The sequence below is a fragment of the Pyrgilauda ruficollis genome, unplaced genomic scaffold, assembly GCF_017590135.1.
Source record: "Pyrgilauda ruficollis isolate IOZ18807 unplaced genomic scaffold, ASM1759013v1 scaffold43, whole genome shotgun sequence".
Classification (NCBI taxonomy): Eukaryota; Metazoa; Chordata; class Aves; order Passeriformes; family Passeridae; genus Pyrgilauda; species Pyrgilauda ruficollis.
Genome location: NW_024525823.1, coordinates 2965693 through 3109871, shown reverse-complemented (window position 1 = coordinate 3109871; position 144179 = coordinate 2965693). Strand labels below are relative to the sequence as shown.

The window sequence follows — 144179 nt, the reverse complement described above, 5'->3', positions numbered from 1 at the left end:
CCACCTTCATGCAGGCACGCAGCAAGAAAGGAATAACACAGACGTGCCCATGAAGCCACAGAGGAGAAAACAAGATTAGAGATCCTGTGTTTGTAGTTGTCTTATTTTGGCGGCATTTTGGATGAAACCTACTCCCAGTTTAGGGATAGTCCAACATCTGGGTGTCCATTACCATTTCTAACCGGGTCTCCAGATAAATAGTTGTGTGGAAATCCATCTCTGACACAGAAATTTCATCCTGCATGCTGCCAAAGGTACAGCCTTAGGAGGGGTGAACACAATAGATCCCTCCATTGCCCCTCTAATCCTTTCAGTGCTGTGCAGTAGGCTCTCAGCAGATAAAGCAACTGCACCCAGATTTATTTTTCAGTATCACTTTAATAAATATGAGGATGGCAGCAGTTGTCTTCCAAGGCATGCTCTCCAGTGTGACCTCCTTTTTTATCATGGGCTGTAAACTTGGGTCTTCATTTTGTGTCCTGCTCAGCAGTGAGCACTCTGCTGTCAGTCAGGGAAGGATGCTGGCAGGGAGCAGCAGAAGATGGTGCTGCTGTCAGTCCTCTGTAAAGCGAAGTGGAGAGCTCAATGCAAGCATTTCCCTCTCCTTCACTCTCAGACACAATTCAATGCCTTGCCACTGGCAGGGTTCTACTGAGACCTTTCTGGGGGTGATGTAAATCACGTCAGTGCTCCCAGCCCTCTTCACTGGAGCAGGTGGGAAAGGGCAACACAAGCACTGTTCCCTCCCTTGGGCAGACCAGGTCAAGGAAACAGCGGTTAGCTCCTTGCTCACGTGGAAAGGGAGGTGGTGCAGGATGCAGGAGAGGTGGGCTGGGCTCCTCGGTGGGCTCATAATGTTTTGTCTCAACTCTCGAGGCTGCCCCTAAAGCAAGGATTTCTATTTCATCTGTGCTTCAGCCACCACAAAGATCCTTGAGATTCAAGAGAATGGTAAACAACTTAAGATCAATTCAACAATTGGTAAACAACTTAAGATCTGATAGCTCATTTTTAACCCTTTGCCTATACCGTTCACTTCTCATCACTGCACCTGGGCCCTGCTGAGTGGGAGGGGGGATCTGGTGGATGGGGCGAGAGAATGATGTGATTGTGTTGCATCACTCCTGGAGAGGGAGAATTGCAACTCTCAAAGACCAGTGGCACTGAAGATTTGTTACATTTACCTTTTGTCTGTATTACTAGATTGCAAGTTGCACTAAAAGAAAAAGGAAAAATTCTTGAGGAGCTATGCAAGTTAAAAAATTGAATCAGAGCAACACATTCATAATGGAGATGTTACCTGTTTAATTGCAGGCAATGTCGAAGTTAGTCCCTGCCTGTGCTCCATCCCTACTTGGCAGGGAAGAGCCCTTACTTTTCTGTTCCAGCTTTCCCATTTCTGGTTTACAACATCAAAGCTTAAAGAGCTGTGGTTCTCCCCCACTAAAAAAAAACCAAAACCAACCAAACAAAACCAACCAACCAACCAACCAAACAAAAACAAGAAAAAAGAAGCCACAAAGGAAAAGGAAGAACAGAAAAGGCAAGTTCCAACCTTTTTCTTTGAGCGTGTCTGTCCATTTACTTACTCTTCCTGTCTACTCTTCCTTCCCTGCATTTTTAATAAGGCAGCATAAGCATCCTTGAGGGATGCTCCCTGGTCTGCATTCACTGCCTGATACTCACAGATCTCCTACCACTTTTTTGGCTGGGGTCCATGGGGCAGAAAGCAGGCACAGGCTTCCAGTGAGGATGCTGAGCCTGGATTTAGAGATCCTATTGCTCTAATACAGTGACTGTGAATACACAAAGGAAAGGTAAACAAGCACATATAAAGGAGGAAATCTTTTTTCAAATATTTTTGTAACCACTGTGGCCACCAGGTGCCATCAGGTGCCCACCCAAGCTGCTTGATCTTTCCCCTCTTTGCAGGACAAAGAGAAAACATAAGGATGGCTGGTGGGTTGGGATAAGGACAAGGAGAGCTCACTTGTCAGTTGCCATCATGAGCAAAACAGACTCAACTTAGGGAAATTCATTTAATTTATTAACAAACAAATCAAAGTAGGATAATGAGAAAATAAAACTACGTCTTAATACACCTTCCCTGCACCCCTGACTTCTTCCCGGCCTGAACTTTACTCCCAAATTCTCTACTTTCTCCTCCTCAGTAGTAATGGAGGCTGTAGTCAGTTCATCACACAGTTCCTTCCTCCTCACACTCTTTCCCTGCTCCAGAGTGGGGTCCCTCCCACAAGAAGCAGTTCTCCAAAGACTTTTTCACTGTGATTCCTTCCCATTGGCTGTAGTTCTTCACAAACTGCTCTGGTGTAGCTCCTTCAGGAGCAGATTGCTCCAGCACGGGTTCCCTATGGGGTCACAAGTCCTTCCAGGAGCCTGTTCCAGCATGGACTCCTTTCTCCATGGGTACCCAGGTCCTGCCAGGAGCCTGCTCCAGCACAGGCTTCCCCCAGGGTCACAGTCTCCTTTGGGGACCCAGTGCTCCAGCAAGGGATTCTCTACGGGCTGCAGTGGAAATCTGCCCCATTGAGGATCTCCATGGGCTGCTGGAGCTCAGCTGCCTCACCATGGTCTGTACCAGGGGCTGCAGGGGAACCTCTGGTCTGATGCCTGGAGCACCTCCTCCCCCTCTTTGTCCACCAACCTTGGTGCCTGCGGAGCTGTTTCTCGCACACACTCCCACTCCTCTCTGGCTGCGGTCACTGTTGCATGGTAACTCTCCCCCCACCCCTTCTTACATCTGTCACCCCTCAGGTGCCACCATCATTGCTGACAGGGCTGGACTTGGCCAGTGTGGGTCCGTCCTGGAGCCAGCTGGCATTGGCTCTGTGGGACATGGGGGAAGCTTCTGGCAGCTTCTCACAGAAACCATCCCTGCAGCCCCCACTACCAAAACCTGGCCATGCAAACTCAGTGCAGTATCTCTCTTTCTTTCCTTAAGAATTCATGAGTTTGTCCTAGCAATAATAGTGTGCTTGATCTTTCATCCTTTTTTATCAGTTTATAGCAGATAAGAAGTCTGTCTGATAACTTTAGACTTGATTCAATTTCATATTTTAAAATCTTTTGTGTTTTCTCTGAAGGCCTCATGACTGCTGTCTTTTAAATCCATTCTTGGTTCCGTGCTATAGACATCAAAATTTTGCTCATGATTTAATTCAGAGTCTCTATTCCTTGTTCTCATCAGTCATTAAAAGCTCAGCCATTCACCAGAGATTTGTCTTTTGTGGTACTTTTTGGTCACAGCTTCTTTTTCTCTGAGGAAAGGGTCTCAATGAAGAGCTGTGATTTAAGAATTAAGGCGATGGCTCTGTGCAGAAAGCATTCCAGAAAGCTCTTTTGATTTCCTGTTTCCATATGAGGGCTTTTAAGCTACTTTTTTGGTGGAAATCCTCTATTTTTGATGAAATAGAATTGACAACAGACTTGGCAATGCTGTCTTGATTATAGGGGAAAGTTAATCTTGATTATAAGAAACAGGGCATTTTGTCACTTGTGTTTGTGCTGTTTTATGTTTTTCAGGTGGTAATTGTTCCTCATATTCTTCTCTAGTACAGTAACAAGGAAGAAACAGTATTCAGGCAATTTCTTCTTAAACCCTTTGTATCGCTTATTATTTTTCCCCTATTGTTGACTCCACCACAGTTTCCCCACAGCTGTTTTACAAAGACAAAGCAGTTTTCAGAGCTGAGATGTATTCTTTCATGAGAAACATCCTTTCCCAACCTTTTCCACAGCACTTCCCCTGCTGTTGATGTTACAGATGGATGAAAGCACCATGTGCTGCACTGAGGGCTTCACTGTCCCCTGAGAAGACCTGGAGCCCATGGTACTAATGCAAAGCTAATAGGCAAAGAGAAGTAGCTAAAAACACAAATGAGTGTTAGGGAGGAGCCCTTGAGAGGAAGAAAATTAGAAAAGGTCAAAAGTACAAAATGCCATTTTAGGACAATAACTCTGAAATAAGAAGTAGAAAGATGACCCTTACAATTGCGTGATATATAAAAGCTGGTGAAATCACACCTTGATTTCTGGCTTCCAAGGGGAAGGACATGAGTGCACAGTCTATTTTGAGAGTTTCTTCAAATAGAACAAGCAAGACCATTTGTGTACTGTGTTTTCTTTGCCATTTCACCATATTCCCAAGAAGGCAGCAAGTCCATGGCTAGGTGTTGACATGGTTTCTTTCAACTTGTTAACCCTAGCACTGATCTGTTAAGATTACCTCACAAAACCCATCACAAAAAATAGAACAGCAAGACTGCAAATTGTTGAAAATATTGCAGACAGGGCTCTGCTCCCAGGTGGTGGGAATACTCCAGGCTTACACCACTTGGTTAAATTTAGCCAGAGCATTCATAGGGCATGTCTTTTGAAACTGCCAAACATTAAACAAAGCAGAAATATTGGTACTGTGAATATGCAATGCTAAATGTTCAGGTGCAAAGATTTTTTACTCATTATGAAGTTGTAAAACAATGGGAAATAAGCCACTGAAGAAATTCTGAGCTGAGGGAGGATACATGTCCCTAGAACCTCTCCCCCCAAAAATATCTTAATGGTAAGCAAGAGCGGCATGTAATAGTTAAAAGAATCAAAATCAATATCTTTAACATTTGATGATTGTGTTCTAGGGTATATATGAGAAGGAGGGAGGGAATAAACCAAGTTTTTACTAGGCCAATGCTTTTTTAAACATTTAATTTAGTGTAATACACTCATCACTTGTCAGACACAATGCTGGTCACCAGTGTGACTGAGGGAGAGAAATAGGTTTCATTGCTATCTTGTAAGAACTGTGCTTAGCTATTGTTCTCTGAAACAGCTGTCAGGAGAATCCCTCTGCTACACGGGGAGATGTCAACAGCTGGAATAACTGACATTGTCAGAAGGTGTGGTGCAGTGACTTTCCACTGAATGGACACCAGTGTTGGATATGTTGAAAACGGGGTAGGAGGAATGGAAAATTATGAGGATAGAGTATTGATTGGTTCTTTTCTTACTCTTCTTGCTAGCCCCTAACCTGGTCACTGCCAAGGAACAGAGAGCCCAAGGGTCCTTTGGTTTGCACCTGAAGAGCAGCTCCATTGCTCTGTGTGAAATGTAACTGTCTCAGCTACCGTGACATTTAGAGGCTGTAACTTGCTCAGGCTTCCATGCTCAGTTGGTGCACACCTGCCTGATAAAGTTCTTAATACTTTTCCTTGGCATGTGGAGTCCCCACTCTTTGTCCCAGAGCAACCTGCCCTCCTTCCTAAGGGCAGCACACACCTTGCCCCATATGGGGCTCTGCTAGCACTGCTCACACTCTTCAGTCTCTTTTATACTCCCGCAAGACCAAAGGTTTCCACTAAAACAGTAATCCTGAAAAGCCAGAACCAGGTAGATGAAGTGCTTTGAAACAAAGTGAAAGTCTTATTCCTTTGAGCAAAGGTAGATGCACAGTAAACATTTCAGCATCATCAGTACAGTTTCTGCTACTGCTGGATATTGACTGCAGAAATCTATCTGACCACATAACTGCTTTAACAAAGCATCTCAACTTCAGAAGTGAAACTTGTTTGCTATGCTTCAGCTGGTTCCCAAAGTGAAGCAGATGTTCACACTACTTGCTCTAGCAATGTGTGCCTGTTTTTGCATACCTGTTAGGTCAGTGCTGGGCAGGGACTGGGGTTCCCAAGTGGATGGTTTTGCTGGTGGTGGGGAGGGGCACCAGTTAGGTTTCCCAGTTAGGACACAGTTTGGCTGTAAAAAACTGTGGCTGACTTAGGGGCTGACTGAGAATTGGTGCTGACAGGGTTCACTGCTCTGCATCTGCTTTCCTGGCTCTGATCCCACTGCTCATCCTCCAGTGTGTTTGTGTCAGCCCTATGGGGTTTCTCAGGAAGGTGTAGAGCTGTAGCTGCAAATGCTCATTACTTGTTGTAGAGGCCAAATTGATTGCTGCTGAAGATGGCACTCATTGCCATCACAGTTTAAGCCTTTTGTGCATCAGAGGAGGATTATCAGAAAAATTACAGTATGCTTTCTAAGCTCAAAACTTTCATAATTCTTTGAAAAGATCCCATTCAAAGATGTTTTCTCTGTACTCTCTCTTCCCATTCTAATTACTGTACATGTAACTATGAGATTTCAAAAATAATAGCAAGTTTTTAGGGGCTGCCTATGTGTTTCTTTTCCTGAACTTTGCAGCACTTTGTTTTTAAGAACAGTGCTTTTCTACACCAGCCTATAGGCCAGATCTAAAGCTGCCATCAGTGGCCTTGAGCAGCTCCCAGCAGTGAGACCCCAGGCCCATGCATTCACAAGGTGCCTGCAATGAAAAATGAGTTGCTAGGCCTGCATGCTGAGGTTCCTTGAAGAGAGGTCCTGTTTCCATGACCAACAGAGGCCAGGATTGCTGTTTGCAACAGAGTGGTCACTGATACTTGACTGAAAATTTTGGCAATTTTAATAAAATTGTACCCACAGGAAAGTGATAAATGGGGATTGATCCTTCCTATGAATCTCCACTGTTCAAGCACAGAAATTCTGGTTAGGTGATTTAGCAACAGAGTATTAGATTTCTAAAACTCCTGAGCAATTTCCTAAAAGGCATTACCACAGCTGCCAAACATATAATCCTTTCTTATGGGTTACAATTATCTATTGTTTGTCTGGTGCTTTGGAAATGTAAGAGGCAAAACATGGTTAGAAAGTGTTAATTTTCTAGTGGGACCACTCCAGAGGTGGCACAGCCACCAGGCAGGGCGTTCTGCCTGCTTCCATCCAGCACTGCTGCTGCCAGCTGCTTCAGGTAGCTGTGATGTGAGAGGAACAAAGCCATCCATGGCTCCAGCTGATCCAGAAGAGTGCTTTAGAGTCTCCCACTTCCTTCCTGACATTTAAGTGTGATGTTCTCCCTTCTGCCTCAGCCACATGTAGTGTGTCTCTGATATACTGATACAAAAGCCTCAAACTTTACTGCTATCAACTGTAGATCTCAGAGAAGCCTCAGGAAATGTCCTTAATTATTTAAAAGGAAATCTCTAATAATAATAGCACGCTATCTGTGATTAAGTGAGCAGTGGCAGCATGATAGATTTTTTTTTAAAGGCATTGAAGGATAGCATGGTGGATCCATGAGGGCCATGAAAGTCATCTGATAGAATAGCTCTGGATTGTCCAGAGACTTTGTATAAAACAGCCACGGAGTAAACATTTTGCACATTTCTGAGGTTTAAAGAGAATATAATGCTTGTGGAGCTGATGACTGGTGGCAGCAGTCACAGATATCACCCCAGTTCACCCTGCTTGGCTGTGTCTGTGCCAGTAGGCCAGCATGGTTTGGCAGGAGCAGGTAGGTAATGTTACTGAATGGTGCCAAAACCTTCCATTCACCCTACACTGGTTTAGAGGGCATTATCAGGTCTAGAGCCATGGACTGAATGCCCACAGTGCTGGAGACCATGAAATGCCTCTCCCATGGAGTAAATCTGCTCTGGGCATGAGCTGTGGTGAGAGCCAGAGCTCCGTAAGTGGAGTGCAGTGGGAAGGCTTACGGTGAAACCACCCTCTGGATCTGAATAGAGAGGCTGATGTGGACTCATCCTTCTCCTGCTGAATTGGTGGTGCAGGCATCCTCTCATCTGTGATGCTTTACATCCCCCTGGCTCAGTATTCTCTTAGGTCTGGAGAAGCCTTTGTCCTGGAATGCTAGTGCAATGGCACAAAGGCTGTCTAGGGCTTGGTCATGTCTGCTCTCATGTCTTGGTCTCTGTCATGTCTGCTGGAAATATAAATGTCTAAACACTCACTAATAAAGAGAAGTGGAATTGGTCATCACAGCACCAGGGCCTTCCAGAAAGGGACTGTTACCAGAAATATTGCAGCAAATGGGATTGGCAAAGGAGATAGGAGGTTCTTCATTTGAAAGTGTTATGAATACTTGTGGGTATTAAAAGAGTCTTTCATAAGATTGATATAGAGCAGATAGAATTAATACTCCTTCTATCATTCTCTTGATCTTTTGTAACTCCAGATTTCCCCAAATTCACTGTTGCTTGTAAATTTGTAGGCATTACATCAGATATCATCAGGATGATGCTATTATTTCATTTAAAGTCTGGCAAACAGAAACCTATTTTTAAACAGCTTGGGATAAAATAATGATGATGATGATAATAATAATAATAATAATAATAATAGTAGTAATAATGATGATATTAGTAACCACCTGTTATTATGTACTACTGTAAACAGAAGGGAAGTGAAAACATTTTGCCCAGAAGTTCACAGTACAATATGGGAACAACTACTTTTAGACTGTGCCTTTCTCAGCAGAGGACACATTTGAAAATTTGAAGCCAATGACCTTAGAGAACTTATATGCATAGCTTGTGAACATTAAGCCCCTTTTACAACATGCTGCTGGCTAGGACAGCATGGCAGGGTCCCACCCCAGACTCTTGAGAATTGATGGCAGTTGTCTCCTAATGAGAAAGGCACAGAAACTCAGCACCGATGTCACGGTGGAGTCCCCACTGAGAATATGACATCAATGGAGAAAAAAGTTCCTCTTTTGGCAAGGTGTATGAATATAAAGGAACTTATAATTGGATTTCCTTAAAGACTTGTAGAACTAACACTCTTACAACTCTTCACATTGAAAGGAAGTTCTTTTAAATTCTGTTAGTTCTCCAGCCTACATTTTATAGAAAAGTAAGATGTGCAGCTTCTGAAGAAAGCCAGGAACAATGAGGTGAGCCGTATTTGCATTCACGAGTTATTCTGTGGTGGCACGTTGTCATCTTTTGTTGAAATATCACAACTTTCAAAAAGACTCCTTTGAAGCTAAAGAATTATATTTCATCTTGTTTTCTAAAAAGTTACACTGAATACACACTTTGAAATGACAACGTGAGATCTGACTGCCCTTTAGCATAGGTCTGTCACCTAAGGTGCCTGTGTTCAAATCAAGGTCATTGTGTTTTCTGTTAGCTGTGGATAGTACACATCACATCACTCTGCATCCACACCACTGGCATCCCAACATTTGGTATGAAAGTCTACAAGATATTCTGTTTGGAAGATGAACAAGAGTGAACTAATAAGGACATTAGATTTAAATACTAGTCTCTGCTTTGAGTGGTTTCTCAAGATCAAAGTTGAAACTGATGCAGGGCTATATGCCATAGAGAATTAATGCTCTGCAAGACTGAAAGAAGGTGTTTTAAATGTGTGAGGTGTGCAGTGCTGAAAGACTTCTGCTGTCCCTAATCAGTGGGACAGTGTGGTCCCAAACTTTTAAGACAAAGCAACCATGGCAGGATTATGAACCAAATGACACCTCCAGCCTGGAAGCAGTTTCTTTCTTTAAAAAATTGAGAACAAATAGCAACAGTTTACAGCCAGTCTCAAAATGAGCATTAAGAATGTATCTGCAGTAGGAAAGCACCTCAGCCACAAATGGGCATTCAAGAACTTGCACGGGGTTGAGATCAGGTTCTCTGAACCACCTGTCTCTCTCTATGGTCTGTAGGTTTTCACCCTGGTGTGCACCAGTGACTAATTTAGGCACAATCAAAAGGTACTTGAAACTTCCAGTGAAGCCCAGTGAGCTGCTTTGCATATCCTAGATTTGAATGTACTCATTGCCTGTCTTGCTGCAGCCTTGTCTTATTAACAATGTGCTTTTTATTCAGGTAGTTACCATTCTGCAGAGGTCTAGAGTCCAGCCCAAAGCCTACTGCTGACTTCTCCTTCATGACCCAGGCAGAAAGCTCAACTCCTGTGCTGTCAATTCCCCATTAGCTAGAAGGAGAACATGAAATTTTTTGTAAACTTGTGAGGCCTGTTTCAATAATCTGGGAAAAAATGCTTTTTAGCATTTTAAAATGAGGTATATAGGGGATTTGATTTTCTTCTTTATTATTTTTGGGCTGAATCCTGAACACCTTACCTAGGCAAAATCCCAGTCTGGAATACTTCTGAGAAGAAATAATGACCAAATCAGCATTTGCTGCAATGACTACAACATTTCTCTGGTTATGATGCCCAGTGAGCACACTGCTTTCCAAGAACATGCCCAACATCTGGCAGAAACATGTCATTTCAGGACTGACTTGCTCTTAAAGAGGCATCAATTTTGCTCTAAGTGCTATTCCATTAAGAAGAGCTCAACTGATGCTAGGACTTTATGTTAATATGTGGTCTGAAAGCTTAAAAACATAGACTGCTCAGCAATTAGGAAACAGCACATCGATTAGGAGAGCTGAATTTGGTGCTTTGCCAACCTTACAGATTTCATATATGACCCAGAATAATCACAGGACCAAATTTGTAAAAGGGTACATTAACCCCAGTTGAAATTGGCCTCACTTTGCCATGGCTCATCTAAGCAACAGCTCCTGCTCTATGCAAGACATCTCTGTCTCACAGAAAGAAAGCTCCATCCCACCTGGTTTCCCAGGCAAATAGAAATAGCACATTTTTTTTGTGCTCAGCTGTTATTGATGATCATTTTTGTTCTGTACTGAGGGAGCCTGGCCCATTGGGCCAAGAACACCTTCCTCAGCCCCCAGGTACCCTGAGAGAGGCCCCTGATTTTCTGCTGCTGGATTTCTCTAGTCTTCCTCTGCACATGGGCAGAGCATCTGCATTGCAGGCTTTTGTGGTGGAAGGGACCACTGGGGTATAAGCCTTTCACTGCACTAATCCCAAGGGAATCTGGCCCTTCTCTCCCAGCTGGGAACCCTTCATCTCTCTGTGTGTCTGTTTCTTATTTGTACAGTGGAGATAACGACACTACCACATCCCACAGAGATTTTGCAAACAGAAATCTATGAATATAGTCCTTGGGATTAGCAGAAAGGCTGTGATGATTGGGATCGCAGAATAACCAGATAGATCTCTTACGGAAACAGCTGGTAAAGGTATTGGGAGGGATTTAACTGTCCTCTGAACAATTAAAATAAGAAAAGGCCATAGTTCTAACTTACTAAGTAGGAGTAAAACTGAACTACTGGATTTTACTCTGCTTAAATGAGAAAAACTGTACATAGTGTAATTAGGTAGTAGAATTCTCTGATACATTCAGTTACTTTTTATATCCAGTGGTTTACAAAATAGGAGTAATCTCTGAGACCTCTCAAAATGTGTTTAAATAAACCCAGTGCCAATTAATATGAATGGAAAAGGTTGCACCCAAACAATCACAAGCCTGGAATTGTTAGCATGGTCATTTATGGAGAAATCAGTGCTGAAATATGAGCAGCAGAATTTGCTCAAGATTTGAGAAGGAGTTGCACAGCCCACTAATGTTCCTGTCTCTAAAGGTCAGCTGTGGAAAGAGAGGGTCAATAGAAACTGGCTAGAAATCTTATCGTGGTGGATACTAGAAGTGAACATAATTTTTACATCAGCAGAACAGAATGTACAAATATTATGACTTGTGATCACAGTCTGCATTGCTCCATTTCCACTCTTCTAAGCTCTTTTACATCCTATTAGGAGTCTGACTCAAGTGACCAGACTTTCTGTGTTGAGACACACTGAAATCTTGTGGCACCTCTTCTAGCATGGGACAGGGGCAGCTTGAGGCCCTGGGACCTGAGCTCAGTCATTGCACACGCTTTCTCTTGGAGTGGGAAATGAATTTGTTGAGAACTTTCAAAGCTTGACAAAAGGCTCACATAGTATGCATCTGTATGTAAACCTTGAGATAAGAAATGCTGATTTAGAAATGCTATGGAATAGGACAGACATTGTTGAGAGAGAAATGGAACTAGAAATAAGTTTCAAAAGGTGGCTTTGCGAATAAGACTAAATACTTTGGAGAAATAGAACTATGAAAGATACATTGTAGTAGAACCCACGAGGAGTAATTTTAGATGATTGGCTTTAAGGCATTAAACAGTATAGTGTGGCTAAAGCTGATAGGCCAAGAAACGCTTATAATGTATTATAATTAAGAAGTAGTTATCTTCTGATTGCAATGGCCTGAATTATAACATCTGTATTGTTTCACCTTTCTCATGAGACTGAAATTAGAATAAAAGTTTTTAAAATACCTCTCAGTTACCCCATCTCTAGGTCAAAAAAGGGCTTAATCCAACATCTTGGTAAAAATGTCTCAGGTGAGTAGAGCAGCCCTGGCGAACGCTACACGCTGCTGCTGCTGTGGCAGGTAATGCCGTGGAGCACCAGCTGCTGGGACTCTGTGTGTACTCTTTGTTTGGGCTTCAAAAAGTGTATTTACACATGCAATCCTGTTGTTTTGTTTGGGTTTTTTTTTTTTATGCTTCCATATGCTTTCATTATGAAGTCTATGAGTTTGCATTTATTAGAATTGAATTTTGGTTTTGCATAATCAGTCTTTGCTCTAATACTGGCATTGTGCTGGTGTTGAATGATTCTTAGTTCTGTCACTGCTTGTTTTCTTGACCTATGGAGAACTACAGTGTGTGAACAGTGCTCATTAAACCCTGTTCTGCAAGCAGTTTACCTTGCTGTTTCTGTCAGTCCTGGGCTTAGTGAGAGTGTAGGAGAACAGCTGAGAAGTAGAAGGGACAAAGAACTAGGTAGGGACATTTCCAGGCACTGTGAGAAGCAAGATAGTGGCATGTTCCACTAAGAGGCTGAGTCCAGGCAGTACATACAGTCGATTAATGACATATCTGCATGATGCTAGGCACTGTACAGATGTTCTGTATCTTTCTCTAAGTCCTCACGGCCAATGCCCCTTAAATCAACCATTCCGATGGTGTCATCCATCATGCACAAGCTGGAAATATAGTTACATAAATGTCAACTGACATTTCACATAAATAGGGCAATCAAAGGCAATACAAGTTTTATTTTGACTATGAAATTATGAACTCATGATTCCAGAAGACACTGCTGTTTTGCCTGCTGTTTTGCCAGCAACAGTTCCCTGAGAGATTTTGCCATCTACAAAGTGTGATTCTCTAGGAATGCAATGTGGAAGCAGAGGTCCAGTTAAGATCAACCCATTTATCCCAGGCTTTGACACCTTGTTATGTCTGTGTGTGTGATGACTTTTTCTGCAGTACAAGGTGTTCAAGAAGATAATTTCTTGAGGGATGGTGGAGGGCCAGGAGCTGGATCTAGTCAGGAATATGCACAGGCTCATGTTTTGTGAGGAAGAGCTTTAACATGAGGTGGGGACGCTGAGAAAGCTGCTGTGCCTGGAGGAGGGCTGGATGAGGCTCTGATGAGGGGAGAACGGACACTCTGGACAGCCAGTGATGCCATGCTTATACTGGGGTGGTTCCTTCGTGGGTGATTCCCAGCAGGGCTCCGGCTGTGACCGCCCCGTGTCTGCGCGGCTCTGTAAGGGTGAGCGTGCCTCATGCCTGAGCGACTGGCAGAAGAGAGCAGCAGCGTGTCGCTCCCTTCCAGGCCTTCTGGGGAGCCCTTCACACGTGTCCTATTTCCTCCAGCCCCCTGACAAAGTGGCAGAAACCGAAATCTGATTTACAGCTTCCATTCGCTTGCCTTAATAGAGCAGGGTGTGATCCGAGCTCACACGCCTTGCTGCTCATCGCATCTGACAGTCCAGGCTTGCACCTCCAGGACTAGGAGGGCCACATCCTGCAGCAGCTCTCATTATTTCACTCCAGTTAATAATGTCTGTCTCCGTATGGGAAGCTTTTTTTTTTCTTTTTTTTTTTTGCATGGAAAAGTTAGGAAGCAACCCAAGTCCTGTGATTTTCTCAGATATTACATTCATTATTTTCTCATCAATGTAATAGTCAGATTCTCCCATGATACGACAGGAGCATGAACAGAGATTACAGCTGAACAATCCCCTTTTACAAGAACGAGCCCTTTATCACTGTCTCCTACCCCCTTCTGCAATATTCTGTGGTTTTGACAGAAACTCAGTTTCTGAAATCTTAAAGAACTGTATTAAATATCACTATTGTGATTTCTTTTCACTGAGCATTCGGCTTTCTCTTATTCTGAAAAGAGAACCCTCAGTTCTGATACAGGATCTGCATAACATGAACAATAAGGGGAGCAGCAAAGCATGCGGGAGAGCCTTTCACAGTTTTTTTCTTGTATTTTTCCATCTTCCTCCTCCTCCTGCTTTAGATTCTCCAAGTGCTCTGCTACTTGCCATCGAATAAACAATCCTTGTGAAACCTTGGGCTGAATTAAAGTGTTAAATATGCTACTACAACCCTTCTTAACTTTGCTTAGAGTTGATTGTATAGATCTAAAGGTAAAAATCTCTCATCAACCTATATATATTCAAAAGAGCACCAAAATGCATTCTAAAATGGGACGAAAAAAGGTTGAGGTTTTCACATTACAAGGCAATTTTGGGAGCATTAGCTAAGAAGTTTGCCATTATGCTTTATATATGATGTTATTGTGCTTAAAAAGATATTACCACACATGTGATGTGACTGGAAGCATGATACAAAAGACTAATTGGGCAGGTGCTGCCTATAATTACTTTGGTAATTTAAAATCTTTGAAAATACTCAGGTATTTATATTTGTTATCTCTTCTAATTTGTCTTGTAAATAGGTCAGTTTACAACACACAAATGAAAGCATCTGAAAGAAGGAAAAATTCCCACTTCCATTTCTCCCAGTTTCCACTTACATTTCAAAATCTACACATCTCTCTACTTCAGATCCCAAAGTTGGAGGCACTAAATTTTCCTTCCAACCCAACATTTTGATTAATTTTTCTTCTGTTTTAAGAAGTAGAAGAGGAAAAAAAAATACTCCATGTTCTTGGTGGAGAGGTACAGAGTGGATATTATCTAAACTTCCAGTGAATCACAGCTGACAGTGTTGCTATTTCTAGGCCAGAGAATCACTCTTTGAACAAAATGCAATTGCTGTGTCTTTTCAACCTGCGCTTCAGCAGAGTGAAACAGCAGGATTCCCGTACTGTATAATAACTGTCAGAAACAATTTCTGCTCTGTAAGTGAGGTGAAGCAAAATGTCAAAATATTTGAATACATTTCATTGAGGATATCTTCTTTTAAATTAGTGAAGGCTAGAGGAAGAGAATCCTATTCTCTCACATAATAAATATGCATGGAACAGTGGGGCCAAGTGAATTCTAATAAAGCTGAGTCCTTGCTCATTAATGTGTTAGAGAACAACAACAATAAAACACAATAATTATTAGTTAAAGAAATGCCAGCACTGGCCTTTTACCAAGACTCCTGAACATATAAATTGCAATAAATTTAGGCTGTCTGAAGAAGCTGCGTTAATTACCATATTTTACAAAATGCCTTGGGTAGGGGGGAGAAATCACAGTGGCCGAGAAGGGTCCCAGCCTGAGCGTGTACATCTCGTTATTACTACAGCTGCTTTCCTTGGAAATCATTAGCCAAAGCATGTTATCTACACTCCTACCCAGAGAAGAATGGTAAGGAAAGTTTTCTAGCAAGTCCCCATAATATTATAGGATTTTCTAGCCCAAAGCAGCTTATGATGAAAATGCTTGATAGTTTGCAAACACCTAGGGTTGAGATACTTTCAGTGCAATTACCCTGAATTTGCAAACAATTCTCTTGTGCTCCCACTCACTGCTTGCAAAGAAAGGCTGCACAGGTTAACAAGTCTCGTGCCCAGTGATAAGCAGCAAGGTGACACATTTGTGCCCAGGACGATGGGTGAGCAGAGCACCTGATTCATGTGCCTCAAGAGCTGCCAGTCATGCAACCCTTTCAAGCAATTCAATACAAGATTCAAAAAAGCTGCAAAGGACCAGAAGAGACCTGTAATACTGAAAGGCAGGACCTTTATCTGAAGTCCCACAACAGTGAGGGAATTACAGGGAGGCATCTCAGGAATTCTAAGATGTGGATCACTCTTACATGCCACGGACAAGTTGGCTCCCTGCTTTTCTCTTGTCCCTGCCAACTTGATGTGGAGCACCAAAGCACTCAGGTAATGGACGCATCCAAAGCACCCAGTATTTTGTCCAACTATAGCCAGTCTAAGCTGATTCAGAGTAAAGCAGAAAAAAGCCTGCCAGAAGCCAAACTGTATGGTGAGGAAAGGAAAAATTATCTCCTGTCCCTGCAGGTCACCTGTGGAAATGAAAACATCACACTAATGTTAAGTAAGAGAAAGGTCAGTGAAATATATATTTGTACAGGTATAATTTTAGCAAGAGGAATATGAATGCCCATAAAAACAACCTCCCTCCAGTTTTCTGAGTGAGCGTTCTTGCTGACTGTGTTGAAATGCTGAAGTGGCTCCATCATTAAGGTGGTGAGCAGAAATAATAAGCACAATTTATAATGACATGGGCACACACACACACACACACACAAACACACACACACACACAGAGGCAGGAATTCTCTGTGTCAGTGAAAATAAGGCTGGCCCTGAATTGATTTAGGATTCATTAGTTCACAGAGCTCTTTATGCAACGTCATGAGATAACAGCTCAGATCCTATTTTTGGTTTACTGCTATAACCCATATAAAGCATTATTTTTGCTGTTGAGGCTAAAATGTTCACATCTGAAAAAGCCCATTTCTAATAACTTTTTAACTTACTGTTTTTTAAAAAGTATTGATCTGAGTAGCTAATGCTGGTGGACTGCTATGTAATACATTGATCTTCCCATAAATGCCTACTCTGCTTGGCATTGTGATCCTTTGCCCATTTAGGACCCTGGAAAAATCTCTCAGGAGGTGACCAGAATGGGTTACCATACTGTTGTGTAATGTAAACCCGAAATCTTTTTTGGTAAAAAGTTTACACTTACAGAAAAAAATGAAAAAAACCTGGGTTGCAGGGTTTTCTGCTGAAACTAATACCAGTCAATAGCCTTGTTTAGAAATGTTGACCAAATTTGTTGCATTCCAAACCTCTACTAGAGAAGGAGATTAAATCTAGTAAATATCTATCTAGATGCCCTGTTATCAGAGGGCATTTTGATAGCAGTCCAGTGTGTAATGACAGATTACAACATATTGACTGTGCTGACCATATGTTGACGCTGCCAGTTACACCAGTTCTACAAAAATGCATTATTTTTAGTGCAGGGCTTTTTGTATCTATCCAACATGTTTCCTCTGTGGGGGAAAAAATAGAATTTACACTTGTTGTTTACATTCTTAAGATGCCTGGGTGATTTTATTTTGAAGGCAAGTGATAGAAAAAAAATAATGTTGTTTTCTTTCAGATAAAATCTTCCTAATTTGCGAGGATTCTGCTTGTTGATGTGATTGCTGGGCTGCATTATTTAAAATAACGTAGCTAGAGATTACAGGTTTCTTTGGTAATACTGAGATAAAATTACAAACCATTTTGCTGGTGTTCAGAGGAAGATAATGGCAGCCCTTGGAAATGTACAGTGGTCTGCCAAAATTGCTGAAAAGAAAGAGGAAATTTCATCTAATCCACATAAATTGAGTATGGGGATTATCAGGCTCTCTGAAAAATGCTTGTTTTACTTTTGGTGTGTGGCAGGTAGCTATCCAAAATGAAATATGCATTTCTGCTCCTCTAACCATAGAATATGCAGGATTGGTCTCAACTGTGTGTTTGCAAGTATTTTGAGTAAATTCAATAATTGTAATTGCCTTGTTTTCCTCATAGTTTCTTTGTGTTACTGTTCAGCCTAATCTCTCTCTTCTTGTGTTTTCTCACAATGGGGATCAAGGGATTGTCTCTAATATAGTTTAATACCTCCCCCATTACTAGTTTTTGATTCTCTTCTCCATCCCATTAAGAGTCTGACTAATTGAAACCTCTTCTGTATGTAATATTCCTTGCTATGGACTTCTTGTTGATTGTTCTTTTATCTGTTTACACTGTACACTTCCTGTAGCTGAGCATGCATCCTGCTCACAGGCTGAGTGAAAAAAATTGAAAAAAAAAGTCAATTTGTAACAATTTTTTATTTAAAAATGTCTTATTTTATTTGAAGATTACACAGATGGTAATGGTTCTCTTACTCTTCTTTCTGGACTATAGCTGTGAGGAAATTTAAATGAGAAGGTTGTCTTTTAGTGAACTTTTTAACTAGTTTTGGACATATATACATAAGGGGAACACGTTGCTTTTGGAAGTATTAATCTGGCATGTACTCAAATGGTTTAAATTCATTGAATAGTATATTTTTAAGGGTATAAAAGAAGAGGCTCCTTGGTAAGCATTAGAAAGCACACCATTTGCAGTTCAGATGTCAATAATTTTTGATGCTGCTGTGGCACCAAAGAACAAGCAGTGTTACCATAAGCCTTTTAAAAGCTTAACAAGTTTTCATTTTTACTTCTCTAAAAATGTTGATGGGATTCTGTTTGCCTTTTCCAGAAAATGCTCTACTAAGGAGGGAATAAACAATATGGCTGTTTGATGAGGTAAATGTTTTGACGAAGTCGTAACCTTTTCTTATGGTTTTACAGGAAAAAGTAATACAGACTTGAATGGGAGAGTACAATGCACAGTGAAATAAAGATGACTCTGAACAGACATATAAAGGGGAAGGTACCATAGGACTGCTGTTGCTTTTCATGTGGGTTCCCAGTATCTCATAAACCCCAAGTCCCTCTGAGAAGCCAAAGCAAGAGCTGATGAATATAATTGACCCTATTGCAATTGAAATTTCCTGGCTGATGTGATATAAGAGGTTTGGATCGAATCTGTTGAAGAAGGATAGCAGGTTTGGATCAATGCTCTTTCATATTACTGTAACAGATGAGCATCAAAATTCCTGTAAATATTTCTCTTGCAGTTGCCAGTAATTATCTGTGTAAATGACAATTGAATGGCTTTAATATAAATTTAAATCATGAAATCAGTGCCATCTCTACGTTTCTCACTTGTCATAATCTTTTATGTTTTGTTCTTTCCTACCCCTGTCTGTATTTCCTTCATCACTTTTCTTCAATCTTTATCTAAATACGTGTAACTTTTGAATGCCAGTTGTTCCTCAGGCCTGCAATCTCCTTCGGGTCTTTCATTTAAGCAACAGAGTGCAACAGATGGAAATGGGACTGGAGCTACTGGATCTGTTAATGAATTGGAAAACGTGTCATGTTGCTTTGTGGAAGAAGACTGGGATGAACATCAGTGAGTAGCAAAGTGAAGCCTTTGTTTTAGGGAAAATATTATTTAGCCTGTCTGGGACAGCAAAACCTTTGGAAAACTTCAGCTGTAAGAGGGGCCGAAGCTAAGTCAAGCACATGAGTGATTCTTCCACCTGTGTGAGTTTTAACCCACCAAGGTGCAAAAGACAGTTGGGAAGGTGAACAAATTCTTTCTTCTAGAGGGTTTTTACTGTCTGACAGAAATACACAAAAAATCACGGAATCATAGAATAGTTTGGGTTGGGAGGGACCCTAAGGATCATTTGGTTCCAACTCCCTGACATGGGCAGGGGCACCTTTTACCAGACCAGGCTGCTCAAAGCCCTCCCTATCTAAAAATTTGTAAGCAGCCCAAATGCATATTTCCCTAATTGTGACATATATTTAACTTGGATTAAAAAAAAAAACCTGCTAATGAAAAATTATCCATAATACATATATTCTGAAAAGCAGATAAAGCAGGAAGAAATGAAAACAAAACAGAACTATCAGGAAGGGTAAAAGGCAACTTAGCTATGAAAATGAGAATAAAAATGTCTCCAGAAGCTGAAATTGAATATACAGTAGACCAGCACCTGAAGTAAAGTCTCAGACCCTTTCAGAAGGATTTTGTTGCAGGCATAATTCAGGAAAAATTAATTCATTTGAGCCACTTCCTTAATCATAAGATTCTGTCTTACAGGAGCAACGAGACTTACAAAAATAATTAGGGGCATGGAGTGAATTCATTTACAAGGGGAAAGATAGCTAGTTATCTTTGCTAGGTGATGATTAAGAGTGGGAGAGGGATGCATAATAAGAATTTACAAATATTAGAGGCATAAATATACAAAAAGCAGATTATAAATATGCAGCAAAGTATTTTTAAATCCAAGGACCAATGTTTGGGCTGTAGGTGACTTATTTGCTAAGGGAAAAAAACACATGATATAAAGCCTTTTTCTGGGTAGGTTACTGGTTCAAATCTGTCCCTGGCATGACATGACTTTATAAGTTAAAGACTATTTAGAATTCTGCTTGAAATAAATTTTGTCCTGTTTCAGGAGAAAATGTCTTCATTACAAAGGCTGAAGGCTGGACCAGCACTGCTGCTTGTTGACTCAACAGAGCAGTGACTGGCACACACAGCCCCTTCCCAGGGCTGGGAAAGTGACATTTGTTGGTGTGGGAAGGGAGGGAGGGAAGTGCAAGAGGGAGACTTCCACTATCGCTGTGCATTTGCACCTTTACTTTGTCCTGCAGGATCTTATTTGTGATAAAATGTGCAGGCAATTAGTGAAACTGATTAGTGAATGCGATTACACGGGCCCAGGTTTGTGCAAAAATTGCACATATGTTAAAGCCTGTGGGAAGGGGGTTGCAGGAACAGACTTGCATTTATTGCACTCACATACAGAATTAAGGATATACAATTTCAAAAAGACAAAAAAAATTATTATGATCCTCTCTAATATAATCCTAAACTCTAACATGACAGGACACTGTTATGTGCCCACTGACACCTAGACAAGCACTAGGATTTATCAAGGATCTCTGCTTAAGGACTGATCCATCTGCTGCACAGGCTGATGCCTGCAGGACAAAGAAGCCCTACAAACCAGTACCCCCCTCTCTTGCCTCACCAGCCACCAAACAAAATGTCTCCAAATCGGCAAAGTTTTAGCCCACTCTGTTTGTAATCACAACTGAATTGCATACATACTCTATGACCTATACGGAGAGCCAGAAGAAGGACTAAAACCCCCTCCAATAATAACAGCAGTAGCAGGTGGTCTGGATGCTTCCAGCAACATGTGTAAGTGAATCAGAATGCTCTTGCGAAGCAGACTGACAAATACTCCCTGTAGAAGTAAAAGCTGCTTTTTAAGCTACCTGATATTTGACAAAGGCAATCCGCTGTGTACACCTATACTAATCCAAGTGACAAGAAATATCTTTCTCAGAAATGCTGCACATCGTTTGACTTAGAAGGGGGAGAACAAATAAGTAATTTGCTAAATCTGCGAGATGTTTGTAGCGCTTCCTTTTGCTGCACCAGAACACACATTGCATTAGGACTCCTTAATGTAGGTATTGTTTCACTGTGAAAAGTTATTGAAACTAAGAGTTTCAGAGAAAATGGATTTGGTAATAATTAAATACATCCCATGTAGAAATAAACTTATCTCATCTAAGAAATACAGTAGTGTATTTAATTTTGCAGTTCTCAGGTTCCTTTACAGACCATAACATGCAAGCTCCTTTTAAGCAGAAATCTCTGCTGGTTTGGGTTTTACTGTCTTTAATCAAGTAAATTCACCTGCATCAATTAAGATCTGAAGAATTAGCACTTAGTGTCATAAAAGTATGTATTCTAATTTCATTTACAATGCACAAATTGATGACATAAGGCAATCTGTGCCTCTCATTTTCTGCCCCTCTCTCGCTCCCTCCATCCTCCCTTCTGAGTAATGTGGTTCAGAGCAGGAAAGGTCAAGATTTCAATACCTATGCGAATGAAGGTTTCTTTTTAGTGTGACACAAGGTCTCCTTTTCTCACAATTTGAAAATTCAGAATAGATTTTTTTCATGACTTGCCCTTGACTATAGTTAGCCCTTCTCAGTGTAAAATAGGATCTACCCATAGTTGAATTATCTTTATTATTGATAATGAAAGGTTTTAAGAGGGATGATGGATGAATACCAGAATCCTTGACTGCAACTGGTACTCTGAGCAGATTCTTCTGGAATTTCCCCTAATGTGTCTAGGCTCTTTTTTTATGTTTGGGTTTTAGGGGGTTTTTTAGCCTTTTTTTTTATCTCTCCACAGAGTTCAGTTTATGGAGTTCAGAGAATGGGGAGATATTATCCTCTGTCCTATCTGTAAGTGAATGGCTGTATCTACTGTCTGTGTGGGTTGAAATGAACCTGTTATGTACTTCTTTTTCAGATCAGTCAGATCCTGGTCTGCAGACTCTCTTTTGTTGCCAGATGCAGTTCTAATATTCATCTTACTATCTGTTTTTTTCCCTTGCAAATGTGGCAGCAAGCATGCATGGGTGGTATAAAAGGACACACCTGCCCTGACTTGAAAAGGAAATTGCTTTACACCAGCTGAAGATTTACTGAAGAGCAGCTTCTCTGCTGGTTTCGGGGAGGCTGGGTGGCCAATAACAACCAGAAAAAGGAATGTCACTACACATTTTGCTCTCCATTTTATCAGGGTAATAATGCTTGTACTGTTCAAGGTTTCTCTTTCAGTCCTTTTCTGTCAATACATTTCAAATCCAGCATCTAGTGGTACAAGCCAATTAAATCCCAAATTCACTTGTCAGAGCATTCCTCTGTGTGTCTGCCGTATTCTGGAGCCAAGTTCTTCAGTTTCTTGGGTTTAGTCCAAGAGGAAACATTAACAATAAATAACGATGAAGATCTGTATGCTGGGAATTAAAACAATATCTATTAAAGGCACTCCACAGAAATGAACTTGAAATGCATGATGTGAAGATTAAATAAAACCTGCAAGAATATTAAAGCTCCAAAGAAATAAATGGGATGACTGCTGAGAAAAACTGAAAATTAGGTGCCCAGTGTTTTAAACAGTTTTAAACTCTTTGGGTTTTTGGCAGCTTGCACAGTAAGTAAAGGCTTTGAATCAGAAAAATTCCAAACAACTTTCAATTGCCCTTAAGCATATTTTGGACTCAGTTCTCAGTGTGGACAAATGTCACAGAGGGGAAGAAATCTGGCTCAAAACGATGAAGTGTAAGTATTGTAAAAACTTAAATATGCACAATGTGTGACTTTTATATTTTTAATAACATTTCAAGGTTGGATACATAACTCATGGCATTTTGGAAATCTTGAGAGAAAGTACAGGGTTGTAAAATTTCTGGATCAGCATCTCTTGGCTTGAGAAAAGACCCATACCTCTGAAACTCTTTCAGCTCCTTTAAAACTGAAATCTGAATACAAAAAATCCAATGCTATGATCCAAAAACCACTGAAAAGAAAATTAAAATTCTACTTATTCAAAAACATGCTATAAAACTGCCTGCATTGTGTAGGGGGAAGGACTCATCCCTTATGTGGAATGTTTAGAAATGCAAGGCAACAAAGCAGCGTGCACTTCAGCAATTTCTGTTTTAAGAAAGAAGCGATCATCTCCTTGTGGAAGAGACCCATTATCTCAGAGAGTTTATCTGTTGTTGTTGGCTTTTTCATCACAGCAGCAGCCACAACAAAACATGGGATGGCAGTTACTATGACTGGTGAACACCTTGGTTGGGCACCACACCAAGCCATGTTTTTAAGGTGACATTTGGATAACTTTGCCCTGAAGCTGCCCTTGCATGTGGATGGTGAGGTGCCCATGGTGCTTTCCCCTCTGTCTGAGACTCCTTCTTGGATCCTCTAGAAGGAAATAAACTTCACTGCTTGCAAATATCTGTGGGATTTTTTTTCTGCTTGGGTGTTTTGAATCCACTCATTTTTTTTCTGTTGAAAATGAAAACTGAGCTGTATAATTGTACGCAGCTCCCAGTCCCTGCAGTGCTGAGGTCAACCCAAGCTAAAACATGAGTTGCCTTTCCAAGCTCACCCTGGAGACAATCATCCTAAAGCCGACCGAAAACAGAGCGCAGTGCAAGCACTCGAGTTGCAGTCCCTTTCATCGGCTCTGAAAGGCTTTTGGCGCGATGTCAGATGGCACCTCCCGGCCCCACCATTGCTGGCAGCTCTGCCGCCGTGCAGGGGCTGGCTGGCTCCCCAGGGCACTTCACCCTCTCCCCCTACAGCCTCCGAAAGTGGGAGGCTCCTGCTGCCCTCCTCCCCACAGGGGCCACTGGGGTTGCTCTTCAACACGGTCTGCTCAACAGTTGTCTCTCGACTGGAGACATTCAGGGAGGTCCTTCTGCGCGAGACCCAGCCGTGGGATAAAAGCCACACGTTAAATAATAGCTGCTGTTCTCAACCCTCTATACACAGACTTTGAGGGAGAAAAGAAAAGAAGAAAGGGAGAGTGAGCGCTGTGAAAATAAGTAGTGTTCTGTGTGCTTTAGACTCTGACCAAAAAAATGCTGATAGGAATGAAAATAAAAAGCAGGTAATGTCCCCACTATCAGGAATGAAATATTCCTTTAATAACTGTTTTCCTCAGATAGTCTTACAATAACTTCAGAGTCTTGTTGTCTTGATGTTTTACATGTATTTTTGGTGGACTAAGTCTGTTCTTTCCTTCACATAACCCCAGAATCAAAATAGGATCTCAAAGGACTTCAGTCACCATGCCCCTCTCCTGATGCTCTTTGTCCTCCCCAACAGAACAATTTACGGCTGGGTAATGTTATAAACATCTGGCCAGAGGTTTTTTAATACAGACCTTGAGGGCAACCCAACCTTCTGGATGTACGTGTCCTCGCAATTTTCCTTTTTTCCTTCTGCTACTGTGATGATAAGTAGCTGCAACACCCTCCAGGGTGCAGTTCTGCATGTTGTCTCCTTTCAAAGAAGGTCACCAAGAGAACAAACCTGTCTGGGGCAAGAATCACCCATACCAAGATGGCTTGCTTGACTACCTCCTCAATAACCCTCTCCCATAAGTACGACCAGCACTAGGGAGTGCCAAATTAAGAGCAATGTGAAATCTTTGCAAATGGTGACTAAATGATGGAGACAATAACAATGTAAATAACTTGGTAATTTAAATAGCTGGTTTATAAATAAACCAGAGTCAATATATATTCCTGCTGGTCTCTAAAGAAATTAGACCAGTAAATTCCTGTGAATCACAATAAGGAACATATTTTGTGCTTTTAAAATAAATCTCCAAGCTGCATGATTAAGTACTTTTAATTATTGTAGAGTGTTACAGGCAACAGCTTTATATATTATATCTCTCCAATCAATAACAAAAGAACTGCTTTGCAGGAACTGATGCCGTACTTTTGCAAGAAAATTAGTTGTACTTCAAAAGAAAAAGTCAAATGTTAACTTTAGTTTGTCCTTGCTAGTCATTTTATTTGACATGTATTTTAAAATTAAGTTGGCTATTTCATGAAGGAACACAGTGCTTAAAAGAATGCAGTGTACCTTGAACTGGGTAAAATTTTGGCTGGATTTTGCATTTTAATTGTAGCTGATGAGGGAAAAAACAATGGAGAAATACTTTGACTTCATAAGCAACATGTATGAATGCAGTGATAAGTTCTCTAAACTTCCTTTTATTTAAAAAAAAATATGAAAGAAACTCTGAAAGGTGGGCACTTGAGAATGGTATTTTATTTTAAAAGAAATGAAAAAATGCTCACAGTAGGCAAAATCCCCAAATGAAGCCTGTAGCCCGTTGCATTCAGCGGGTAGCCTGGATTGTTAGCATAATAGTGAAACTCCAACAGTGACACTTGAAGCAAAACTTTATGCATTTTTAAAGACAGCTAAAAAAACCCCCCATCCTTAACTTGATTCTTGCATTCTTGTTTTCAAACATGCCACTGGAAAAATAAGCCAATATATAGTCTTAGCAATGAGTGTTAGCAGCCTGGACTTTTCTCAGAAGAGCTCTGTGCAGCATGAACACTTGAGAGATGTTGGTCCCACTCAAGGTCACTGTGGGCCCATTTTTCAGAAAACCCACCTCACTGATAGGTGGCTTCATGTTTAGATAACCACATCTGTCCTTCTGTGGCCCTTTGGAATCATTGTTTTGCCTTGCTGTCATTCCTAAAACAAGTCTTTTACCCCTCCTTACCTGAGCAAGTAGGGATCATGCTATCAGAAAGGAATAGAATCCTGTAAAAACGCCTTAGTGGCACAGGAGCCCGCAGCTAACACCACTGCTGACCACACTCAGAGGAACTGGACAGCTTGGGCCTGCTAGCAGAGCTTGACCCAGGCATGTGGGAGGGAAGCTCATCTCCAGAGCTGGAGCTACTGTGCTAAACTGCATTAGCTCTCCTTCTTTTAGCAATGCAGGCTTTTTTTCCTCAGAAGACAGGGCTGCTCACTGCCAGTAGCAGAGCCTGCAGCCAGAAGTGCTTGCTTTGCTTTTGATATTGGCAGGTATTTTGTCCAGGAAGGAGCCACTATTAGCTATTCATTGTGTTATTTCACACCTCAGGTCTCTCTCAAGCTCCAGCTGTGTTGTGGATTACTCCAAACCTATTGGAAATGGGCATCAGCTCAAGATGGCTTCAAAGACATTTTCTCCATTTAACCATCATAGAATATTTCGGCACCTACTTTCTCATCTTTGTCATGTTTAGCACATCTGGCAGAGTGGTTGCACTCATAACAGCTGACATTCCAGTGGCACTCCTGCACACAGCAATCCAGCAAACTTTGCAGAAATGGCCAGCTGCCCCCAGGGTAGCAGTTATCTGTGGTTCCTCAACTGTACCAGGCAACATCCAGCCTGAGGATGGGCAGAATGAAATACATAGTTTTATACTGACCCCAGGGCTAAAATTACACTGGAAAGAAGTCTTTGATAATTTTAATGACTATAGCAATTCAAGAAAAAGTCTCTCCACTAGATCTCATTCTAGTGTAGTGTCTTCTCAATGCTGCCCTGAATAGCAAACAGCAGTGAGGAAGTGTCCTCTGCCCAGCCTCTCTGCCCCAGCTCTGCTCCTGCTGTCCCTCCTCTCCCACAGGGCTCTGAATGCCCTCACACACTCCTCCTAGGGATGGAAGAGGAGTTTCCCAAATAAAAAGGATAAGAGTTGGCCCAAAATATTCAGATACTTGCTCTGAATTTCACCTGCACCTATATTAAAATTCACTGCCCACATAGCTCTGCCAGTCAGAGGAGTGGGATTTCTCATCAGAGGGACGACAGCAAAGTGGCACTTTCCCCAAGAACAGCTTGGATTTTGTCTGTGGGAGGGAAGGGCACTGATTTCAGAGGACATATCAGAATGTCCACAGGAGTGCCTTCCCAGTGTATCAATCCTCGCTGTCTGATAGAGACAGATGAACTGCTTCCAAGTGGAAGAGAATTATGTCCTGAGCAGTGCAGCTAACTGCAGCTCTCCCCCTTTGCCTCCACACTCTGCCAGCCAAACTGCTCACAGAATGACTCTGTTTGGTTGACAAGAGCTGCTGTGATCACAGTCCAAGGTGACAGATTCCTCCTTTGCAGGAAGCCATGGGTTAAAGTACAATTGACCTTCAAAACCCACCAGCACAGGCAGTGCTACGCTGGAGTGAAATGCAAGACTAATTTATGAATGGGGCAACTCATCAGCAGCATTTTAATGAATAAACGATGTGCCCATTCATTATTTTTCCATTTCCAAGTGTTAATAAACAGGCCAGTGATAATTAACTGAAATTCTACCTTTATAGAAAAGTGGCACTTCATAAATATCAAATTGTGCTATTATCGTACATATCTGCTGGATTTCCATGAATATATAAATTCAGCAATTACCTCTGGAACTGTTTGCTAAAACATAAGAGCAGGTTAGCGAAGAAGAGGAAAGTCATACAGCAATTAAAATTTGAGAAACAAACAAAACATCCTCCTGATTCAAGAATTCAATGACAGTAAACAGGGCAATGCAATCAGGAAGGAAAGCCCTGTCCTAATCAACAGAGGTGATTTTTCACGTAGCTTGAGATGTGAGCTGAGCAAGCAGCGGGGAAAACTGCCTGCAATCAGCTGAGTGAGGCTTTAAGGCACTGAGCATCTGAAATTCCTACTCAAGGAAGCTGAGCCTGGAGTCACACAATTATACCAGAAGGGCAACTTCCTTTCAGAGAACAAACACAAACCCCCAAATTTTTGAGCCTTCCAAAAAATTACTCTGAAAAAAAAATTTAAAAATGAACTGACCTTTACCAGGGCTGGGATCTGCACATTGCTGGCAGAGGTGGGAGCTGCATCTCTCATAGCAATGAGATGCTAAATCCTGTACTCTCTTTCTGCAGGGAGACACCAGGTTCTACTGGAGCAGGAAGCTGTGGGAGCAGGGTGAAAGTGAGGAATGGGACCCTCAGGCTGGAGCACTGGCTTGGTTTGGCCGAGCCCAGTGCAGCACAGTGACTGGCTAGGTTGGATCTGAGACCCTATACCCTGGTCCTGGGTTTGGTTATTCAACATCTGTGACATCGAGTGGGGTGGTGGGGGACATCTAGAGACTAGTGGCTAAGTGACATCAGGACAGAGAGGTGACACATGTGAGGCATGTTGGACTAGAGGGTTAGGGCTAGAATGCAATCTTTGTTCCTCCTTCTTATTGCAAAAAGGTGTTGTGCCCTCCCCAGGAACAGTGCTCCTTCACTGAGTGGAAAAACCTGGACCCTCTCACTCCCAGATAAGGGAGAGCATCCAAGGAATAGCACTGAGACAGGAAAGGTGGGAAGGGCCTCACATTGCTATTTCAGCTGCAAACCCAAACTCTGGCTCTGGGGCACAGGGTGGTGAGCACAGGGACCCCCTCCTGCCCTGTATTTACAAACACAGGCTGAGCAGGACAGCGCTGTGGTCAGACCGTGGAGCACTCGCCTGTGTGCAGGAGCTCTCCACCAGCCTGGACGAGGAGGAGATTATCTTGCCCACAGCAGGTGACAGTGTTGATTCATGGCTCAGCCAGCCCTGGTTGCTTAGCTATGCAGCTGCCATCCCCCGGCTTCCCACATCTCCATACAGTTCCTGAAGCCAAGACTACTCCAGCAAGGGAATGCACTGGGCCTAGAAGGGCAACTTCCTTTGATGAGGACCTTTCAAACCTCTTTGACCTGACCCCACTGACAAAAGAGCCCTTCAAAGAAGATGAACTGTTTCATGTGGCAGCAATTTCTCATGTCAATCAAAAAGATTTTTTTCTTACAGCAACAACTCTCTATCCTTTCCCCACAAAATTATTCATTTTAATACAGCTATCCTCCTCTCTGCAGTGAACACCCTTGGGTAGCATCTTCCAGTGTCTCACAGATACACTCTTCAATTTGAATTTTCATATTTTATTTTCTTTCAAAAGTGGGGGAGGGGAATGAAGGGAACTTTCTTTGATTAAAATTCTTTATTTTTAAGATTCTTCATTTTTAAAACACACATCTTCTGAAAAGAAAATTTCTGCATAAGATCTGGTGATCTTCTGAATATCTTTTAAGAAATAGATGCTTAGCTTTCTTCCTTTTTTTTTTTTTTTAATGATAGAATATTTGACCTGTTGGCCCCAAATTTTTAACCTAGTTTTCTCCCTTAAAATATTGCTGCAGCAGTATTTGAACTTCTATGACATTGGGAGATACAAGTGAAACAAATATTTCTGATGTTGAAGTAACTATTAAACTTCAATGTGGATCCATAACCTTGAACCATATTCTTGCCAGGAAGGAAGTAAATATGGATTCACAATCCAGAAGAAGCCATAAAAGCTTCTTGAAATAGCCTACAATAGATTTTAACCCATAGAATTGTACTGCATTGAAAGTCCATTCTCTCACATTTTTCCCAGGCTCAAAGGGAGCCTCAACCTCCTCTGTGACTCTGGTAACCTCTACAGCTTTGGGAAGGAGAGGTTTCCTTCCCAGTGATATAAAGCATCTGTCCTCATGCTTGAGCAGGAAATACAAAAGAAACGACCTAGCAAATTAGTTTAGAAGAAAAGCTTTTATCTGTTTAGAGGTTTGGAACATCTCAAGAGCTTCAGCAGAGATGGATGGATGGTCAGGGAGTCAATGAGGTGGTCAAATACACAGGCACGATTTAGTCACACTGTCACTCCTGGCAGTTCCACACTCTGCCATATGGCCAGCATTACCCTAAATGTGTGACACCTCTGTATGCTGAACTTGTTCATAAGCACAACTCTGTTCAATGCCTGCAGTTAGGACCAAAGAACCATTTCACCTTCTCACCTGCTCCTGATTTGTTACTCTTTACCTCTTCCTTTGCAACTGTCAGCATTTTCTCAGTTCTGTAATTACTTATTTTTCCATTTATTTGGAAAGGTGGTTGGCTTAGGCATATTTTAAACTTTAAAAAACCTAACACTTTTTTCAAATGAGACCAAACTTGTCAAAGCAAACATAAACTGGACATTTTTGAGAAAGAGGATGTGTAGAAGAGCAAAATGGGCTTCCTGTCAGCTGGTGGAAATTAGCTGTGATTTGAAAAAATGGTAAGGGTTTTTATAAAATGTCCTGGTTTTGTCATGTTCTCTGCATTTAATAATGTGTTGTGATCACAGCCTAGTGGTTCCGTGGGAATGCCTAGTGTAGGAGTATATAAATCACACTTTGCTTTTCTCAATGTCTATTGTAGTTGTATGGAAATATTTCCAATAAGCTGCCAGAGAGATGCTTGTCACTGCTAGTGTCCAAGTTTTATCCATAAAACTCAGGAAATTTATCCATATAACTCAGGAAATTTTACATTAAATGAGACACAAAGTTTGATCCCAGATTGTATCTCCTGGCACTAACAGATCTATGTATGTGGCAGACTAGATCTATTCCAGTCATTTTAAAGAAATAAAAAAAATCCATAAGTGTTCTCTTAGAATATTACTAATGAAGAAAAAATAAAGGTCCAAAATCAGGGAAAAAGCTTAAAAGCAGCACATGAACTTTAATTCTGGTCTCTGAATTAGACTTATAATTATGCCATCAAGCAGTCCTGTGCAGAATCCTGGGTCGCTGTGAACGCTGAAACCTCTTGATTATTTCTTGCATAATATCTGCCTCAGTTATCCCCAGACACCCTGGGATGAAAGAGTGGGAGCCTCATGACTCCACAAATCACAGTTAAAATGAGGAATATGGCTATGAGCCAAAGCTCAGGCTGAGCTGAACATGCAGCTGCAGTTTTTTCAGAGGTCAGTATTACTTTTTCCATGGCATACCAATGGGTGAGGAAAACGGAGGTTGTTTTAGCTGTTGGTCTTACTTACGTGGACTTTATGTAATGCCAAAAAGTAGCTAACCTGACTGTCTCTTAAAAGGAAAAATGAGCTTTTGAAAGAGGCTGTAACTGAGACTTTTGATCAGAGCTGTTTGTTGCAGCTCTCATTTGGAAAAGTAGATACAGGAAAGGAATTCTGACAAAGTTTCCCTGTTTTGCAAGGGAAAAAAAAAAAAAAAAGACTTAAGCCTTTACTTCCTAAGACTTGATCCCTCATTTTACCCAATCCCATTCTTCATAACTTCTTTACTCCACTGATGATTTTTGTAAACAAGTTTTACAGACTGTAGCTCTCAGATATGCAATTTTATCAGAAACTGTGAAAAGCAGCATCTGCAAAAGGAAGAAGGATCCAAGGCAATGCTGTGCTGAAGATTTCCTCCGGGAGGAGCTCAGTGGCAGGAGCCTGAGCCCAGCAGTTATCTGCAGGGTTTAGTTGCCAGCTGGCCAAGCACGAGGTCACCACTGGCCAGACAACCAGCACCCTCATCCCTCGGGCCAGGCCAGGGCACATGCAAACACTCGGGCAACGTGGGGGATGGCAGAGAGGTGACAGTGCTGGGAGAGCACAAGAGCATGGTGGAGGATGCTGTGGGAGGCCATCAAAGCCATAGGGAATGTGGTGAGGATTTGGGATGGTTGACGGGGAGGAGTGGAACAGGAATATAGGACACAGTTTCATAGTAAACTAGGCTTCATTAACAATGCGGCTCTCAGAACTGCTTGTTTTCTAACTTGCAAAGAGTCTGTCAAGTGCTGCCTTTTTTTCTCTTTTAGACTTTTCTCCTCATTACTGTGTTCTTTTCTTTATTGCCATCCCATGCTGTGACTTTGATTCTCTGCTCTGAGTCACAACATATCTACTGCTGCTTTATATTTCGAAATGTCTTCACATCAGCATTAATATAAGAATGCATTTTGGCATCATAATTATATTCAGTTATTGACCACATAATCAATAGTGAAGAGTTGGTAGAACCTTTGCTTCCATCTAAATCAAATCATTAACCAAAGCAATAAGAACCTAAATGTATAGACTTGTAAACGTTCCTAACAGTTGCTTTTTATTAAAGAGAAACAAGGGACTCAAGTTTGGGGTTTTTTTTCCTCCCAGTCCTACACAGAGCTGCCAAATAAAATGATTTCATCCTTTTGTTCATCTCTCAAGCAACACAGGACTAGGCACAAATTACCACAAGTGTCAGGCTGGGCTCCCAGAAAGTGAAGGGCAGCAGTGGAGGCGACTGCAAGCTGTGTCACGCCTGGACTGCACTGGCAGAGTGATCCAGGAGCCACAGTCACACATTACACCTCATGGATGAGCCTGGCGCTTGCTCTCAAAGCAAAAATCAAGTTGTAACAGGCTGTGTCTGCTGCTGAATTACACAGGGCTGGGGAGCAAGCCTGACTGCTGGCCATCCAGGCTGCTTAACCATTAGCTGCGAGCTCACACCTCGGCGTGCTCTGGAGATGTGCCGACTTCCCTCCCTCAGGGAACACCGGGATGCAGCTGGCACAGTCCGTGAGGGCACACCAGGCTCTGCTGCTGCTGTCCTGCAGGCATCCAGGATGCTCTCTTCAATGCCCCATCCCATGCAGTTGCAGCAGAGTGCCTGGGGGTCCTGCTAGGAAAACATCACTGTCATGGTCTGCAGCCCTCGTGATTCAGTGCCAAATACAGCAATGACAAAGCCAGATCGTCACATTTATATCCCAGGCCTGTGGGAGCATCCTGCAGAGCCCATGGAAGAGCCAGAGCCGAGTGATATGCAGCTGGAAAGGCTGTGCCTGTCTGAGCCAGAGAACAGGTCCTCCATTTAATTCAGCAGCACAGATACAGAGATGCTGTGATGAGGAATGCAAACACCTCAGGTGGAGATATTTCTGCAAGGGCTGGGGTAAGGTGATACAATGAGCCCTCTCATCCCATTTGCAAAGGTGTTTTTTAGGCTAGAGCAGCCTTTCTGCATGGAATATTGATGTCTTAAGTTTTAGACATTGTTAATTTTCAGCATTAGGGAAACTAAGACTTACACCAGGCATCTAGGAACTGAGGAGCCCAGCTCATAGTTTACTTTTGAAATTCCTGCTCTGAATCTCTGGTTCACCAAATCACAGAATGGCTTGGGTTTGAAGACACCGTAAAGTTCATCCCCTGCCACCCACTAGACCAGGTTGTGCAAAACCCCATTCAGCCTGGCCTTGAACCCTTCCAGGGATGGGGCATTTACAACTTGTCTGGACAATCTTTTCAAGTGCCTCACTGGAAGAATTTCTTTACATCATTTAATACAAATCTCTGCTCTTTTGGCTTAACTGTTCCCTGTTGTCCTATCACTATCTGCCCGTGTAAAAAGTCACTCTCTCTTTTTTTATAAGCTCCCTTTAAGTACTGTAATGCCTCGCTGAGGTCTCCTCAGTCTTCTCTATCTCAATCTAATGAGGTATCATATGATACCTCATTATGACATGTAAGAGTGTCTCACTGCTGTACTTTCTCCAAGAGCCTGACTCAGTTCTTGCTCATTCCAATATAAGGAGAATTACTCCCACTAATGGCAAAGGTATTTCATCAATGTAAAGTTTCACAGATGTTTCGGGGTCAAGAAGAAATCACACTGACACTGGTGCTGACCTCCCTCTACTTGCTGCCACCCAGACAAGACATCCCAATATTGTTTTGCCCTCTGCAGCATGCATTGGCCGTGATGGACATGTGCACATCCTTAAAACACCTCCATGCTTTTGAAACTAATTGTGTGCAGTGCTTTAGGAAGGCTGTGTTTTTACAAGACTGACTAAAGATATTTGAGAAAACAGAAGACAATGCACTGCTTTTGTCCCTTCAAGTCTTCTTTTTATATAATGCAGAAAAAATGGGTTCCGTTCTCCAAAGCCATCCTTGCACTGTGAGCATCACACCCACAATTCAGTCTTGGTGGTCTCACACTCTCCACAGAGAACTTGTCCTACTATAGGCTTTTCTCATTCCATCCTTTCTCCACCTCTATGATCAGCTGAGCAGTTGTTACACCACAACCCAGAAGAAAGGAAAGGAAAAGAAGTCTTCAGAGATCTTCATTGGGGCAGCTCACATCTGCATCCCAGCCAGGACAGCTCCCAAATCCCCCCCTCTCAGGTGTCTCTCTTGTCTCTTGGCCTCTCACCCCAGGGTTGCACGAGTTTTCCAGAATTCATCTTTTTTTTTTTGTAGTCAAAGGGCTACCTACAACTCAGATGTCAATTTAATGTACAACATAAATGTAAATTGCACACATAACAGAGAAGCTCTAAGTCTAAGCTTTGATGATGATGGTGATGTGGAACATTTTCTAGGTGTGCTTGTAAAACCATAAGCAGACCATGAGTGGTCCTTCCCTGGTGGTCCACAGATCTTTTTGAAACGTGACTGCATCATCTGCTGGCAATGTTGTCTACATATCTGTAAGCTTTGTTTTTCATGCATATTCATGTGGTAGGTCATTTAAACACAGCATAAACAATAACAGGCCAAGGACTATGTCTGATGGACCTCAACAGGACTAGGCTGAAAAGAAGATTTAGTGCTTCTAGTAACAATATTTTGTTGGCAATTTGACAGCTTTGACCTAAGCCAAGTGACAGCGTTAGGTGATACACAGTGTGCTGACAACTTATTACATAAAGTATCATGGTTGGCTGTCAGAAGCTTTCTTGGAATCCAGAAATATAGCTCTGGCCAATTTTTATGGCAGTGAAAATGTGTTCAGTAATTTCTACCAAGGCAGTTGTTGAGTGGCTGAAAGACAGGACTGATGGAGAGTTATTTGATAACAACAACAAGTTGTCCACCTGCAATTGGGCAGCTTTATCCACATGGTTTAGTAATCTTCTTTGGCAGTGACTCAGATGTTACAACACAGTCCGGATAATTCCCTTTCCTTTTTGGGGGAAAATGCAATCCCATCTAAAAATGAATTGAGAAGGACTAGCAGTGCATGGGGGTAATAAAACAATGCCAGTTGGATTCTGTGCCTCAGAAATATCGGACACTTCATTTTATGCCTTGGAACTGTGAGGATTTTTGAGGGCCAGAGAACATTGCTCATCCTTGTACAGCTCTGGGAAGCTTCAGGGTATTAGCAAAGCCAAGGATTTGGCAGACCTAGGAGTTTGTTTTTTCAGTAATGATTTGGAAATACAAAATCACATATCGTCAATTTTTTTTTTTCTGAAGCTTTGCTTGCTTAAAAACAAATAAATAGATGATTCTTAGGTTATGTCATACAGCTTTGTGAGAAGGATTGATATGGCAGGAATGGTCACTTCTGGGCTGTCCTGAACATCTCTTCCTTTGCCTCTGTTAAGGTAAGGGATCAGCACATGTCCAAGCAGCTGGAGAATATGCAGTGTTTCAAGGGGGGCAGATAGCTGCACTGCAGAGTGTAAGACAGCAGGCACATGACTCACACCTGATGCTCAGGTATCCTACCAGGTCTGTTCAGATCTGGGGATCTTCCTATGTGACTTTTTCTATAGTCGTTACATTCTGTGAGTTACAGAGGTAGCCGTATACATTTTAAATGTAAACCAAACATAGCATAATAGACAAGTGCTCTGATTTAGAAACCTTAATCTTCTTTGGACCAACACAGCAGTTTCTCTTATAGAAAAAGAACATGATCCCAGGGAATTTAATAAGTTAGTGTGCTGTAGGCTGGGGAAAAAATCCAGGAGGATCCATTGTCCAGGGATGCATCAACAGTCAGCTGGTCTTCAGCTTTGGTCACTTGAGTTTGATACCTGTGCTCCAGTCCTGCTGGTGGGATGCAGTGGGAAGAGAAGCAATGAGGAGGTAAGGAAGGTAAGGCACTGCAGTTATTGGCAGTGACTTTTCCTTCATGGGATGCCAACCCATTCAGCACATCCAGATAAAATGAACAGGTAAGAAGAGTGAAGCTACCACAGACAACTGTTTTCAACTGCCTGCACATGATCAGACACACAGTCCCCTTCTTCTGGCATGTCTCACACAGTCTTAATTAAGAAAGTCAGGAGCTGGAGTTGAAAATACGGTATCACATTTCCCATAATGTGCGAATTGATGGTTTCCTGCAGTCAGTGCTGACAAAAATCTTCCCTTCCTCCAAGTTCAAAGTAACTGTTGAATATACAGATGGGCCATATCTACACCTTTCCCCTCACAGCAAAAAGTGCTTTAGATAATTAAGATTTGAAACTGTATTATGAGCAAGAACCTTGGCCATTTAAAGGAATAAGGGTTTCCTTAGAAACCGTGAAAAGTAGTTTAGGAGCAGACGTTTATGAGGACGAATATGTACACCATCAATTAACACCTTGTTTCTTTCACAAGTTCAGTTATATTTACAACACTGCTATGAAGCAGTGAAAGCAGACAGTTTTGTATGTGCATCAGGGCTGTGAAAGATAGACTCGGCGCTACCAGACAAACAGGGATTCACACCATATGGCTGGTTCAGGAGTTTTGACCGATTTAGAACAAATGCATAGTAATTTCCCACTGGGGTCGGGTTAGGATGAATATTAATACAGATCAGACATGACAAACAGAGAAATGGACAAAGATTGCCCCTGGATTACATCCCCCGCTTCTGCCTTACATTAAGCTTTAAAGAAGTTTTCTTGGCAAAGGCAGTGGCTTGCACCTGATTTCCATGGTACTTACATCAGGTCCCTGTAAAATCCCACCAAATGTTTCCAATTCCAAGCAGCAGATCATTGGCTGCAGTCTGACATCCAGAGGAGTTCATAGGCTGAACATGTTTAAAAAGCAGACAAACAAGCCAAAAGCTCAACAGCTAACAATGTTGAGGAGGCTGTAGACACTGAGCTTGGCACTGACAAACACTGCTGCCATTCCTACTTTTAGTGCTGGTTTTATCCAGAGATTGTTTTATACCAAATGCTGGAATACCCAGCACAAGGCATCTACATATCCTGAGAGGCTGCAGTACTAATACATTACATAGAACTTAGCAGTTCAGCTGACAAGCAGAAGAGTAAACTATTGTGGACTTGGCATAAAATTAAACCAAGTTTAATCCTGCTTTCACTGAAGGTTTATTCCCCTTCTCTGCAAGAAGATAAGTTAGAAGATAGTTCATAATTGCCTATGAGACTCTCCTCAATTCAATTTCTGATTAGCTTGTGTAGTGAAAATAACTCTGATCCAAAACCTGAGTTCCAGGTTTGGTGCTAAAATTGACATTTTGAGTCATAGTCCTCTACCTTTTCAGAGATAGAGCACTGTGTTCAGCTCCTTGGAAAGCAAAGGTGCTGCCAACACTGAGAAGCAAGTACTGTTCCTCTGGAAGCAAGCCTTTTTGGAGATGATGCCTGAATGGTGTTGTGCCCCACGTGCTCACCACCTGCAGGAACATAACAGGAAAAGGTCCTGCTATGCCTAGGGTACACTGATCCTCTCTACGGGTATTCTGTTTTCAAGCTCCAAACATGTGAGTGGAGATTTTTTCATTCAGTGGCTTGTTTCAGGATGGCTGATCTGAAAGAATTCAATTAAAAATGACGCAGCTGATTCTGAGGACAGGTTAGTAGAATGACTGTCTTCTGATGTTAAAAAAAAATTTATTTGAGGGACTCTTTAATGCAAATGCTCTGGAGTGGTGCCTTCATATTTGGCAGGATGAGTGACTTTTCTGCACAAGATTTGCTTTTTGCAGTTATTCTGAATATTCTCATGCAAAGCCTTTTAAAAGCATAATTAATACATACCCTCTAATATACAAGTCTGGTTTTATGAAACTGAATTGTTAAGTATGTTGACATGGGGATTTCCTTGAGACTTCTTAATTTTCTTTTTTATTCATTCTCTATTTGGATTTTGGGTACCACTGAGCTATAGTGTTCATGTTATACCTATTTTACTTCCAAAGAGAATATATAAAGGACTATTAAGATATGAATTGTCACATTCATATTTTCTGAAAAATCCATTTGCCCAGGATTTTTCTCCTGGGAAGCTGAGAAGCCTCAGAGAAAAAAGAAAACAATAATTATCTCATTTGCTTCTCCTGTGTTTTGCTCCTTTGGAATGTGTTTGGAGATCGTTTATCCACAGGTGATTGTTTCATTGGTTTCTGCTGTGGGTTTTTTTGACTCAGTGACCAATCAGGGTTAAGCTGTGTTGGGACTCTGGAAAGAGTCACGAGTTTTCATTATTATCTTTTTAGCATTCTGTAAGCATCCTTTCTGTATTTTTTTAGTATAGTATAGTTTAGTATTCTTTAATATTATATAGTATCATAAAATAACAAATTAGCCTTCTGAGAACATGGAGTCAGATTCATCATTCCTTCCTTCCTTCACGTGGGGACCCTGCAAATACAATAATGAATTCAAAATTAAACAATAGCCCAAGTTTAATTTCTCCTTGCCCACTCAATGTACATAAGGAACTGTGTGAAGCAAACCAAGTAACTCAGCAACTATGTGTATTTTAATTTTTTTCCTGGGTCTGGTATGCTTTATTTTTTATATATTGTTGTATTTTCTAAATGTTATTCAAGTTGGTATTTTGGTCCAAAATTTTTTGATTTTTCCAAGCTTGCAAGACACCCTCAAAGATGCATCTTCACATTTCAAACACAAGGTTAATTTTTGCAATACTAATTTTTAAAGTCTGATCTTGCCACCTTTGAAATAGTCTCATTAAGTAAACTGTTTATCCATTAAAAAAAATCAGAGAACAGAACAGACATAGTATTCAAAAAACCACAGAATTCATAGAACTCAGAAAGAGCCTCTGCATCAGGTTTAGATGCCAAAAACGAAAGGCAATTCTGAGAGACTAACATATACTATAACGTATGGGAGAAAAATCAAAAGCATGGCTGAGATACAGTTCACTTTGAGCTACAGCAAAATCCTTCCTTGAGAATAAACACACGTCAAGGGCCTCCTCCTGAATGGGATCCATGCAACTGCATCTTCTGACCCTTGGCAAACACCAGCCCTCACCTTACAAAAAAAACCCACAGCAGGCTTGAAAATCCTCGCAGCCTATCGCAGGCGGCGTGAGACGGGCTCTGTGAACCGCAGGACCCGCTTTTCATCAGCGAGGCCGGCGCTCACCTCCCGAGCGCTTCCATCAGCCCGCTGGCAGATGCGCTCCCGCCCCAGCCTCCTGCCCGCCCCCCTCCCCCGTTGCTCCCAGCATTGTTCGGCAGAGGCGAGACAAAGATAAATGGAAGTGCAGAAGCTGTATTTACACAGCATTTAAACATACTGTAGGCTGGGGATTGAAGAGCTTGCTGATAGGTGACACTGCAGGTTTCAATAGGGAGCACGTCTAGTAGAGCCCTTCTGCCTCATTCAGGTCATGTGGCCCCCGTGACTTTACTTAAGGGTTGTTGTTTTGCCTGAAAAACATTTCTTCTTCTTTTTTTTTTTTTTTGTGTGTGTGTGTGTGTGGAAAAAATCCAAACAATAGTGAAGTCTGATCCCTGGTCAAACAGCAAAGCAGGAACATTGCTCTCCCAGAAATGTTTTTTTATTATTCAAAGATTATCCAAATCCAAATAAGAAATAAATATGAAAAGGAACATACACAAAAAGCAGAGAACCAGCAAAAAAAAATTACTTTTAAAATACATTGATTTTGCTCTATAAGCCAAAAACATGAAGCAAAAATAGAAAGATTACATTAATTTTTCATCATTTGCCATTCAAATAACATCTCCATTTGGCATACCTTTAGACACCAGTCTTACACTTCACAGAGTGTTAATATTACAGCTGGAAGAACATGAAGCTGCAAGAAATATCTGTAACAAAACAGATCTTCACAGAGGTAGGTCAATTTTCAAGTTCACATAACAATGACAAAACTGGAATAAACTTTTGACATTTTGAAGACTGTCAATCCATTTTTATCATAGGATGAGTTTGGAATTTTATGTTGAAGACTGGCATAAAGGTAATATCAAGAGATATTACAAGATGAGTCTTCAAGGAATATTTTACTACACAGAAATGAAGAAATCACCACACTTAACCACATCTCCTTTCAAGAAGTCCTTTGTTCTGTTGTGAGTCACTGACAGAGAATACAGACTATGAATGGCAATAAACACAGTAGTATAAAATAATAAATAAATTTTCATTGTAAAGGTTTATTTTAACCAGCTCTCCTTGGCTGGTGAATACAATGTTTTGGTACCAAGGCAATCAAAATCTTGATGTTACTGCTCTGGGAGTGCAAGGGATGAAGGACTATTAATGTTACCAGCATCTCTGTTGGACATTAAATACAGAAAGGTAGCGGGTCACGTATTCTAGTTGTGCAGGTAGTGCCTGAGCACTTGGCAGAGCTGCATCAGGTGCTGCACCACAGGGGAGGTGAGATTCAGCTGTCTGGCTGCTCCCTGCAGGCAGGTGTGGAGAGGTTTGTGAGAACTGGCCAGAGTTGTGGGGTGTTCTCTTCCCTCAGAAGCTGGTTCTGATTGTTACAGGATTCATTCCTGGTGACACTTCATCCCTTTTTGCAGGGGGGGAATGACTACGGAGAGGGATGCTGCTCTCCCATCATATGCTGGGGGTTACAGCCCCTCCGGCTCCTGCTGTTCCCTCTTTGCCCATGAAACTATGCCTGCCTTATTGTCATGCAAAATAATTCAGCAGAAATAAAAGTAAAATACTTCAACCAGATGAAATTTAAATGGTATAAAATTGTGATTTGTGAAGCAAAACTGCTGAACGAGTAAAAGAAAAAGGAGCATGAAACATTTTGTATCAGTTTTCCCATTTCAAAAGGCTTGCCTGTAGAATGACCCATCTAGCATTCTTCAGGCTTTAATTAATTAAAAGCAGGGAGAAAGTTAGGATTTTGGCACAGGATAAATATTCCAGACTTGAACAGAAGATGTTGCTTTAATGACCTGGACACCATCCAGGAAGTACGCAAAGGCTAGCAGACACTTCTGACAGCTAATATATCTGATAAAAAAGAGCATTCTGGCCAATTAAAGAGCTGGAGTAGAAATAATGATTTGTCACCAAGCCTGTAACTGAGGCCAATTGGTCCAGATTAACCAATGGGTTATCCTTTGTAAGTGAATTTAAAGGTCACGATGAGCTGTCTGGGTAGGTAAAAGATAAAAATGTTAAATTAATATGGTGGCAAAAAATTTTCAAATGTGAGACGTGGAGATAAAAATTAGATTTGCAAATCATGCAAAATCACCTGGAGTGGACTAAGCAAATTGCTCTTATGGCAGAAGGTCATTAAGAAAAAAGTGTGAATAAAAGTATGAATTTCTATCCACCACAGAAAGCAGAAGCTTTCTTTAAGTATTCATAGGCAAATGTACTCCTGAAGGACTTTATTATAAACTACCAGCTGGGTGTATATGCCTCTCTATTCCTGGGGAAAGTGAGGTGAGGCTGTTTTAAGGCAATCTAGTTTCCACCTTCTACAACAGAACAATTGGTTATATCATTGATAGCTGACCTAGGCAATACAATTTGACCATGAAGAGATTATCTCTAATCTAGCTGTAAATGTTATCATTTCCGTGTTGCAGAATGTCCCAGGACAAACTCCACTGAAAAGGACTCTCTTAAAAACCTTCCATTGCACACAGAGGCAAAGCTTGACAATGACTCTGGACAAAGATGGTCACGGACTTCAGGACCCCTACAAGACCCATAGGTAAAATGTCCTGCCCTTGTGCCTGTGGGGCATGAGGGATGAAGAAGCAGCCTCACAGCTCTGGGTCTTGTCTGCCAGCACTGGGGGCTCCCATCAAAGCACCCTGCCAGGTGGCTGCTGCTCGCCAGCCACTCCTCAAGTGCACCTCTGTCCCATCCCTCTCCAGAAAGTCCTGTAGTGCCATGAACATTAAAAAAGACTCTGTCCAACAAATACTTCTGATTTCATGTGCATCTCAGCCAGCAACTGTATTCAAATTACTCTCTTTGCTGCTACTTGAGAGATAAGGTTCCCAAAATAAGGCAATAAATATCCACAGTAGCTGTTGCTTATTTTTACGAGCACCTGCAATACGGGGGCTCCACATCATCACTGCAGTGCATAAAAATGCAGCTGCTTATAACAGGCCAAGTCTAGGCAGCCCCCTAGAGAGGCATTTTAGTGCTCATAGCTCCTTGGTGCTTTCTTCCCACCCAGAGGGGGAACCCTTGTGCCCCAGCCAGGAGGATGCAGCTTCCTGCTTTTTCTAAGTCCGTTTCCCAAGCAGATGAATAGCCTGGGAAGGACCCTGCCTGCCAGCCTGCTGGAGCTCAGCTGCTACAGACAGGCAGGTGGGCACTTTCCTTGTCTTCCAAGTGTGCAGGTGAGGAGAAGGAGAGCACTGATGCCCCTGAGTGCAGAAGCAAAGAGCAGAACCAAGGAGGCTGCATTTGGCTGTCCCTTTCCTCCTGGCACAGCGCAAATATTTGGTTTTTAGCTTTTTTCTTCCAGCCCCGGGTCTGACTGTGTGCAATCTGCTGCTCTGACCAGATTTGGGTGGCTTTGAAGGCACAGGTAACAGCAACAGCTCTGCCAAAGTTCAAACACTCCAATCCTGTATATAACATTGAGATCATCGTCCAGGGTGTGAGATTTCAGGACTTCAGATATACAAGTATATAACCAGTGATCATAAACAGTATTTATTTTTCTTTATGGGAGTACCTAAAACACCCAAACCACACATAAAGCAGCAATTTATTTCTCTGAGGAGCATTTAAAATACCTGTTCTTTCATGGATTACCTGTGTGAGCGGATGAACTTAAACCACTAAAGAGTTGATTCTGAGCCAAATTTTCAATGGATATTAAAAAAGATGAACACATACCTAGGAAAGTGAGCATTGCCACACGAGGCAAATGCATGCAAATGAAGATATCCAAGTACAATGGCCATAAAGCGTTGATGAAAGGTATTTTATTGACACCGAAGTAACCTTGTTGAATTGCAAATTTGGACTTCATTTCCTTTTCTGAAACCACTGCAAAAGCAAAGAAAGGATCTGATTTCCTGGAAGCAGGTTTGTCTTATCTGTTAATATATAGTCCTACCTTTTACGTTGGGCCAATATATTTATATGCCCTTGGTTGGCATAATTTGGGACAAAAAGAAGGAAATATCTTGATTTTTCAGAGAGAAGCAGCTATTTTGAGGACAGAATCTAGGCAAGTATTTTGTCATTTCTTTAAAGAAAATGTTAAAACAAATCACATCTAGTCACAGCATTAGCAAATTGCCCTTCCAGTAGAGGGAATTAGAGTACCAAAACATTTAATACATGGTTTCCTATAGGTAGTTTCCCTTGTAGGGCTTTGTAGAAAGAGAGACAGACAAGTTGAAGTTAGCTAGTGTGTGATATTCCTTATGGTGGGAACTTCAGAAATACTAAGTAGTGCATGAGCTTGATTACAAATTTGAAATTGACTGAGCTTAGAAACAAGACAGCATGTGGCAGCGATGGCTTGGAAAATCCTGATGGCTGCTTCAGCTCAGGCTGCAGCAGCATCTGCCTGAGTGTGCCTCTGCCTGGTGGTGCCTGTGTGCCTGTGAGGGAGCTCTCAAGCTCTCCTGATGCCTGTGGTGAGGCTGGTTCCAAGGCTGTGCTCATGTGCTGCCATTTCATTGCTACACCACACTTAGCTGCACTAAGGTCCCATTGATTCTCCGGTCATGCAGACTCACTTTTGAAGACTCACTTGGGGAGCTTCTGAAACTTTTACCTTAAGTCTCTTTGCTGACACCATGAAAAAGTGAGAGTGGACAAAAACACCTGTGTAAAATAAAAATAAACTATAAACAAATATTCAATATTTGAAATTTCAGTGGAACTGATGCCCTGCTCAGAGATAGCATTGTGGTCTCAAGTGCTAGCATCTCATTTTTAAGACACAGAGCTCAACACACAGGCAAAATCTCATTCTGAAATCACAGTACGTCTTTCATGAGATGTAAAATACGGGAAAATGAAGCTCAGTCAAACCTTCCCTCCACTAAGTAACAATGTAAATTATGAAAAACTCCTCACACAAGCAATAAACAGAGTCTTCTTAACCCAGCTGACTTCCCTAGTTGTGCCTTGCTTTCTTGCCTTTCCTTAGCTGTCACTACATCTCGTCCCCTGTAAGCAGCTCAGTCTCATTAAAAGCAATGTGGTGAAACTAGCCACATCATTATGCCCACTTAGACGGGGTTCTTGTAGCCTGCACTTACTGTTCATAATAGCTGCCACTTAGGGTTTGTGAACCCCCATTGGCACCTTCCTCCTGGTTTGTTGGTTGCTTTTTTTATTTTTTTCCCTGTGTCTTACTTTGAAATTTACATGTCCTCAGAACAAATAAAATTCACAACAACAAACTAATTAATGGATTCCAGTTTTGACAGCTACAAGAAGACAGATGAGAAAGTAACATGCTTCTGGCAGCGTGTTATCAATTGGGAGGCACCAGTGCATCGCCTCTATGTGGTACAGTGAGCTGGAACCGACACTGACAGATGACACAGCCCTTGACAGTGAAGCCTGTAGGAGCTGACAGCTCCACTTGCACTCAGGCAGGTCCACGCTCGGCACTGGAACTGAACCAGCTTGATGTGCAGAATATGCTTGCTTTTATCTTCCCCCTGCGGTACAGTGGGCAGGCTGAGCAGCACTGTCAGGTGGAGCCCAGGACCTACCTTAGAAAGTTAAAACTGTGACAAGTGCTAAGATTTTACCAGTAGAAATACATTAAATCAGTTGATAAGTATAGTTACCTTCCAGCCAGTGCCTTGTTCTCCTTTTTGGAAGCTTCCTGGTCAGTAGGGCTGCAGGAGCTTGGCTTCCTACAGACTGGTGGGTGCCTCTGGTACTGAGAGACTTGCACTGAGCAAGCCTCTGTCACAGCTGAGCACTCTGGGCCTCCCTCTGTCACACAGATTCTCCATGTGGAAGAAGGGCTGAACACACACTCCTGCCTTTCTTTCAGGTGGATCTCCCTTCCTTGGGCAGCTGTCTTCCTTCACAGAAACGCAGGAGCTTGTGTCTTTGGGCCTATTGCCCCTCTGCCAAATTTGATCAGAACCAGCCAAAGTTCTGATGGTTCTCACGCGCTGAAGGTGCCGGGGTGTGAAGAGAGGGTGTGGATGCACATGCAATACAAAACACAACAACATTGACCTCATTCCTTTGCAAACAAGGGTAATACAGCATGGGTAGGGTTTCTTCTCACTCTACATTCAAGACATATATCTACAGTCTTCAGATTAGATGAGTCTGACTGTAGAGGCCCTGGCAGCCTTATGTAATTCTTCCCTAAGGGGACAGGGATGCTAGAGGCACATGGCTAACTGCTCCATGCTGTGGTGAATTACAACCCTACATCAGGTATCTCTTCAGAGATTACTATGATAGATCTTTGTTCCAGTCCTCCTCTGTTAGTGTACGTAGATGAGCTTAGGAAGAGACTGTATGCTTTTAAGGGAACAGAATATGGAAATCAGTAGTCTGATGTATTTAAGAGTATATTATCTTAATGAAGAAACAAACTGGTCAAATTAGTTTGAATCAGCCTAGACCTTCAAGATGCTTTCTTTTCTTCATCTCAAATGCTGTAATTTTTCCTGATGACATTACAAAGGAACTCAGAGCCCTATTAACAGAAAAATCCAAGTTTTATGGCTCCAGAGAGGGGATTTATTGCAGCCAACACATCTCTCTCCCTTGCTCCTTACAGCTCCATGTGGCCCTTCTGCCTGCTTCCCTCCTGTTCATTACAGTCTCCTTTGGCCCTTGAGAGCAGCTGCCAGTGCTCCCTTGGCCTCACGCCGGGGTGACACAAGCAATAACGCCGGCAGAAGCCGGAGTGGCACTGGGCATACTTGTCCGCATTCAGCAGCTGTCAGCGGCGGCTGTTTGAAAGATAGATGGGGCTTTCTATGGCTTTGTTTGTGCACATGTGCCTCAGAATACAGCCCTGAACTAGAGGGAACATAATTCCACTGGCTTCACTGGGGCTATTCGTATCCTTAATATTATGCTCATGTTTTAGGGACTTCGCTGAATCGGGACCCGAATTTGTGAAATTTGTGTTGTGTGCACATTTGCCTGGAGTTCTCTGTGCTGCAGCTACCCATGCATGCTGTCATTTCAGCTACTCCAGAGCTTGGTAGTACTATGTAACAGGAGGTACATTTCACACAGTCTGTTTTCAACTGATTTAAAGTGTAAGAAGAGAAAAAAGTTCATTAAAAATTGGTCTATAAAAAGACAACTAGGCAATTTTTTTTCAAGTGTTTTTCTCTGTGAAGCTTTATGAGGACACATTTGAGAGTTAATTTGAGTTAATTTGAGTTAATTTTTCCAGATATTTATACTTTTGCTTAGTGATACACATCTAGGTATGGATGTATAAAAATAGATCTGGTGGAAGTCTTAAGAAAAAAATTGTTAGCTCAGCCAAGGCAATGTGTTGGGGGGCAGCACTGCAGGTGCTGACAGCTCAAGTCAGGCTGGTCATGGTTTTCTTTGACATCACAGTAGCAATGCTATAACTGTGTTTGAGCAGAGAGTTATTGCCAAGTTCTTGCTTTCAAGAGCTAACGCTTACCTGAAAATTCACCTTTTAGAAAGAAATTCAAGTGTTTCTTCTCAGCCGAAGCCAGTTTAGAATGGGCAGAATATAGAAAAGAAGTGATCTTCACCCTAAAATTCTTTTCATCAGCAAAAAAACCCATCATCTTTCCTGAATCCAGATATGCAAACATGCGTGTTGCAGCAGACAATTTTTTAAAAGAAAAACTTTCTAGAAAAGATGAGCTAAAGATATGTGGTTCTTTGTTCTGTGTTTCATACCAATGAAAACTAATTTTATATAAGCAAATAAAAAATGTCACGGGTGTGCTTAATTTTCAGATATTACAAAATCCCCCAAACCTCTCTGGGGATAAAAATATCTTATTCATACTGCTCCTGATTTAAGAAAAATCTTCCCAAGCACAGAACAAACATTCCATAGGTGCTCAACAGTGTTACAACTGAGTGCCCTGGGTGGTCAGCTGCAAAGGTCAATAGAAAAAGCTATTTAGAAACCAGGCCCTCACTTCAGTCCCTCTAATATGAAATTGAGCAGTGAATTCACTACCCTCCATAATGCACCTTGGAGCAAGAATCTAAGGTGTTTGATTAATCAGAACCAAAGATATTGTCCTTCAGGAGTTCTTCTTCTTTGAGGATTTTTGAGTCTCTATTGGTTGTGAGAATCACATCCTTACACACTTACAAAACAAAGAAGGATCACTGAACAGGCAATTTGTGAACTCTGCCCATCTAGGTTAGGAGCTGAATCCAAATCAAGCTAGATCCAGATGAAATATTTATGAGTATGCATAGATAGATATTTACAGAGAGAGACATAGATATAGACAAATTCAGATTATCTGTTTTTCTCCTGCATGATCAGATTGTTACTGGATTGCTCACTTAGATATATTTTAAATGGCTTGCATTTATATTCATGGTGTTGCACATATCTGTGTTCTTGCTGTTTTAGATAGATTTTAAAATATCATACTGAAATTTTGTGGAGCCTGATAAAGTCGGATAGCAAACTTTCTTAAACAGAATAAAATTGTACTATCTAACATCATACAAGGCTATCCAAGATACACTTTAACTCCTTTAATTACAACATGGAGCATGCAGTTCTTTTTCTTTGACATTTTTTGAGCAAATTCTCTTCAAAAACCTCCATCATTTTTATCTGCAACTCAAGAATACATGCAGTATTTCTTTACAGCCTTGTTTATCAAGAAAATCTCAAGCAGGGGAAACAATGGTGAGCCGAATTTTCCTGTGGTTTATGCAGGGAAACTCACGGACTTCATGAAGACTCTTGTAATTTATACTGCTAGAGCATGACTCCTCTGGTGTATCTACATTATGGTGATTAAAAAAACATACTGAAAGTTTTAGCTGACTATGGACTGTGGTACCATCAGCATGAAAAACGGTGCATTTTGCATTAAGACAAAAAAGTTGAATTTTGTTTCATGACATTTTTCTTCCATTGACCCCTGCATTTAGATAGGCAAATGTAGTGGTGTCTCTGCCTTGTCCCTTGCTTCTATTTCAGAGCCATTCATGGAAGAGAAATCCACCAATGGCTGTGAAAAACCAAACACTCTCTCTGGTTCAGAAAGCCTCTGAGATGACAATTTGTGGTTGCTAAGAGGGTATTTTTGGGAAATATCATTTTCTCATACTTTTTTGTAGCCATCTGCCCTCCAATCTGCTGAAAAAAGCATCTTGGACTAGATGGCCCTTATATTCATTAGATTCAAAGAAGCTAGAAGCAGACCAGCTAAAATTCTAAAGGTTGTAAGCAGGAACGTTTGCTGATTCTCAGAGTGCTTTAGATTCTGCTAATGACATTTTTCTATTTTCTATTGACCAGGCTGGCCAAGCATAATTTACCTTTAGTGACTCCATTCTGTGCACAGATTTTCTGCTGTAACTCTGGAAAACAGAAATGGGGAGCTGAGAGTGGTGACAGCAGAAGGGGGAAAGAGTTTTATTCCTTTGAGACCACTAAATAGTAAATAAAAAACTAGAGCTGTTGTGTTGTGTTTTGGAGGTATTGGGGTTTTTTTAATATATATAATGGATGGTGGCTTTTTAGGTGAATTGAAGAAGAGATTCTCCAGTGGATACATTAACAGGGCTGAGATACAGGACATGTAGCTTCAGTTTCTGCTCTGTCCCAGCAACTTCTCTCATTTCTGTAGGAGTCAAACTGTACTACTGAATGAATGAAGAGCAAAGAAGGGCCCCAGTTATGCACCCTCCAAATTGCCTTCCCACTGTTGGCTTTGCCTGGGGTCACGGCAGGCAAGTCATTCACAGACAAGGCACTTCCTGGTTGGATTCACCCTCAGGACTGTTCTTGAAAGGGAGGATGGAAGATTTTGCACTCAGTTTTGTAAAAACACAGCTCTAGTGAGCTGCAGCACAAGTTTCACATTAATCTAGTAGTTCAAACTGAAGAAATACATGGAGGAAGTAATGACTATATCTAAGATCTGCAGAGATGCTGCTTGGCCCTGAAGACACCCAGGCAGATAATCTGGAAAGAGATGAGAGGAGTATCTCCTTCTGCTTTTCTCCCTGAGAAATCTGAGTCAGCAGCTATCTTTAGCAAGATTTTTTAAGCAGCTAGGTTAATACCTGAAAACTCTAAGAACAACTGTAAACTCAGTAAATAATAACAATGAGTTTAGCTTTTTGATAAAGTAGTTCTGGTAGGAAGAACAAGACTCCATTATACTTCCTGAATGTGATGCCTTTAAAGGACAACTCATCAGAAATGTATACAGCAATCCTGTTTCAAGACATTCTCAAGAATTCCCTTAATTAGCCATCCATGTTTACTGTACTTATTCATCATAATATGTGCAGTGTTATATTTGCTATCTGTAATCTCTTTGTTGGTTTTGATTCTTCTGAAATGCATTTTCCCCTCTCCAATGAAAAATACCCAAAGAGCTTTCATTCAAGAAAATATGCTTGGCATCTGAAAGTTTGGGATATGTGGGAGTCACATCCTTTTTGTACAGTTTCCTTTAGTACAGTGGGAGTTTAACTCCTTGCCGTCACTAGCAAAATTAAGTCAAGCTTAGGAATTTGTAGTGTACATGCTTAGTGCAGGGGGAAGGGTTCAAGAGAAAGACCAGAAGCTGCTGCTCTCCTGGAAAGAGGGCAGATGAGAGGGAAAGGGAAGAAGCTCTATTTGTGCTCACAGTGCTGTGTCCCAGAAAGGCATATCATTTTGGTGCTGGATAGGGAGGATTCCCTGGAAGCACTTAGGTTTCTGAGGATGGAGGGCTCTGCAAGCTTAACAGGCTGCATTTTCAGTTGTTATAGATCTAAAAGATAAGGCATAATATCTCTATGTTAAGCTTTTTACATAGCTCCTCTTTTATTTTCCAGGACTTCTCCAACTCCAGAGTCAGGTTAATGGCTGTAGAAGCTGACGTGGAAGTACTGGGTATTTGGACTGGAATAAAAAGAAATAATATTGTGATTTTGTTACCTTCTTAATTTTGGTTAATCTGGGTGCCACAGGGGCTCTTCCACTCCGTGCCATTTGTAGCTGTTCTGCTTTGACAGCCTTGTGTACTGGCTATGGTTTGTGCCGCTTATGCACAGTTTGCACATTAAATAGATTTTCTCCCACTCATGAGACACCATCTCCTTCTCTTCACTACATTTGTTGATCTGAGACTATAGGGCACAGACATAAGAGCAGGAATGTAGGACGAAGATTCTGCAGAACTAGAAAATGTAGGAAATGTAGATTCTGCAGCACTAGAAAACTGGCTTAGCATCCTACCAAGGCCTGGACTGCATATAAGCAAGGAAGCTGTAATGCTCTTTAGCAGGACCTCTGAGAACACTTGCCCTGTGGCAAAGGCATGGCCGTGGGGCTGATTTACTCTTTTTGCACTGGGGAATTGCCAGGGATCATTACAGGAGGGACATAAAAGAAGGCAGGATCTGGCTTACTGACAAAGAGATTTCAGGCCAAATGACTCACCTCTGGAGGAGTCAGACAGTTTTTCAGAGGACATGACTTAGAAGGAAATTCAGTAGCTGGGATTTATTTATTGTTCAGGGCCTGTTGAGCTTTTTTTAGCTCTTAAGCAGTAAATCTGCATACACAAAGAACACAGATTTCAGAGTCATGAGGTCTGAGGACAGACTTCATAAATGGTCACTTGTTGTGACTTATCCACAAAAGAAGAGAAAGCAGGTTTTCAGCATCTTATTGTTGCCCAGATCATAAGACCCTGGTGCTTGTTTATGTGACGAAAGCAAGCTGATCATTTGCCTCTGGTTATAAATACATCATTTGTGAAAGCATCCATCCTGGAAGATAGAAGTTTGCTTCTTATGAGAAATGTCCTTTTTTTCCCCTCAGGTCTCACTGAAGCTTTGCCAAAGAGTTCAAGTAGAGAGCTGTCTCACAAAACTGAGTCACCTAATGTAGTTTAGTGTATTCCTGACTCTGACAGTTTCTAAATATGCTGCCAAAGAAGGGCCAGGGTGTTCAGGAAAAGACCACGTTGATAGAAGTATGAACATCCAGTACAAACAGCCAGACGCAGACCCAGGTGTAATACAATGGGCTAACAGAAGCATAACTCTAAAGTTGCATTACCTTGAAATCCTTCACATTTTGTGCAATAGTTTATACCTTAAGTCATTCTAGCATTTACTGCTAGGTATGAACCATGTATGTCACATTAAACTGCTAACTTACCCCAGATATCACTGAAAATTAATTTTTTTAATTAAGTTTGCTTGCCTGTCTGAAACTGGGAATATTTTAATATGTGACAGTTCTAATGAAAAGTTTACTTCTGCCATGTAACTGGTTCTTCTCAAGAAGAACCTCACCAGTAAATTGAAAGGATAGGAAATGGCTTAAAATAAATTTATATTTATTTCCATTTGAGGAGTCATATAAAATTTTTGGTAGGCATTTTGTTATGTAACATTACCATATTCAGAAGAATCTCTTTTACATGGGAAATTATTTTATATCTGCTCATGATAAATTTAGGGTCTGCTTCACTAAAATATGACTTGAAATGGTCTGAATTAAACTCAAAAAACAACACTTCCAGATTGACAGCTTTTGGGTAGTTAGCAAGTCCATTTTTAATTTACCAATTTTGCTACAGATAATATATCTGCAAACAAAATACATTTACAGAAAGCTTTCTGTGTTTAGAATTTTAAATTTACCAGTTAAAACCTTGTCACAGCATTGGATAAAAAAAAAAAGAAAAGGTATTTTTCTGTTGCATGGATGTTAATTGGGGTTTCCTTGTCACAATGAAGGGTTATACAGAAGGTGATCTGAAGAAACTTCTTATAAAACACATCCCAGTGCTTACAGATGTCACTTTTACTACTACTACTGGCCTGATTTACTCATTTCACTAGGCTTGCTTAATATTACTATGTCTGTGTTGTAAAAGCAACAGTCAGACATAATGTAGGAAGTCTCCTAATTAGAAAGAAAAACCTATGTAAGAAATTTTAAAAATATTTTACTAATAAACTGCAGCTGCATTTTACAATTAAAAGGAGTTGCAATGTCTTAATGAGATAAATCATGTTGTTAGTCTAAGCACAACAAGGTGAACTGGAAAAATAAAATACAACCTCTTCCTGTAAGTAGTTTTTGTACTGGGACCATACCTTGTACTCTACCACCAGGTAGAAATGGGAGCAGCAGTGGAGGTTGACTGTGGAGATGTGAGGAAGGCACCATGTTCTCAAGAAGCTGAGGAATATGTAAATGGTCCTCTGCATGCTATTTTCCTGCCAGCAGCAGTGTGCAGCATTTGGGAGGCACCTATTCTGCTACTCTGTATAAAATCAACTCTACTCAGGGTGCCCAGTTTTGTCAAAGCTAGAATTTTCAGTGTTTATGGACCTGAGGAAGGATTAAGATACTTTTTTTTAGAGTGGCAGCCATGAGTTTTAGTGGTAATTTGCTTGCACTAAGCCTCCAGCTGCTGTTCCAGAGGTGTGGAAATTGCTCATAGCCCTGTGCAGATGACTTAGATTCCACAGAATATTTAAAATAGCACAAAGTGCCTATATTTGAGTAACTAAACTGAGACTCAGGTGTCCACACAGAGATCTCTACAGGTGAACAAGATTTACCTCATCTTCCTTTGTAACCTGTGAAGTTCTACTCTTTACAATCAACAGAGACTTCACTTTGTTCTTTGTGGTCCTCTGACAGATTTGAAAGGTCTCAAATTACTCAGATGAGAGCTTACATACCTGCCTCCTACACACCTATATCTGGAGCTGAAGCCCACTCTAAATTCTGAGGTTTTTTGTTCTCATTGAAACGGGACATTTTTTTACTGCTGTTTAAATTGTGGTGATGTCTGAGATGTCTGCATTTTGAGACTGAATAGGTCATTAATCAACTCAACTTTAAAGTCGAGCTTGGTGGTGACAGAAGCAGAACATCCACCTGTGCCTCACTGGCAGAATGGTAACAACATGAACAATTTACTACAGAAGACTACAGCGAGCAAACTGTGAATTAAATATGAATGTGCAGGTTCTCCTCTTGCTGAGTGTTCAGTGGACTGCTCTGGAAAGCAGCAGTGCTTTTAACTGAGTGTTTACTCTTCTTCATTGCAAGAGAGCAAGCTCCTCTCAGTCCAAAAGAACATGAGACCACGAGAAGGTGCAGAAAATATTCTTCGCACTTGGTAATCTGTAAATGGCTCCAGCCAATTCTGTCTGTTCCTTAGCTCCATCATCATCAAAATGGAATAGAAATTTAAGTAAAAACCCCCTGTATATCTGTTCAAAAAATGAATTATTAAGGGATTTCTTGATTCCCTTCTGATGTTGCACCTGAAAAATCAAAAAAGGAGGATGAGAAATAGTCTATTTAAACTAGGTACTAACTATAGGTTAGAGAAACAGCAGGAGGAAAAAAAATAACTGAGCTAGACTGAACTTGAATGGTCTTGGCTGGATGACATGGACAAATTTGGAAAGCTCAAAGATGGTGTTCAATTTATCTAAGTAACTTTGCTCACTTGGGTTCAGCTCACAAAGCTTGATGCTTAAATAGAATATATAGTCCCAGATTTGGATGTTGCAATGGGCAATTACCTTTAGGTGAATAAAAATGAGGCATATTTTGTTCATCCTACTGCAAATACCTAAGTATGAAAAGTTGAGTTCTAAATATTTGCCTTCCTGACTCAGGACAATTATTAGACATTATATCTTAGGGAGTATGCTTTATGGCTTGCAAATAACAGTCATGTGTTCTAATGTATTTAATTTTACTGGCCTGACTTTCACATATTTTAAGAGCTCTCTACCTCTCCTTGGCAGCAGAAGAAATTTATCTTGCCAGAGGAATATAAAGGGCCTGTAAATGAAAATCAGGGCTCAGTTATTCTATTTCTGAATATCAAGGTCTCAGGTATTAGGCTGTTTGAGATTACTGTTACCTACCTGACCATAATATGAAAGTGAAATCATGCAATGAAGAATGTGCTGGAATGAGTAAAATATTTCCCCCTTCTGTTGTTCTATTTTGTTTCCTTACAGTTAAGAAAAGCATAAAATGTGCAGTTGAATCCCGTTTGCTTGATATTAAGATAATAATTTCATGCACATACCCATACAAACAATGCTGCAATGAAAACTGAATACATTCCTGCAGCCTATGAAAACCTGTAGTAAATGGCCCTACTCTAAATTAACTAATAAAACTTTCCTAATTATGCATGCTAAAAGGGTAAAGGAGAATGATAGCAGGAAATTCCTTTTTGCCTCATGCTATGGGTTTGAAAATACAGTGACATCATTCCCACTGCCAGGCACTAGAGGAGATCATAATGGGATATAATTGTTGCTTGCTCATTTGATTGAACTCCAAAACTATATCAAATAACACTTAATTATGCACTAGAATACCATTACAGAAGAGAACTCAGAACTGAGCACTCAGTGCAAGCAGACCCATTTAATAATTACTAAACTCCTGTAGAAGCAAAGAGATAACTTGCTGCTAATTAGTCTGGAATTTTACACTCACAATATCCTTAGTAAATCCAGTGAAAATTAGTTGGGAGCCTGAACATACAGTTTTACTATAGCTCCATCTGGTACGTGCCCTCCAATTACCCAGCACGTTGGCTGGCTGTTTGAGGGACACATTTGATATCTGGCCAAGTTTAAAGGTCTGCTGGAGGTAAAACAATGCCCACCCTTTTACAAGGGGATCATTGTTGCTCAACAATAAAGCTCTCTGGCTTATTTGAATGTCAACAATTCGGAAAAGTTGATGTTTGGAGCCATCAAATAAAATGTTTTTGTGAAACAGTTTATTATTTCAGTGGTAATTATTTGAATCATTCATGGTAAAGGATGTTTGCTAATGAGAGCTTGGCTGCTGTAAATTCCAGGGAGACTGAATGCTCTTTGTGCTGACAAAAAGGCCCAAATCACTGGAGAGCGACTGACTGGACAAATCATTCATCTATGCAAATGCCAGCTGAAATGGTCAGATGCATTTATTACCCTGCTCATTATAGTAAACAAGGCAGAAATCGTGACTGGCAGTTATCAACTTGCCCTGAAGTGTGATTTGTTCTTCTACCACTATTTAAATGAGAGGAAGAAAGGCATGCCACCAGGGACTTTGTCGGTTTATAAAAGAGTAAATGTCACACAGCCCAGTGCTTAAAGACTTTTGATTGACAAATGTTTTATTTGACATATCAAACAATAATGGTTTTCATATCAAATAGTCCATATTTCTTAGCAGAAATTTAACCCCTGGAAGAATGAGAACTGATTTTTCAGAATGCTCTGAATCTAGATGGAAAGTTAGATGTAAAAAGAAATTCTCTAACTGGGTGGACTGGAAAGAGAGTAGTGTGGAAAGATATTTTTAATGCAGGCTTCAAATGAACTGCTGTCTCAGTTGCTTCAAGAATGCATCTTACATTGGCAAGGCTAATAGCATGTAACAGAAGGAAATAAAAGAGTGATTTATTGTTTTTTTTTCTTAAAGGAAATACAAGAGCCATTCGGGAGTTCTAAACAGGACCTGCCTCATCCTTAAACTATGTTCCTAGAACACTTATGCTTGTAATAGGACAGGACATAGCCTGATTTGTTCAATGAATGCATGAGTTTGACAATGAGAAATTTTACTGGAAAAAATGAAAACAAAAAGGAAGCAGAAGATCATAGATCAGAATTCTTATTTGTATTACAAGTGTGTAATTGCTGCTACCTTTTATTTTAACAAGCACAGGCTTGAAAAGGTGATCTGTCATTTTTGAATATGAACCAATTTTTATACAGGTGGTTCCAAGACCCTGTAAAAGTATTTGCGAAATCCCAAGTCCCTGGTATTAAATAAGAAAGAAATGACACATGATGCTTCATATCGTTTGCAGATGACATCTTTTCATGTTTGTTAGCTGGTGCAAGAACCAGATGGAAAAGCCTGTATGCTCTATCCAAATGTGGACCTACATTGCTTGAGAACAACCTCTTTCAGCTTTATAGAAGTGGGAGGAAAAATTCTGAGCCAGATCCTTTAAACACTTCCCATCCAGAAGATTAAACTGGATCTCGGTAATGAGATCCTGAAACTGAAGAAAAATCAGAGATCATTAGGTATTGTAAGAGGAGAATAAAGTCCTTTGCTTGTGACTCTTGGGGGAAGGGGAAAAGGGGACACATACATGATCCTACCCACCTGTATCTTCTAACCAATGCATATTGTTAAACTGAGATTCTGCAATCCAGGTAGCCTGAAGGAGAAATGCTAAGTGGAAAAGAAGCAAGAAAGAGGTATCAGAAAGATGTTTTGGATTATCTAGGAAATAGAATGTGATTTTAATAATGGTATGAATATGAAAAATACTACCTATTCGCCAGAATGATAGAGGGAGGAATTAAAAACAAACAGTGTCTATATAATGCTTTACAGCACTTGTGAATCAAACATTAAGTGGTTCATTCTCTCATTAGCTCTGTGAAGTAACATCATTAATCCTCCTTTGTGATGGGGGAGCATCTGCATACATAGATAAGTGATAGATATTTAAGGTCACTCAGCTGGCTGCAGCCGACCTGGGTGTTATTACCTGGAGCATTTGATCTCCACGTGTGTGCATAGCTATTACTGTAAGCAGGAGTATGTACAGACACATTTCCAGTGTGCTGAAAATTAACTTGCACTGCACACCTCTGCTATCAACATTTAAAGGTTCCTACTTTTTAATGTCATAAAAAAGCACTTGTCATTGTGATTATTACTACAGTCATTAGAAACGCAGGTTTTCTGATTCCAACCTGAAATACTGATTCCTATTCCCAGTATCCTGTGTGTATGGAGGTAGGTCAGCCTGGTGCTTGAGAGTAAATACCCTTGGCTGGTCAGGCAAGAGACAAATATCCTTGTGCTGCCTTGCTTATGGAAAGAAAAATCATCCATAGATATCCTGAAACCACAAGGACAGCTGTTCAGATATACCTTGCAGAGAGAGGACTACAAAGACTCATCACAATGCAACAGTAGTTAGTATTTGATTTTGAGACATTGTGCAAGGATAACTGTAAGAAGATAATTATTGCAAATGCAGGGAAGAAAATATTCCCATTTTTTCCCTAGTATGGCTTCTATTATTAGGGCTAAGCGCCCTCTCTTACTCTGATCGTAATACATTCTGGATACATATATTAAAAAATTAAAAGCAATTTGTTACTAGCATCTGCTTTGCAGGCATTTTGACATTACCCTCCTGTCTTGGGATACATCCAGCTCTTATTCATGGGAGTCCCTGCTCCTCCCCCTCCTATGCCTTCATGTTCCCCTTTGATCATTCTCATTCTCCTGATTTCTGACTCGGTCTCTCAGAAGCTGGTGTGTTTAAATGCTCCCATTGGTCCCCCATTCCAGCTGCCATCCATCTCCTTCAGACCTGCCATGACATTCCTGAGTCGTTGCTTCTGCACATCTTGAGGGTGCTGTCACAAGGGGCTGATTTAACACAGTGGAAGAGGCAGACAAATGGTTAGCTGCAGACACAGGACAGGCCAAGGGAGCTTTGTAAAAGCTATAAATAGCTCTCTTGAGTTTGAGGATTTTGCAACTGAAGAAGGCAAGGTGCTAATGAGGCAAGGAGGAGCACCTGCTCTTCGATGACACTGCTGGCCTCCACCTTCTCCGCTGGAGAAAAAGTTAAAGGAGTTGATTAATATAGTTCAGGAAGGTTTCAGGATTAATTTTCAGGAATGTGAAGTAATCAACATTTTCTCAAGCAAGTAGTAGGTTCAGTCAATAACAATGCCACCTTCAGAACTATGTGCCCAGAATAAGTGATCATCAGGAAGCCCGGGACAAGACAACACTCAGTCTAAAGGGTTATAATAATAGAATAGGGGAAAAAATTAATAAACAATGTTAAATACCTTTCATTAATGAGTGCTGGAAGCTAACAGCAGGTAGCAAAAAACCCCAGCCCTGTTTATTCCAAGTAACTTAGTGTCCCCTGTGGTTATTCCAGGTTGCTGGTTATTCCAAGTAACTTAGCGTCCCCTGTGTGGAGGTGAGTGGGCTGCTCGCACATAAGCAGTTTTCTGTGCATCCCAAACCCACACAGGAGCTGCAGATGTCATTGCAGCTTCATGCTTGGACTGGTGACCCCTAGCTATGTCCTCCGAACAGTAAGGAAAGATTTTGATGCAGGAACAGAGAAATCAACAGACTAAAAAACACCCCAAACCAACAGATTCAAAACAAAGACCACTTTTCTTGTGAAACTGCTCTATTTAAAAATTAAGAATAAAATCACTCTGCCTTGAAAAACATATTACAGTGTTCTTAGCAACTGCACACTGTTACCTCGTTTCCGGATAAACTAATTAATTGCATTACCAACAACTCACTGACAAATTGCACGATATGCTGCAGGAAAAACCTCCAGAAAGAACTGACCCACTCAAGATTTTCCTTATGCTACTTTATAATGGGTTAATTCTAGTCACTTCAAAGTGTAAAAATCAATACAGAAGCAGGCCAATTCTTTTATATATACTTGTAGTCAAAAACTATTGAATGGTCATAATTAGGGGAAGTCACTGGCACACGTGCCTAGCAGCCTGAAACTGAAGGGACAATGGAGCAAATAAAACAAACTGTGAAGATATTCCTACATTTAAAAATTGTTCCTTATGCAGTCTAAGCTGTGTCCAATACAAAGATATTTTATCAGCCTTTTCATTATTCAGAATTCTTCCAACAATTGCAACCAAACCAACATAACCATTGATTTCCATGAGAGCATGAATTCATGCTAATTGTACATTAATTCCCAGGATGAATAATTGAGGTATCAGATACAACAGCTCAAAAAGTGAAACCTTGTTTAGTGCTTAAGTAACAAGGTATAAGCTTTACGTTGATCAAGAAAACTGTGCCTAGGTCTTCATTAACACACCAGGAATCAACCCACAGCTGATAAAATCAGAGACCATGCGGGTTTAACACTGTGTGACCCTGTTGTGTTTGACTCAGCCTGAACATACCTGTAGTATTTAAGTTTTTCAGTGTTTTTTATAGCTAGGAACCATCACCTCCCATGATGATATAAGACCTCTCCAAAGCAATCAGGATGTGCGGATGTAGAAAAGGAATTATTTTAAAATAATGCTTAGTTCTTCTTGTTTGGGATCAGCTAGCATTTACTCCCACTTTCCTGTATTTCTTCCTGGCAGTGTTTCATGGAGAACTTACATGTGCATGTCCTGCCCATTACAATCCCTCTGTGTACTAATATGACATCATGTTGTTTGATATTGCCTCACATTAATCCTCTATTTATAAATATTACCTAGATCATGACCCTAGTTTATCAATTAGGGAAACCAGCCAAATTCTTGCACGAAAATATGACTATTTCAAAAGTTAGAAGGTTGCAAAATAGGAGATCGCTAAATAAACTGACCCAATTTACTTTAAAAGCTTGCTTGTTTCTAACCAGCTGTAAGGTGGAAATAGAGTATCCCGCCTGCTAAGGTGGAAAATTCCAGTATAACTATTAGCCAAGAATGGAAAAACCCCAGACCCACCCACGGATTTTATACTCTGGTCATTTGAATGCCAACATGGTACCCATGCATACTTCAGAAGCAACTTAGACCAGTTCTTTCTATTGCTGTAGCAAGTTCATTATTAAGCAGAGAATGTTCGGGTCAGACATTTGGCTGTGCACTGTGCTATTTTCTAATTTTACCATATCCACACTTAAGGGACTTTCACAAATTAAGGAGATCAGAAGTGTTTCCCGGGTGTGTGTGTCTGCACATATGGAATTTACAAGCACATATACACAGCATATGTTTTAGCTGTTGGTATAGCAGGGAAAGAAGGTGGATACAAGCTTCTAGTTAAAAGCTGAAGCTCATTAAGTCTTCCCTGAAACTGGCTGCTAAAAGCTTATGTATTTAGGGAAGTGTCACTTTCTTTACTTACACATTATCTGCTCAAGACAAAAAGGACAAAGATCAGAACTAGAGAGTTCTTGCCAGCTTTACACACCTGCCCTATCAAGATGAGCCCTCTTTCTCAACTCATTTCCCTAGTTTTCTCTACAGTCTGGAAAAATGCTTGAATGACAAGCTCAGATGGACAACCGGAAACCATTTATCCTCAGCTCTGAGGGGAGGATGATTTCTGCTGGCAAATTGACCTTATCTCTTTGAGAAGATAGCTTCCTTTTTTGTGCCCCTGCTTGTTGAAGAGGACTCATTAGGTTAACCAAGAGGTCATTAGGTCATTAACTGCCCAAGCTGTGGTAGAGTTCCCATGACTTTTTAAAGCTTGCATACGTTGGACCTTCTAGACTTTCTTTCACTAAAATTCAGGAATAATTTTGTTTTAAAAGAAGGCAACAAAATAGGATGCTGAATTCTAATACATATTTTGAACTGTTCCATCACAAAATAAGCTTTTCAAAATGCTTTGTATTTTTCCTCATATCTCCCTTTTTAATAAAACACAGCAAGCACTATAACCTTAACTTTTATAGACACCTTTTCTTATATTGTCTTTTGATACATCAACTTTACTTTTCATACATGTGGTATTCCTAGCAATGGAGAAAGATACTAAATAAGCATATGGTTTTACTGTTGGCTTATTTACATGGCTGAAAGCAGCTTTTCTGCATCTGTGGATGTACATGCTCTTTCTGAAAGAAAACTTCTGCTCATCTGATGTATCATATCAGAAGCTTAAGACATCAGTTGCAAAGAACCACCTCCAGCTTCTGCATTCAGTGCTGCTGATAACAATGCTAACATTGATCCAATCTGAACAGCAATAGGAACTTTACAGTACTTTTCAATGCTTTCCAGGTTTCTAAGCCCTCGGTGGAATCATCTTACTGTTTAGCATCTGTAACTCTTCAGCTCTGCTGGTTCTGATTTGACTGATCATGCCATTGTGAAATGTGGCAGCAGTGGATGAACCACTGTTTTGTAGCCATGGAACACAGCTGACCTATAAAGAATACCTCTGGTCATATGAACATATTGTAGAGGTTTAAAATAGTTGTGTGATGCTTGATGAGAGGATGACAATGTCTTTTTGTGAGGCTGAATGACATATCTCTATTGAGATCAATATGACTCAGTTGTGCAAACATTGAAGTACTGCACTGCAGCTGTATCTATTCCCCTGGGTTTTGTGCTGAAAAATGCAGTGTGGACATTATACACATCTATCTCAAAACTACCCATCTTCTGCTCCTTGCTTCCAGACAGTTCATACAGCCATTATACATTAAAATATTAAAGCACTGATAAATTTCTAAAGAAAAATTACTGGCATGATAAATGACACTTGAGCTGATTAACAATTACTACCAATCAATATCATAAGTCTGATAAAACACTAATTGTCCTTCTAATTGTTAGAACTTTGTTTCCATCATGAAATTACAATGAGACATTTTTCAAATGTACCTTACAGCTCTCTTGTCATAAGGAAGAAATCAATTGTCCCTGTTCCTTGAGTGTACCTGCCTGTGATACCTTTCTGCACTGCTAGCAGGCTGCAAGGAAAGCCTAGAGTAGAAACAGCCAGCAGTGCACCAGGAGCACTTACTTTTAGAAATTTGACATTCAGAAGGTTAAAGCAGCAAGTCTGGTTTGAAGAAAGTAGGTGCTTTGCCAGAATTGCCTCTGGGAAAATTTTTTATGGCATAGACACCTAGAGCATTTACTTGTCTGCTGGAAGAGAAAAATGGTGGTAGCCCAAGGGCTAAGGGAATTTCCTACTTATTCTTTCAATTGTTATTCAGGTTTCAACGTTACTGTATATCTTCCTAAAATGTTGTATAGGTTTTACAGCCCTGCTCTTAAATTTCAATTGAATGCAGGAACAAGCTGTGCAGTGTCAACACAAAAGCTTAATAAGATTGTATCTATCTCTGTCTCTTTAGATCCCTATATGAAGCCCATTGCTGGTTAAAATTAGCATATTATCCTTACTGGATCCTACTGTTGCTGACAAAGGATTCTGATCTAAAACTTGTCTGAAGATTCTTGCACAACAACCTCCTTGTATACAGTAGATTTTGCTATCTCAGATTCCCTAATCCTCATTAAAAATCTCATAAAGACTTCAGTTAGCACATCCTTTCCATGCTTTAGGATTACTGCTCATATTTCTGCAGCAAGACAAAAATAAGAGAAGAAAGATGTTTAACCATATGTCCAGGTAACACTGTATTTTGATAAATCAGGCACCAAGGATTTTCTCACTCTTTATGCTTTTTTATTAAAGCTTAATTACATATCATGTGGATTATTTACACAGTAAGGGCAGTGCTTAGCCACTCAAATGCTGAATCTGTTACTGACATATGATTTATAAATACATAAAATCATGTATCCTAGGGACTTTAGGGGAGACAAAGCAAGACATCACCCTTGCTCAATGAATCTACAGCCTAAATTCTATGTGATCTACCAAGAACTAGTAACAAGCAGCAGAGACACAGATGAAACACAGCAGTTGTTTAATAGCATATAAAATTTAAGCACATACTTGTACTGTGGCACATTCTTCTATCTTTTGATAAAATACAAGAAAATAAAGATAAAATGCAGTAAATATGATCAACTACACAATACAGCATTTTCATAGAATATAGCAGAGAAAGAGAGAATGCTACACAAAATATTGTTACATGGGAAAAAAACCCCATAGGGAATAAAAAATTTCCTTTTGGAAAAAGAGTTCCAGCTAACATAACAGCCAAAGTAATTGTTAGGCCTGGCTCATGGGAACACCTACAAACTTACTCAGTCTCATTGACTAAGTATACTTTCTCTTCCATTTCAAAGAATATATGTAATTTCACATATCAAAAAGCAGTAATGCTGGTCCAAAAGGCAGTGAGATGTTTTCCATGCTGGGTTAATATCCTGGGATGCAGAGGAAGCCAGAAAGAACAATTCACACCAGTGGCGATGGTGTTATGCATACGCACTCAGTGCTGCTTTGCAGTTAGCACTTGGCTAAGTTTGTTGTATTAAAAATAACTCACTGATTAAAATGATTTCATTATTTTTAGGGTTCAGTTTAACACTTTAATATACAAAGCTTTGCAAAGTGATAACAAAATTCAGATCAGTTCCCTGCTGGGAGCAGGACCTGGTGACTTAAAAGTCAGCTAGTTTCCTGCATGAATTGTTTACTTACAAAACATTTTCTCAAACAATATGTTAGAAATAGCAACACAGGCCTCCCTTGTTTGCAAACTTAACTAAAGTGTTACCCTGTTTCCAGTGGGAGTTGTCTTCTAAGTGTTTGCACAAGGCTCAGGTAAGCCTCACTGCTCCATCAGCAGATTCTTTGTTCTCACTATAAATCCCTCTGCTACACATGCTTTCCCAACAACCGCTCTACCTGGAAAAGTGGATCTGGACATCTTTTGTGAGTGCAGAATATAAATGAGCCTTTGACCTCCAACGACCAATAGCTGCTGTGTGGGATCTTTACCTCCTCCTGTGGAAAGTTTCCCTCTGGACATTTTAATTGGTTATCACAGTGGTGCCTTGGGATAAGCTGAAGTACCTGAGTGTGGACTCAAGGCCTAGTCACCTGTCTTGGGAGCCAAAAGTAATTGAAATTATTTTGTATATATATATACACCAGTCATATCACTCATTTACGTGCCTTTGGTATACACACAGACATAACTTTTTATCCATGCCACTTACATGGCCTTTCTATGCTCTATGCCTATTTTTGAAATAACAATATTCCTACTGACTTCAGTTAAGATTTTCCCTCATGAGCAAGACACACCACTGGTTATAATAATGAGAAAAACCTGAAGAAGAAGCAGAATGCTGTTAAGACATGAATGTGGTGATTACAAAGTTTGATTAACACAGAGAAGCCAAGGCTCACTCTTATGTTACAAACAGAAGGTTTCCTGTCCTGCTTTACCAGTGTATTTCCTTTCAACACAGTGGACTATTTCTGGGATGTATTCTACACCTAGTTTTACTGCTGATATGGATATAGAAATATGTATAAAGTGTTCATGTGCCATAGCTCACTAGAAATTATCTGTCAGCTCCAGATGTGGATAACTGTTGAATAAAAACAGATCATCAATTGATTTTTGCAAAGGCTGTGGAATGACAATTTGACAGTAATTTGGAGCACATCTTGAATGCACATAGCATGACTTTGAGACAGCAGCCTAGACAAAAAGGACACTGTACCCAATGCCCTCTATCCCCTTCAGTAAATACTTCTGCAGTTTTAAAATGCTACATGCTATTGGGCAGCCTCTGTGAATAATGATGGAGTTGGTTTTGTAATTTCTCTGGCTTGTTAAGGGTGTGTCCACACACACCACATCCTTATTTTCTGTCTGAAAGCTTGAGGATGGTTTATGTGAAGTGAAGAGAGATGTACCTCCAAACAGGGACAACTTCCGTGTCCCTTAGGCACCTATCATAGGAGCGAAGGGGAGATGTTGGATCACCTGGAGGTATCCATGTCTCCCCATGATTTATACAATAAGCCCAGCAGACCAGACCACACACAGAACTTTGACAATGCTAAATTTAAGAGCAGCCTGTTCAGCCTCTGTGAGCTGGCAGATGAGTGGACTGAGAGAAAAACTTTTCATATCCATCTAGCTTTTGCACAGATACAGAATTCAACCTCCAACAACATTAAAACAAACTAAGGATAGGAACAATTTGGCCAAACACAGACCTCTCTACAGATGTCTCTTGCTTGCTTTCTCTTTATAGCTGACAATAGACAGAAATAGAAACTTTTGCATTCTTCTTCTTAGGTGATTGACAGCTAATAGAAGCAATTAGATAATTTGTTAAATTAACCAATTAAATGGGTTAGATAAATTGTGCGTTCCAAGTATTCTCTCTTTCTTCACTTAATTTGAAAAGGGAGGATAGCATGTGAGGTACAAAACCTAAAATGAAAGCAATAACATAAACAAAATAAATTACAAAAACTCATTTTCATGCCTAACCTATTTTCTGACTCACCAAACTTATTCATAGTCTTGTTTCCAATGTTATTTATTATTAAAGATTCAAACTTTGAGTTGGACACTCCCTGGGAAGGTGGTTATTGAAAGCACCTTCATAAATACTCTTGTAGCTTGCATCCAATTGTAGGATTGAGGTGAGGATAAATGATGCCAAAGGGCACTCCACATTGCTGTCACTGAAACCTGAAGAATCTAGCTTCCTCTTCCATGGAAGCAGTGCCTTAAACTGGGGGCTTGAATTGTTATTTTAAAATAGTACAGTGGTGTCTGAGGCATATAAAATGTGTGTATATGTGCATTTCTGCACGTGTGCACACAGTTGTGTGCAGGTGTATGAATCACCTAGAAGCTGGTCATCCTGGCATCTCCCTTAAGGAAATCAGGGTTGTGAGGTGGCTTGTCTGCCACTGCAGTTAACAACCAAAATGTATTCTATACTAAACTTATAGATTTCTATATTTGAAATTTATTACAAATGCATAGAATTTATATTAAAGCATTATATAAAAAGCACCTTACATAGCAACTATTTGCATATTTTCTGGATTTTTAGAATTATATTTGACCACCTAGTAAAAGTCAGCAACTCTACTTTCTACTGCATCTGAACGATCCCAGGTACCAACTAACATGGAGCCTTGCTGGAGACCTGAGGAGACCAGATGGAGTAACAGCAATTTTAGTGATTATTGCAGAAGCTCTGACTGGAAGGGGTGGTTGGGAGAGAAAGCACTCATGCACCAAACTAAATTATATGACACTTCCTTTGCAATAGGCCAGGTAGCAACCCAAGAGGCACCACAGTGTGCTGGAGTAAGTACTCACTAAGATAAATTAAAAACAGGGCTGCCCTTATGACATGCTAGGAACTTAAACATGACATTCAAAGCATAACCCGACTGGCCTGGGGCTAGGGAAGACACACTGCCTGGTGAAAAGCTCTGTGAGAAACCAAGCCAGGGCTCGTCCTGAGCGGTGTGCTCATGGCACCCACCTCACCATGGCCTTCATATCTGCAGAGGTAACAAAACACAAAGCAGAGTGGGCCTGAGTCACAAACCACAACACCGCAATAATTCAACACCCTGGAGGGAAGGGATGCCCTCCAGAGGGACCCTGACACACTTGAGAGGTGGGCCAGCGTGAATCTTATAAAGTTCAACAAAGCAAAGTACAAGGTTTTCACATGGATTTTGGCAATCCTGGACATACCTACATGTTGGGCAGAGAAGTGACTGAGAGCCACCCTGCAGGGAAAGACTTAGGTGTGATGGCTGATGAAAAACTCAACATGAGACGGCAGTGTGCACTCATAGCCCAGAAAACCAACGGAGTCCTGGGCTGCATCAAAAGCAGTGTGGCCAGCAGTGTTAGGGAGGTGATTTTCCCCCTGTGCTCTGGTGAGATCCCACCCGTAGTACTGTGTACAATTATGGTGTGCTCAGTGTAAAGAGGACATGAAAGTTTTGAAGCAAGTCCAGACTGGAGCATCTCCCCTACAAATGCTGAGCAAGTTGAGGATGTTCGATCTGGAGAAGAGATGGTTTCGTGGAGACCTCTGTAACCTTCCAATGTCTGAAGGGACCAACAGGGAAGCTGCAGAGATGCTGCATCTGTCCTTGTTGTGATGGGACAAGGAGCAATGGGTACAAACTGAAAGAGGGAACTTTATGTTAGACATCAGGAAGAAATTCTTAACTGTGAGGACGGTGAGACACTGGAACAGGTTGTCCAGAGAATCTGTGGATGCCCCATCCCTGGCATTGTTCAAGGCCAGGTTGGATGGAGCTTTGAGCAACCTGGTCTGGTGCTAGGGGTCCCCACCCATGGCAGTGGGATTGAGGCTAGATTTAAGGGCCCTTCCAACCCTCCTAATTCCAGGCCAGGGGAGGCTGGCGGGGCCGGGCCGGGCCGGGCCGGGCTGCTGTCGGGGAGGGGACGCGGAAGGCAGCGGCGGCACCGGGCAGTGCCGCCCGTATCTGCCCGCCGCTGTCCCTAGGCCTCGGCTGCGTCCCGGGGCAGGGAAGTGCTCCCCTGGGGACGGGAGCTGCCCCTGCCGGTAGAGAGTGCGGGCAGCGGAGGAGTGGGAAGGGGTGGCATGGCATGGAGCAGGGAGGAGGGGAGGAACAGTGCTGGCACCAGACAAAGCGGGCAGCGCTGGGCACGGGTTGTGCTCCTCTCACCTGCGGGTCCTCCGCCGCTGCTCGGTCCTTGCGGTGTTCCACCTTACACGGCTTCACGCAGCTGCCCGGTCACAACACGACAAAAGGCAGGATAGGAGCTGAACTAGCGATACTGTTTTATTTTATTTTTTAGGTGTGTACTTTGGGATGCTTCACTTCTTGTGGACTGTTATTTGCTACCAGTGCAGGCTGACAAATGGGCATCAATTGGATGTGAACGGACATGGTTAGGACGAGAGAACGCAGTCTTAAGCTGTGCCAGGGGAGATTTAGGTTGGCCATGAGGAAGAATTTCTTCACAGAAAGGGTGGCTAGACACTGGAACGTGCTGCCCAGGGAGGTGATGGAGTCACTGTCCTTGGAGATGTTTAAGTAAACATGGCACTTAGTGCAATGGTCTAGGTGACATGGTGCTTTTAGGTCATAGGTTGAACTTGATGATCTCGGAGGCCTTTTCCAACCCAACTGATTTATTAATTCTGTGACAGTGGGAGGTAACAACTACACAACTAATAGCTGTGATCTGTGCAGTGACCAGCAAGTAAATGCTACACAGAGTATGCCTACATGGAGAGGCAGTATGATATCTCAAGAGAAAAGTGAAAAGACAAATGCGCACAAATTTCTTTTTAAAAGTAGTGTGGGGAATTTTTTTTTTTTTTTTTTTTACGTGGTGGGGAGAGTTTCACCACAGCTGGAAGGGTGGTTGGTCAGAATGAAGTGGCATAATGCTGGTAACTTCAGGCTGTTAATAGAAAGGGCTACCTGATGATTTACTCATGTTGAAAAACAATTTCTGTTATTTGAGAAAGCCACCTCCACAACGCAGGGTGGCCACTTTGAGTGTGTAATAGGTGCCAAAGGAACTTTTGTCTCCGTTGTATCTCAGTCCTAAACCACACCACGAGTCTGGTCCTAGCAGGAATGCAGTCAGTGAAGTAATCTGAAATTCTTGGATTTCGCCTGTTTTGTTGCTCATGAAAGCAACATAAGATTTTAGATAGATAAAATTGCCATATATTGCAATTTTTTTTTTTTCAAACAGTAGAAGTGTGTGTGAAGTGGCTTGTTTTAGTGCCAGAATATATTATGGGAAGAAACACAGCAAATGGGGCCTGAGTTTAAAGTATACTATAATAGCTTATTAATTTTTAATTAATAATAGCTTCTAATTTCAACAAGTTGAGTGTAGATGTTGGTATAATCTAGGTAATTAACAGCAAGAGATGCTAACCTGTGGTAAAAGTACTGTTTTAGACTGTAATGTAAGCATCCAGTATTCCCTCTGTGCATTAGTGTATAAAGATAATTAAGAGATTTCCCATTTACTGTCTTTTATCTAAGACACACATATTAAATTGCATTAATCTTTCTTTAGAGATCATACGAGCCCTTGTTTTTGTCATTTATACATTCTTTGTAATTTGTTGATGTTGCTGTTTTTTTTATAGTCAAGTGAAGGAAAACTGCTCACTGCTCCCAAATGTGAGATTAGCAAAGCTGGTGTAAACAGGAATTATTACTTCACTGGCTTTAAAAATCAAACCTGGTGTATGCATGACTTGCATGTACAACATTTGCTTCTCTTGAAATAGTACAAACTCTTCCCTATCATGTGCTTTTCCAGGGATGGCTCAGGGATGAAATGTGCCATATTTCTTTTTTTTTTTCCTCTAAATCTAGTATCTGTTACTTGTTATGTTTTCACAGGCATCCTTCATTTCACAGCCCTTTGAAATCTCAAGTATTTTTCTGTGTACTTCCCACCTTTTCCTCAGCAGTCTGGTTGGTGAATAACTCTGTCCTGTTTCTGCTTGTATGGGATAAAATTGTGGTTATTGAGGAGTTGCATTTGCCAAACTAACCAAAATGAATAGGTAGAATCATATCATATCCTGAGTTGGAAGGGACCCCTCAGGATCATTGAGTTCAACTTCTGGCCCTGCACAGGACATTCCAGCAATCACACCGTGTGCCTGAGAGCATTGTCCAAATGCTTCTTGAACTCAGGACTGGTGCTGTCACCACTTCTCTGGAGAGCCTGTTCCAGTGCCTAGCCATCCTCTGGGTGAAAAACATTTTCCTCATACCCAGCCTAAACCTGCCCTGACTCGGCTTCATGCTGTTTTTTCAAGTACAGTAATCATTAATTGGATGGGTTCCCTCAAAGATGGAAAATGGATTTATATACAAAAACTCCCTATAAAAAAAGGCAAAATAGACTGAAGAGATCTAGTGCTTTTGAATGCTTTAAATTAATTAGTGCCTTGTCCTATGAAATCTGTACAGAAGCTGTAAGGTGTTTTACTTTGTCAAGGTTTTCTGTGCTTGGAAGAAGGCAGCAGTGAATTACAGTCTTAGAAGCCTTTCTGTATATATAGCATGAAGAGAAGAAGGGTTAGAAAAAGGGAGTTTGCCCATATAATTGAAATAGTTATAAATTAAATAATAGCCTGAGTGGGCGATATTGTAGATGGACTTTAATGTATTTTGAAAGAAAATATCTCTTAAAAAAGTTTTATTCCAGGTCTAGTCCAAAGTGGTTTTTGGAGTCCTGTCTTGTAAAAGTAGAGGTAACATTTTGGTAGTCCTCTGAACTCGTCTGATTTGGGGCCTGTGCAGTCTTGCTCCCCCCTCAAGCCATCATTCACACAAGATGGTGTGGGGAGAAGAACAGACTAAAAACTGGTTCTCGTATTTCATAGCACTATTTCAGTCTATTTAATGGTATTGACAGGAAAAAAAAAAATATATATATATATAGAAGACACAAAAGATGTAGAAGGCTGCTGCTTGGGAGGAGGATAAAAAGACACACTTATAAGAAACCTTTATTAGGCTTTAGTTTAGCATAATTGTGCCTGTATAAAAAAAAATTAATCATATACAACAGGCCAAAGACCCAGCCAGAGATCAGAAGGCATAATTGCATGGGTCTAAGTGGATCTCTTTAAAATAATCAAGCAGTTTGAGAGAAGGGGGACTTTTCAACATAAACTTTGCATGTACATGAGCTCCCGAGCTGTTTATCTTGATGCTTTGCATAGACCCGTGTCTGCATTTTTATCTTTTTTTGCAAAGTTAAATCCTGTTAATAAGAAATCAGCTTGACCTCTGGTAGTTCCTGGAAAAATCTTTTTGTATCATCTGGTCCTACTGATCTGTATTTAATGTAATTCTTTCACTAGCTTATTATCCTTTAACCTCTGAAGCAATTTTTCATTTGTCTTTTTAACTCCACACAATTCTTAATGCTTCTTTTAAAATGCCAGAAGAATTCCTATTTGTATTGTAGTCCTAATGGTTATTTAATCCTTTTTTTATAGTAGTTTTGTCTTACTTGTTATAAGCTACTATATCTGATATTGTTTTTAACTCTTTAAAACTAATTTGCCTCCACTTCTGTTGTTTAGACTAATAAGTTTACATGAAAGCTTTCTGTTCCTACTTAGTTACTTTTGACCCTGTTGACCAATGCCAGCCAAAATTGTGTCAGTGTCAAGGATTTCAAATTTTTACAGGTTTTACGAAATTATCAATTTGCTAGAGGGAGAATGACCCAAATTAACATTACTGCTAATGGAAGATCTGCAGCATGATTTAGGTTATTTCCTCTCTTAGACCTGGCTTAAACTGGCCAGCTAGCTGACATACAGCTCTGAACTGTTGGGTGGTTTTGCTGCTCTTGGACAAGCTAAGATAAGGAGCACAGCTGGGTTTTACAGCAGTGCCACAAGAGCTGCAGGCTGTGGCCAGAGGAAGCCTGCAGTTTGTAGTGCAGATGTCAAGTTGTGTAGGTTGCTTATGTGAGATAAGTGATTCCCACTGATCTTCCAAGTACCACAGCTGAATGAGTCTTAAAATTGAGATCTGTAAAGCCGTATTTTCTGTGGAGCAGCCTTCAAATCATCTTAATCAGTAAAATTTTGAGTTTGAAAGTGATGTATATGCTGATCTAGCCATGATTCCCGGGCTTGATAGCAGAACATTTGTTGAAGTTTAATGTCTGTTGGCATATTCTTTAAATAGATCTTTCTTTTTAAGAGGGGAAAAATCCAGAAGGAGAATGTATTTGTAATATTTACTTACATCTTACATCAAAACATCTCTACTTTGAAAAAATGAAATAGCTATTTTCAGTTTGGAGTTGTTTCTTTTTTTTTTTTTCTTTTAAGGAGGAGAGGTTCAGGGTTGTGCTACTTTTTTTTTTTTTTTTTTTTTTTTTTTCCCAGTGTCTTTTCCTTAGTTTCTTAATTAAATTTTTTTTTTTTTTTTTTTTTTTTTTTTTTTTTTTTTTTTCCCAGTGTCTTTTCTGAAAGGTGGTTTAGGTTGTTTGTGGGAAATGTGACATTATTGGTTCTTGGCATTTCAGGGGAGCTTGAAGCAAATCTGGCATATTGTTTTATGCATTCCCTTCTGCACTGAGTATCAGGAGTAATTCATGTCCTTGGCAGCTACATCAACATGTGAAACTAAACAAAAGACCAATACTAGTAGAAGCAAGAAAGTGAGAATTGAGCACTTCATTAGTAAACTTTCTTTCTGTCATGAGTAAAATGGGCAAATAGTGCAGCCTCTCCTTATCTGTTACCACAAGTCCCTTCATGCTGGAAACGTTCATGCCAAAGAGAGCTGTTTGTACATCTCTGTGTGTTTGTGAGTGTGGGAACAAGCAAACATACACTGTGGATCTGTGTAGAGACTTTAAAAAGTTTCCATTTGTTTAATAATTTACCCTACTTTAAACTTATGCTTCCAAAAACGCTGTAGCGGGGTCTCACTTTTACCCACTGCAAACATTAAATACGTGGTTTGCCTGCCTGGCAGTGTGAAGCAATGTGTTCGTTGTTTCTTCGGCAATAGAAGGGTCACTCACATCTGTTGGTTCAGAGATTACCACAATGTGTATCCTATGGTAAACTAAGCAGCAACTCCAGCACTGGCTGTTGAAGAAACATTTATTCTATTTTGAGCCATGCTTAGTCATCCCTCTAACAGGTTACAGGCATTACTTGTTATTCTTAGTAAAGCTGATGGAGAAGGTAATGAGAAGGCCACTTTGTGAGAAGCAGTTTGTGGTGCTGGAGAATGTGAATTCATAGTCCGTGTGTTGTGTAGTGCCAGTGGAAATCGGAGAATACACTGCACATTTCGTTGTGTGTTGGTAAAACTCACAGTTTACATCATGCAGGTATGGAGCAGCTGCTCAATATGGGACAAGCATATGTAAGAGGATCTTTATTAGGAGGGAATATGATACAGCCCTCCTGTGTCCTGTAGAGAACATTCAGCTATAAATGTTTCTTCACTGTTGTAAACAGAAAACTTTAGTTAAGTAGCTTCCCTTTAATTTAGCTTTTTCTAATTGCTAAACCTGCTTTTTTGATTGTTTTACCTGTGTTGGTGTAGGCTGTGTAAAACACATTGGTATTCTTAATTAATAGTATATTTTGTGTTGGGTTTTTTAAGTATGCATATCTAGTACATTTTGTGTTTAACTGAATTGCTACTTTAATGAAAATATTTTCTCTTGTCAGAATTAAAATGCTTTCTATGGGGACTTCTGCTTCTGATGCCAGGACTCTTTTGAAGACCTCATTTGTTGCCTGGTTTAAAGGAAGATGATGTTGTTAGTGAATTCTGAGCATCCTTCAGGAGGCTGATGACCCTTCTGTTGTTGGTGTGTGCTGTCATGGACAACTTCAAATGGTAAAGGCAGTATTTTTGTGGCAGTATTTTTGTGACTGTTTCAGATTAGCACTCTGATAGAGAAGGCAGTGGGTCAAATTTAGATTAACAGCTTAAAAGCTCATTCTTTTTACTCTTAAAACCATTTACACTTTTTAAAAGAAAGTAAAACCATTGGTTTTAAGAAGCTGTGTCTTCACAATGGGAAGGTGTATCTTTAGATATGCTTTCACAGTTGTTTACAGCGTGGGCCAAATTTCATGTCATACTTGAATTCATTTCCCTGAGTCACTGCAATTTTTTTTTCTTGTAATAAATCTCTAAAGAAATTGCTTATTTTGACCATTAGTTTTTTTTTGTTGCTTGATGGCTGTTTTTGGCTAATGTTTCTTCATAGTCTTGTCTTTTTTTAAACAAAAAAGAAATGTGAAGTAAGGTAAAAAGTAAATGGGAAGCCACACTTAGTAGCTTCCAACTAAACAATTGTCTTACAATAAAATAGAATAATTTATTAATATTTTAGTAGCAGCACTTTGTTTAAGACAATATTCAAAACAGCACAATTTGCTTTCTAAGAATCCTGTATCTGCTCACTGTGTTTATTCATTCTGTTTTATCAGCTCCTTTCCAAAACACCACGGGCAGTTAATGCAGCTTATAAAGGACTCCTGACTTTTTGCATCTTCCTAAGTCCTATCTAGATGCCACCAGTGTTTCCCATGTTAACAGTTCTGAGCATGTTTTACTACATGTGCCTTCGGCGCCGAGCTAGGACAGCGACGAGAGGAGAAATGAACAGTCGGAGGGCTATTGAATCGAACACCCGAGCCTTACCTATCAACGTTGAAATAGTTCAGTATGCCAAAGAAGTGTTGGATTTCAGCTCTCACTATGGCAGTGAGAACAGCATGTCCTATACCATGTGGAATTTAGCAGGGTTTCCCAACGTGTATCCTAGCTCTGGTGACTTTACCCAAACTGCTGTCTTTCGAACTTACGGCACGTGGTGGGATCGCTGCCCGAGCGCTCGGCTGCCTTTCAAGAGGACACCATCCACCTTCTGTAGCCAGGACTATGTGGAACTTGCTTTTGAGGAACCAGTTTATCCCACTGCAGTGCACATTCTGGAAACCTATCATCCTGGAGCTGTAGTCAGGATTTTGGCATGCTCTGCAAATCCTTACTCACAAAATCCACCAGCTGAAGTAAGGTAATTTTTTTCTTCTTTACGCTTTCCTGTAAGACGTTACATGCTACAAATGTAGCTCTTTAGTGAACTTTACTTCCCAATATGTATCAGTTTTGTATCTGACTAAAATTTTCTTTATTTCTTCATGTTTTTAAAACTGTGGTATCTCATTTTGATTGCAACTTCAGAGATGTAGACTTTTAAAGGAATTAATGCATCTCCTAATACCAACTTTAATTTGTTTAATTATAGTTTTGGTGTTGGAATTTTTATGGGCAGTAATTACTATGTCTGTATAAGACACTACTTTTGAAATGGTAGGTCTGAGCTGTTCCTTCAGTAGGAAGAGGAAATTGTGTAAAAGAGGTTGAGGATTCATGGCTGCTGTATCATCCTGCTTCAAGTAGCCGTGGACTCTTTCTTCTCTGCACGCTTTAGGTTGAATGTATAGTACAATTAGGCACTGTAACTATTCATATGGAAATGAAGCTGAAACTAGAAGCACAGAGCAGTCAGACAAAAGGTGATGCTATTTGTCTGATCTTTATTTTTGGTCTGGTCACAGGGGGTGAGCTGAACTTGTTTTTACACTCACTTCATCTAAAAGCAGATTTTATCCTGTTGGTTTTCCTTATATTAGGAATTCTGGATGAAATTCCAGTTGCAGGATCAGGAGTTGGTAACCTGGGGAATGGTAAGATAGTAAAGAAAAACACTGTGTGTGAGATGAGAAGCTCTTAGTGAGGAGGTGAGGAAATAGGAATGGAAGGAGAAAGTGAACAGGTCAAACCATGTAGTGCGGATCACATTGGGAAAAGCCCTCAGTATATGCAATTGAAGTATTCCATATCAAAAAGAGATTAAATGATACCAAAGATATAAAGGAAGGGAGAGCTGATAGAAGAAATACTTAACAAAATGTGTTCTGTAAAGATTAGTATGCCAACAAATACTATATTGCTATGAAATACACACTTTGGTGGTATAAGCAGTATTGGTGTGGATGTAGGGTGATTTTTTACTGACTTATCTTTTACAGGTGCCACTAAAAAGGTTTTTTTAGGTCCAACTTATTATCTCTTGCTTTCTAATACTGGGCCATTGATGTTCATTCAAAAACCCTTGGAAAATCAGATGTCATGGTTTATATTCAAAATTTCCAGTTAATATATTTTGTATGTATCTGTCATCTGCTGTGGTTAAGTGCAGTTGCTTGTTTTACAGATCTAATGAGAATATGATATGTTGTATAGCTCTAAAGTAAACATCTGAATTCAAGGAACAGCAGTAGGTCAAAATAATAATAACAGGCCACCTAACTTTAGAAGTATGAGTGCTTTTGGCACTGTAGTACAGAACTTATTTACAGAATGGTATGTGGTGAAGGCTGAAGCTTTGAATTAGCTTCAAATTCAGAAGCTAATGTGAAATGACTTCTGGACAATTACTCTGTGACCTTCCATTTTACTTTTTTATTTTGTAATGTAGATTTTATTTCTTTATGGTGAAGCACAGATTGGAGGAAAGCTCAGAAATAGTTAACTGGAGGACCTGTTTAATTAGGTACACAAAAAAAGAGAAATAGAAAATTGTACAGAGAGCTAAAGAGAGATGGAAGTAAAAATACTAATATAAAACTTTTGGGTTTGGGTATGGGCTTTATGACTTCTCTTGAGGTGTGGTCAGAGTGAGAGCTCAGATGCCCTTCTTTATAATAAAAGATGAAGTTTCTGTAGGATCTTACTTTTTAATTTGTAGGCAAGAATGGCCCCTGTCCTGCCTGCATAGGTTAACATTTCTGGTTGGAAAAAGGTTGTCTCAGGCATCCTTGGAAGGAGTAGTCTGCCTCTTCAATACTTGTTAGTCTTGATGCTGGAGAAGTGTTAGAGAGACCCTTTTTTTCTGTTTGCTTATCTTTCCTCAGCAGGACTTGTCTCTTTGGAACTGCACATTTGGTTTGTCTCTTTTCTTCTGAAGGAGGCAAATGTCTTATGTATGGTGTCTTGAAGGGAAGATAAAGGAACCCTTTCTCCACATGAGGGACACAATATTTTTTTCTCTGTTCATTTGCTCATCTTTATGAGAGGAATCTGAAGAGTTGCAAGAGTGCTGTCTCTTTTCTACTTCTCTTCTTGGTCTCTTGTTTTTACTTCCAAAAATTCTGTGAGATATCAGCTAAGAAATCTTTTTTTGAAGATGGAATGCTGCTGTAATCTCAGGTGATTCCTTGTTTAACTGATGTTTTGGTCTTGAAGCACTGCCATACAATATTCTTCAGTTAAAAAAGGCCATGACCTATTTACTCAAAAGGCACTTAGAACCTTGTTTTCCTCTTCTGACTGTTTTGATACTTTGTTTTTGATACTTGGTGTATTACCAATGAAACTTTTCGGTGCTGCTTTGTTTTATCAGCTGATGCTGTACATGTTTCTGAACACCAGTGTAGAAAGGGAAGGTCATTAGGAAAGTTCTCTTTCACCAGCTCCTACTTGATATACAAAGAAGGCCAAACTGTGAGTGCAGTCAAAACTTTGCTGTACAAAAACTTCTAGGCTACAAGTCTCTTTATGAGGAGCTAGTGTATCACAGTTCTTGCTCAAGGGAATTTTACATATTTTTGTTAAGAAATGGCTAACACCACACACTTGATCAATGTATTACTTTATGCTTCAGTTGCATGAAAGAGCAGCTCATGCAGATGTTCAGAAAATTCTCTTTGGTCATGTCTCTTTGTTTCTGGTGCACTGAGTACTGCTATTGCAGCTTTATATGGTGCTGTCTCAGGTGAGCTTTATTCAGTGTCTTTAGAGGTGGGGTCCGATCTTCATGGCATGGGAATAAACATTTACTTCTCAGGGGGTTTGTAATTGTTTCTAAGTAATCCTCATGCTTAGAACATGATAGTTTGAAGTTTTTTTTCATTATGGTTTAACTGATGTCCAGCAACTGGAGGATTCTCTGTCCTCTCATATCTTTCACTGCTTTAAACACAAAAGCCATTACATCACTTTTCTCTACATAAAACAATTTTTTAAAATCATAAATGTTAGAGGAACTGCTGTTCTAACACATGGAAACCTTTTGTGCTGTTCATTTGTGCCTCTCGTACCTTGGCTGGTGAGAAGTGTAGGTAATTCCTTAAACTATACTAACATTCCGTGTACAGATTTGTTACACAAAATACCTGAGTGCAGAAAACCCAAGAAAAGATTAATAGTCTGAGATTTGGGAAATGTTGTAACATAAAGTCTCAGTTTTTATGGGGTAAAAAAATCAATCCCTATTTTTGATTGTGTCGTATTATGATTATTTTACTAGTGTAGCCCTGGGACTTTGCACTGTAGTGCACATTCTATGTTTGTAGGGTTTGGTGATAATGCTGAATTGTCACCAAGCTTCAGCCAGTAGAAGAAGCAGAGCTCTACACACATGTGGTGGGGACAAATGCAGCATGAGCTGAACCCAACCAAGAGAGTTTCTGTTTTTCATAGTGTATTAGATTGATGGGTAAGTTATAGCTAGCCTCTGTGATGAGAAAAATTGGGTTTTTTCCCTCCTTTTTTTTACCCAGAAGGCTTACTCTAGATGATTCCCTAGTGGCTTCTTCAGTGTTAACCCTTTTGATACATTTTGATATTCTTTATAGTTAGTTGTTGTTAGTCTTTGAAATGGGAAAGTGAAAAATAATTGTTTCAGAACTTTTTCCTTTTATAAAAATAACTTAGGTTTTTAAGTTTGTAATATGAAACAAAAAATTGGTTCCTATTCTCCTGTTGTGCTCTTTTAAAATTTTATTTGACTGTTGTTTTTATGTCATATATATGTTATAGTGATACTGTGTATTCATGTGCTTTTATAAAAGCTCAGAGAATCAGAGATTCCTAACAGGTCTGGAATCTGTGGCTGTACTTGGGATGATATTTCATAGCATATGTCCTTCCTGCAATGCAGTGATTGCTTCTTCAGTAATTAGAGATTATCTTGTGATTAATTTTTTCTTGTTTGTTACAGATAAGGTGTGACACTTATTAGGCTTTTTCTCATGGATGAGGTACCATGATCATTTGTCTGGGACCACTTCCACTCTGCCTGTTGTTTATTTCTATTTAATTTGTTTAATTTCATGTCGTTTAGAATTTTGCTAGAAAATTGAGCATGGCTCAGTATTTTCAAGCTTAACTGTATTTGCTGTATGCAAAGTTTCTTTCTGTTTCTGATGGTCTTAAAGCCTGTAGAGACAGAAGCTGCTACAAACCAGAGGAGCAGGCTGATGAAGATGGAAAAAATAAAAGGCTCCCTCTCAATCCAATGGGAAATTTAGTGTATTTAAGCAGCCTGGACAGGGATCAAAATGTTTTATGGAATCTCTCTCCCCCTCCCTCACCCTTAAAAAAGGGAGTGAAACTAGAAAGGCAGTGTACTGAATGTAAAATATAATGAGTTCTTACTTGTAGAGTGGCATTCAGATGGTTCTTTCACTCTACCTTTTATTCCCCAAGAATCTCAGATGAAAACACCCAAAACACTGCTGATACCATCAACACATTAGAGTGTGATAAGGAACCTTCGGGCCTGTATCTCACCTATGTGTAACACACAAGTTCTAGACATTTGCATCCTTACTTAAAACTTGTTTTGACATCTTCAGGCGAACAGCTTTTTCTTGTTTCAGTGCCTGTCATAGAAAAATTAATTCTGAGTTTGTGCAATACGGTCATTTTTGAGAAGCTCCTAAAAACCTCATGTAGACAGAGCAGTTACTTGAAGTACCTTTTGCTGTTTTACATGTCCTGAGCATTCTTGGAATCCTGTCTGCTGTCTCTGGTATTTCAGAATTGAACTCTTGGTGGAAATGAAAATTTGCTTCATATTTTCTCGTAATAATTATACTGCTTTGAACTCTGCTTATCAGCTTAATCTGAATGATGCTTAAATTGTGCTCATGATCTTCCCAGTCTTCCCTGCCTTTTCTGTTTATGAGCTCACAGCTGAGGTTAGAGGTACACTTTCCAGGTTGGCTTGAACTAGTGTGCTGAAGCATCCCTGGCTTGTTTTCTCCTAGGTGATCTACAGATTTCTGCTGTGCAGTTGCTTGGCTAAGAGCAGCATGTGATTGTAATTGTTGCACAAGTTGCATTTTCATCAAAGGTGAAATATTCCCTGAGATTCTTTATGTTCTCCTTGTCGGTCTGTCTGGAGCTCTCCCTTCTATTGGGTTTTAACTCAGCTATTAGTTTCTTGAGGCAAGGCATTTATTGGATTGCTTGTAGTGCTTTTTTTACTTTCTACACCTATCTTGATTTGACAATACAAGAAACCTCAGCAATTGCAAGCAAAGTTTAATCTTGTATTGCTGGAGAGAAATCTGATTGCTTTCCCTAGTAGCCCCTTTTTCAAAGACTCTCTTATTACATATATTTCTTCCGAAGTAACCAGGTCTGCTCAGGAATCATCTTAAGCATTAAGAACCTTTCCAACAACATTAGGTCAACAAAAAATTAGGCAAGCTTTAAATATGTGCTATCATTTGACACAGACCTTCCAAGTATGATTCTCAGCCTAGAAATTACCAGACTGTATTTTTCTTCATGGTGGAGGAAGAGGGATGGGAAATGTTTTTTTTTGTTTTTTTTTTTTTTTCCCACATAGGTGTATGGAGTCTTTAGTATCAGAGAAAATTGAGTTCTTGTCTGTCTTCATGGCACAGAGAGAAATTTAATGGGAAAACTGAGTCGATGACTGAATGGCTGAATGGAGAAACTTGCTTAATGTCCTCCTTTTCTTCAATTACTAGAGAAAAGAATACAGGTGTTGCTGACTCTTACTCAGGCTTTGCCTGGCACTCCTTGCTGGAAGGACTGAGGCTTTCTAGCGCATAGCTGATGAAACCTTCTTATCAAAGCATTCTCAGCTCGACATCTTTGATCAGCTTTACTATATATCTGCAAGACTGGAGGACAAACAATGTACTACCTGAATTCATTTGATTGTACTTGATTTTTTGAGAGCTACTTAATTAACTTGGGGTGTGGGGCAGGCAGAAATCCTTTGACTTCTTTAAAGGTATTTATTGGAATTCAGTTTCTTTGTTTTGGGTTAAATAGCTTATTGAACATTGTAAGCTTGAAACAGATGCAGGTAGCCTTCCTAGGGAAACTGATTTTGTTACATATCCTCAAACCAGGACTGACTGTAAAAATGCCTTTCTTATGAAAGATTTTCAGGTGGATTACCATAACAAAAGAATGTTCCAGAACAGAATAATAAAATTCTTTCTGAAGCCTCTTGGAAATTTAGACTTTTTTTGATCCCTCTGTGAATTTTTCACTCCTGTTCTGATTACCTGCAGCCTCTTTAAGTGTCACAGGGGTGATCCTGGAGGAAGAGATCACTTCCACTTCTATTAATGGGGTAAGAGCGTGGGAAGGATTTGCCAGTCCTGACTCAGAGCAATTGCTATTGCCTGCTCTTGTTTGTGGTGCCACCAAGGCAGACAACATAATCAAATCAATCTGATGGGCTTGAGTTTTTCCAGATAAACCAAGAGCTAACTTCTTTGAAGTTAGATTGGTGGGCTGTTGATGAGAAGTAAACAGTATGGCAGGGACAGTGGAAAATTTTCACTGGTTTTGTTGTTCATCAGCGTTTGGTATGCAGTGTGGAGTTTCACAAGATTGTGAAATCATGCTACATGTCTTCCATTTTCTCTAGTTTATTCCAAAGGCTGGAAACTGACTACTGCCTGCTGGAGCTGGTTATTGCGCTACAATCTGATGAGATACATTATTTATTTCCAGAGCTCTTCTGCTGCTGGATGATCCTCTCTCCAGGGTCCAAAAGGCGAAGTCAATAACAGACCCATTCTGCTAAAAGTTGATGGTCCAATGTGTGTTAGATAAGTGAAAAAATAGCCTTTGAGTTTCCCTAAGGATACTTTGAGTGGGTACATGGAAGTGTCTAAGCAAAATGTCAGATGGTGATCTGGATATGTTCAAGGAAGGTCATGTGCCTTGCCAGCACTAAGTATTTGCTTAGAGAATCGATCTATGTGAGAGGATGTGACAGCGGAACTACAGCTGTTACTTTGCCATGAGTAGACATTCATTTTGCAAATTAATGAAATCTTTTCTTAATACTATGTCTCTCTTATGGAAACTGTTAATTTTAGGGTAGAATCGTCCACTCTCCTATGTTAGTACTTCGATGTGCCATATGCTCACTACTCTTGAATGTTTGTTTTTAGTTCATGATGTTTTTGGTTTTTGGTTTTTTTTTTCCTTTGGACAGAAGAGTTCTTCAAGTCTCCCATTCTGCTATAAGGTACTTGGAGAGCAGCATGATGTAGGATAGGAAAATGTTCATTGTGAAATGGAAGTTATGGCCAATATGGATTATTTTTCTTGATTTTCCTACTAGGCAATATCAAACTTCTATAAACCTTACTTATGCTGTGTGCAGTGTTTTAATGAAAATCCCTGCATTTGTTTAGCTTTGTGTTATGATGGAAAAAGTTAAAGCATTTGTTTCTGTGGTAAGTTCAAAGTAGTGGGTGTCTGGTAGGGAAAGCCAAGATGCTGAGGTACTGGTGAGCAGATAGAGTGCTTCTGAGATTCAGGACAGGACGTCTGAGAGAAATCCTTGAAGCTGGAACTAGGCTGATCAGAAATAGATGGTGTGCATGTTGAAGTGTCCGGATAAGTATTGAGGTAAGCATGTTGCCAAAGGGAGTAGCAGTAGTAGCAGCTGGAGGCTTTCTTCTTTAGGAATTAACTAGACTTCAGGGAGGAAAAACATGGACATAAGTGGCTGAAGGATTTCCAGTCACTAAGTGAGGACCTATGCAGATATAAAAGAGCGTGTTTCTGTTTTCAGGTCTGTAGGCAAGTTTGGGAGTGCTGAAGGTCTGAGGAATGTAGGACTTGGTTCCTCCAGATTACTCAGTTGGCAGCAGATTTCTCTGTCATTTGGTGGAGGAGATCTGGGGTCCGTGTGTGAAAGTAAGGATGTATGTATGGTAGTTCTGTGCATGCCTTGAACTTCTGTCTGTCACTGAACCAAAGAAGAGAAAGGCTTTTCACTTCAGTTCAGCAGTTTGGAAATTCTGACGTCTTTTGCAAAGGACCCTTTAAAAATGACTTGAAGTTTCTACTTTCTCTGCTAATTTGTCACTGAATTACTTCTAAAAGGAATATTTTGCTTGCCTAGGCAGATAAACAAAGTAAAATTCAATTATCTTTTAGTAATTTTTAATACTGTAATTTGGACAGGCTTGATATTAGAGAGTCTAGTGGTGGGGGTTTTTTCTTTTGTTTTGTGGGAAGTAAGAGATCAGATGACTCTCTTTGGGTTATGTGGCAAAACTGTTCCTTGTGTACTTACACTAACATGCCATCATGGTGAAGACATCAGCAATCCATTTGTTTCAATTACCTTACCTGTGAGTTGCTAGAAAAACTTGGGCACAGATAACACTAACACAAGTGACTATGAGTCTACACATCTTTTCAGCCATTTTTCTTGCTTGTTAACTACTTCTGACAGATGATGTTGCCCTCTTACTGTGCTCAGGAATTGCTTTAGTAACTTTGATTTTAATTCCTGTGCTGTATGTGTGTTGTCTTTTTTTTTTTTTTTTTCACAGATGGGAAATACTTTGGTCTGAGGCACCTACAAAGGTGAATGGTCCTCAGGCTCGGCAGTTCACACCTTGTATCAAACAGATAAACTTTCCCACAAACTTGATCCGGCTGGAAGTGAACAGCTCTCTTCTGGACTATTACACTGAATTGGATGCAGTAGTACTACATGGTGTGAAAGAGAGGCCTGTGCTTTCACTTAAGACTTCAATGATTGATATGAATGATATAGATGAAGATGAGGATGAAGAAAAATTTGCCTGTGGAATGGATGCCCTTAATAAACAGTTCAGCATTGTTACCCTCAGGGAATGGCCAACTAATGGATATTTTGATAAACTGCCTTATGAGGTAAGAAGAGAAATGCATGTTTACACTCATTGTCGTGATTGTTAAGGGTGCAAAGGTGCTTTACAGAGTATTGGTCAGGATTGTTGTTTTTTCTCAGTTCCTTGCATTCCTTGTGACTTCCTTCCTGCATTTACTGTACAGGTATGCCTGAATTCTGTAAGTCTGTCTGCTTCCATGGGTGGATGTTAGGTGTTTGCATAGTTACTGCACTCTTACTTCTGAAGGATCTTTGCATTCGCACACAGTTTTTACACCAGATACTCTTGCCTTGAATTTCCGGCTCTTGAACTTGTAAGCTTTTTAGCAGTTTTCCGGTAGGTTTTTAGTCCTCATACTTGAAAAGGAAAATACACAGAAGAGATATTAAAAGATTCAGTCAACATCTGGAAGTGGAAAGAGTTTGCAATAGTCTAAAAGTTTGTTTTCCTGTTTTCTGTCTTACAAAGCTCACAGAGCTTTGTTCATGAAAGTGCCATAATATTTTTATATTGTTATTAAATGAGCTTTTTCTATCCAGCTAAGTTTTGAATTGTGGTGCAGATAAAATATGTTACAGCTGGACTTCTGCATGCTGTCTTCTTTTTATGCTTGCTACTTTTATTCTGTCATTAGCTCAGAAAACAGTTGTGAATAAACTCCTTTCAGCTCCCCTGGCAGCACATTGGTTGCAAATTTGCTGAGAATCTGTAGATGAGTATTTTCTTTCTTCTAATTTGCAGTATAATGAAATTGTGGAGTATGATTGCTGAATACCATGTGCAGGCCAGGCAATTCTCAGCGGGGCACTGCTGTTTATGAAGGCTGGTACCCTGATTGGAGTAAGAATTGAGAGATGAAACAATTATCTTCACCTCTCCTGAAATAATCTGTTGGCCATGGAAAGGAGCCTTTACTTGCTGGTCAGACCTTTAGACTTGGACAGAGACAAGATTATTCCTGCTCTTCAGTGTGCTGCAGTCTGGCAGAGGAGCAAGTGTTCATTCAGTGTGGTAACTCAGTAGATGCTCAGAGTGCTCGTGGCTTGAACCAGACTTGTTTTTGAGAGGGAAGGTTAGGTGTTGCCACGGATTGAAGGGTGCTTGCAGAAATGCCTGTTCTAATCAAATAATATTTCAGTCTTAGCACATCTTTTGACTCTAAGTACCCCAGTTTGACACAAGAAGGCTCTGGTTGGGTGACCATGTGCCCTAGTAACCTGCAGAAGTTTACTGTGCTTGTAAAGAGGAAAGAGAAAGGAGGAGAATGTAACAGCTCTTACTGTCTTCTCTTGAAACTTTTCTTCAAACCAAACCTCTTGAGTTTGGTTTGGGGTTCTTTTTGTTATTGATGCAGTGGAATAATAAATAAGGAAACTAATTTTACCATGAGTTAGCTCTAGTGGTTGTTTGTTTGTTTGTTTTCCCCAGAGTACACTTGGTGTTAAATATATTTTACTGTTGATGCTTGCATGGTGGTACTGAAGTAAAGAAAGTACTTCGCATAAATGTTTGAAAGTTAGAAAACGTGTTGGTTTTAGTAATTCAAGGAAATTAATTGTAGATAAAAATTCATTTAAATATAGGAATTTTTCTTGTTTGAAAAGGCTGGATAAATTGATTTGTAATATACTAGAATATCAGAGAGATTAATCAATCTCTTTTCTTACTCACATGATCATAAAATCATGAAGGTTGCAAAAGATCTCCAAGATCATTGAATCAAACCATAAATGGTTGATTACACGTATTAAAATTTTAATTTGGAAAGTATTTGTAGTAGTAGTCTTGAAAGTAGTCTTGTTACTCCTATGAACTTCTGTCTCCATGTACTTTGTATTTCTGCTCTCCTTTTTGTCTACCAGCTTCCTTTTTTTATCCATTTTTTAACATGTTTGGCTTCATGAATAAATTTATATGGTCTGTCAATACCAAGAACATCTTTTTTTCTTCTGTCTTGGTTTAAAAAAACTAAAAATATGAGTGGAATATTTGTCAGAAAACTATAAAAAACTATTTCTCTACTGGTTTTGTGATAGCAGAAATCCCAGTTTCCTACTTTATAGTCCAGCTGGAAGGGTTGGGCATCGGAACAACAAAAATGTTGTACTTGGTGGTGTGGCAGTTTTTTATCATGATGGATATGGAAGCAGTCCTCTGCATGCTCTATTTAAGACTGACAAATGTCAGCTTTTTAGGAGAAGTGTTCAAATTGTGGATAAAGTAAGGCAATTGCTGACTCCTTCCAGTTTTGATTGGTGCATTACATGAGAAATTGTACCTTTTCTGTAGGTTTATCTTGATTGTCAATGTGTAACTGTCCTAAGTTTTCATAAACATGCCTGTTCCTTATTTAAGCTGTTTGAAGCTTTCTCATACTCTGTAATTCACAAAATATACAAGCTGAGTGGGTTTTGCTAAGTAGGCAGCAGTTCCTCCAACCCTTTTTTTTTTTTTGCCTTTGTAGAATTTCTGAAACTTCCATAGACTATCCTTTTGTAGATATGTTGTTCCTCAAAACGACATTAGGAATGGTTTGCTGCAGTGCAAACTCCAAAGACATTTTAGGATTGCTCCTGTCTAAAAAAGAGAAAAATGCTCTGCTTCCCGGGGCACAGTCTTCCTTAGAAGAAGCTGTAAATTTTTGGATGCTCTTAGTGAGAGAATTTTCCTTCCCTAACCTTGGATGGCATTAACCAGCACTTATTAGCTGTGAAGGACTTGCACTATCTGTGATCTTGTCTCCAGAACTACCTTAAAATTGAGGAAGGATTTTAGAGAAGAGACTTCATGTCCTTGTCTTCCTTCTCAGTCCATTGACCATCTTGTGCTGCTTGTAAAGTGGAAGCAGTAAGGCCTTAGTCTTAGTTGGCTTTGCAGGGATACTTGAGGCCTGAAGACCTGACCAAATTCAAAGCTTTTGGGAAAGCTGAAGAATACCTTCCACAGCATCCATGTTGTACAGTTTGAGACTCACCAAGATGTGCTGGCTACTAAAAGCCCAGCTTATTTTTCTCCAGAGTGGAGAGTCAGAAGACTCTGCATGCTCCAGTCCAAAATATATTTTTTGTAAAAATTTTGGTATAGAAAGATATAAATGACATCTTTGTCATTCCTTGAATCTGATTTTTCCAAAAGCTGCCTACAAGCTTTATGAACTGTTTGTATCTGCTGGTGTCCACATGCATTATTAAATGTGTGTGTGTGTGTTTGCTGGTGCAAGTCGTACTATTGTGGAACCAGGGATGTGTGTTTTCTTAAAGTGTGCTGAGAAGTGTCAAAAGCCCTAGAATACAGTCTTCTTCTTGTCTTCTCTCTTTGTGCACATATCCTTTGTCCTTTACCTGAGCATGTTTTAATATCAGTTCTAATTAAATGGATTCTAAGCTGTAGCAGCTCCAGCTGCAAGAATCAAAAAATTGCAAGTTATTCATTTGTCTGTTTCTGAATGAGTGGTTTGCATAGGCCAGTGTATTTTTTTTATTGGAAAACTATTTCACCTTCATGTGGAAGAACTGAAAAAGGAAATTGGTAGAAAGTACGAGTATTGTAGGTTTCACCAGCATCCATACATTATTTTCTGACAAAACCAAGTTGTGCGTTATTGTGCTCTAGCCACATAAAGTATTTCATAAGTGCAAATGGTTGTTGCTTGCTGTTTTTCAACAAAAAAAAACCTTAAAAAGCCAGAGAAACTTCTGGTTCAGTAAGTATTATTAGAAACTGCACCATTGGTAAAGTTTTGCCCCCTGTACTGGGGAGTGGAAATTCTGTGTGGGCTTATAGGCAAACTTTGTAGTGGGTGAGAAGCTTTTTATTTTTTTTTTTTTTTAAGATGTTATATGTTTCATTTGGTAGTTCAAAAAATATGCCTGGTTTAAAGCTGGCATGTGCCATGTTTTCCCTGGAAATGGGAGAGGAAGTATTCTTGTACTCTTAGTCTGTCAAAGCCTAAAAAGGCAATCAGTGTTGTATAAATTATATTTTGTTTTCTTTCCATGTTTTCCCAATAAACTTTGTTTTTACTGATTGATTTGTAAGAAAGTGTAAAATAATAATGATTGTCATAATTTTTCATAAAATCACAGTAAAAACTGTTGTTTGTGAGAAACTGCATTATGAAATTAGCTTTCAAAGCAGATACTCATTTCTGTAGCATTCTTGGAATCACCACGAACACAGAGTAGCACAGTACAGCACATCATGTCACATACTCATTATGATATCAAATTGTACTTTATGCTAGGGTACACAGACACAAAAAGTGTGTTCCTGACAGACACCAGACTCCAGGCTAATGGTGATTAATGGTTATTAGCCTGTATGTTTTGAATCTGTTCTTTTTGTTTAATCAAAAGCCAGGAAAAAGCTGGCTTTGACATAATATCATAGGAGTGACATTTCATTATATGTTTTCATTCTATATATTATGAAGTAGTGCAATTTCAGTAAAAAATAAAAACAGATTTTTTTGATTGAGATGTGGGCAATTTTCATCGCAGGTGTGGAAAGACATCCTGTGTGTTACAAAATACTCATTGAAGTCATCAGTTAGTGTAAATGGACATTGTTAAGTCATTTATAGTTTCATTCACCATTCTCTGTATTTCTCAGAAGTTACAAAATAACTTTTTTCTCATTGAACGAAATTTTTATTGCTTTGCTTTTATCAAATATTATGTCACATTAATTGTTGACATAAATTCTGCTAATTTTACAGCCTCTGCTGACTTTTCAGCTCTAGAAATTATGGGAGAAAAATCTGAGGGAAAAGGCATTAATAAAATAGATATTTAGCTGACTTACATAGTGTGGATTAGCTGAAAGTTTGCAAAAATCAAGATATTAATGTGGGATTATGTCTTTAGCTCCTAGTTATTTTGGATATATTAGGTTTCAAAATGTCAACAGGTTCCTAAATGTCATTTGGGCGCAAACTTTGCTGATTATAATATAACTGCAGTTATTATATATGCATATATACATTTTATATATATGCACATATGTGTGTATATGTGTGTGTATATATATAGGTGCTTTTATATTGAAAAGTCTTTGCTGGTCCTCTGCATCAATCTGAGTTCCAGACACCTGCAGAGCCAAAAACCTGGGCTGTTTCTAGGGCAAAGGACAAGCAAGAAGAGAAGATGAAAGGCTTGAAACCAAGTATGAAAAAAAGTGGAGTACATCAAACACTGTGTTTTTGCATTGGAGTTAAACTAAAATGTTTTAAGATATGTAGATCTTGTTGGAAATCTAAGTACTAAATCTGGAGCTGAGTAGGAAGTAACATTTTCCATTTTGCAGGAAGTTGAATTGTTTTGTTTTTCCAAAAATGAAGGGGGAAGGAGGGGAGGTGGAAAGTAGCTGCATAATAAAGTGATGCAAAGGAAGTACAATCTGGAGCTTTTTGTGAGAGCCAAACATTTTCATTTTACGTCACAGATTTTATTCTGATTTTTGGTGGATTTGTCTTCTGAATCCTTCTAAGACATTAAAATTAAACATGTTGGTATTTTGAAAGGACCACATAATTCTCTTCTGTTGGAGTTGATTTGTGAGTTGTAGTTTTTGTAATTTACACTGATTCATTTCAGTGAGTTACTGTTTCCCACTCTGCTTGAAAACAGTCAATTTAAGTTATATAACTTGAGTGCAGGTATTTACATCTGCTAGAGACAGCTCTCGTAAAGTAAACATTAATTTTTAGATTTCATTTTTCAAGTGCATTTTCTCTCAGTTCCTAAGATAAAGGAGATCTCTTTATTTTGTTGGGCGTTTTTATTTCCTAAAGAGAGTATTTATGTCTGTGTGCGTGTTGATCATTCCTTGGAAAGGAAAACAGAGTGTGAGAGGAGAGGAGGGATATTTCTTAGTTTTTGGGTGTGACATAAGTTATTACAAAAACTGTTACAGTGATGCTAGTCAGAAGGGCTGGTGGTTATTCTGAAGCTGAGATGATTCAACTGATACAGTTAAAAAGGAGTTTTGCCTTTCAGATTTGACTCTGGTGTAGAACAAAAATGCTCTCAAAGTATTACAGCAAGGAAGAGATGGTAAACGGAGATCTGATTATGTTTAATTTTTTACCCGGCTGCATAGTCCAAAGGAGAGGATATAAGATAGAAGACAAAACACTGTTTTTTAAAGCAGGGAGAAGAGGAATAAATCTGAAATCGGTTTAGGGTGTGGAGAAACTGAGACATGGTATAGTTTTTCCATGTACTTTGCAAATATCTCCCATCTTAAAAACCAAATACAGAGAAAAAGGAGGATGCCAGTTCTGTGTTCTGTTCAATGAAAGAGCAGACTTAGTGAAAGGAAATATATAAACATAGTGCTTACATATATATCACTGTTTAAATTAGCATGGGTAAAGAAACTTTTGATTTGAAAGCTTCCTGCCACTTTCATATGCTGATCTGCTTTTTCCTTTCTTGTTCAGCGTGTTTTCAAACTGAGAAGGCAATGCAGTTCTATTTAATAGTTAATCGATTTATTTGAGAAGTTACTTTTAAGTAAAAGGTTTTACTTTTCTTGAAGTTAGAACGCATTTTCTTATTCCTTTGCAGTTTTCCCTTAATGTTTTAAGTGCTATATGACCATCAGTGACTTTTTTTTCCTGTTTTTAATATAGCTCATCCAGTTGATTTTGAGTCACCTTACAGTACCAGACCTGTGTAGACTAGCACAAACTTGTAAGCTACTGTATCAACATTGCTGTGACCCTCTGCAGTACATTCATCTCAGTTTACAACCTTACTGGGCAAGGATTAATGACACATCTCTGGAGTACCTACAGTCTCGCTGCACGCTCATCCAGTGGCTGAATTTATCTTGGACTGGAAACAGGGGAGCCATCTCTGTTTCTGGATTTAGCAGGTCAGTGTTAAACGTACAGAAATGTTTTGACAAGCTCTGTTTGCAGAGCTGCTGCACGGTAGTTTCACTAAGTATTTAAACTCTATTAATAATAAAGGCAAAAAATGTCTTGGATTTTCTATAAAGGGTGTGATTGTTATGATGTAGAAAAAAGGAACAGCTAAAACAGTAGGAGATACTAAATATAGCAGCAGAAGTCCATAGCAGTCTGTAGAGTCTGCTGCGTGTTCCAAGCTGCTTGTGACTGAAAGGCTTCTTCCAGAGGGAGCAGTGTTTTGCTTTCTTCTGGGCTTCTAAAACACTCTGCTAGAACTGAGCTATCAAAAATCCATCTCACAAGGAAAATGTTTGTGGTTGTTCTTTGTACAGATGAGTCATCAGTAGGACAGTATTAGAATGGCTGCAGTAATAAACTGATTGCATGCTCACATGGTATGAGCCAAGTAATCACTGGAGTCCAATGTAAATGCAAATATTTTCATAAAAATGATTTAAAACATTAGCCCTGTTGGAAAACAGGGGGGTTGCATGTGCATATTCCAGTGAGCTGAAAATATGACTGTGGTGTAGATCATTAAAATAGCAAATTTGCAGGGATTCTTCTCTGTATAACAGCCATGTTCTCTGCTTTCTTAAGATATCATTTCTTGCTTCTTTGCTCATTTGCATTAGTTAAACAGCTTCTGTCAGTGCATTTCATTTAAGCAAAAGTTGTTGCTTCAACTAAGGGGTAATCAGCAATGGCAGGTGAAAGCAGAAATTGACTGATAAGAAACAGAAATGTTTAATATATCTGAACAAGTTGTCTTAACTCTCATTTGTTTTCTGAATAAAAAGGTTAACTCAAGTATGCAGACATTTTCTTTCCTTTCTTGTGTAAGTTCCTTACCTGAGGAAGTAAAATATTTTTAAGAAATATTTTGTCAAGATGGGAATGTCTTCTGTTTTTCCACACCCTCCAGTATAATGCAAGAATCCTATGCATTTTTCTGCTTATTGGGAGGAGAAAAAAAATAGACATCGGCTAGTTGTTGAATTCGCTACAAAAATTTCTCCTAAATTTGGATTTCATGTTAGATACTTTATACAGAAGATGAATGTGCAAGCTTTAATTGAGAATTCAACTCTGAAATTATGAAGTGCCTGCTTTCTGATGCTTTGCTATTAAGTCTGTCTTTTGAAAACTTAACATATGTGAACCTTTGTGGCAACTTTTTTTCATTTCCATGATTTTTGTATTTTTTTTTTAGTATACAATACTGCGAAAAATCTTTGTAGTCTTGGAAGAAATTATTGCCAGATTCAGAGACTTATAAACTTTACAGTTCTGGCATTTCTTACTTCTACTTAGTTGAAAATGACTTTATTATTACTAATTTTTTTCTTCAGTGCTGAACTACTAGTAACATGTATATGTATACAGTGTTTTAAAATAATAAATATTCATTATTTATCTATTAATAATCTGTGAGTAAATGTTTTCTGTTTCTATTTCTTATAAGGGATTATATTTATTTGTAACAAATGGGAAAACGTTTTGACTTTGTTGCAATTCTGAAATTATCTTAGTTTTAGGAAAAAGTGTTTCTTGGAAGAGATGGATGCAGTCTGGGAATGGGAGATGCAGTTCAGTTGTAAATTTTAGAAGCAAAGTTATAAGCTAAATAATTTGTATGTCTAAACCGTGCTTATCATTTTCCCTTGTGAAAGAAAAATTCTCCACTGTAACTAGGTCTGGTTTTAAACTTCTTTCTGTTACAGAAATTATTTTGTATCCCTTTCTTCTGTAAAAGTCTTTTCTAGTAAAATCCCCAACAGGAGTTTTTCTTTTGACAGTCTTTGTCAGCATGCTTGTCGAATTTGCTGGCTTCCAGAAGAGGAAAATTTGCTGCTCATTTGCTATGAAAGTATCTACTACTAGAGAGTCATTAGAACAAGACTTGCTTGTCACCGTTTTTCCTTTTGTCCAAAACCAGGACACATATATTTTTGCATTTTTCTCAGCATTTGGAGTTAGTTGGCAGTGTTGAATTCAAAACTGGTAGAGTTGGTTTAATTCTTACAGTTGTACAGTTTAAGTTAGGATTTCTGCAAGTCAGGGTATGTTTAAATGTTAGTCTTGCTTAAATCTTATTTTGGAAAATATCTTTCAAAACTGTTTTTATCTGTTGTTTCTTATGACAGTCATAAAAGTAGTAGCTTGTATAAATTTGTCATCTTAAAATGTTCATATATGCATGAAATTATTGAAAGTACTAAGAAATTATTTGAAATACATATTTTCTTCAAAAATGTATTAGAGTGAAAAGGAGTTAAAAGTAATTTTAGGAAATGTGACTGGAGCAAATACCGTATTATCATGAGAAGACAGAATGCTTCAGGCATATGAACATCCTGAGGCAAAGCTGAAGGTATTTTAACTTATTGATAACATCTACTCCTTAGGGCTAAAAATTACTATCATAAATTTTTCATTTCAGCATGTAATATAAATTAACTAAACTTTATATTAGATTGAAGTAAAAGTGTACAAAAAAGTGAAAGGAGTATCTGAGCAGTCTCAGGAGCCTGAAATGCAAAATGACGGAGAATAAGCAAAGATTTCACTGCAAGCATTACATAAGCAGCTCTGCATTTCTCTTGGCTTTAGTGGTCTGGTGAATCTCTTCATGCCAGGGGGAGATATCAGGGTGGGGAGGGTAGGACCTATATAGGAAGAGTGAGGGGAGTTGATTGAAGGAGTAGTAAATATTGAGATGCTGAATAAATGCTCTGAGGTTTAAACAGCTCAAGGACAATGACAGTTTGAAAACGGAGTTCTGCGTGCAGATTTCCTTGGATCACCGATAATGTCATTAACTTGTTTAAACTCTTTTGCTTTAAATATCTGAGGAATTAGGATTTTTATTTACATTTGACATTTTACACTGTGAAAATGAATTAATAGTGTTTTATTTTCAGGTTAGTGATGCAGTATTTGCATGGCAAGCACATCCAGGAATATTTCTGTAACAGTTTTGTTGTTCATGTTTGAAGGATTTCATTGCCTTTAATAGAAGTGTGTTTTGACAATATTTAATTTGGTGAGGCTTTGCTAGAAGTCAAAGTAGCAGGAAGGTCAGAGAAATTACTGAAATATGCACCAAACAGTCATAAAAAGTGGGAGTAATGTGTGACTTCACAGAGATTCTCAATTTAACAGTCAAGTCTGTCTCTTGCTTTAATTTCCAGAGGTTTTTAGTAAAACTAGGGTTGGCTGAGAGTAAGTTACAGCATTTGTTTTGCATGTTTTTCTTGATATAGTTTAATCTGTGCTGAGAAAAGCACAAGATCAGGTACTTGATATTCTACTTACTACATGCCATGTTTTAGGATTTACTTACCAAAAAGGAAGTGTAATACATGCTAGAGTAGAAAATAACATCGTACTAATTAGAATAGCTAGAGGAAGAGAAAGTGACTTATTTTTAAAACCAAATTACCTTACAAAGTCTCACTCTTAAGCACAAATACTTACATGTGCCAAGAGAGCCAAGATGTGTCCAAACTGAATTTGTCTGGCATGTGGTCTCACCATCCTGTGCTGCTCCTATCCTTCATCTCCTAATCTGTGTGCCCTGAGAAACTGTCTGCACAAGTGTTCAAGGATGTCAGTGACCTGCTAATCTGACTTCCACTAACACACACCTCTGTTCCAGCCCTTGTGATGCCATTTGTTTTTTCCTTCTCCTACACCTCTGTATACCCAGTTGTTTTCCACTCATACCAACCTTAACACTTCTGTTACAATTACCTGTGCTAAATGCTGCTGCTGTTGTGTAACGTGGCAGTCTTGAAAGGAAAAGCATCACTGTGAATTTAAAAATATATGAACAGGTTTTTAAGAAGGATATTAAAATCGAATTCTACAAACCATTTTATAAATGCAAGGCTGTAATTGTAAGGCAGAAAGTGCTCTGTGAGTTTGTGCAAGTAATCATATAGATAGAAGTAAGTAAGAAAGAGGGGATTTCAAGATCTCGGAACTGAAATGAGGAAGAGTAAAACCCATGTGGGTTTTGACATTTTGCTTGTCTGGTGGCAGGCTCTGGAAGCAGGAGACAGAGTAGCTGGAGGGAGCATGTAGTTGGCTTGAAGCAGACAAAAATAGTTGTTCTATGAAATACTGATTCGAGGAGGCTTATACCAAGGAAGGCCTGGCAAATGGGGCAGAATTGTATCTGTCAGGTAACAGAGGTAACATCCCTAACGTGGATGCTAATGTAAGGTAAAAGGGAAAGTTCTAGAGAAAAAAAGTCTGTCCAACCCTGTGTTGTTCACAAATGGAAGTTGGTTCCCTTTTCCACCCTCTTTCTTGGATACCAAATTCAAATACGTGTCAATGAGTATAAAATCAGTAGTGAAGATTTTAATTGAAAAAAGATTTGGTAAAATCAGCATAATAGAAGACTGTTTTGTTAATTGCACTAAAGGAATATAAAACTATGTAGCTCATTTCATTTAGGGAGGATGAGTAGATGAAAGAGAACAGGACTGTGATCCCTACTACTTGTAGAGTTTTCAGTAATTTTGAACTGGGACATACAGAGTAAGTGAGGATCATTAAGCTAAGAGTGAATTACAGGTTCTAGATCCACCAGAAAGCATTGGAGGAAATGTGTTATGTTCAGTACCTGCATAACCACATGTCTAAAGGTCTTTTGGGAATTTTGTTTGGGAGGTCTTACATTCTGACGTGAAGAGTACTATCTCTTGTACGTTGGATTTTAATTTTGGGTCATGAGATATGCTTATGACGGACACGTGAATTACAGTATTGGAAATTGTTAGTGGGCTAAGTGACCCATGAACAAATATCATCCTGCCTGCTAATAGATATATTTGATGTTTTAGGAAAACTTCACTAGAACTTCCAAAAAGCTTGAGGGGTTGAAAATAAGTAGCAGTTCGTCAGAGTAGGCAGAAGGTGATGGAAAGTGGGGTTCTTTATTTTATGAAAAACAACAATCCCCTCCCCACTGGAAAAAAAAAACCCAAAACCAGCAAAACAGGGCCCCTCTCCCCCCTCCAAAAACCAGAAAGAAACAAAACTGAACTGCTAGAAGGCCTGAAATGCTGCTGTGTTGAGTGAGGAGGATAAACTTCAAGGGAAAGGCCCAATGCACTGTCTAGCAGAGGAAATGTGCATGTTCACATTATCCTAGGTTGTTCAGTCATATTTTATAGCAAACATGAAGGGATGAAGAGAAATCACTTCAGAAATGGTGTGTATAAAATATTGATAATAAAAACAAAACTAAAGGGATGGATGACTGCAGAACAGAGGAGAGACAGAGAACAGGAACCAGTCAATCCACAGTGATTAAAGGAGAGGTATGCGAAGAAATGTGAAGAAATTTTGATTTGGGTAGAAGGTGCTTTTTTGGGTGTTGTTTGTTTTCAGATTAGCTAAATCAAGCCAGTCACTCAGAGACTGTTAAGTCTCAGAAGTACGAAGACCATGCAACATTTGTTTTGAAAGCATGAGGACCCATGTTCTACCTTGCCATATGGCTCTGCATGGAGATCCATGTGGAAAGGCAGCAGCAAAAACCTCTATCCTGAGCAATCTGTTGAATTCAAACAAAGATCAGGTGGCCCCATAGAGCTGTGCACTTTTGCCCTGTGCTGTTTGTTGACTTCCTCAGATTCCTCCTCCTGTTCCTGTTCCTCTCCGCTCCTCTGTTTCCTTACATGCATGTCCATTCATTCTTGTGCCCTGCTGCTGCATTCATCTTATCCCCATTTTGTTCCTGTTTCATGTCTCCTAAATAAACTTTTCCAACAAGGCAGCAAAACCATGAAGGGCAGTGCTTGTTGCTGTCACTGTGTTTGGCCTCTGCCTGTGTGTTTCAAGTGTAATGAGTTTAAATAAAATGTTATGAGGATAATAACTCCTCCAGCTGGTGAGCCTGGAGTTCTTCTCCATGTCTGGGGGGTTAACTGAGTGTTTCCCTGACATGGTAATGTTAACTTTTTATAGTCCTAGAAAGAGAAAAGCATTGATCTCTACTAACATTTATAACAGCCAAGCCCTGTTAAATTATGTGGCAGTTAAACTAACATCCATTATTGTAATGGAGTAATTCATAAAATATTTATTTGTTAACAAATTAAAAGCTGGAAGTATAATAAGTGGTGACTGACAAAGTTTTATGGAAAATACCATCATTCAAACAAACCTGATAATTTGTTGATGAAAGAAGCTGTGTGAATGTATTGTTAAAGCACTCATTAAATAGAGGAATTGGCTAATTGGTAATCAGCAATGTGTCCATATATCTCTACTCTGATTTCCAGGGGATTTCCATCCTGCATTTCTCCATAATAGTGTTGAAATCTATTGCTAGTCTAAAATAGCACTTAAATGTTTAAATACCTGATGTTAATTGTTGTGAATTGTCATGTCATTTCAGCTCTGACATTCCCACAGGAAGGCTTACCAGTCTCTGTGAATTCACTGTATCCAGTATGGAAACTACTTGGTGTTTTATTAAACTCTGACTTTAAAAGCTAAAATAGAGTCTAAATAGAGACTGCAAAGTTAGAAAAAAACAGTGGAGGGGTAGACTTGAAGACCATACATGGCAGAACTCCTGTGGCTCTGGGGCTTACGTCTCCCCTTTCGTGTCTCAGACCCTCTCTTTGTTTCTGTTTGCTTAGGCTCATAGAAATGTTGGATGTTAGGGACCTCTGAAGGTCGTCTACTCCAAGCTCCCACTTGAAGTGCCAGTGTCCCCAGCGCTAGATCAGGTCAGTCAAGGTTTCAGGTGACTCTTGGAAACATCCAGGGATAGAGATGCCACCCTGGAATCTCCTTTTCCCTCTGTATTACATAGGATCTACACAATCACACTAAGGCCGTGTAAGTGAAAGGCCTTTCAAGGTGAAAGGAATAAAGAAAGGTGATAATGAATGGCAAGTACAACTTGAGTGAGTAATGAAAAAATAAGGAAAGGAGGCAGCTTGAAAACTTGGATCCTGAAAGGTGGATTTCAAGTCTTGAGCTACTGTTGGTGTCGTTGAGGAATGCCTCCCTGAATGTGTCTTCTTCTAAGACCAGCAGCAATTTCATGCTAAGCTTCAGCATGAGCAAATGCTTGGGAAGGCTAATAACTCTTTTCTTGTAGCAATAGGAGCTTTTCTGCAAGCAGGAGCCTTGTGTCTGTCTGGCATTTTTATTACATCAGTTAAACCCAAGAAGTAATACTGACTTCGTGGTGGAAGTGTCAGAACCTGAAGCTGCTTTGTCTGTGTGAATGTTTTTGTAGGATAGAACTGATAAGAGTTTTTCTTAATAAATATTCTGATCTGCTCTAATTCATGCTCTTTCACAAGAAGATCCTTTATTCTAGGAAATAACATGGGAAACTCATTACAACCTGTAGTTTAAGACCCTAGTTTTTCTGCTGGAGGAACTATCAAAATGTAACATAAGCATGGCAATTGTGTGGGCTTTTTAATCTTACTAAATATCAAGTTTACAAACCTAGTGGTTAATTTATGGTTTTAAGGTTATCTTTGAAATGAAAAGGGACTAAGTTTATGTGGTTTTGGTTAAAGCTCCAATTAGAGATAAAAGAGCTTGAGATTCTGACACGAGATCTCTGACAGGAAAGCAAAATATAGAGACCATCAAAGTTTCTACATTTTGTGTCTTTTCTCATATGATTTATTAATTTTTTTGTAATTCCAATAAAAGTCAAATATTCCTCAGGAATTTGTGTTCTAGAACAGCTAGCAAGTGTTGATTCTGACTTGTTAATGAAAAGAATGAGGGGTTTTTTTTCCTGAAAATCTTAAAACAATTCTGAATAGATCATCCATTTAAAGTTTTTGTTTAACCTCATTTTTATATTTGCAGATTTTTCTGAGATAAATATGAAATTATGGGTGTAAACTTGCAGGCCATTGTCAAAATTGCCGAAACAGGCTTTCGGCTGTTTTAAAACATTTCAGACATGATCAGTGTTTTATTTTGCTCCATTGTCTTGGAGTTAATATTTATAACAAAGCATGTTCTAACTTCCTAAACCAAAACAGATTTACCAAGACTATTGTCTTTTCTTTGTTGAAAGAAATTATTTCCTGGTTTACATGGTTAAGGTTTTGACAGTATTCAGACTCTCACCTGAAAGTATGTTAATTTGTCACTTGAAACATGGGCTTCTTTTACAGGTTCCTGAAAGTCTGTGGCTCTGAACTAGTACGTCTTGAGTTGTCTTGTGGCCATTTCCTCAATGAAACATGCTTGGAGGTCATCACTGAAATGTGTCCAAATCTTCAGGAATTAAATCTCTCATCATGTGATAAAATACCACCTCAGGCTTTCAACCACATAGCCAAAGTGGGCAGCCTAAAGCGTCTCATTCTCTACAGAACAAAAGTGGAGGTAGGAACAGCTATTTTCAGCCTTTGCAATAAATATTTTCAGTCCTGATAAAGTTGGTTTAGGGTTTGTTTGGTTTTTTTTTTTTTTTTTTTTTTTCAATAATGAAGCAGTAAATTAGTATTTTGAGTGTCAATTCAGAGCTAAACTCAGAAAATCCAAAGGGAGTTTCAAAAACCTTAGGATGTTGTTTTATTTTCAGAATAGCTTTCGGCCTGCGTATTTTAATTTTTATGGTAGGTTGGTGACTTTTCACCACCTGTTTTAAGCAATGTGGTAAAATTACAAATTTAAAGTTTTTCATGTATTTTGAAGTGTACTCTAGGCAAACTGTATTGGCAAATATAATTGTGAAATTATCATGTTTAGTTAAACTTCCTTTAATTCTCAACATTCTTTCCTTTCAAATGATTTTCTAATTTCTAGATTCCTGCAGTCTTTGTATATTAGCAGTAATTGAGACAGAACACAAGTTTTATAAAAAACTTCTCATTTACAGTCTAAAAATTACTTCTTTTTACAGTTACTTGACTGCCCAAATCAGAGTTGTTACTGCTTGCTGCAACACATTTTCTCACTAAGATAGAATGGGTTTGTGTGCTACAAGTAGCTGAGAAGTCTGTTGTAGTTTGCTACGTTTTACAAATGTTGTATCCTTATAAACATAGCAGTTTGAATCAGAAGAATTCCATTCCCTCTCAGTAGCTACATTACTCATGTGTTACAACCTTGCCACCATGGTTTACCTGGAAGCTGTCCTACTTTTGTGTTGCAAAAGCTGTGCCAGAATGGGGGCAAACCCATGTTTCTGCAGGTGTTTTCCCTAGCTTCTAATTCTAGGTTTTAAGAAGGGTTTGGTTGTGTGTGTTACTTGTGTTTGTGCTTTTGGTGCACAGCAGTCAGGCTGTGACACTGGCTTTTGTGGGGTGTTAATCTGCAGTACAATGAAAGGAATGAAGCTGGAGCAGTAGATGTGCAAGGGACAGCTGAAGTTAAGACAATGATATTAAAGTCATAAGCAGTTCACACCTGACACACGTGTTAGTGTTAGCTGGGCCTTGTTGTCCTTTATTTGGTGAATCCTAAGTTTGTTTGTGCCCAGGTTCCAGCTAGGTGTCTGTAATGGAGTGGGTAACACAAGGTAATTAAATTGAAGGGTCTGCCTGGTGTTGAGTGGCGCTGACTGTGGGGTGTGCAGTCACCATGAAGCCAGTGCTCCTCAGTAACTTGTTACTTTGTGGTAGCTGCTCTCTTTATTGAAGCAGTTATTATTTTCTTCAAACCACAAAGAAAATTGGTGAGCCCTGCATTTTTTGAATAGAGCTGTATTGGTGCCTTGGGTGTATCTGTTCTGTTTCTACAATACTAGTCTTTTGTTAATATTGGATAAATCTCTTTATTTAATTTTGACTATTGGCTCTAACTCACAAAGTTTTTTCAGATCCAGGAAAGATCATTGTATCAGAGGTAGTGATTGTATAATTTTATTATTTTTTACTGTTGATTGATCAGAATCTTCTTGATTGTACTCGGGGAACTTCTGAAGTTTGAGACTTCATGCTTGTAATAATGCAGTAGATAAAATGTACTCTGAGGTGATTGGTAACTCATTCCTCTGCTGTTGCTTTGCTGAGCAGAGCTTGAAATTAGATTGAATGTAGGTAAATATTTCCTGACTTTGAAGGCCTTACATTGGGAAGATTCACTCTTCCCTTCCATGTGTATGGACATGCCTCTGCTTGTAGCTGACAAGAATATTCATTCATAATCAAGTTTATATAAGATTGTGCTTCCATTTTATATGTATGTATGAACAAAAGGCATTGTTCCTAATGAACAGTGGAAGAGAAATTTCTGGAAATTTAAACAGGTAAATTTGAGACAATGCTTGGGTGTTACTTGTTAATATGAAGGCACTTAACAATATACATTATGCATCACATGTCGAAAAATAAAAGGGAAAGAGTGAAGATGTGGCATAGGATTTGAATTAGAGCATTAGAGCTACAAAAGTTGCAGATTTGTATAAGAAACATAGTTCTCCACATGAGCTTCTCTTAGTGCAAATCTTTGGTTATCTGTACAAAATAGGATGCCATTCCTTCTGTACTTCTCAGCTGGTACAGAAATGCTTGCTAGTAAGTGGTGGCTATATGCAGAAAAGGATAGATTGATAAGTGTGCTGTCAAGTGATTGAGACTTCTCTAAAACTTGTCAAAGAGCTGTTAGTATTCTTGATTTTTGTAAAATTTCTACTGCTGTCTTCATTGTTGGAGCTTCTGAGGAGCAAACAGAGGAACAATGCTAATGATTAACCAGGAACTTGGCATTGTATTGTTGCCAACTGGGTCTGCTCAGTGAAAAGAATCTGAGGCTGTGAATCCACTAAGACAAAAATGCAAACTGATAACAAGTATGTGTTTATTATAAGAAAATAAGAAGGTGAGAAGCACAGAGCTGGTATGGTGCTCTGTTAAAGTTCTGTCTCAAAACCCCACAAGAAACCGAAAGAAAAATCTGTTAATTTCATTTTTAGACTGTTTTCCTAAATAATTCAGGGGCTTCCTTTTTTTCCTAAACCAAGCAATGAGCAAAATAAACTACAAAATTTTCATGTGTTAGAGCACATCTGGGTAAATAGTACCATTTTTTCTTTTGGTTGTGGATTTGGACATGTGATTAAATAACATAGGAGGAGATGAAGATTCTCCATCCTATCTGTCAGTATGTAAAAATGTTGTTTCTGATTTTGCATTATTATGCTTGATAAAAAATACAGCATTAATATTTTAATAAAGTAAATGGTATTTCTCCCATACACACTCCCAAGTACCTGTCCAGAGACAGGATTTTCTTGTAGTCTAAGTCCTGCTGTAGCCTTTTCCTTTACTTTTTTGCCTTTTAATACTAAAAAAGAGGAAAAAAGTTCTTTCAACATCTGAATTTGAAGTATTTGTTGTACTTTTTCCATGTATATGATTACTGTGACACTGACAGATAAATTCTAAAGAAGAACTCTGCTAAAAAATTGACTACTATTAATAATTTTTAGGTGCATAGATTTTGAGGACAGTGGAAACTTAATAAAATTAATAACGTTATGTTGTCTGAGCAATTTTAATTTAATTACAGTTTCTTCTTACTTTGGCTGTTTTCTTTGAATAGGTTTTGTATTTAAAAATGTTGCCATTGTTTCTGTAAACAAAGCTGGAGTTTTTAAGTGTATGTTTTTAGTGAAATGGGTGAGGCTGGTGTTTTGCTGCTTATTGTACTGCTACTTTGGAAGATTGCTGTACCTTCTGGAGAATGTTGTGGTCTTTGGTCTTAACCCAGCTCATTCTTAAGGCATATAATAACATATAATGTTATTTCCTTGACATACTGAGTGTGAGGTTGTGTGTATAAAATTGTTTTCTAACCTCTGAATTGAAGCTTCCAATACCTTTGAATGATTTCAACCTTTCTGTTAGAAGAAGGAAAGTCCAGTGACTTTCAGTAACTTTCCAATTACTAAAAAAAGTGTCCTGCATGGCTGTCCTCCTCCGCACCAAATGTGTCTCGTTTTTCCAGTGCTTTAAGTTCATTAATAAAGGTTCTTAAAGGTTGTTTGATTATGTATATGCTTGAATAATTTGTATCTTGCTTTGAGAAACAGATCTCAACTGTTTATAAATGTAATTTCTTTGTGCCCAGCACCACTGTTATACTTGTGGGATTTTTGTGCTGGTGGAATTAGTATTTACTGATACATAACTCCTTAATGTTTATTTGTTGAGAGTGTATTCACAGCATAATTTAAGCACTTGTTGGCCTTGATACTTTTGAAGAGTACAATGAACAATGGATTATTGTATACAGTAATTGGCAATGCACATCTTTATCCTTGAGCATGAATGTTATCTTAATTTAATGCTTATTTTGAAGTATTTAGTCCATATAAATAATGCAGCCAAAAATGTATTTTAAAGAAACCAAAGCCACAATTACAGCAGGAGAACTTGTCAGTCTTCTTACTGATGAGAGTAAATTTTAATGTAAGATTATATATTTCATATTGTATGATATTCTGAAATCTTTCCAATGTGTAAAGAAAAAAAAAATCAAGTTTGTATTGCAATTATATTTGAGATCCAAAATGAACTGAATTCAAATCTAGTTAAAATGTACAAAGGACTTTGTTTTTCACACATTTTAAAGCAAGTGTTGTGTTTATAGTTTTTGTCTTTGATAATTCTGACCAAAAGCAAGTTTGGAACTTGGGCAGCTGCAAGAAAGGGTACTGGAAATTTTGGATACCAAAAAGAAACAGAAGAATCATAGCAGTAAATGTAATAACTCTTATTTTCTTATACTGTGAACAATATAACAGTCAATGCTGCCATAAAAATGTCCTGCAGTGTTTTCAGAAATACCCTACTTTGGGTCACATCATACTTTTGAGAGCTGTTTTTTTAAGGGTTTTCAGTTTGGGCAATGTTCCATTGGCTTGGGTATGAATCTTTGGGATGAAGAGTTGCAAGCAAATATTAGGGGAAAAAAAAAAGGTGAAAAGCTATAGCTGGAATGTGTATTCTTGGAATGAAGTTGAGTCAGTGACAATCGTGTGATACTGGGCCTTGGTGGTGCTTTTTGATTTCATGTCAGGCTCAGAGTGTGGAATTTGGTTGTTTGAGCCTGTAATGTGAAGTGAGGGGAAAAAAATGAAGGTGTAAAACAGATTTGCAGATATAAGGGAGAACATAATTTGACGAAATAAAGCAAAATCAAAATACAGTAATTTAATTAACTGCAAAGAGTATTACTTTCATTAGATTAATTCCGTAATTGCTGTGTTGCTGTGTCCCAGTCCCTGCTGTACCCCTGGCACTGCCAAGTAGCTGTAGAGAACAAAAAGGTGCCCCTGTATATTCTGGATCCCAGCTTGTAACTTATACTGGGTCTGTTTCTGAAGAGCTAAGTTGTTCTGACTTTTGAAAGGCTACACCTGCACTCATTAATAAGGCTCCTTCCACCTCATTCTTTTACCTCACACTACCAATGTTCATATTGCATCAGAGTTTTTAAGTGTGTCATAAAGTTTGGGAGACAGAAGTTTTATCACTGTCTCAAAAATGATATCTCAGAAATGGTCCTGTAATCCATGTGCATTAGGGGGAGAGGGACAGCGGATTTTTAATGAATACATTTCAGTTGTCTCCCTTTTCATCATGTTTCTTTCCATGTTGTATCTTCCAAGGTGATAGCTGATGGGTACTTGGGGGAGAATAGAATTCCTGTTCTAATGCCAGCTTCTAGTGTGGAGGAGAATGATGTGCTGCCATGTTTATTTTGAATCTATAGAAGAAAACTGACTGCATTAATGTCAGAGGGCTTTACTCATTACCCTTGTGATTGTGGTATTTAAGTACAGGGTGGGGGTCTTATCCTGGACAGGGACTGGGTCCTACATCTCTTGCCAGCATTTTTCAGTCGGTTTGGAGATGCCAACTGAGTTGGAACCAGGTGGTCTGAGCTAAACAGTTTCCAGGAGTTCCTTCCCACGCTTAGCTCTTCTGTGGTTCTCTTAGTGCTGATGATGCTAACTGGGACCTTAACCTGGGAGCTCTGTGTTCCTGATCTCTGACTGTGGCCAGTTACAAGGTGCACGGTTCTGTATGCTGCACTTCTTCTGTCAGTAAAATTTGTGTAGTAGCAACATACTCATTTTGTAGCTGAGGTATGAGATATAAAGAAGACTGTGGTTCTCTGATGTGTGATACCATATAGGATACTCTACATAGGGGGTGTGTGTAAGGACTTGAAATACTGTACATAACAGAACACATTTTCTAAGTTGCAGGAAGTTCAGTTTGTTACAAAGCTCAACCTTTTTTCATCTGGAAAATTTGAAGAAAGGATTATTTAAGGTTAAGAGGTATAATCATTTCTGGCCACAAAGTGATTGGATACTTGCAGGGGATATGTGTCTCTCTCTGGGACTACATGGGCATCATCTTGTTCTTCCAGAAGGCCACAGAAACAACATTTGTAAAGGGTGAGGCGACCTGTTCTATTTGTGTCCTCGTTAAATAGCTTGGGGAATGGAAGGACTTAAGCATTGAACAAATTTGGCCACCATTTAGTTCTGATTTAACATATGATTCCCTAATGTTTTCTGTAACATTTTATTTAGCTGAAAATTAACATATAGTGAAAAATAGACCAATAGTAGGTGAACAACTTGAATAGCTCTCTAGACATATAGATCCAAGTACAGTTTCAAGAAATAGTGTATTATGTATTTCATATGTTATTGAATGTTTGTGTACTATCCCCAGATGTGGGTTTTTTCTGTAAAACATAAGCTACTGAGAATTGGTATTTATCCTCAGAACTCAAGATCTTGGAAGCAGTGTGAAAATGAGTGCTTTCTGGACAACCAATAGGTATGAAAACATTTTCTGTAGACTAAGGCTAGTACTTTGTAAGTACCTACAATTAATTTTGTGTTTTTTTAATCTGGCTAAACCACTGACTCTTGCATGTTTATTAGCATGCATCTCATCTCTGTAAACCTCTCACAGCACCTCATATCTTTAGCATAATTGTTTTGAAATATCATAGACCAGAAGTCTGGAACTGAAATTATCTTGATGCCTTGAAATACTGTGGTTGTGGGGGGGAATGGGAGGGAAAATCATCCTGGAATCCTATTGTACAATTTCTTTGTTGGAGCAGATTTAGATGAAAATTGTATTTAACCATTATCCTACATTTGGGTTTTCTGCATTATTAATGTATTACATTCTCTTTTCTGTTAAAAAAAAAATTGCTTTTGGGGACTACTACAGCATGATTGTAGGTTTTTTAGATGCAGAGGTATGATACCTTGAAATTCCTGAAGTAGACCTTATTTTTACTTAGAGTCAATATTGGTTTGCCCTGTTGTACCTTCCAAAAGAAGTTTACAAGTAGAAGTTTACGGAATTCTGGCTTTGTGTCCAATGAGGTTTTTAATCGTTGTGGTAGAATAGCAGATGCCAAGTAATTTCTGACTTAGTTCTTTCACAGACTGTGCCAAGAAAATCCCCTCACCCAAACAGTTGATTTTTGCTTTCTTTTAGTGCTGTGTAATGCCAAAGGGAGGAAAAAATCATATTACGAATTTTTGTAGATTTTTAATTGCTTTTGACAGTCTTAACAAGATTGTATTTTACATTTGTATGGGGGGGTATTTGTAATTACAAATATTTATAGCAATAGTGGCATTCAGATTGAAATAGAATTGGTTTCTTTTGAGGACTTCCTTGTTTGGTTGGTTGGGATTTTTACTACAGGTAGTTTTAGTATGCCAAAACTTTTATTGATGTGGTGTCTATGAAATGTTATTTCACTGGCTTAAGGTAGACTGATACATCAACTATTTGAAAATACATTTTAATTTAACTGCACTTACGGTGTGTGCGGTGAAATTAGAGAGATTTTGGGCTAATCTGTTCCCACAGTTGTGTGTTTCTCTGGGTGAGTCAGCCAGTTTCGACATCCCTTGCTGTAAATGTAAACCTTTTGGGAACAAAAGGGAAGCTTCTGCCCAGATCATGAGCAGAGGAGCCTTTCTGGCAGTTCTAAGAATATTATTATTTTTCTGCTAAAGAATTGGCTTCTGAGAATTATGGATGTGATAGGTGGGCTTGAGAGAGACATAGATTTCATTTGCTTGGCCTTCACAGTTCTCCAGTTCTTCTTTCTTTCAATATCTCAGGTTCCAAGAATTTTAAGGAATTTATTCAAAAGTCATTGACTTTGGGAGTTTTTAGGAAGACAGAATACTTAGACCACCCTGCAGAGTCACCTCCTCTTTACCACATTTAGCCTTCCTTATTGAGGCAGGGTTGTCAGGATGGCTATTGAAGGAAATATTTTCTACTAGTAACTTGGATTTTTAACATTAAAAATACAAAATTAAATCCTACATAATTCAATTTTTTCTTCAAAAGAAAGATTAACTGGAGAATTAGTAATTCTGATTAAAAACATAGGAAGCAAGGGAAGGGAGGAAGCAGTCTTTAATTATCTTAAGATAATTTTTAGATTCCTTTGTCTTAGTATTAACTTCACTGAAAAAATTGAAGAAACAATTCAATTCAAGAACAAATGTATTTTAAAATACTTAGACTCTTGTTTTATTGAGGGACTGGAAGAATTCCCAATTTATGTCAGACATGGTTCTTCTGAGAAAGGGAAAAAACAACCTGTTGTTTGTCTCCAGTAAAAGAGTTACAAAGTATAAAGTATAAGATTAGTATAAGTTACAAAGTTATAAAGTATAAGATTTATCTATAGAAAGTGAATTAAAATCTGCAGGCTGTTTCTTCCCTAACCCAAACTCAAAGCAAAATGTTGTTTTTCTTAAGGTCTTCCTTTAATCTTCCAGAGTCACGCTGTGGCGCACTTCTTTTCATGCCTTGTAGCATGGTAGTGCAGTTGTTATGTGGTAGCCATATTATACCATATTAGTGCATCATTTGTATTTTTTTAAACTCTTTTTATGTTTTTTTTTTAATCTCTGACTACTTGACAATGAAACTGCAATACGTAAACAGTTAAATGTTCTAAGTGCATCTTTCACAGGTGTGTCACATCTGCCACAGACAGAAGGGTTTTCTGCTTGAACAGACATAGAGCTCAGGCTAACTGTTGGTTGCTTTCTTTATCATACTAGCATCAGAAATGATTTGTGCTTTCTGCTGGATCATGAACATAAAAAAATCCTGGAAAAAGCCACGTAAGATTCAGTCTTGCTAAGTGTATTGCTCTGGCAGCAGTGTTTGGTTTTTCTGTTGGTGGGTTGTCTGTTCAAACCAGCAGTACTTTTACAACATAGAAGTCAAAACTTGTGTGATGGCCAAGGCCTTTACAAAGGCAGGTAGGATACAATTTAGTCCAAAACTACCTGCTTATTTGAAGTATACACTGCACAGTAAGTATTACTGTTTGTATCCAGACGTGTGTTACAGGGTGGAGGACATCGGTGTTTGGACAGACCTGTCACCTCTCTAGTGGAGTAAAGTTGGATTTCAAGCAGTAATCTCATCTCTTGTTCAAGCCGGGATCAGCTGTGTTGATGTCCTTTTTAAGAGGGGTTTGTTGTACTGGTATATAAAGATTGCAGAGAATCTTCAGGCCATCTTCCCTTTTTCTGAGGTTTATGACTATTATGCCTTAAAATATTTCTGAAATCTGCTCTGTAAGGTTGTGTTTAGCAGCACTGTCATATCCTTCTGATCAGTTTGACATCACAGTCTTCTCTCTGAAAACAACTTCTTCACTCTGTTTTCCTCATCTAAAAACCTCTTTCCTGTGAATTGAGCATAGGGCAGACCATTTTATTCACCCACTTTGAACATTTCCTGTTGTCTGTGGCATCTTTTAAAAATTATTTTGGTAGGTTTGGTTTTGCTTGGATGGCAAAAGAAATTTAGACCACTGAAGCCATGATTCCACTTAGCAAAAGTAAGTCTTACCTAAAGTTTATTTCCAGGGTGTTTTGTTGTGAGTTTTTGTAATCATTCTCTTCTCTCCATCTCTTTAAAAGGGAGCAGGTACAAAGCTAAACTTTGCCTTTGTTTCAAGGGAAAATCAAGAAATCTCCAAACTATACATGTGTTGGCTGCTAGGCTGAAGAATGTTGTTAATGGATAGTCTTTGATTTGAATGTCTGTGCTTGGCCAAGAAAGTGAAGTTAGACTCCAGGTTAAAGCTCCTCTTGCAAAGCACTCTAACATTGGAAAGTTGGCCTGTTACAGCTTCAGGATGGGGTGACTGCCTTGCTGTTCTTTGCTGAAGTAGGAGTGTTGTCGCTCATGTTGTTGTACTGACAGATGGCTTGACACAGACAGGTTATTACAATGATCGTCCTCCTGTGTGTGGTGCATATGGATTCTGTGAGCTGCCATTCTCTCCTGCTATTTTCATGTCTTTTGCCACCTGGATTCTCAACTGACTGAGACACAGCTAGGCATGCACAAAGGGTTTTTTCTTCTTACATGACATATGCAAAGCCCACCTCAGTTACAGAAGAACAGACACTGTGTCTGAAGGAAATCTGGTTTGCTGTGTGTGGGCATGTGTGCGCCCCAGAAGAGGAATTAATATAGCCAGTGAAATGAATGTTGAGTATGTGGTTGTTTACTCTTGGGCTTGACTTGGCATGATTTGTAATGGTATGACATGGTGTTCTACCAAGCTCCCTTCTATTACTCAGGTTTCTAGTGCTTTTTTTTTTTTAAAGTTGTTTTTGTTTTTTTAAATAATGGTTTAAAGTAATAGATGTGAAAAGACCTTTGAAAATGTAGCCTCAGTGCATGGCAGTACAGGAAGGACTGTCTTGAAAAAGAGAGGGACTAAAAACGTACTCTGAGAGATCCATGACATTCCTGTTGAAGTTAACACGTGGAGCTCAATTATCTATCAAGAAAACTATGAATATTAGTCCTCCTCTCTATTTCACCTCTCTTGGTAGAGGCATGGAATTGATCTCACATCCTACAAGCTGTTCAGAGTGACTGTTCACTTTTCTACTGTTTGTGTCAATTAAGGAAAGAAATTGTTGTTTCCCATCCTTTCAGGCCAGTTAAATTCCAATCTGGAAACCATTACTGAAAGACTTGGTAGAATGCAGCAATATGTTCAGCTTTCCTGTGGAGACATCTGAATACCTGCAGAAACCTTGTTTGGAGCTCTGTGTGCTGTCAGAGTCTGATTTATTTAGCTCCAATATTTAAGGTTTGCTGACAGGGGTTTGGGGATTTTGCTTTTAATTTATGCATATGAGTAGGTTCTGAAGCTCATAGCTTTCACTGAGTTGAATAGGAAAGACTATCTCATTCTCTTTGAGTTATTTGTTTATTCCTCTTTCATGATACAAATGAACCATTTGCTTATTAACTGCTTAATTTAAAATGAATTGGATACTTGCACATTTACCAACCTTAAAATATTCTTAATAACCTCTTGAGTAATGACTTTTTAATGCTTGGATTTCATTCCCTAGCTACCTTTTCCTTTAAAAAATGAATGAAAGTCAAGCAAACAAGGGACAGTGACTTTATAGGACTCCTACCAAGATGTATGTGAGGAAGGCTTACTCTTAGCATCTACTTTTAGGCTGCCTTTGAGAAATCAAATCTTAGAAAGCCAAGCTGGAATCAAGATTCATCATGTCAAGTGTTGGGTATTTATAATTGCTCCTCGGAGGCACCTAAATGAAACGTATGAAATGGTATCTGTGAATACCCCATGCTATGTCCCTGTTCTGTGTCTGCCAGTCTTTCCAGGAATCAGATATTTCTTCTTGGTGATATGGCAAAGGATCATATTTCTGCCAAGTTCCACTGGAACAGAGGAAACTAACTAAAGATTTTAACTGTAAACTTTCTGAATACAAGTAAATTTATATTTAAAGAAATTATAAATTATACTACCCGTGCATACAAACATTGTTGACTAGTGTTCTTGTAATTACACTTAATAGCAGTAGATTACTTTGTCACTTGTATATTGCTTGGTTTTTTTTCTATTAGAAACTGTTGTATATCCTGTAGAAATGCACATTTTTGTTGTTAATATGTTGTGAAGCCTAGTCCTGTTTTAAAGCTCATATAGATCACAAAGTCCCAATGAAATGATGCACGGTTATTTGTGATGTGAATCCCAGATTATATTCATTTTTTCACACTGTGAGTGTTTCCAAATTCAAAACAAAATATATCTTCAGACAGTGCAGAAGGATCTTTTCTTCAGCTTAGAAATACAGGTAAAAATCTGTAAAGTTTCCTTTGTTGTGGAACAGACCAGCTGTTCACTTTTGTAAGGTGCATCTGATGTTGCAGTCAGTCTCAGGATGAGCAATGTGCCGTACTTTCTGCAAAGTAAATGGCAGGAACAGTAGTGTAAAATACCCATTATATCTGTTTCTGTCTGCGTGATAGTAGTGACAGGTGCTCCGTGGCTGTCAGCATCCTTGTCAGCACGGAGCTGCCTTTGACATTAAAGTCCCCAGCCCAGCCCTGATGCTGTGCAGCTCTGTTGGCAGCTCCATCAGGCTGCAGCTGACCGGTGACTGTCAGAGCCTGCCCTCTTCTCCTGGTGTGTGGCCAGCCCTCTGTGTCTGCAGGCTGGCCTTGCCTGTTATTTGACCTTGCTGCACTTCTTCACCAGCTCTCCTATGGGAAATGAATGGATAGGTCAGTGTTGTGTGGGTATTTTCAGGGCAGCACACAACCCCATCCAAAGTGACTTGCATCAAGGTTTGTAATGATTACCATTTCTTTAAGCCAATCAATGGGTAAAGTACCCAGAGACTCATTAAGTGGTATTTGAGGCACCTGTAAAAGAGTTTTGTGCTGTATTTCAGGAAATGTGGTGACAGCCTTTAATGTCTAATTGACCTCTTCTCTTTGTTTCACTTTCTGTATTTCCTTCTGATGTGTTCCCCCGTGGCAGCAAACAGCCCTGCTCAGTATTTTGAACTTCTGCTCGGAGCTGCAGCACCTCAGCCTGGGCAGCTGTGTCATGGTGAGTGCTTGGACCATTCAGGATATGGGGGGGATTGTGTGTGTCTGTGTGTGTGTCTGTTTGTATGTGTTTGTGTGTGCACTTGCTTTAGAACCAATCTGGGTTTGTTTCACAAAGGTGTGTTAAATGTGAGGTTTATACAAGACTCTACTCTTTTGGAAGATCCAAGATGAATGTAGCTTGGTCATATATTTAAGGGTTATGTACTAATTTAGTAGGCCTATAATGGCTTGTAGGCTTTCTCAGAGTTCTTCAGCCTTTTTCTAAGTTTTTGGGCAGTCTCTATATGTGTAATCACTTAACAAGTAATTAATAAGGCTTTCATAAAGAGATGCAGCAAGTGATCAACTTAAAATGGAAATGAGTACAGTCTTCAATCATTCTTCAGTAGTTGCACTTCCTGTGGTCATAAAAGCTGATGTAATCATCAACTGTGCAGAATAAAAGCTTCTTCAAAGAAACAACTTTTGCTGCAGTTTGATCCTCAGTATTAAGTGAATTTAAAAACAGCTGTGTCTGAGGTTTATAGGAAATTTATTTTATTTTTGTCTTCTATAAAAGTAGATCTCACTGTACCGTGCAAGGAACAATTTTTGGAGCTCTTTAGAAATGACAAATGGTTGAGACAGATGTGTTACGTGTTTAGGAAGCAAACCTTGAAACGCCTCTGTGTCTGGAATGATGCTGCACATGACGGAGTGTCTGCTTTAATTGCAGATTGAAGACTATGACCTTATAGCAAGCATGATGGGAGCAAAATGCAAAAAGCTTCGCAGTCTGGATTTGTGGAGATGTAAAAACATAACTGAAAGTGGGATCGCGGAATTGGCTTCGGGCTGCCAGCTTTTGGAAGAACTTGATCTTGGGTGGTGTCCTACGCTCCAGAGCAGTACAGGCTGCTTCACAAACCTTGCACGCAAACTCCCAAATTTGCAGAAGCTCTTTCTTACGGCCAACAGGTCTGTGTGTGACACAGACATCGAGGAGCTCGCTGCCAACTGCACGCACTTACGGCAGCTGGATATATTGGGTAAGAGAATGGGGGAGTATTGGTTTTGTTTTACGGGGTCTCAAAAGCCTTTCAGTTAAAAAGGAGTCCTTAAGACAAAACTGTTTTCCAGACAAGTTTGTTAAATAATTGTTTCTTAAAGTTATGGTTTAACACATAAAAAAAAGAGGGACGTTTTACTCACTGCATGATTTCTGACTCAGAAGCCAGGAGATTGATACCAGCTGTGTAATTTGACTGCTGAGTATGAATTGCTTAAACTGGAATTTAAGTGCAAGATTTTTTCCACTAACTTATATTTTCATGACCATTGGCTTTTTTAATTGAAGCCTTTCTTTTTTGATTATCAGAAGATCAAATTTCTTATAATTCTTTCTGCTTTTGTTTGTATTTTTATTTCTGTGAAGTGTGACAAAGTATATTTATAGCATGAGTCTGTGATCAATAAACATTTTGTTTTTGTGCAATAAATATTTGTTATGTATTATCTAATATATATTATGTACTATGCAATACTGATTTTCTTCATCACTTTTATCGGTAAGTGAATTTGAGTTACTAAAGATGAAAGGGTAATTAAAAGCAAAACCTAAATAGACTTTCTGATAAGGTGGGAAGGAAGTGATAGGGGTCAAAAAGCATAGCAAATCTGAAATTTCTAATCCTCTGCAGTTTCCATAGTTGAAAATATTTTTAGAGATCTAAAGTAAATATACTTTGAACTCTTGAGTAAGGACTTTGAGAAGTGCAGTTTTGTGTGATGCTGAATTTATTCTTTTATGGTGGCATATGAGGTTTTCTTTTTATAATAATGTAGGACAGCAGAGATGTTTATGACATCAGTGTGGGAGAAAATTCTTCGTGGTTTTACCAACTTAGTTTCACAGGATAGCTGAAAAAGGAAGATTTAAATGAAAGGGAATAAAGCAGTTGCTCTGTATACTTCTAATGTTTAATTGTAATGAAAATATTACATTTAGGTTGAGAGGGATACTGCAAAGAACTGAGAGCCATCAACATGAATAATTTTCCAAGCAAGTTTAAAGATTTATTCTTATCAGCATTTATAATTTCAAAGTATTTACCGTATGGCTTCAGATTGGCATTCCAGTACACTGTTCTGTAATGATGAAGAATTTTAGTCGCTTCTGACTGAGAGAGTTGCCTTCTGATCAACGTGGGAAAGACATATGAACAGAAAAAACCTTAACTCCCCCTAGTTCAAGTTGTAGATACGTTATGTTTATCCCCCCCAGGGGTACTGTGTTTTGTGTATCTTAAAGAGAATCTGCTCTGCAGCTAAATTATCAGGGGCACACTGCCCTGTTCAGACATGGAAAATTTCCAAATGGTGTAGGGAATTAAGTCTCTAAGAAACCCCTTAGGTGCCCCTGACCACCCACTTCCATGTTTCTGTTACAGTGGCCTTGTGTTTGCCCACAAAGTGGTCAGACCTTGTTACTGCACCAGAGGCTCCCCAAAGAATAGTTTGGCTTTGTTGAACTTATGGATAGTCTGTTTCTTCTGTTGCCTGTCTGTCCGCAGTGAAGGCTTGCTGCCACATTTCTTTAGTGTTTGAATTCAGATTTTAATTCAGTTGGACATCCTAATGATTTTTTTTGTTGAAAAATAAAGTGAAAGTGGAAAAGGAGTTTGTTCTGTTCCCTGGGTGCTTACCAATATTCCTGAGTCAGATGGATTTGTAGTCAAACTTTTCCTATGAGAGTGCATGTTGCTTTCAGATAAATCCCCTCTAGGGGATATCTAGTTGAATTTCCTGCAAAATTAATAATATGGAAAAAAATATTTCTTTCTTACTTCAGAGAAATACTTGGTAGGGTGAAAAAAAGGTTGTCCTCTGCTGTAAACAAGTCAGTACAAGGTGATAGTCCCTATATACGTGGAGGACTTATCCTGCTTTTTTGGCAACAGCAAGGAAACTGTGTTAATTTTTTTTTGTCTGAATGTAGTAACCAGTACAGTCTGTGGTTACAAGAAAGAGCTGTCAAGTAGAACCACATTGTGTCATCTGGAGGTAGAGTTGCCAGGTGTTCCCAAGTAAGTGCAGAAGTCTCTGTTGTCGGCACTAAAGAGTGAGTCTCTCACTGTGCGGGAGTACCAAGGAAGTCATAAACCTCTGAATGTGCTCTGACTTTGGGCATGTGATACAGGGCCATCCTGTTACATTAAGCTGCATGAATGTGTAGTATGTTTTTGTCCTTCAGTAGAAGTGTGACAACAGGTCTGGAGCTGTAAGAGGTCAGAGCTCAGCTTTGCAAGAGTAACCTTGAACAGTGGGTCTTCTCTGTGATGTGAACGAATGAGAGGTGCTCTCATTATATCCTTTGTCATCTCCCAGGTAAAGAAACGTCTGGCTTGCATGTGCATTGTGAAGGGTGTAGAGGTATTGCTGCTAGGTTAGCACTGTGTGCTGTAAGGGAACTTCGTTTGCTTCAACAAAGCTGTGTAAAAGCGAGGTTTTTTCCTGCATACAAGCTCTTATCTAAGTAAGGGTCAGAATGTCTTCCCTTCACTGCAGTCACCACTGTTGAGGATACTATACTGGTGTCTCTCTGCAGTTGTTAGAACTTAGAAACTTGACAGAGAAAACTTCTTGTTTCGGTTATAGGTTATTTATCATCACAATCGCTTCAGGGGTGGAGGAGTCTAAGCCTCTGAAAGAAATCTTGTTGAACTGTAAGGGATGAAAAATGCACATTATGTATAGGCTGGATGCTGTTTGAAAGTGACAGGTCCTGAGGCTTGCTACCCATCTGTCCTTTACCATAATTGTTTGGTAATTTCCTTGTTACACAGTCAGAGTACTCTGTAGAAGATGAAAATTACTGGTTTTCAAGGACTCTGTGTACTTACTGGCCCATGTAAAGCATTGGTGGATGTCAGGCTGTGTTTGTGCTATGTAAAACACAGAAAGTAAATTTCTGTTTAAAAAAAATCATGGGCTCGCCCATATTTGCTGTATCATAACTTTGGAAGGGGAAGCGTGGTGTGTGTCACTGAATGCATGAGGATGTGCTTCTCTTGAACTTTTAGTTCTGAGCTTTCTTTTACCCACTACATCCTGAACTGCCTGCTTACAAGTATCATTTCCTTCTCAGCCCACATCTTTTCCACTGAGTGACATGGCATATTTCCACCCTCTGTCAGAATGATCCAGCCATGATCATCTGACAGTTCTGTAGTGACGCAGTACATCAGCCAGTGCTATCAAGTTAAGTGGACACCTCTAGACCAGTAGTTAAAAAACTTGTCTTCAAACTGTGATCAGCATCGAGCAATGTGACAAGTCAGATGGCAACCTGAATTGACAGTGTCAGAAGCTTTTCTTGCACATCACATCAGCTGCTTAGTTCTCTTCCTGTGGGGTTCTCAGCTGCTGTCAAGGGTGAAGAGTAAATCGTATTAACCTCGCTCCCCAAAAGGTCCAACTGCCTCTGTCCTGCACAAAAAGAGTAATGAAAAGTAGACACCCTCGTTACCACAAAATTCATGTATTCCTATCTACATTCCAACACCTCCCACACCTTCCTGAGCAACAGAAAACCCAACTGCCCCCTTGCCAGCTGTCAAAGTTTTCAGCTTTATCTTGAGAACATCAACACGTAGTTAGTCAATTCAAACGTGAAAATGTGTAGCGCATTAAAGTTTTGAATTTGAGTTGTGTGCAGTAGATTGAATAAAATGTAAAGAATAAGAGGCTAGTTTGGCTGGTCTAAGGAAAGAAAGGAAAGAAAAGAAAATTTGAGGGAAGAGTGCTAGTTATTTTCAAGAGTTTGTACTCTGAAATATTATTGGGTGTGTCTTGGCCTAGTGGTGTCTCTTGCCGTAGAAATTTGGGTTCTGCAGCTTTTATAGCTGTCCTGCACAGGTCTCCTAAACAGCTATAGAATTTGCAGACTTTGATATATGATGGATATCAATTAAATTATTTACAACTAATAAGCATAATTGTTTGAGCAAAGAGGTCATTACTCAGAGGTGCCTTTTACAAGGGTGGTATCAGAGAACTGACTGAACAACAAAATTAAATAGCAGATTTTAATGTTTTGGTTATGTATGTATTCTGAGAAATGGCTGATTAGTCTATGGAGGAGAAGTTGTAGTAAATAATAAAGGTCCACAAGTCTCCAAACTCTAGAAGAAAAATGCTCTATATAAGTAATTAACTAGCAGGCTACATTGCCATTCTTTCAAAAGCAAAGGAAAATGTGCTGTATTAAAATTCTGAAATGCTTTTGAATGGGCTTCTAGGATAACTAACTGTACATTGTATAAATGAAAGTAAGAGTGCAGATGATGTTCATTTATCCTGTGGTCTGAATAACCAAACCCCAACTGGATTGCTTTTAGAAAAAGGTATTCCTAACATAAAATTTTAAGTCTGAGGTGGAAAAAAACCCAGGTGCAATAAAACATGCAATTTAGGTGACCTACTTAGTTGCAAATCTATTAAAAGTCTTGGATGAAATGATAGGAGAACTATCAAAGTTCAGGTAGGAAGGAATGAAGAACATCCTACACAAAAAAAAATCTGTGGCTAGGCATCTAAATCTAGAATTTTTGTAGAAACACACGTTTGGATCTTGAAGCATAAAAGCTGTGATGCATAAATGAGGCTGGGTTTAGATGAAGGTGCTGATGTAGTAGCAATTTTAAGTCTTGGTGGAAAAAAAGATAAGTAGCATAATGTGTTGTTCCTAGAGTTGCATTTAGAATGGTAGAGCAGGTCCTTATGGTAGAACAGTGATACTGTGGTAAAGTTCATGGTCAAATGAAGTGAATAAATAAAGCATGTTACAGAATTTCTGTGTAAAGCCTTAGGGACTGTTACATGAACCACCAGACAGTTCTGATGATGGTGATTATATAATGGTAAGGGAGTTAAAAATCAGAGTGATAATGACATGCTTAGTCTCTCTAGAGGGGATAAAATTTGGGGGCATGATAGCAAAGACTGTCCTTGGGTGATGTTCAATAATGCCTCAAAGCAACTAATCTGAGAACCTGATGTGGGATAATTGGAGACCACATTCAGATACCTCCTTGCTTATGCAGAAGAGTACCAGAGACTAATGGAGCCATATGGAATCTTTCTGAAATTGAATCCCATTCAGAGAATGAAAATAGGGAGATGAACTCTAGAAAGTGAAACAAAATCACAGCAAGCCAGTGTGAAGTATTAAGGAATGACTGGCTAGAGGTGAATGATACTGTGTTTCACCTGTTTTACTGGGAATGAACCTGTGTTACAAGTTCACAGGAGTGGCTGAGCTCGTTAGATAGTCCAGGTGTGAAGGCTCACCCCAATACAGGGCTATTCCAGGGGAGCTGTTGTGTGTCCCTTGGTGTTCATGGCAGAGGGGATCAAGCAGGCTGCTACATCAGAGCCATTCTTTCCAGGAGATTATCCTGGAAAGCTACCTTAAATTGGAATGCCAATACAGAAAGCTTTTGAACAAATCAATACATTGAACAATAATAAATTGTTAGGACTAAATGGTATTTATGCAGTGATTCTAAATGAGCTCAAATACAGGGCTCTGGAAATCTTATTTCTGGTGTGTGATCTGTCTCTTAAATCAGCCTCAGTGCTAGAGTAATACAGGATTACAAACATGGCACAACCTTCTGTAAAGGGCTTGGGTTAGGGGCTACAAAAAGATCATCTTTTGCACTGTGTAAACCAGTGGCAGGCATGAGAAAGTCAGTCAGTGGACATCCAGAGGACATTACCATATTCTGATGAAGAGCTGCATCCCAGCAAGGGTAGTAGTAGCTTTGCCTCTCTGGTCCTTTAAATTTCCTTGAAATATTGGTGAATATGAGCACTACTCCATTCCATAGAAGATTGGATTTTCAAAAACGTTAGCCAAGGTTGTGCTGCTTTTGTAACTTAGCTATCTTTTCCTGGATTACGAGTGTTTCAGAGGACAAGAATGTATCATCTCTTTTCACAGTGAAGTTATGTCACTACTGTGGTCACCAAGGGTCTGTTCTGATCTCCTTGTAAATAATCCAGGCAGAGGGGTGAATAATGCCAGAGGGTAACACACAGGTATTCAGGGTAGAAATCTTCAACTGAAGAACTTAACACTGAAAAATGGCAGAATGATCTTGTGATACTTACTAAACAGGTGATAAAGCAGGAGGAAAACATTGAATCAAGTGCAAAGTAGTCACATGAGGCAAAATAACATCAACTAAATATATAGGGGACTGGACTAGCTTGTGTTTTGTAGGAAAGACATCCTGTGGACAATTTTTGGAAAACGTCAGCTCATTGCCCAGCATTATTCTAATGGGAATAGAGAAGATTAGGGTTATTAGACATGAAATGGAAAAAAAACACCATAAGACTTACTATAAAATTACTGACTGTGTGCTCAGTGCACTGTATTGTTCTGGTCATCCAGTTTCAAAAGTACTAGATTAGTGCAGAAACAACACAACAGGGGTCATTTTGAGATGCAAGGGAGTCTGGAAAACAGATGGCCTTGAGGGAACAGAAGAGATGTGCATGGGAGTAGGAATGATTTAGAAATAGTGAATTGGGAATGATCTCATGCTTCTTTCATTGCACCTTAATTATTGCAACTAATAGGCTGGAATTTTTTTATTTTTCTCTTTTTTTTTTTTTTTTTGACATTATGTCAAACTGTGGAACTTGTGAAGGGGCTGTAAGTACGAAGAAATTCAGAAAAGTAGTAGAATCCATGAAAGATAGCTTTAGAAACCCTAAAATTACAATTTTTGGCAATTGAGAAGATTCACCAGTGAAAATCTACTTTGAAAAAATCTGCTTCTCTTTTTGCAGGGGAGGTAAGGAGTGTAGGGAATATAATTGGCCCTGGCACTAGACAAGATCCTGAACTAGGTGGCTTTTTGGGGTGCTAGTTAGCTGAAGGTGGAGCTGTGTGAGTTCAAGTCTGCCAGCAGTTTTCTGCAGTAGTCTTGGATATATAAACTCTCTAGAGGGAAAGCTTGATGAGCAGTTTAGCCTGCTGTAGACACCCAGGCTCAGTTCACTTGCCCAGAGTAACCTGCCAGGTTTCCAGCCTTTTCTGTAAGGCATGAATCTCCTCTGGGTCCAGTGTCCTGTCTGCCTGCTGTGTGTGGATGTCCTGCATGGTGTGAGGTCCCCAGGGGGCACTGGGTACTTCAGACAGCTGACTCACCCCAGGGCCCAGTCAGATGAACCAGGTGCTGAGCACCATGGGCTGGGCTGTCTGGATGTCCGTCAGCTGTAATGGGTGTGTGGACTTGTCCTTATAAACATAATTTATTTGGTTTCTGACTGGATCCTATGCTTGATCTGACCCTGTGTGACACTTAGGAGTTCAGTCGCTCTGGTCTTGTTTTTAGCGGGGTTTGACTAGTGTGTTTTATACATACATTTATGTATGATCAGCACTCTCTTGAACAACTGCCCCTGCATGTGTGTAATACCCACACTTGCTCTAGAGCCCTGGGAGCCTTGCTGATGCCTTTGGAATTGGAATAGTCCCCAGTCACTCATCTGCTGTGCTAATGGACTGTGTGCTCATCAGGAGGGCATGACTGTAGCCTTCCATGCTGCTGCCTAGGACTAGCATCTGGTCCCTTGGAGGTTTTGTGGCTCTGGGTACCTGGCTTCTGTAGTAAGAGATTCCCTTGAAGTTGTAAAGTTGCCTCCCAATGACAGCGACTTAAGCAGTTAAGAAAATACGCTAGTTTTTTTAAAATGTAAAAGTTCTATATGCTGAGAAGCTTGTAATTTGAAAACTAATTTAAATGATCTAAATAAAAGTTGTGTTGTAGTAGCATTTTTTCATGACATGGTATTAACAGCTTAAAACCCTGCACTATTCTTGGTAACTTTATAATTCTGTTTTGTTTTGTTTTTGAACAGGAACAAGGATGGTGAGCCCTGCATCTTTAAGAAAATTGCTGGAGTCTTGTAAAGATCTTTCTTTACTCGATGTGTCCTTCTGTTCACAGATTGATAATAGAGTTGTGCTAGAACTGAATGCCAACTTTCCTAATGTGTTCATAAAAAAGAGTTTCACCCAGTGACTCCCTACATATGCTGCTGTGGAACTCGTTTGACAGAGTTGTTTTCCTGTAAATTTCTGCTGTTTTTTTTTTTTTTAAGGAGAATATAAATCTGCTATAAAATGGTGGAAAATATTAATTATCTACACAAATGGGTAAAATACATTTAAATGTATTATGCTTCTTAAAGTTGATATTGTACCTAAGAATTATTTTACTCTGTTAATTGGTGGCACTGCATGTTTTTAAATACTAGCCATATGTCTGGCTTTAATGAGAAACAAATGAATGTCTTCTTAAATGTCCCTTTACAGGGTGTTATACACAATACAATATGTCAATATCCAGGTGAAAGCAGAAGTTTAGTATTTATCAGTAAGGAAAATATGGGTGCTTCCTTTTCATGTGCTTGTGTGTGTATGTATAAATGTATACATACGTATTTGTATATACATGCACAGATATTGTAGCATTCTAGTTTGGCCTGCAGCATAAGCTTTTATGATCTGGCCTATAATTAGTTATTTGAAAACCAGTTTAAGTGTGTATAAGAACAGATAGAAAAGGCACTTTGTCTTCTTCGAGTTTTGGCAATGAATTCTATCTGATACAGTTTTCTCCCTTCCTTCACCTGAAATAGATGTAATGATGTTTTACAGTCCAGCCTAAGCAACACAACAGATAAATGCAAGAATCTGGACCACCTGAACTTAGAGCAGAAATGAAAGATAAAAGTTACAGCTGCTTCTTGGTATGGAGATACAATAAGCCAAGTACTTAATGTTGTAACTGGTAGTGTGTAGAAAACTCCAGGGTAGTTTCCTTTTTCAAATTTCTGTCATGGTCAAGACTTGATTTGTGATACGTCTGGTTATTGTGCAGAGTATCATGAAAAGTAGAACTTAGGGTAATGTGTTAGCAACTGTCCTTTCACTGGCATCAAATCTACTGTCAGGTGTAAAAACAAGCGTCTTCGTTCAGTAAAACAGCAATGAAAATGTAATGGGTTTGAAACAAGGGCAATACAATTTGATGATTTTATGATCACCAAACCTTAGTACTGGATTTGTTTTGTTTGGGTTTTTGTTTTGTTTTGTTTTTCCAAGAGGAGAGTAGCTCAAAGTACTGTTGCACTCTTTGAGACTGCTTAACCTCTGGAGAAGGAAAACTTTGTTGATGGACAATTTCTGGAAGTTTCTTCCTGTTGCACTTTCTTCGATGAAGCTTTTCTCTTTTTTTTTTTTTTTTCCCTTGAATACCACTGCTAGAGTATGTTGCTTTGTACAGCTTTGGTTTAGAATTTTACCTTTTTAGCCATTGTTGATGCATATGAACCATAAAATATGGGCTGTCTTTTGATATTGGTTGTTATTCTTATCTTGATGGCACTTACTACCTACTGGAATAAGAAGAAGAATACTTTGTCTGAGAGAAGTACAGTATTGTACTGAAGATCAGTGACAAAGAACACTTCAGTTTGTGCAGTAAATAACCAACTGCTACTAGAGGACTGCTACAAATCGTTAAAAATCTGACAATCTCTGTGACTCCTGAATGACTGCTTTGAACTCTTTGTACTGGTGCCAATACTTTATAAACCATGTCATGAAACAGCTACAGAACATTTACCTGATTTTATTGAAAGACCTAGTTCTTCAGATTTTTGAATTTTGCTGAATCTCTGAGGAATTCCAGATCCAAAGAAGGGCATGCACAGTTGGCTTTTTGATTTTTTCCCTCCACACAGATGGCACTATGGGATTTCCAACTAGTTTATGCCATTCCATTTTTTTTCTTCTTTAGAAATCTGGGCATTGTCAGAGAACTTTAGATTGATTTGCTTTTTTTTCCATACTGAAAGATGTCAGCTTTGGTATGATTCTCTGTGAGACCTCATTTCTTTCAATTGTGTTTGGGTTCATTTGTTTTTCTTTGAAATTTTACCTTTTTTTAGTCTATATTTTTCATTGTAATTATTAAACATTATTATTCTAGTTACATGAGAAAACAGGTACAGATAATGGGAGTTTACAAAGAACAGAGTTCAAAAAAATATATTTGTTATAAAATTTCACTTCTCAGGGGTTGTTCTGTGTTTATCTCCTTTTTTTCTATAGAGATCTGTTTTGTTTGTTTTTCACTGTAAATAGAATGGGATGTGGATGAAGTGATAGCCATTGTGCCTTCAAACTGGTGAACTTGGTACATAATAGAGTTTTTCTCATCAGTGAATCAAATAAGTGTTTTTGTAATCACATACATGTAAAGAATTTCATTCTCTGTTGCTTTTTAGGTAGCGTAAAGAAGGTTTAAATTGAAATTATGTTCATACTGGGGATTCTTTTCTTATGTTGCATCTTCTGTTTGAAAATGTTTTTTTTCAGGAATTCTCTGTTGTCACTTGGAAGATAAATTGAAGTTGACTTTTTATTTGAATTGTTTAAAATTTGGCTATTACAAACATAATTAATTCAAAGAGCAGAGAAGCTATTGGGAATGACTTCCATCTATAGTTATAGACTTCAACCTTCAGTCAGACAGTAAGAAGCTCTTTTAGCTATGGCCTTATAAGTCCAAGAAGTCTTCCAGCAAAACAAAGTTAGATCAGACTTGACATGTGTAATACTTGCAGAGTAAAGAAAACAACTTGATTTTAGACCTTCCTCATATGTCACAAAGAAGCAAGAATGGGTCGCTGTCTCTTTAGTTCTGCTGTCTTATACTTAAGTGTGTCTATTTATTTATATATATATGTATGCATAAATTATATATACACACACATATGTTTGTGTGTCTATATGAATTCTTTTGGATGTGTGTACATACATAAACTTATAGGTATAAATCTCAATGTTTTTCATGTAGGAATTACTTTTGTAAAGTGAGTGTAACAGAAAATAATGTGTTTCATAGCAGTTCTGCTTTCAACTATTGCTTTGCTCTACCTGGAGACTGAGTTCATCTCCACCCATGCAGCAGGAAAAGCCTGGACAGATGTGCTGAATTTCCAGTGTTGCTTTGCCAAAGTGCCTTTTGGTTTGTCTGCTTGTGAAAGGTGTTACAGAGTGTGAAGAGTGAATGCAAAGTCTGATAACTACTGTGGACTGTCTCCTTGCAAAGCAGTCATATAGAGAGAAACTTATCTTCTAGTTTCATTTAATCCAAAATGAATAATGTCAGTTCCTCCACTGGAGGAATTAATTACTCTTGAATTGGGTCTCATCTCCATCACTAGACTGTCCCTCAGTCATATTATCTAAGTTCTGCTGTTAACGATATTCTTTTTTTTTTAATTGTGTTTTTTGATTATTTGTCTTTCTGAAGCTTTGTAAAAGATATGCTTTGGCAACAAATGTTAAAAAAAAAAATGGCTAACATGTCCAAAAAAAGGGGTTTACTCTGAGCTGCTCCTGTTTTTAAACTAAAGAGGATCTTCCATACCCTCTGTATGAAATTGATGTGGGATGGCCTGTAAGTAACTATGTAATTCCTTGGGTAATTAAAAAAACTAGTATGATAAATTTACCATTTAAAGCATCTTCTTAACTCTTCAAGGCTTTAATTCAGTAGTGTACTTAGTTGTATTCATAATTTTGAGCTATCTGGCTGCATAGCTCTATGAAATGGGTGGGGTTTCTGTTCTTTAAATTATACACCTGATTAAGTCCATTAGTGAGCATGACTCATATAGAACAGTTTTGCGTGGGAGTTTCGACCTTATAATCCCCCATGTACTTGGAGGTCCAAGTTTCAGACAAAAAACCACAAGTGAACAAACAACAAAACCTACCAAAACCTTTGTATTTCCTTAGAGCTCTTATGCTAAGTTTTCCAGATATAAGATGTCTAGTAATCATGGTACACAGTGAGTAGAATTCATCTCACTGAATGTTAGTTCTCTGAAAGTTAGACATCTACTTCAAGGGAGGAATCTGGGCACCTCTAGAGAGTTATTAATCTCCTAAGGCAGACATTTCAGGAAAGTGGAATGAATCATGTTCTAGAGAGCCTCTCTGGAGACTGTGGAAGCTGTGATTTAGCTCAGGTTAGATACTAAACTGAGATTAATTCCATCCAGTGCTGTACTACCTGTCTTGAAAAACAAGACCGAAACAACATCCATCCTTAAACCTTCAAACCCTCCAAATTCCATCCAGAGAGAAGCAAAAAAAAAAAAAAAAAAAAAGTCTGAGGAGGAAACCCTGAGGAGTTTTCTTAATGCCAGGATCTGCTTCTGTCCCTTGCTAATACCTGTGATATATAATTGTTTTATTTTGTTTGGCTTTTGGGTTTGGGTTTTTTTGGAAATGCATCCTCTTTCCCTGTTCCAGAATCTCATGTACCTAACTGGCTGTATGTATAGTTCTGTAAATGTGTGAACAGACAAACATAATTAATGTATTGCCACTATTTTGATAATCTTTCATATTGCTATAATTAAGACTGAGTAGTTTAACTGCTCTGCTGTCATCAGAAATGTCACCCACTGTGCATTTGCAAAAATTGTGTGCAGAGTCTTGGTTCTAACTGTGTGTACTTATTGCATCTTATGGGATATATTTCCCATGTCACATCAGCAGGACTGCTAAATTTACAAAAACTAAATAAAATGTAGCATTTTATTATGAGGACTATGGGGGCGACTTTATCTATATGATTTACATATTCATTATTGCTCTTTAACAGTGATTCTGTAAGTTGTAGCTTTGGAAATGACTAGACTAGAAATCCCTGGTTGAATGCATCTGCACGTGCTGTGTCAGATGCAGTAAGTTTTTTCCCAGATGAAGGCATTAGTCCTTCACTGAGTTGATGATTTCTGTGATTTTTAGATATCTGGCTTGATAACGAAGTGCAAGAAGATGCTCTTTAATAAATGTTACCAGCACAGGACAAGTTGTGGTAACTGACATTTGGAAGGGCTGAGAAATGAGTGTTGGATGTTACAGATCCTCAGGAGCTTCAGAGAAACGCATCAACAGGAAGAGTCTCATTAAGAAGATTCAGCCTCTGTAATAGGAGGCAGTGGTGAGATTTTCCTTTTCAGCTAATGGACTAAATACTTTTGTTTGGGTTACATAGCTCTGGTTTCTTCTTGTCTTGTTTTCACTTGAGGATGGTAAATGGTGCAGTTAGGAATACACATATCCTAAACTGAAGGGCATCCATTGTGAGCAATGAAGTTTTTCTGTTGCATGTTTTGTTCACCTTTTCTAAAAATAAAAGTATAAAAATACCCTCAACTACTTGAAAACTCATTTTCCTTAGATTCTGAAGAAATGTAAATGTCAAGAAGGTTGAGGAAAGAAAGAAAGGAGACTTATTCAGATTTATCTGGAAACTCATGGAAGGGTAGCCAGAGCTATTTGTAGATGTGAGGAAAATGTGTGCCTTGCTCTAGATTGGCTCTGCCTTTCCCAGGAACATAGCTTTCCACATAGAATCACTTGCTCATACTTCTAAATCAAGATTTACCATTTAGATGCTCTTAATATTGACCTTTCATGTGCATGTTTGTTAAGTAAGTCAGAATGTATCTTTGTTTCATTTTTATCAACTACATAAAATATTTTTTCTTTGCATACCACTGTGAAATCATGTTCTTTGTTATTCATTGAAACTATTTCATGCATGTACACACAGGTGCATGTAAGACTTAATTGCTCAGATTTTTTGCAGCTGGTCCTGTTCTGAGGACAAACTGCAGTTTGGGGATAAAAATGGTAAAGTCTCTGGAGAAGGCTCGAGGGAAATAAGATCAATGTATTGGGATGAGGGAAAGAATGAAGAAGAGGGAGCCAGATTCTTCTCAGTGATGCCCATGAACAGGACAAGAGGCAGTGTGCACAAACTGAAACACACAAGATGACACATTCTATGGCACAGGTTGCCTAGAGAGCTTGGGGAGTCTCCATCCTTGGAGATACTCATCATCCTGGGCACTGATTGGCTGGCCCTGTTTGAGCTGGTGACCTCCAGAGGTCCCTTTCCAGCTTCATCTGTTCTTTGTTCTATCATCCGAGATACGCCTGTGGTTGGTTTCTTTGCTTCATTGTACTGATTGCTGAACAAGGTAGGGAGAGGGGAAAAGAAAGAATATCATAAGGAACTTGGCATATTGAGAACAGACACAAGAATCTTGTACATTTCCATTTTTGTTATTTTAGAAGTAACATCTCTCCATTTAAGTTAGCAGGAAAATCTAGACACAACTTAACTGGAGTAAAATTTTGGTTTTCAACATGCAGATCTGTAACGTACAAAACACACAACTGTTTTATGGGAGTGTGATCGTCACTTCAAAGCCTGAAAGCTACACCAAGGACTAAGAAAAATAACCCTATTCTTGGGCACTAGCAGTAGTTTCTGGGTAGAAACTGAATTGTCTATAATACACTAGGAATGGTTTAGTTTGTATATCTTTAGTGTTTGTTTATGTAGACCTTACACTGAATTGGGATTGCCATGGTTTAAGTGACAGTTATTCCTGCTTACTTCGTTAGGAAACTGAGTATAGCAGTTACCTGTTCATAGTGTCAAACACAAATGTTCGAATTCAGGTGAAAAAGAGGACCAAGTTTACGAAACAGTGAAATGTCTGAGTGTTTTAGCGGGGTACCATGTAATAATTATGGTGAGTTCCCATCTTTTGTATATTTACTATTTTACCATTGTCAGGAGTTGTCTCTGCTCACCATCAGAGATGGGTTCCCTTTTATCAGACCTTGGTCTCTCTAGATTTTTCTTTAGGATGGTGCCACAGATTTTTGCATATACCCACTGTTCTGAAACAAACAGAGAAAACAGCTGGCTTGGTTAGAATTTGGAAACTAATGGCTAGTCTATGTTTGAAGTTATTTTGGAATAGTTACTAAAAGTAAATTAAAGTAACCAGGAATTTATGTGTTCACAGGGAGACTTTGCACTTTCTGATTTAACTTTGGCATTCAGACAATTACAGGTGCCCTTCAGCTGTCACAGTGAAATCTGTGTGGTGGTGATCTTTCTGGATTTTGTTAATGAACATAAGGCCACTCCACCTCTTCAGCATCTTGTGGCATTTTGCATTCATGTCCTTGCCAGGCAGATGGTGGAGTTGAGGGTTGTGGAGATTGGCCCAGCTCTGGAAGTGAGGTGTGTGAATTGCCTGGGGAAATTTCCTGCTTGTATTTATTCATATGTGCAGATGAGAAGGAAGGGCATCTTCAGACTTTTCACATTTAAATACCTAAATCCAGTACCTGGATTCATTTAAACATAATAGGTCTCTCTCCCTGCCCCCCATCACATAACCAGCAACAAAATACTTGCATTGTATTTATGATTTAATAGTATGCTCCATTTTCTGCCGCAATAGGAGTTTGAGTAATGTAACAAGAAACTCCTGTTGCATTACCTTTTAAAGAAACTAATTTCTGGAAAGGTGGAAGAGCAGCAATAGAGGGAATGGTTCCAGACACTATCTGTAAATACCTGTGCTGTGCATGCTATGCCTGTAAGCACCAGAAGCAAGTTATACCTTTTTGTAATAACAAGTTGAGAAGGACAAAAGGGATAATTGCCTCTAAGCACATTTTCTGTAGCTGGAGGATATTTATATCATTGAATTTTAAATATCTAGAGTTGATACTAAAGTTAGGACACTATTCTCCTAGGGTCCTGTCACTGAGTAGATAGGTTCTTCTATAAGGTAATTCCGATCAGATTAGTCTGCAATTGAGGTCTTGAATTGACCTTTGGAGAAGCAAAGGTCTGTGTAGACCCAGTAAAATTTCTGTTGGAAGCTAGCATGAGTGGATTCAGAGTAAGAGGTTGCTTACCCCTTGGTGCTCTCTATTAGTCCCCTAGCTTGACGTGCTTCCACCAAAGGCCACCGCTTGCTTTGCTCTGTTAGTTGAACTGGATCTGATTGCTCCCTACAAAATATTGGTTAAAACTAGAAAACTGCTTGGTTTCTAGTAGTTGTCCTTTTGGTTGTTTGGGGGTTTTTTTACCCTCCTAATTTGGCTATTAAAGCAAGCAGAAGGAAGGGGGCATTTAGCTTCAATTAAAAGAATAACAAGCAGCAGGTGGTAGCATGTTGGTTGTGCAAATGCTTTAAATCAAATTAGCATAAATGAGGATAGCCACTCTTGATTGTGATCCAAAGCTTCTTAATTTTTACATAGTTCATCTCAGTACTGTGCCACAAAAATGTCCTAAGTGAAGTTGTTTATTTGCTCCTCATGATGGTGGCTCAAGCCCTAAAGTATAAAATGCTACTGTGAACATATGAGAACATTCAGGTCCTAACTGACTTCAATAAATTCCCTGAAAAAGATCCTCAGTTCCAAACAGATGTTGGAAGTTTTAGATTAGAGAGGTAATAAGAGCATATTTAAAGTATGGTGAAGGCAGTGGTTAGCAAATCTAAGCTAGAGGGAGGGGCAACAGTTCTCGGATGTGTTTTTCAGGACTTTTTTCCTGATCATGGGCTGCATTGGCCCATGAAGCTAACATCCACCCCTTTGCAGTCCTAAATATAGTCAGCGTTCCAAGAGCTCTTTCTGTATGTGCAGTCTTAGATCCCAAATCTGTTTTCTGTGTTCCTATTCAGTAATTAGCTGATCCACTTTTAGTTTGGTCTTCCTCTTAGTATACTAAGCAGTGTTTATCTTAGCATCTATATTTCTTTTTAATATTCCTCTCTGAGATTCATGCTTTTCTTTTATACTTAGGCAAGTACTTGATTACATTTCAAAACAAGGTTTTTCTGATCTGTGTTCTGCCTGACCGAGAGTAAGTGGAAGGTAGTGTTATTGGTGTATTCCTTCTTTTCAGATTTGGCTACTGTATCTTCTTTCTTTCTGTGTGTAAACCCAAAGGTTTTACATGTGTCTGCATTTGCAGACACAGCTCTGGCATGGATCCCTGACTCCTCCTCATTTGACTGATGCTTTTGGGGTATGAAGTATGGGTTGACTTGAATACACATATACACACAAAACAGAGATGTTAGCCCTGTATTCATGAAGGATTTAGTTTACTATGGAGAAATCATCTAATGCCTTATATTGCTAATTCAAAGATAAAATCTTCTTATCTTTAAAAGTTAATCAATTATTTCTATTTAGGAAATTAAGCCTGTTTTCTTCTGCTGTGTTGGGTCATTTAAAATATCATAATACTGTGTTGTGCAGTTTACTCCATTACTGCCAGTATAAAGAAGTTGAAATTAACGTTCTCCCTGAGTTGTCAGTGTGTCTGCTAATTCAAAGATGACAGAAATGTGTTAAAATATATTCAATCTATAATATTTATCTTGCTTTGCACTTAATTTGTTTCTCTTTGACTGTCTTGCAAAATGCCAAGTGTACATAAAATAATGAATAAATAAAAAATAAATTATTTGTCTACATTCATTGACCTTTCGTGCATTCCTTTAAAAAACCAATGAAATACAAAATAATATGATGCATTCTGAGGAACAGTTTGGTTATATTTTTATCACTGTTCATTTTGAAATAGGTAGGTTTTGGATATGAATTTGTAACCTAGTTTTTATTATTATTAGAAAACTATATTATTGTTTAATGGTTAGCTTCCTCTAGTCCTATGAGAGCACATGGAACTAGGTGTGTTACACAAAATAGATGCTTCACTCCCTGAAACAGTTTGTGGTACAGAGAAAGAGACAACAGATGTATGTAGACAGATGGGATATAAAGCAGAATATGGAGATTACAATGTACCAAGAGAGACCTCCAAGAAAAATATAATTGTTGACTTTCTTTCAAGAATAATTTCCTAGTCTAGTGCAAATTATGTTACCATAAGGTATTTCTTAATCCCTTTAATTATGTACGTACTGGTACAGTTGCTTTTAAATGTGGAACTTAAGTAACATGATAAATTCTGAATTTAGCAAAAATATTAAGAGCTCTGCAGCTTTGAATATGGGCACCAGAAGGGGACAGGTGATCAGCTGGACTCTACTTGTCAAGATCAACCCAAATGTTGAATTGAAAATGAGCAACTGCTTTGCTAGGAGTTTGTCCTCCTTTTGATGAGTTATCTAAAGTGGTTTTATGGGTTCCAAATTTGATGTTGATTTAATCAGTGCCCATTTTCTTCTAGACAATTTTTTTGAGTGTTAGGTTCTCCTGATAGTGTTAATTGTTCGAGGCAATTCACTTAGCCAGATACAGAGCTTTGAGTTTTCTAACATCTCTAAAGAAACTCTTAATAAGACTTTTAATCTCCAGCACCTCCTGAAGGGTTCCGCTTTTGTATCACAGCTTTGCCTCAGGCCAGTTTAATTTCAAATGTGCTAAAACTGTCTTCTAGCATCAACTTAGAGCTGCTGGTGCTTACAATTATCTAGAAGTGTATGAACAAGACTGGACCTGGCTTCTTTGCATTTGGACAAAACACAGCTGACTTTTGACACCTGCTAAAGTACAGTTTCAGGCATTGTTTCTGGTGGCCTTGTTTCTCATGATACCTGTTTCACAGTATTGAAAATTCACACAAAAATCTGAAATGTGCCAGGCGTCTGTCTTTCATCTGTGGGGCACTTCCAGTAGTACAAAAACGCTACACAGATCAAGCCAGATTTCAAAATATTTCAGGATTTGCAGACTTTAATGCCTGAGAGCCTGTAATACACTTCTTTACATTATTATTTGGCAGATGTGCATTATTATTTGGGCAATTTAAGGAGTTATGTGTTCTCCATGCCCATACTTTTACCTGCTTTATGTCTAGACAGAGGGAGGAAAGTTTAATGTTCTGTGAAAACATTAAAAAATGCAAACTTATCTCTGTTACTTTGCAATGCAATTGGCAATCTTGACTGAAATTTAAACAGAACACTGCAGATCTGATACCATGCATGCTCCAATTGTTTATTCACTGGTAAAATCAAATGTTATTATATACAATATAGGCATTTATTATTACAAACAGATTTTAACATAATGCGTTCCCTCATAATTTTTTAGAGCTAGAAATAAAAATGCCCTGAAGCCGTGACCAGGCAGTTTTGAACTTTAAATAGAGGTATCCTCAGAAGGTAAACTAAATGCAGCAGCATTTTTGTAGCAAGGTCATGTCCGCCCCTGTGGATGCAAATGCACAAACAATTTCAGTTCAAACTTCAGGCCAATATGTCTCTAAATGCAGTTGCAGGCCAGTGATGCAGTCTCCATGATTTCTTTGTGGAAAGAATGAATCATGCTTAGATTCAGCCTTGTTAACTGGCTACAAGCTCAGAGCTCAAAGTGCACCACTATATATATATATATATAATAAGCATTAAATTGTCTGTATTTAAAAACTACACTCAATGTGACAGAAAGATGTGACTGGCAATCTGCTTGGGTTATCTTTTCTAGTACCCGTGTTTAATAATAAATGTTAACACTACTATAGCACAGAAGGCCTATCATAGAAGAATCAAGAAGAAAATTACAGTATTTGGGATAAACTTCAGAGAAGTTACTGTGTGGTATCTCTGTTTAGAGAAATCCTCATTGTGTTTTTGCCATTGCTTCTGCTTAGTAATTGCAAATGGTTTGTCTGCAAAATTATCTAGCTGTCACAGGGAGGGTTCATTGAAGGTGATGACATGCTATTTTCAACATATGTCTATCTTTTTCCCCCATAACATTCATTGATAGACTTGACACAATGCCTTGCAGTAACTTTCATTCCCCCAGCAGATATCTTTTCTAGAACCCCTGCCTAGTGCTCATGGTGGGACATAGCCTTCAGGTGCCCTGAACTGTTTTTGTCCATCCTGTGGCTGCTGCTGGACCTGGGGAGGAGTTTTAAAACAGTTCTGATTAATTTTCCATTTGTGTGTCACCAGATAGTATTTACTGTATCTGTTGCTAATGAGACTCATGGAGAAAAACGTTATGCAAGAGCAAATCACTATCTTTGAATTGGCTAAGAGAAAGAATTTTTAAGATCAAAATGTTGTGGGCACTGATCAAACTGAGAGATCTACAATGCTGCTCTGATGTTTTTATATCTATACTTTTAAATAATTCAGTATTTTCAGAGAATTATGGCAGCTTTCAAGTTAAAGTATTGATCGATGTGTGTTCTGCTGCTCTCCAAAAGGTGTAGAGGCTTTCACATCTGTGTCTCCTCCGCTCAAAGTGGCAGATCTTTGTAAAGGAGGCACGGATTAAGGATGTCCAGATAATGATTGAGTGCTGTCTGTGCCCTGATAGGAAGAAGTCATTTGTGAGGGTGTGGGGTTACAACCCCTCTTTTTGCCTTTTCCTAAATATACAGTCCTTAGGCAGTTTTTGCATCTTTCACTTCCCTTAAATATTGTAGGAGACTAAGTGAATGCATACAGTCTCCTCTGTCTGTGCAAGGAAGAGTACATTTACTGCCTTGCTCCCTAGCATATCTTTTCCTCAGAACCGCACTGTCTCCTTACAAAAAACACTTTTCTCCAGAAGTCTCCTAAAGTAATGAGCTTAAATTTGGAAGAGTGAGGGAATTCCAGCTTCTTGCATCTTTCTGTCTGCTGCTGAATGATTCATATCTGTTGTGGCTCTGTTCACACACAACAGCAGGATCTATCCAGGGAAGGCAGAGGCTGTTCCCTCTGGCCGAGAAATAGCTGTGCTGTATCTTGTCTGAAAACAGATATGAGAAAATGGTCCATATTCCCTTGGGATGCTCTTCTGTATTGGGTAACAGCTTGGAATTGTAACATTTCAATGAGGCTGTTATTCGTGTTTTACAACACTCACAGCTGCTGCAGCCACTGCCTCTAAGGTCTCCTGCAAACTCCACCGTGTGTCCTTACCCCAGACTCTCTGGTTGCCGCTGAATTTTTCCTTAACTAGAAGTCGTTCAGCACATGTAAATGACGGGGCTTTCCCCTGCCTGTGGCCATGCAGGCTGTGTGTTTGGGACTAGCAGGAGCCTACTGCAGCTAGCCTGATTTCCTCTGGTGAGAGTTAGGTCCAAGTCTGGCAGTAGAGCAGTGCTGGAATGTGGGAAGCCTTGGATTCAGGCCAAGGGGAATTAGCTGAAGGTGCAGCTGAGGCTTAGCTGCTGGGTTATGTGTGTGTTCTCAGGGTGAGCCCCCTTCTGCCCTTTCACTAGAGATGTAGAGGTAGGAGGGCAGGAGTCACAGTGCTGCGCCAGGCAGGGGAGAGGGAGATTGATTTCAGCCTTGTGGGCACAGCCTGTGGGAAGTGAAGGGGAATGAAATCTAATATATGGATATAAAACCTCAAGTGGCCTGGCGCCTACTGTGGTTGGGCTTGTATTTCTGAATGGTCAGCTGGAGGGGAGGCAGGACCAAAGCCAAATGAACTGAGAGCTTCTCTGCAGGACCTCTGAAACACTCACCTCTCTTGGCTGGCTACACAAGGCATGTGGGCAGGCTGGGTTTTCTCCTCTTTCTTGCCCAGTCCAAAGAGGCAGACATGCATGATGATTAAATGAGGGACTGCTTTAAGCTAAAGGCCTCAATTCCACCCAAAATTAAAAGCTGCTGGTTAGGGATATATATACTGAGCATATATGCAAAATTAGTATGCAAAAAGCCAATGTTCTCCAGCTCCTCAGACCTATTAGCAAATAAATCAATCCTTACTTATCGGCTGGTTTAGGGAAGGGTCCCTGGGACAAAGCCAGCTTTTCCTTTTGGAGGCTGGACCTTACAGTTTTTTGCCTACTGTGAACAGAGCTGTCTCCACAGGTAGGATGGACACAGACTTGGTCTGTAGTTGAAGATGTAGCCATAGCTTACCTTTCCAATTCCTGCGGTACCCACAGCATCTCCTTTCTGTTATATGAACAAGTCCAGCATTGATGTTCAGCTGGAAAACAGGTTATTTTCTCCCATGTCTGCTCAGTGCTACAGTATTGGCTGTCTGTAGTGTGATTAGCTCTGTGCAGAATGCTTATTTCTTTCTGAAACTTAATCTGTCTTGGATGTTTTGTTTTGTTTTGTTTCAGCTCAATTTGCTTGTTGAGTTAACAAGAGACTCTGAGATCGTGATATGTCACTTATCAGTTTTCAGTGCAATGAAGTCTGCTGCAGCAGAATGTCTGAATGTCTTGGGTTCTTGATATTCACAATATTTTAACATTTTCAGCACCTACATACACAGCATGGCAAGTGGTAGTTGCAAACCGGCGGCACTGAAATAAACACAAGATGTAAACCTGCGTGGTGGTACCAGCCCGTGCTGCTGCGGGTGTGGGGCCACACAGAGCCCAACTCCTGCCGCGCCTCAGACGGCCTGGGCGTAACAAGAGAGCACCCAGCCAGCAAAGAAAGGCCCTGCAGGACACCAGGGCTGTCCCCAGATCTCTGTTCCTGGGGAACTGGGGGTTCATCCAATGGAGGAGAGTTTTGGGTTGTTGCAGTTTTTTGGAGGCGTTTGGTGACACCGGTCTGGCATGTGGGGTGGTTTGCCTTCAGCAAGAGCAGAAGCCATTTGGTGAAATGGTGGGATTTGAGTCTCCAGCCTTCCCAGAAGAAGGGAGCTCTGTGGGAAGGTGCTGGCAGAGGTGTGCTCAGGGCCCTGGCACCTGCCCCAGTCCCGCTGCCCCGGCTGTGCCCTCGCTTGCCGGGGATGTGCGGCAGGCAGGGAACAGCTCCTGGAGCCTGTGGGATGCCTGGCCCTGGGCTCGCACTTCCCGGCAAGCCTGAGGGCAGGAGCAGGAGCTACCCCGCGCTCACACAGCGTGGACAGAACAGCCGAGCCCCACAGATGTCCCCCTCCACGGCACCACGCCATGGGCCTGCTTCTGCGCCACGGAGAAGTGACAGAGCTTTGTTCTGTTATCCAACATGCCTGAGCTGGAAGAGCGATTGCCAGTCTGAGGGACTGCACATCTCCCCAGCGAGAGGAGGAGGGAAGGCAAATGGCATCTCTCCCGGTTTTCAGGGGCTTGCAAATAGACCATGGATTTGTTGGGTGGTGGAGTTTTTTGGTTTTTTTTTTTTTTTTTTTTGGTTTTTTGGGTTTTTTTTAATCCCATCCAGACGACAAGCAACACTTTTAACATGGGATTTAGATGTTTCTGTGTGTATATTTAAAAAACAACAAACAAAACCCCCAAAACATAAAAACAAACAAACAACAAACAAAACCCAAGCAGATCAAACAAACCAAAACCAAACCACCAAAAAAATTAAATTAAAAAGGAAGGGAAGACAACAAGTGTACTCACGACTTTGTCAACCCCCTCCCAGAGGCACCATGGGCTCCAGCGACCTCTCCGACGGGTGTCCCTGAGGCCGGCCCATCTTGTGCCCTTGGGCGCAGGGAGAGCGCGGGCCCTGGGGGCGGAGAGGGGGATTTGGGATTTGGGATGCGGGATTTGGGATGCGGGATGCTGGATGCCGTTCCCGGGGGAGTCTCCGCGGCGGCTGCGGCGACCGCTGGGGGGCGCCCGCGCTCCACGCGTGGTCCCGGCCCCAATCCCGGCCCCAATCCCTATCCCTCTCCCTGCCCCAATCCCGGCCCTGTTCCCGATCCCGCTCCCGGCCCCAATCCTGGCCCCGCTCCCGGCCCCTCTCCCGGCCTCAATCCCGGCCCCAATGCCGGTCCCGCTCCCGGCCTCGCTCCCGTCCCCGCTCCCGGCCCCAACCCCGGTCCCAATCCCGGCCCCGGCCAGTGGCGCCTTCCCCCGGACCGGAGCGCTGCCAGCGCTGAGCCTGGCCCACGGAGCGGGGCGAGACGATGCTCCGCGGGAAGCAGGGACAGGACCCCGGCCTTCAAACACCCTGCAAAGCCCAGCGCTGCCTGTCCCCCGTCAGCCCCGGCCCTGGGGACAGTCGGTCCCCAGCCACACCAGCGGCGGAGTCGTTTATCAGAAGCAGTGGGAAGCCGTCTCGCCCCTTTGTGCATCTTGCGGGATTTCTCCTCGCACAGGCAATTGGCAAAGGTTAGGAAGGCGTCTTTAGATCCCCTATAATCCCAGTTTAAATATTAAAAGTATAAGCAGCCTAGGCCCAATATTTACCTATGTAACTCCATAGATTTCCCTCCAGACCTAGACTTCCAAGAATTTAAGGGATGGTTTGCGTTTCTTCCTTTTTTTCCTTCCCCCACCCCTTCTTTATTTTCCCCCCATCCCTTCGTATTTATTTAACAAACTAACCTGAAGAGGAGGGGGGAAAAGCCAACAAAAAAGCAGTATTTTTATGGCACAGAAACAGCCAGTCTCCCTGTCTGTAACGTGAAAGGAAGGCGAGATTCCATCCCCGCCGCCCGCTTTGTCACCGTCTGGGTTTAAGTGGCCGCCACACCAACACAAAAGGCCAACACACACACATCCCAAAACTCGACACAAAACCTCAATTGGCTCAATAGTGAAGATGGGTATTTCGATAACGAAATAACCTCCCTGCTCTGGTGGGGTCTGGGTTCCACTCTGTACCCCCACCGTGCTTCAAGCGGCAACTGCCAAGGAAAACGGGGGAAAAATCCCTCAAGAAAGTGTTTAAGATAAAACTAAGTCTCAAACGGGATTAAGGTTTTAATTACAATTCCCTATCGAAGTAACATGTTTGATGAACTGATCCTATCAATTAATACTAACCTTAAATTAAAACTTATTAAATAGCTTTGCGTGAAGTATATGTCAGACTATTTTTTTTTCTTTTTAGGAAAAAAAATTATAAAGGTTAATGCTACAACCACAAAGCACTAGCAGAAGAAATGGTAAAGAAGAAACGTGCTGCTTTGACTAGAAGCAGTTATTTGTGACCGCTTTGGGGGTGTTCTGTCTGGTGGTGGTGGATACAAAAAAAATGGAAGTTCTTTTAGAAAGCGAAAATAGATGGATGTTTCTACCCGCCAACGATATAATTTCATAATATTTTTGACCCACGCTATATTAAAGAGAAAAACAAGGTAATTGGAACATGCATCAACAGTTTTCCATGAAATAAGAGTTAAAAGAAGTAATAGAACTAATCACTGTCTCCTCAAATCAAGTAGAAAACATTTCAATGCACTAATTAGAGTAATTAGAATAATAAGACTGCCTATATGTGGTAAGACAATGTGTACAAACAACTTTATTTAATGTATACTGGTAATCAGCGATGCGTGCGTGCTTGAATGCTTAGTGCAATAAAATTCACCCCCGTCCGCCCAAACAATCAAATACAAATTAGTTTAATGATTGTGCCTGCTTGAACGTCTTAGAAATCCACAGGCAGAGGGAAATAAATAGCACCATCCTTGTTTGTACGTCTCCCCTACTGACCAAGGAGCTGATGCCTCCATGGACTTGGCAATGAATGACTGTAGACGTGAATGAATCAAGGAGGGAAAGAGAATTAATGAATGAGTCAGGCTGGCTAAAAACAAGTCCTAACTTTTAGACGAGCGCCTCTTACAACTCCCGGGACGGGAGGAGACGGGACGGGGAAGAGGAGGGGGAGAGCGGTCTCGTCATCACTTTTACAAGCTGCCTCTGCCTGCCAGGATTTACCGCCGTGCGAGGAGCGGGGGGGGGAGAAACACCGGCCGCCAACTTCCTCCCGGCCTGCTCTCTTTTTAATCCTTAAAATGGTATCTGTGCGGACAGGCCCAGGGACACACGGGCCGGTACAGCTCAGCCCGGCCGGGCGGGACGTTGCGAGACGGCCGGGAGAGCTGCAGCCGGGCGGGAGCGGAGCCCGGCGCTGGGACGGCCCGCACGGCCCCGGCGCTGCCGGAGAAGCCATGGGGCTCCCGGGCGGCCCCCACGCCCTGCACCCCCACCCGCGGAGGGAGGCAGAGCTCCTGCTCCGGGCCGGCAGCGGCTCTGCCCGGCAGGGGCACGGAGGGGGCCAGGCAGACACGGGCTAAAATCGCGGTCTCCCTGGGGCGAAGGGATCCCGGGACCCCCTCCCCAGCCGGGGAGCAGCGCCCGCCGCCGATCCGCCGCTCCTCCCGGCAACGCCGGCACAGCATCGGCCGCTCTGTTGCCGCTGTCCTTGCCTCATGCCTCTCTCTCTTTGCCCGCCGACGGAAGGGCAGGATCCGACGCCTGAGTCCCGCGGGGATGCCCGGGTCAGGCGGCGCTGGCACCGGGCCGCTGCGGAGCCGGGCTTGCGGGGGAAGGGGCTCCGCGCCGGCACGGGCGGCCTTCCCGGCCCCGAGGGCCCTGCGCGAAATCCCGGTTTACTCGGGGCACTTGGCCGAGTTTCGGAGGTATTTACAGGGAGTTTGCAGGGAGAGATAAACGCTTCGAAGGAAGAGACCCGCAGCTTGGGCCAGGCCACCGGCCGAGACCGACTGCGGCGTGAGAATTCCCGCGCTGCAGCTGGGACTCGCCTGCCGGAGAGCCCACTTGTTTGGTTTATAGTTTGATAAGAAGTCCAGTCTGAAGACAGGTCTTTTTGTTTTACCATTTCTGCTAAAGCACGCTTTGGCTTTGCTCTAACTAATTTTCCCTGGAGAAGTGCCCGCTCCCCCAGCATCGCCCGTCCGAGCCAGGGGCAAACTCACTTCTGCGGAACATCTTCCTGCATCCCCGACGGCAGCCCGGCCATGCTCCGAGCACAGAGTGACAACTTAGCATCTGCAACTCTGAAAATTTGGATTTTTATATTTTCCGTCTCCAGATTTAAAGCCAGAGAGGCAGCCCGGGTCGCGTCCCTTCCGAAACGCACAATAAATAGACACCCGCCCGCAGGAGCAGGGAAGGTGGGAGAGCCACGATTCCCAAGACAAACCCCAACGCCCAGGCTCCGTTCTGGACGCAGCAGAAGGCCGTCGCTGCCCCGTCCACCGCCAAAAACCCTCGGGCAGTTTCCTTCTTTCCTCACCCCCCGCTCCCTGCTCCGCAAGGCGCTGGCCGGGCTCGGGCTGGGGGGATCCCCCATGCCAGCCACCCTCCTCCAGTGCTGTATCTACGGCCAGAGGTTTAAGTTTAAGCCGTACAAAGCCCAGCTCTCCCGCCCGCCAGTGATCGCTCTTCCCCGGGCCCCATCGCCCACCGGAGGCCGTCACCAGCCTTCCCCGGCCGGGTCAGCACCCCCTCTGTCCCCCAGACCGACGGCACAGCAACAAAGAACCACCAAACCTCCGACAACGCGGCTTGGGACAACCCCGAGGCCTAGGGCCCCCCGGCAGGCAGGGTGGGCAGCCGGGGGAGAGGGTTTTCCCCCATCGGATCAGCCGGAGGGCGGGAAGCAGCCCCAGGGGGGCCGGTCGGAGGGCAGGAGGCCGGGAAGGCGCAGGCAGCCGGAGCATGGAGAGGGGACACGGGGGGAGCCCCGAACTGCCGCCAACAAAGCCCGACGGAGAGACACCGCCGCCTCTGCCCCCACCGGGGCTCTCACAAGCTGCCCAGCCCGAGAGGAACACCTGGCCAGACACCATCCCGGCCTGCCCCGCAGCCTGGGGAATTTGTAGGATGATTTCGCCTTCCTCCGCCTCTCTCTTTCCAATCCCCGGCCCCCACTGCCCACTCTCAAGAAAGACGGCGCAGCTGGGCGGCGGCGGGAGCTCCCCGGGTCGGGCAGCACCGACTACTGCCTCTCGCCCCTGCGGATCTGGAGACACTGGGGATGACAATCAAGACTGACAGACTTGAGGATATACACTCTCCTCTCGCCTCCCAGTTTCGGCCTCCACCAGAGAGAGCGCGAACCGAGGAAACAGGGCTTTTGTTGTTGACATCTGACCTACGACAGAGTGTCCCTGCCCGGAACTGAGAGCGAGGGAGCCCGAGGAGCTGCCGCACACCCTGACATCCATCTGAAGAAGGAGCATCCTATGGCTGCTCCATTTCCCCCTCTCCTCTCTCTTAAAAGGGAGATCGAAAGAGATAAAAAGAATGACCCCCGAACCAGCCGGCCTCCCCACAACCAGTCCGGAAGGACGAGAGAAGTCGCTTCCGTAAGGTCAGCCTCTCGCTGGGCAAAGAGCCCCGGCGGAGCAGCCCCGGCGCCTCAGCCGGGGCAGGCCGGGCCCCGAACAGCGGCCACCCTGCCACCGGCCGAGCCGGCCATCCCCGCGGCGCCGGGCCCGCCCCGCCGAGCGAGGCACCGGCCGTGCAAGTCACCTCCTGTCCACCCGACACGGGAGCGCTCCCCGATCGCAGGGCCCTGCCGTCAAAGGCGAAATATTCCCTGGGCGCCCACCCGAGTGTCCTGCAGAGGGCAGAGGCTGCTCGCTTTCCGCAGCCCGTTCCGCGGGCTATTGACCAAGGACTTTTAAATCCATACCCAGCTTCAACATTTTACCCGTCAGCACGTCTGCGGTCACAAAACACTTCTTCTTTCTGTCACTTCTCTTCGAAACTATTGATAAGATCATTTAGCTGAATCTGTTCGGGATGAGTGTAATATTGACTAGAACTTAGAAAAGATGATTAAATCTAATAAGCCTAGAAACTATCGTGAAGGAGGGGAGCGGGGGGAGAAGAGCAGGATATCGCACTTAGGAACCCGAGCCAGCCAAGAAGGACCCGAACACACAGCCGCGCCTGCCAACACTGCGCAGGTGGATGTCGCTTGTCAGCGCGCCAGCCCCGCGGGTCCCCAGCCGGGACCCCTCGGGCAGAACCGACCCGCTCGTCACCGCACGGAGCCGCAGACACCTAACGTGAAACCGGGGCCACCGCCGAGGGGCCCGGCCCGGCCCCAGGGTGCGCAGCCCCGCTGGGCAGCCGCGTTCTTCCTTCCTCCTTCAAACGGTACTCCCATCATTAAGCCCCGCCTTTTTGTTTTGCTTTTTTCTTTCTTTCTCTCTCTCTCTCTCTCTCTCTCTCTCTCTCTCTCTCTTTTTTTTACGAGTCAGATGTTAAATAATAAAAAGGGACCGAGAAAAGTCGAACCTCTTCTCCCCCCATGCCTTCCGCCAGAGCATGCAAAAAACTTGAGATCTCCCCACCAGCATCAAAGTCAGGACAGCCCTACCCGCACAGAAATCAATGCTCCAAAACACACGGCTGTGGTTCATCTGCGGAGAGACACAATGAACACAGCTCCCGAGGCTCTCCTTCAAGACCCTGAAAGTTATGAGCGTGGAACCTCTCGGTATAGGCATCAAATTTATTCCAAAAATTCCATGAAATAGAAAGGAACGGCGGTGCTTTTACACAGAAACTCAGCTCAGTATAAGTACTGGGGTCTTCTCCCTCCAGATCTTAAGAACTATGCAAATCTGTGCTATCTTTAAAAATAAAATAACGATATTTCAATAATTAGAAGAAACTATGAAGGTATTGTGCATTTCTGTTTTATGTAGATAATAAAATATTACTTTAACATAAATATATAAGGATCTCTGCGTTTTTATTTTTCCCCACAAGCACATCCAAATGTACCAAAACAAAGTATTTTTAAAGAGACTGAACAAAAAAAAAAATTACATCCCATATAGATTTTGTTCACCTACTCATTTAAAGCTACAGAAAAACAGTTTCCAGAACCTGTTTGCTTTAAAAGAAATAAATATACATTGAGGCAGGCCACTTAAAAATGATATGAAAATATTTCCCTGGGTAGCATTTAAAAAAAAAAAAAAAGAAAAGAAAAATAGACAAAGAAAACATTGAAACTATTTCTGCATTTCAAAGGACAAATATTAAACATATATACATAGTGGTAAGGTTTGCTTGGTAACTTTTTTTTTAGTAAACCTATTTGGAGTTTGAGGCTTTCTCAAACATCCTCTCAACTCCGTTGTCTGACCTTACGCACATATTAATAAGTGTCTGAAAGTTCATTTCCTCCCTTCACCACTGGATCTGCCCTGATCTGATTCACTTCACTAGGCGCTAGTCCTCAACACTTTAAATAACAAGCAGCTCAACACATAAACAAACAAACAAAAAAATTTTAAAAAACCAAACCAAAAAAAAAAAAAAAAAAAAAAAAAAAAAAAAAAAAAAAAAAAAAAGAAAGAAAAGAGAAAAGCTTGGTGCCCGTATCTTTTTAACAATTGTTGGAAAACCAGGAAAAAGGCTAATGCATGTGCCTCTTAGAAATCATCATCTGTCTTACCAAGAAGAAAGAAAGAAAGAAAGCAAGAAAGAAAGGGAGAAAGAAAGAAGGAAAGAAAACCCAGTGTCACAGGCATTTTAAAAGACAATGAGAAACATATTCTAAAGCCTTAGCTACTGAATGCAATATTTATAGGAGAGTTCTGCGAGAGAATGCTTCACTGTTTTTTCTCCATAATTGTCCAACACTCAACTAAGTAAACTTTTAGATTATAAAAATGCTTTGTCTCTATAGCACCCGTTTGTGCTGACTAAATGATCCCTTTATGAATTTATAACTATCATAAAGTTCCTCTAATGTATATGCATAGCTGTGTGTGTGCATAAGTACACAAACACGCACGCAGACACACGCACATACATGCGCTGCTCCGAGGTCCCGCTCCTCTGCTTCCCTTCAGAGCTTTCAGTTTTCCTTTTTTTTTTCCATTTTTTTTTCTTTTTGTCCCCGTGGGTTTTTCTCTTTTTTTATTTTGGAAAGTTAACCATTTCTCATCAAGATAATGTCACGAAATGCACTTTAAAACTATTAGCGAAGGGGGGGGGGGGGGGAAACACAGATTGAAAAATGGCATTTTTTCCCACTTCATTTCATTCCCCAGTAAAAGACACAAGGCTGCCCAAGTTAAAACTGGTCCTTTCCTTCAATAAATTATACCACAATCTGACCAAAGGACAAGGGGAGGATGGGAAGGGAGAGGGGCTGGATACAAATAGAAAATAAAATAAAATAAATATTGAAAGTAAAGTGAAAAAGAAATGCACACGGTCTCTGTGGAGAGGAGGGGGCAGCGTGTGTTTACAGGCAGGTGTAAGCACCCGACCCCCACCTCGGGCCCAGCAGCTCCTCAGGCTCTCCCTGGTTCTACCTTGACGTAAAACTGCTCAATAAAAGAAAGTTTAGAGGCTGATACCGGCCCGGGAGGCGAGCCCGGGGATGCCAAAGGCACGCAGGGGAGCCGCGGGGGGGGAGGAGGAGGGGAAGGAAAGGGCGCTGAGGGGGCGGTGGTGGGGGAGCTAAATAATTCCCCTTCCCCCTCAAGAAAATGCCACTTTCTCTGGGAAAACTCTGGAAACATGTTGTTCCCGCTCCGCCTTCCCCACACCAGGCCCTGCTTGCCCGCACTGACACGGTCTGGAAGGGTTGCACATATTTTTTCCTTCCCCTTTGGTTGCGCCTCGACCCCCGGACACACTGCCTGAAAATGAAGTTTACTTTGTTGATTTGCATTATTCTCCCTTCTCCAAACTCGACTCTTGCCATTGAAGGCATGTGTTAAACAATTACGAGAGTCACATCTCTGGAGAATGGAAGCTGGAGGTGCATATATATGTGTATATAGAGAGATTATATATATGTGTACATATGTATGTCTATGCATGCTTGCATATATATACATACACACACATATACTAATTCTTTTTGCTATGGTAAAAGGAGAAAATAAGCGTTACACGTATTTAAGAATACTTGTTTATAACAAAAGTTCACATATACACATAAAGCAAAGGCTAAAACACAGTAACATATTGTAGACCGGTCACTGGTTGACTAACGCTTACTGTGGAAAATGCAAGTCATTTGCAAAATTAAGGTCGGAAAGGAAGGGGGAAAAAAGAAAAAAATAAACATTTTGTTTATGTAAACTTCGATTTTCTTGCAGTGCAAATTGGTACGGTTAAATACTGTCTACATCAAAAGGGATAGCTTTTCAGTTCTCTTCCTTTTTTTTTTTTTTTTTTTTTTTTTTTTTTTTTAACATATATTCATACAGGGGATCCACAGAAAATAAACACAGCAGCATGTGCCAACACCGAGCGACATTCCACAATGCAATCTGCCTTTGTGTGGCGGGAGGGGGCTGCGGAGGGGACCCGAGGTGGCCGTGCCCCCCTTTCTCCTCCGCCCCCTCCCCGGCAGGGCAGCGCCGTATGTTTTGGCCAGCGAGTGAGGGAGTTTTGTGCGAACCGCTTCGCCCTGCGCCTGCCCTGCCGGTGCCCGCCGCTGCCCTGCCGGTGCCCGCCGCTGCCCTGCCGGTGCCCGCCTGCCTGCCCGTGCGCGGTACCCACTCCACTCCCGTGCACGGGCAC

The 144179-nt window shown here is 40.2% G+C and overlaps 2 protein-coding genes across 4 annotated transcripts; both read left to right on the top strand.

Annotated features, from left to right (window-relative positions):
* The first annotated feature begins 67051 nt into the window (after positions 1–67051).
* FBXL4 (F-box and leucine rich repeat protein 4) lies at positions 67052–129507 on the top strand. 3 transcript variants are annotated; one of them, XM_041478205.1, is made up of 9 exons: positions 67052–67478; positions 72883–73054; positions 73654–74243; positions 82864–83209; positions 89822–90066; positions 98284–98497; positions 110978–111049; positions 111767–112079; positions 119968–129507. In XM_041478205.1, the coding sequence occupies exons 3-9, from the start codon at positions 73735–73737 to the stop codon at positions 120129–120131; spliced, it is 1863 nt and encodes a 620-aa protein (XP_041334139.1). In that variant the 5' UTR covers positions 67052–67478; positions 72883–73054; positions 73654–73734; the 3' UTR covers positions 120132–129507. The 3 variants fall into 3 exon arrangements, with proteins under 3 accessions (XP_041334139.1, XP_041334140.1, XP_041334138.1); XM_041478206.1 differs by lacking the exon at positions 67052–67478 and adding an exon at positions 72399–72536; XM_041478204.1 differs by lacking the exon at positions 67052–67478 and having other exon boundaries at positions 72655–73054.
* Positions 129508–134707: 5200 nt separating this feature from the next.
* On the top strand, positions 134708–140299 carry LOC121359224 (basic proline-rich protein-like). The gene is made up of 5 exons (XM_041478025.1): positions 134708–134897; positions 135331–136025; positions 137679–138286; positions 138700–139488; positions 139774–140299. Exons 1-5 carry the CDS (start codon positions 134708–134710, stop codon positions 140297–140299), a joined length of 2808 nt encoding a protein of 935 aa, XP_041333959.1.
* Positions 140300–144179: the final 3880 nt, after the last annotated feature.

What these genes read in the sequence shown, in the direction of transcription:
- FBXL4 (XM_041478205.1), top strand. Translation starts at nt 73,735, where the DNA reads ATGCCACCAGTGTTTCCCATGTTAACAGTTCTGAGCATGTTTTACTAC. An exon ending in TTGATAAACTGCCTTATGAG is followed by an intron (nt 83,210 to 89,821) that starts GTAAGAAGAGAA and finishes TTTTTAATATAG; the next exon opens with CTCATCCAGTTGATTTTGAG. An exon ending in ACGGCAGCTGGATATATTGG is followed by an intron (nt 112,080 to 119,967) that starts GTAAGAGAATGG and finishes GTTTTTGAACAG; the next exon opens with GAACAAGGATGGTGAGCCCT.
- LOC121359224 (XM_041478025.1), top strand. Translation starts at nt 134,708, where the DNA reads ATGTGCGGCAGGCAGGGAACAGCTCCTGGAGCCTGTGGGATGCCTGGC. An exon ending in TGCTTCTGCGCCACGGAGAA is followed by an intron (nt 134,898 to 135,330) that starts GTGACAGAGCTT and finishes ACCCCCTCCCAG; the next exon opens with AGGCACCATGGGCTCCAGCG. An exon ending in CCCCGCAGCCTGGGGAATTT is followed by an intron (nt 139,489 to 139,773) that starts GTAGGATGATTT and finishes GACCTACGACAG; the next exon opens with AGTGTCCCTGCCCGGAACTG.